Below are 144179 nucleotides of genomic sequence, written 5' to 3' on the forward strand. Positions count from 1 at the left end.
ATCTTAATGTTAAAAACATAAAGGAGGAGATGGGGTGTAGTACTTTCAAAATGATGAAATCAGATGTTTTGAGTGGCAAATAAAATGGTGCATGAAGCACTGACATAGTAAAACTATGATGACTGATCTTCTAAAATAGTGCAAAAAAAAAACAGAACTGCAAAGCACTGCTAATACTTCTTTTTTATATGAACACCCTATTTTCTTAGAAGTGCTGCATGCCAAAGCTTCAGAAAAGAAAAACACTTTTGACTATTGCTCACATTAACTCTTCAAAAAGTTCCTCTCCACATGAGCCCATTTCAGCCCATTTCTAGCTTCCATAATTCACATTTAGATTCATCTCTCCTTTTTTCAGTTTTTACTATACTGTTCAGAACAGAATTACTGTTTAATTGACAGAGATGAGGATACAGTTTGAACCTCTTAAATATTCTGTGAGTGCTCAGCATGCAAACTGAACACTAGTAACCTATGTTCTTGGTATATTTAATTTCTCCATTCATTTGTTTCTAAATTGGGTATGGGTATGAACAGTTCAGAATGTTTCTGCTTTCCCTGATCAACAATACTCCATCATGTAGAAATTCAAAAATTCTAAACTTTTAAGAAAACTACCTTTATTATTTACTTATCTTTATTTTTAATTCTTTTGAATTACATTTTTACTTTAAAATTCTCCCAGTTCTCAACTGTAACTTTTTCCTTATTCAGTTGACAAGTGAGTCCCTCCTAAAAAAGCCATTCTGACTTTCACTTTGATTTGACAAGTACTTCTTGTTGTATCACATGTAAAACAGTCTTAAAAATTCTCTCTCTTTCTCTGTTTCTCTGTCTCTTACTCCATGTTTCTCTCTGAACCTGGGCAATAATGGAAGAAATAAAAATGTTTATTTCAACACAGTCATAGAGCAATGATTCAGGGCTTTCAAAGACGTTCTAGTCCCTATAGTGGAAATAGTGTATAAAAACAGAATCACACAATCATAGAATCATTAAGGTTGGAAAAGAACACTAAGATCACGTCCAACTCCAACCCATTTCCACCACGCCCACTAACTGTGTCCCTCAGTGTCACATCTTCAAGGTTCATAAACAGTACCTGGGGGTTGGAACTTGATGATTCTTGAGGTCTCTTCCAACCCAAGCCATTCTATGATCCTATGATGGTGACTCCACCATCTCCCTGGACAGCCTTTTCCAAGGTGTTACCAGTCTTTCAGAGAAGACATTTTTCCTAACATTTAACTTGAATTTCCACTGACACAACTTAAGGCCATTACCTCTTATCCTGTCACTGCTACATGAGAGAAGTGGCCAAGCTTCACCTCACCAAAATCTCCTTTCTGGGAACTTTAGAGAGCAATACAGTCTTCTCTGAGCCTTCTCTTCTCCAGACTGAACAACCCTAGTTCCTTCAGCCAGTCCCCATAAGACCGATGCTCCAGACCCTTCATAGCTTCATTCCTGTTCTCTAAACATACTCAATTTCTTCCTTATGATGAGGGACCCAAAAGTGAACACAGTACTTGAGGTGCAGTCTCACCAGAGCTGAGTACAGAGGGACCACCAGAATACTGCTGGAAACAAAGGCTTTGCTGAAGTCTGGGTAGACTACATCAACACCTTTCCCTCATCCAGCAGGCAGGTCACTTGATCAGAGAAGTAGATCATTTTGGTTAAGAAGGACCTCTTTTCATGATCCTATGGTGGCTAGGCCTGATAGGTGACAAAGGAATTTTATTTCTCTTCAAAAATGTATTTTTTGACAACTGTTAATGGCTTAGAAAACATCTGAAGCTTGAAAGTTTAATTTAATTTGCACAACAGAAACTGTTTTGAATTTTGTTACTATTTGAAAATAATATATTAAAATAATTTACTGATAATGATGATGATAAAAAATTTAATATTTTTGGTACTCTTAATCCACATTTGTCTTACAGACATAAGCTTGAAATAATTTACCTGTATAATAGTTTATTAATTTTTTATCCAAGGCTTTTTGATGCAATAGTCCCAAATATAAACATTTAAAATATTTATACAAATTCCATCTTGAATTCACATGTTTTTCCTCCAAGAAATGAAAGGGAGGAGTTGAGAAAGGAAAAAGGAAACAATAAGAATCACAGAAAGACTGTTAATACAATTTTACAAGAGCATTAAATTCAAATAAAATATTTACAGATGATAAGCTATGCTTTTGGTACACTACGCAATTTACATTACAAGTAGGAGCAACTAATCTTCCACACATTCTGGTTTGTAATAGCAAGGCATACACACACCAATGGAAGGGAACGAAGATTTCATTATGAAACTATTTAAAAATAAATGTGTGAATATAAATGATCTATTTGTGTCCAAGCTCCAGCAGATCTAAAATGAAAGCCAAAAAGCAAGATGGTGTTGAACAGTATTGCTTTCACAAACTGATTTATGTTGGGATTTGGTACTAGAGTTTTTCCCAGCTTATGAGTCCTGCATAAAAACAACAATCTCAACCTCACAGCAGTGAAGATTTCTGCTTACTTAAATGGCTACTTACTTAATTTTGTTTTTAACAGTGTGCTGATACCAATTAAACACAAGTGCACATTAACTGCTTTAAAGAGGCTATTAGTTTTTCTTTTCCAGTTGGTAGCTCAAGACAAATAGCCAGACTGCTGTTGTAAAGACTGCTGTGTGAGTACAGGATTTTTCAGCTTACTGACAATTTGGAGCAAGTGAGAATAAAATGATTTTTGTTGACGTAAACCTATGATAAGTAAGTTGACATGCATATCAAACACCAAATTTAAATATAAATTACTGCAAAAATGCCAACATAATGTCTGTATGACCTGAAATAATGTTGATTTTAGGCAGTCCTTGATTGAAAGAAAAAAAAAGAAAGAAAACACACTCTTAAAAACAGATCTAGGCAAAAAAAGGAAAAAAAAAGCAAAAATAACAAATGAAATGTCAATTTCCTTTTTTTGTTTTATTTCCCATCTGTTTTTATCAAATAAATAAAACTGCGACAAAAAGAATTAGAAAATCAGAATTTATGAAATTAATGAAATCTAATTTTTGAATGATGTTTCATAACCTTACATTTTCATCTCTTGCTACAAGCACACAATTGCATGAATTGCACAGAACACACACACACACATATATATGTAAGCAGACATACATACTGTATAAATTCAAGTATCTCTGTGCTCTATAACAAGACTGTTTATTCATTTATTTATTGTATCTCTTCTGTGGCTTGAGCACAGAGAGTTCTCAGTCAACCAGACTTTCACTCTTTATCAAGCAATAATCCAGGACCCCCACAGTTTAATAATATTTACTTTGCCAAGTTAATTCTGTCTACTCTGTGGAACTGTCCTGCACAATATCTGTTTCAGTGTCTATATAGGAAGACAGCATAATTGCATTGTGTTGTGGATACAATATAGAGCTTTCATATTTTCTTTAGTAGACCTAGGCTCAAACTTTTGGAAGGTACCCAGATTCTCACTATGTTCAGAACTCTGCTCTTATTTAAACCTACAATTATTTTACTGAAAGTCTGCTGTTGTACAGCAGTGACCCAGCTCAAAGTTCTTCTCAATCACAAATATCTGACTCTAATATTTGAGCTAACAACCTCTTTCCAAGTATGAACAAGATTTTGAAAGCCAAAAATGGACAAGGGTGACATTTTTTGTATCTTATTCTATTACTGCCTTTGGAACCAGCCTCTAGACAAATGAAACAGTCAAAGTCTCCTAGCATTGTTTTAAAATTTACATCTTCCAAATACTTGCAGAGAATGATCAAATTCACTACATGTCTATTTCAGTCATTATTTGATTTTTTTATATGCAGTGCTTCTGGATCTTAAATACATCTGAACTCTTTACTACGACTAGTTCAGAAATTAAACTTTATAGACACTGACTCCCATTTCTTCCCATTCCAAACTGCAAAATGTAATACTTGTATGGAAAATACAACTTACATACATTTCCTGTGAATTGTCATTTGTTATAGAAACAGATATTTTTTCTTAGCCAGAACTGGTTATTCTTTGCCAAGAATTTATCATTCCAATTTTGTGGACTAAATTCTACCAAGTTCTGTGAACAAAGGAGTCCTACTGAGAAGACCTTCCTCCAGAATCACCCTGTAACCACCAAACTAACATGTATTCTGATCCATTTGTAAGCAAGGACACTTTTCCAGGCTGTGAGTTGTCCTTTGTGGAGACAGAGCTACCATAAACTTTGCACTGAAAAAGATTTTTTTCCTACTAGTGTATGCACAGTTTCCTATTGTTTGCTGCCAACTAAAATAATGAACATTCAACACAAACTGTACAGATTAGAAAAGGGTACAACTGACCTTTTTATTTGAGTAAATGAATGTTTGTCTGGCTATAAGGAAGAGAAAAAGTAGACAGAAAGAGCCAAACTAGACTGGAATTCATTTTCACCTCCCATAGAGAAATCTTTTATTGTTGTTTTTCTGTACTACAATGGCTGAATACAGTCTAAGTTGCAACAGAGCAATAGTGGTGCATTGACATGTTCCTGGAGCTGAAGCCGTAGGCAAGTAACTCTACTTACTGCCAGAACCTAGTTCAAGCCTACTACATCCCTCTGGGTATTTCCAGACAGAATAGCTTTGAAAAGGGGAACAGTACATTAGCAACCCCTCTGAGACAATCTCAGTAGAGTTACGGCATAAAAAGCTCTGTTTAAATTATGTTAATAGAGCTGCATGCTGCAAAGAAATAATTTATCAGAACTAGTGCAAGACCCTAGAGTATATGCATTTTTTTTTACATCAGACTTTCATTATCTTGCTGCAGTCCTGAGTTTCTCCAGCAAACAGTCTAGTCCACCAGTAATGGAGGATCTTTCAAGTACATCATCTGTGACTTGACCAGCTGTGGTTTTTAATGCCAGGACTTCTCCATGCCTGTTCCCTTGAACCTTCCTTTCCAACTGGAGGTATGTCAAAGCCTTCAGTGCAATCACAGCATGACCAGTTTTGTGTGAATGCTGCATGGCAAGTAGCACGTACCACAGCTCTGACAGAATGCCTCCAAGAAACTGCAGCTGTTGTCTGGGTATCATGTAAGTTGAGAGGACAGTTTTTTAATGTTGGGAAGCAAGGACTACCATTTCACTAAATATTAGTGACTAAGAGTTCAACCTCAAAACACCAACTACAGATGGAACTACTATGGAATGAACATTTACAATCACCTAGTGAGTATGTATAGATTGGTAGCTCTTACTGATCAAACAGACATTAATATAAACAAGAAGGCAGTGAGAATGCGGGAAGGATATTTATCAAACACCTAAAATGATGTCAAAATTATCATTGCTTTGATTCTGGGACAACATTGTGCTAGACTTACTGATTATGGGGATGTTCACTAGAGGATGTTTCTGCTGGCAACTAGCTGTACTGTAAGAAAAGCAAATTAGATTGTTTCCATACCCAATTTCACCCCTTCTGATTTCACAGTGCACTCAGCAGCTTGAAGGAGAAATGATCAACAAAATGCCAACTGAAATGACTGAATAGTGTTGATACAATGGAAGGAGGTTTGCATTTGAAATTTCATCATGAAATATGCCACTGCAAAGCAGGCCTTGATTCCCATCTTGCTAACACTAGCTCAAATCAGCAGGAAGCCACTGAAGTCAATAGGCTATCAAAAGCAATGGGGTTAGACCCACATTAAATGTGTGTGAAAATCAGTGGAAATAAATAATGGCTCCATGAGTCTGCATGTGAATTTAAACTCTCAGTTTATGAAAATACCAAGCATGAGAAAAATCAAAGGTAATCTCAGATTATAAATGGGTCAATTTAGTTTTGACATTAAAAGGTGGGGTGTCATCTTCCTGTTTTTTGGGTCTCTAATCCTTTCATTCTGCTTTTCCATAATTCATAGTTTTTCACATTTTACTGAATCACTCAAGACTACTCACCCTTTCTTTTTCATCTTTTTATTTTAGTTCTAAAATTTGTGTGTGCGTACATGCTTGGGAAGAAATGTAAAAGAACTACTTAGCATTTGAAGGAGTGCTGCAAACAGTCATTTCAAGGCCTTTGTTCTAAAATAAAATAAAAAGCCAAGGGAGGAGAGTTCTTGAATTTTTTTCACAAGACTTTTTATTGCTAACATTTAAGAAAAGATTTTTCCCCTGGCATAACTCATCAGCAGAATAGGATGCTGCTCTAATTTACACCACCTGAGGGCTGAAAGTGACATAGAGTAACTAAAAAGAAAGAGACCACACATGACTCACGTCTGTCACATCACTTAGTATACTGTTGCTAAGGAAATGAGGTGGCAAGCACTGGCATAGTGACAAAAAGTAGGGATGAAAAGCTTATACTTACTAATTTACTGAAAGTTCTAATTCCTCCTGCAATTGCTTTAATAATGCACCAAACAGAAATGCAGAAATACAATTTGATAATATTGATAAATAATTGATAACTGATAATAAGATAACTGATAATATGCTTGGAGTGTTTGATCATAGCTTTAAAGATTAGGTACTGCAGGAGAGTTTGCAGAGTGACTTCTGCAGTTTTGTTCAGCCAAGCGTTCCCTTGTAGGATCTTTCTTACTGATAATGTGGAATTATCCCTCTTACCTTACAGACTAAAGAGACTGCAAATTCCAGTGTTGCCTTTGAGGTGAGTTACAGGGTCAGTGCACACACGCAGTGGCATGCAGAAGAGGAGTCACACAAGCAAAACTCAAACAAGTAAGGAAATAAGTCAGACAGTAGCAGTTGAACAATTAAGAAATCTTTGATACTTGTTTTCCTGTTCAACTGGTATTTTAGATCTATGAAAATACATTTAGAGGCATGTTTCATGAGAGAAGGAAGCATCATCAAGCTTCAAAGGGTTTGCAAATCCCAACTGTACTCCAAATCAGATGAGATTTAACAAGAACACGTGTAGAGTGTTGCACTTAGGGAGGAATAACTGCATTCACCAGTGCTGGTAGGGGGTTGACCAGCTGGAGAGGAGCTCTGAGGAGAGGGACCTGGGGGTCCTGGTGGACAACAGTTTGGCCATGAGCATCAGTGTGCCCTGGTGACCAGGAAGGCCAAGGGGATTCTGGGGTGTGTTAAAAGGAGTGTGAGGCCTCACCTGGTGCACCATGTCCAGGTCTCGGCTCCCAGGACAAAAAAGACAGGGATCTCCTTGAAAGAGTCCAGTGGAGGGCCACGAAGACAAATAAAGGGCCTGGAGACCTCTTTCATGAGGAAATGCTGAGCAACCTGTGTCTGTTCAGCCTTAAGAAAAGAAGACTCAGGGGATCTGATCTACATCTATAAATACGTAAGGAGTTGGAGGCCAAGGGACAAGGCTGGATACTTCTCAGTGATACATGATGATAGGATGAGGGAAAATGGACATAAACTGAAGCATAGGAAGTTCTACACAAATGTGCATGGGAACTTCTTCACAGTAGGGGTGATGGAGCACTGGCACAGGCTGCCCAGAGAGGTGGTGGAGTCTCCTTCTCTGTTCAAGATGTTCAAGACCCACCTGGATGCTTACCTGTGCAACCTGGGCTAGGGAGCTGCTTTAGCAGGGGGTCGGACTAGATGATCTCTAGAGGTTCCTTACAACCCCTACATTTTTGTGCTTATGTCAGGTATGTCCACAATACCATTCAAAGGCACAAGGAAACTGGGTTTGAACCATCCTTGCCCCTCATCCCCTCACCCACCCCCCACCAAAAAAAAAAAAAAGAAAAAGAAAAACCCAGAAGAAAAAAATTCTGGGACATTAAAGAACTCTGAGCCTTGACACTGTGATGGATAGGATGTGAAGGAGCTTGGAAAAGTGAACACTACAGTTATAAAGTTCCCATTTCAGTGACGTCATGTGGCCAGGCAAATATGGGTTTCATCCAGCTCCAAGATATCTACAGATTTTCCATCAAGATATCAAACATTTTTGCAGCTTGTTAAGAAATGCAAAATTTTTATGGCTGAATTGACTCTATAATTAATGACAGTGTCAAGATTTATATAGCTGTGGGTACAGAAGTTTTACGTTTTTCTGCAAAATTAAATGATTTGGAAAAGATATATATTTTTGCTCTACTCAGAGCAGATCTCACAGTGAAGCTATCTAGGCTTTCTTTACATTATTTTTCATATGATGCATTAAGAAATTATTGCACAATGATGTACAAAAGGAGGATGCTTTCGATCAATCAAACAAACAGCTGTTCCCACAGGAACATTTATACACATTCTTATTTCCATTACAGTTTATTGATGGGTTGGTGTTGCTGCTATGCAGAAAGAATGCCGACTGCTTTACTAGGAATAAAGAACAACACGATTACTCATACAAATCCTTTGTTTTCTCTCTGTTGATATAGTACTGAAAATGCAGAATAACAGATATTGTCTAGGATAAAAACTTGCAAGCTTGCCTATTCTTCCCATGCTGAGTATACTCTCCTCCTCCTAGTTTCCTCTCTTGTGAAAAACAAACAAAAAACAATTAAAGAAAAAAAGAAAAAGAAAAAGAAAAAGAAAAAGAAAAAGAAAAAGAAAAAGAAAAAGAAAAAGAAAAAGAAAAAGAAAAAGAAAAAGAAAAAGAAAAAGAAAAAGAAAAAGAAAAAGAAAAAGAAAAAGAAAAAGAAAAAGAAAAAGAAAAAGAAAAAGAAAAAGAAAAAGAAAAAGAAAAAAAAGAAGAAGAAAGAAAAAGAAAGAGAAAAAGAAAAAGAAAAAGAAAAAGAAAAAGAAAAAGAAAAAGAAAAAGAAAAAAAAGAAAAAGAAGAAAAGCAACAAAAGAAACAAACAAAAAATCATTTGCAAGAAAATAATTTAATCTCATATTTTAAACACTTAGACCCTTAGATTCAAGGGGTCTTTGTTCTTTCCCATGATTTGTAGCTGTCATCAGCCTCCATAGAAGCCCTCTGTCATGGTTTCATGATATTTTGTTATGAGGGTTTCATATCATAACATCATGTCAGTCACTGGAAGTTAAATAGTTAATGCTCCAGTTCCATGGACATCTGAATTTCTGGTTTCCTCATTCTCAGAAGAGAAGAACTGTTTACCCTAGAGGACTTTGTGTTCCCATTTTCAGAGGGAAAGATAAAACTGCAGACATGTTCCTAGTCTTCCTCTTTTTTTGCTGCACCTGTGGGTGCTTCCTGCCATCTTGCCTTCAGCTTTAGAGTAAGGCCTTCAGTTTCAGACACTCTCTCCTCACTTTATTTGATTTATTAGCTTCAATTCCAATTGTATTGTATTATACTGTGTTATTTTGCATTCTGATATCTTATTTAGTAAATTAGTTTTCCTCCTCAGAACAGTGGCAGAGGAGGGCCAAGAAGATAATCACACTGCTGGAGCACATCTCCTATGAAGAAGGGCTGAGGGAGATGGATTTGTTCAGCCTGGAGAAGAGCAGACCCAGGGGTGATCTGATAGCTGCCTTCTGATACTTTAAGGGAGCTTATAACTAGGAGGGTTTTTACACACATAGATAGAACAAGGATGAATGTTTTTAAACTAAAACAAAGAAGATTTAGATTAGATGTTAGGGGAAAATTTTTCACTGAAAGCATAATGAGGCACTGGCACAGGCTCCTTGGAGAAGCTGTAGATGTTCCATTCTTGGAGGTGTTCAAGAGACAGGTTGAATAGAGCCCTGGACAACCTGATCTAGATTTGGTCAACCCTGATCATGGAAGAGGGTTAGAATTAGATGATCTTTTAGGTGTCCAACCCAAGACGTTCTATGATTCTATAATACAACATGATCCACAAGGTTAGAGTTTGGTATACAGCGTAATACAAAAATTGTCCCTAGCAAAGGACTTTTCTTGAATTGAGCTTGTGAACCCTGAAACTGCCTTCTGCCTGAAGCGTCCCCAGGGCATCTTGGCTGAGAAGCAGCTTAGTGAGCTGTATGGGTCAGAGCAGAGATTCAGTTAGGCCACTGGCTCATATGGTTGGCAGTTGGACACTTGGGAAAGAAAAGATGGTCACAGACCAAGCAATGGCCTCTCATCTTCCAGGAATTTGTAACCTTGGTATCCTAAGCTGCTGATGTTTGCAGATTTAATTATATAGAATCATTACAGTTGGAAAGACCAATGGAATCATTCAATCCAACCATCAACCCATGCTTGTGACTGCTCTAGACCATGTCATTCAGTGCAACGTCTTCCCTTCTTTTGAAAAGCTTCAGGAACTGTGACTCCACTGTCTCTTTGTGCAGCTTGTTCCAGCGCATCACCATATAATCTAAAAACAGCTCCAGTTTGTCTATAATTCCCCTGAGGATGTAGAAACACTTAAATTTCTAGAAATGCAAAATTGTTTATACATAAAGGGACTCTGGAGGTCATATGATTTAATTCCCTGCTCAAAACAGAGTAAGCTTTGAAATACTTCCAGAGAAGCTGCTGTCTGTAGCAATTTTCAATCACTAGTAAAGATAATAATAAAAAAAACTTACATAAACAAAACCCAGTAATTAGGCACCAGTGAATTTCAGCTGTAGTTTTCAAGCTGTGGTTTTCAAGCTTTTCAGAGCTTTTTTTCCCTATACATGCCTCCCCATACATATTTCAAATATACAGTATACTTTAAAGCCAAATCACAGAGCTAACACAGGGGGCAGAACTGAATGTGGATAGTGTGCTGAAAGCAAAGCTATAGAGAAAGAGAAATAAGCCAATACACAATAATCAATTATTTTAGTCCAATATGGATATCCTTGAGTAGAATTTGTCAGCTGTACAATAAGCTGCACTCTTATTACACCCCTGGTTTTATAAGGACAAAATCTTCCCAGGACATCAGGGGCATGCTGGGTCCCAAACAAAGTGCTACAAGATAGCATGCTGTGTCTTGCATCCTCTACTCACTGTCTTACATTCATGGATTCACAGATCACAGCAGAACTCAGCATAATAGAGAAATTCCCTCACCAAAATACAGGCATTCACTACACGTAGAAATTTCTCTCTAAAAACCCCCTAGTTCTGTAAAGCTATTTCGATGTGCTTCTGTGTTTCTATAGCATGGGTGTGCTTCTCCAGGCTATTCTGACCAGACTGCTCAACAGATGGCAAGAAAAAGTCATGTCTGTCCTCAGAAGCGAGTCCATATGCAATTTGAAAAGAAAATGCAGAGAGCTACAGTAACATGACAAAATCCATTACTGGATTTTAATGCTGGTAGTGATGCAGAGATGAGCCATGAGCACAGCTGTATGTGCCTTCGGGAGAACACTTTGCCCAGCTCTGGTTCAGAACCAGATCATTAGAAGTAAATCAATATAACCTGCAGTTCTTCTTCGCTCTGTCCTCTTTCAGAAAAACTAATCAGCAGCACAGCACTGGATATAGAGAACTATATTCTGAGTGAACCAATTCACATCAGTCTGAAAACCAGAGGAAATCAAGAGCCACATAAAAAAAAAAAATTAAAAGCCACATTAAAAAATAATAATAAAAATTAAAAATACCTATTATTTCTAAAGAAATGTGAAGCTAAAATGTCCTTTCCTTGCAAGGAAAATTATCATGCTGTTTTCAGGCTATAAAAAGTATAATGCTTCAACCTGTATCAATAATTTTTTATACAGAATGAACAAGCCACGGCTATATTTTTCTTTGTCCATTTGATTCATTTGTAGTGTGCATGAAATGTTGAGCATTTCCATTAATACAAGCAACATGCCAGGTCCTAATCATCATCCTGATAATTACTATATGGCACGAGCATAGTAAAATAGCCTTTTCCTACATAACTTTTTAATATTTTTTTTTTATTTTACCTGTTCTATTTCATGACTGAAATAAAAGTAAGGGTAAAAAGAAACTAGATGGTTTGTATTAGGCAGCACAAAATACCTATTTCATGGCACTGTGTTGCATTCTGGGCCTCACATGTCATTCCTTTGTTTTTGGCAGTGTTTACAGAGTGTGACACTGAAAAATTTTCTTTATTTTTCTGATCTTTCTATGTCATCTTCTTCTACACAATACTACCAGAATATTGGCCACAGCAAAAGAGTTGTGTTTTACCCCACTGCAATATTTATGTGCTTTTGTGTAAAAGGGGGATTAGAGATGATGTTTGTTTAATCCCTAATATAGCATACTCTCTCTTGGATGTAATAAAATATGGATGCATTATTTTTAAATACCAAAGCAGATTTAATTACTGCTGCTTGCAAAAATAAATGCCACTTGTTGCCACAATTATCAGGTACAATAGCAGACATCAAGCATTCTTCTGTTCACACAGTTTTAATGAGGAGCAGTCACTTCATTCACGTTCCCTTTTTCCTCCAAAATGCAATTAACAAACAGTGATTAGTTGAGCCAATTCCAAATTGTATTCAAATGAAAGCAATTTGGCTAAATTGTAGGTCCAATAGGTGATACTTTCTGAAGTCCTTAAAAGAATTAATTGCATGTTTCTCTCCAAACCTGTTGTAGGCAGAGGAGAGATAAAAGTTCTCTTTGATACAAAGGATTTGTTTTTGACAGTGCAAACCATTTTCTCTATAAAACATATCATTTGGACCAGATTACATGACTGCATGAGAGATTTGTTATCTCTATCAGAACTTTCTATTCTTTGTAGAGAATATTGTCCCTAAATGTGAGAAATGCCCTTCAGCATAACCACATATCTGAGGCCCTCCAGCTACTGACATGATAACTTCTCATAAATAAAGTTGTTTTTAATAACAATTTGTGATTTATGTCCACATCCTGAAAGGAAATGCTCAGATATATTCTAATAACTTCTAACAACTGATAAATCAATGACATATTTCTATAGGTGTGATTTTCTAATATTTACAAAGCACTTGGTCAGAGATCTCAGCTTCATGGTAAGTACAGAATACCACTGCAGTTTGATTTTCAAACAAGTTCAGACACATTAGCTTTGGCAATATAATGACAACTCTGATGGCATGATTAATGATTTCAGCTCCCTCCCAGAGCAAGCAGAAGTCTTGCTATTTATATCTTCATTTTTTCCATACAGGTTATTATTTCTCAAGTATCCTAAGAGTTAAAAATTTGAGAAAGAAACTGCAAAATATAAGAAACCAAAACATACAAGGACTTGTTAATATTAAGATTACTAACTCCTCCAAATCTCTTATGAACTATTTCCTTACACCTAATGGGATCGATAAAAACTCCATTGTTTGTATGCAAGAATAAGACTGTTTTCTTCAGAGTCCTAAGCAAATTCTAATTACCTCCAGCCTACCTAGAATTCTCCCTAAAGAATTAGTGAAATGCAATTTTCTTCTCTTTCCATACTAAATTGTTGGAAAGTGCTCTATTAAACAGCTGCCCAAACCTGACTGTGCTTTACTGGAGAGTAGAGTAATAATGGATTTATACACAGCAAACACTCATGAGCAGTAGGTATGTTACAAAAGTGTTAAGCAGAGCCATCAGAGGCTGCTATTCGCTGTGCAAACTGACCACCAGCTGCCTCAAAAGAGATGCAATCAGTGTTAATAATAAATGCAAAGTTTTATTTGTGATTAAAGATATTTTATTTGTTTGCATGGAAATTTATCCCAGGATTTTCTTGTGACTCTGCTTGCATGACAACTAAGGCATTAAGTTAAAAACGGGTCTTATACTTCATGGTTTTGCATCCATAAAGCTGCACAAGCAGCTGATTTGCATTCAGTCCCCAGTGAGGATGAAGAATACACACAGATGAAAAGTGTAACATTACTTTTTTTTTTTATGATGATACTTTTGCTCGATTGCTCATATGTTGTAATTAAAGTTCCATCTAGAATTATAATAAACAAACCAAGTTTTAGAGCACTATTTTTCCTTGATATATCCACTCAACTCTTACTGACTTGGACTCCCACTCACAGTCACGCCTCAGGTTTTGCAATTTACACAGATGTAGAGGATAAAGGCCCATCAAATTCACAGAGATTTATCTTTTGTCTTTCTATTCCTCATCACTTATTAATGACACTCTCACAGACATGGCTTTGACTGTTCTCAATTTTTTCTCCTCCACTCCCCCCCATTTCATGTTGCACAAAGAGCTGTGAAACAAAGACTTATCAAAGTCATCATTACACTACATTTATCTGCACAGAACTGCCTTTCTCATCTATTAGCCTTTTTTTAAATGTTCCAAGCTCTTCTGTGGCTGCATTCTCTCTCATTATTTCAGATTCCTTGTGAACCATTGCTGACAGTTTCCTCAACTGCCCTTCTCCGTTCTCCCTTTTTGATTTTTCTGGACCAAATACCACTATGCATAATCTTCCAATTGTTTGAATTCAAACAAAATACCACTTTTTGCTATTGTTAGAAAACTGTCGATTTTATTGTTTGCACTGCCTTTAATCTGTACTATTAATTCTTTCCTTTTTCACAGAGTGAGAAATCTTTGCTGGTCAAGTATTTTTTATATGATTTTAATAAAGTGTGTATATGAATCAACCAGGTAACCTAATTTATTTGCAGCAGATTAACTGTAGAATCCCCTTTACAGATATCTTGTCTTAAAGCTCATAATTTTTATATATGAAGAACAATAAATTACCTGTGGAAAAAAAAAGAAAAATAACACATATCTGATGATAGCATTGCCTGCAATTCTCTCTTGGACTTTTCACAGCTTGTTCAATTGCTCTGCTTGTCTGTATAGAGAATGGGAATACCAGGCCACTTCCATACCTGACGTGAGTTGCTAGGCTTCCCTCTTTGCAGCCTTGTGCCCCTTATCTTTCCCTACTCCTTCATGCTGTGTCTTGATTGGGATGTTTTTCCAGTGTCACACACATCCAAAGGATGTGGTAGGAGCAGAATTAGGCTCCTACCGCAGGAAGATGTTTTGAATGCATATCTAATTTGCTCTTCAATAATTAAACATATATTTATGAGCTAATCAATTTCATTAGCTAACTGTCAAAAAACATGACTGTTTCTAAAATGTTTGTATTTTTATCAGGCTACTCTATTTTTCCACAATGCTTAATAAAGTTTAATAGCTCTTCTTAAATTAAACTAAATTAATATGCCAGCTGTATCCTTTCCTGAGCATGAAAACCCCCCAGTGTTTTATAATAAATTAATACATATGGTTATAGCACATCTTAACATGAAATTCTCATTTGCATGTTGGATGCCAGAACCTATTAGTTTTGCTTCATAGTTCTTACATTAAGTTTATCTTGACATCACTCTCCCTGCCGATAAGTACAATTAACTACTCGTTAATTTACTCTAAGTGGATTTTTCTATCCTGGCTTATAACTGAGGGATGTGTGTTTACTGAAAAACTGTTCAAAATTTCAATATTTTCTACTGCCCCACTAAATGTCTAATCCCTCTCCTCTGTGGATTTCCAATTTACCCAGCGGCAGTTTGCACTGATTATTTTTTTCAGTTTAGGACATCTAGCAGTTGACACAGGTGTCATCACACACTGGTTTAGTTGTCACACATGCTCCATGTTCTACTGTAATTAGACACATGCATGTTTCCAGAATCAGCATCTCAATATCAACTTCCTCTTTTCATTTACATCCATTAAAAGGAACCACTGGAAATGATGAAAGGTTCTAACAGAAGAATAACAGAATGAGTCAGAACTAAAAATGTTGACATCTTCCAATGAATAGGATGGAAAAAGTTAGATCCTAAGCAGAGTATTTCAGTTCTTGGTCACAATTCGGATTCAGATGTAGCTATATTCTAAATGTATTTCTAAAGCAGTTTGAACCATATTAAACATTCCACTTGTCTTTCAGCTTCGGATCCACATGGGAGCATTCTCCTGTGGATCTGTATGAATGTCTCAGATAACTTAATGGCAATTCAGATGACATTAAGCATCTTGTATGGACAGTTGAGCAAACTGAGTGACTGAAAAGCAGATTAAGGGTAAAATCCATTCTTCAGCATGCTGGAGAACTTCTCTTATGAAGAGAGACTCAGAGTTGGTATTGTTGGTAGCTGGTCTACAGAAGTCTCCAAGGAGACCTTACAGCAGCCTTCCATTTCCTGAAAGGAGGCTACAGATAAAATGGAGAAGAGTATGATGATTAAAAATAAAGAAATAAAAAAGTTATAAATTTAAATAAAAAAAGAGTAGATTTAGATTACATTAGGAAGAAATTACTCAGGGGGTGGTAAGACACTGGAAGAGGTTGTCCAGAGAAGTTGTGGATGCCTTATCCACATGTTCAAGGTCAGGTTGCTGAGGCCTTGGCCAATCCTCTTGGGAGATGTCTCAGCCTGATATATATACATATACACACAGTTCAGAACTCCAGTAGAGTAGCACCATTCCTGAATATATGTTTTTCTAGACAGAATGTTTTAAAGGAAGAGGATTTTTGTGGGGTTTAAATCCTGTTATTTCACAGTGTTTCATTTCCTTTAATGACAGTGGTAAGAATATTCTATATTCATAAAAAATCTTACAAATTTTCATAATAGCTTTAAAGATAGGGGCTGTTAAACAAATAAAATACAAGTCTATGTTTTTGTGTCTGTGTGAATGAGAATTAGGTTTCAACGACTGTATTTCCAATGGAAATTGTCATTAGATCATTATTTGGAAATGCATCCATAATATGGTTATTATGGACAATAGTCTATTAGTTATTATTATTATATTATTATTGCAGGACTATTATTCCTTTTCATTATAACAAATGAAATCATTAATACAAAGTCAAAACTTAACCATATGGATTTGCCCAATATGTAACAGTGATTAATATTAGATACTGCACAAGAAGTAATGCCAAGTAATGTTCCCAATATTGCATCATTTCTTTAACGATTTACTAATTTACAGTACTGAGATCAGTGTCTTTCCCTTCCACAGAAAGCTCAATGAAAGTCTTCTGGAAGAATATGAATGTTCATAGGATTATCCAATTATTTAACACGTGATTCCCCATCTGAAATCTCCAATTTATTGAACAGAAACAAATGTACAAATCTGTTTGTAACAAATATTTTGCTCATTCAACATTTCTATGTGGTGGGACATACTTGGAAGAACTGGGTTCACTGCACTATTTTGTAGTGAATGGATGTCAAATTTAAGGAGTGGAAGTAATACTGAAGCTGTGCCACTGGCCCCCTGACTAACTTAGCACATTTGGTACTTCTGAGTCAAGAAGTTATGTTGCTATTCCCTGATATAGTGAATTGTCTGATAAAGTAACTTTGAAAGATATCACTGGAATCAAGGCTCTTCTTTTCCAGAGGACTGAATTCCAAGTTGGACTTCAGGGTCCCTCAGTTTTGCACTCAAAAAGTTTTCTTTCCAATCCATCTGTGACCAGATACACAAAGACTATGGAAAATGTCATCAACAGTTGTGATTTTGGGATGGGTCCTCTGCAGTCAAATAAAAATATTCTCAGACCAAAAAGGACATTAGATCTCTATCCTTTTGGTCCTCCCAGTAAGAGACAGATATCAAACTTTGCTGAGCTTTGGAATTCATGAAGAATTTTATCTTCAATTTCTATTATATTGCCTTTGGTAGTGAAATTGATCAACATAGCTCAAGATTTTAAATATAATGATAGTTATTTTGAATAATCTAGCCAAGCAACAGTTTAATTCAATTCACCTCAGCAGAACTCCTCTTACACAATAGCACTGTTGAAAAATATTGACTAAATGTTTGTCAAAAAAAGAAGTGAAGGATAATAAGATGTCATGGTGGCTTTGTTAACTTTAGTGACAAGGGTATTCAAAAACACTTTGGTCCTAGAAGTCATTGTCAGTTTAAGGAGAAGAGGTCCATATACTTTTAGCTATATTACAAAACAAACCCAACAATGAAGCCATTCAACAGAAGTGTCTCTGAGATGGCTGTTAAGATAGGATGTATATTTTGTGACAGTGAGTAGTTTTTCAGCAGGACAGAAATATTTAGTGACTCATATAGGCATCATTATGAAATCATAAAATTTAGAGGATGACAGGATATTTTAAGTGATCTCCTTTCTAAGATCTGGCAGTACATTCAGCATAGGAAGCACATGACTTCCAATTCTACAGTTCTTCCAACTCTGGAACATCTGTTCGTTCTGTGGAGTTTAAAATTTGTACAAATGATTTTTTTAAAAAACAAAATATAAAATGCATGCACATTACCTCTAAATATCATACCTCTAAGTATCATTTTGGCAGCATAAAAATAAATAAAGAACTACCTCTATGGTAAGTTTTAGTGCATATATGATACACGGAGAGAAAAAAATTGTAGAGTGGTGTTTGAAAGATATGACAACAGGGTCTAATAGCTTTTAAATCTGTATCCTTTTCCAGTAGTGTGATTCAAGAGATGCATAATACTGTATGTGAAAGTAAACTGCCATTTTCCAATAGAATAGGATAGATAAACTGAAAGGTTTCCCCAAAAAATTCTTATGGCCTACTTGTTAGGGAATCAGTATAATTGGTCTTGTTTCGGCACTTTATACAATTTCATGTTCTACTCTTAATCACTAAACTTTATCTAAATGGTCATGACTCTTTCAGCAGCAGAAATGTAATTTTTTAAGACTTCTACTAATTCACTAGAGAACAAAGACGCTTCACATGGCATCTACTTAAATTCAACAAATACAACAGTTTGAATTGTAAGCAACCAGCATTTACAAGGAAATGAAATGCAATCTAAAGACCAGGACTTTTTCTGAGTACTTATTTGGGGAATAATAAGGCTTTTTGAAAAATACAATGTGCTCTGAGAAAGCCTGCGAATTGTAGAGAAATTCACTAAATGGAATATTCATTATTTCTCAGCTCTAGTCACTATACCTTAATGTTTCTGCCACACAAGGAAGCACTATTTACTATCCAATAACATTAGAAGGAACACTATAGACCTTGTTTTAGATATGCTCCATAGGCAGGAAGAGGATTTAGGTTTCTGTTGAAGGACACATTTTGTAGTTATTTTTTCCAGTGACAAAAAATGACTGTGACAATAAGGACCATAATTAATGGTCTTCCACACTATTTCTGCTCTAAAGAGATAAAAAAACCTAAGTAGTTTTCTTGGCCCAATGGCATAGTGTCCTTCCTCTCTGTATTTTATCATCAAGATGACCATTCTTAAGTTGTTTTTCTGGACTACTGTTCTTAGAGAGTTGCTCTAGAATGCAACTCTTCTAATGAAGAGAAAGCATCTTCCAACTTACTTTTTTGTCTTCTTCCATGAGCAACTTATATCCATTTATTCTTATTTCAGTGTTGTTTTTAGTTTAGCTTGCTCTTTTCTTGCAGTCCTTTACTTCTTGATACAGTTACATTCCATTCTGCAGGGCTGAGCACAGTGAAATCTAAGGCCTCTAGTCAGCAAAACACCAAGTTAGAAATTAACTATGTATTTCTTCATACAGATAAATTAAAATCTGTGTTTTTAGGGCAAAATGTTTAACAGCTATGCCTTTTCAAGTATTTGCTTAATCTACAGCGCAAACTGCTGTCACTTACTACATATTGAGAAATAATTTCTGGATATTTTTTCTAAATTTTTGCCTTTGGTCTAAATTTTCCTGTTAAAGATTAAAGGATCACTTCCATATACACACAGAAGATAAGAGGAACAATAACAGTTACTAAGTGGTCCCCAACAGTTACTGAGTGGTCCCATCAGCTATGAACTCTCCCACCCAACTCCTCTGAAGGCAGTCCCAAGTCACTCAACATTCATGGGCTGGGAGTGAAGTTCAGCAGTGCATGTCATCTTAGAGTCTGGCAGTTACTGCCCCTAGAAGTTGTGCGATCCAGAGGAAGAAGATCTCAAGATCGTAAAAATCTAACAATGGGATGTTGATAGGAGAAAAGAGAGAGATCAAGGTAAACAACTGCAGGAAAAGAGGGATAAGGGGATAAGAAGAGCCAGTGATGTGAAAATAGTGTTTCCATTTCTAGCTATTTCCTTTATTGTAGTTGTCATAGTTTTAACAGTATTCCATGTAATGACCTCACACGGTAACACTAACTAAACTGCAGCAGCAGTGCATTCTATTCTGCATGAATGTATGTGCATGGGTCTCTGAGTTACAGCAAACAGGGGGGAACCTGGGGTCACAGAAGTTTGTGCATTCACAGTGCCAGCAATAGGAGAGATATGAGAACATGAACATCATCTAAGTGCAAACATCACTGGCTCATCAGTACTGAACATCAGGGTGGACTGGTTAGTGAGTAGCATTGGATATATTTGGGAGCCAAGTGCCAGAGTGGTTATAAGTTAGGGCTGGATACCAACTGGTTGCTGGAAGGACAAGGGTCCAGTCTAGTGACTGTGGTGACTAACTTTCAGGATACTGGTAATGTTATTGGTGTGGACCAGGTACTGGAGAAGCTCATGCACCAGTATCAGAAGTGGGAGTGCAGTTAAAGATCTCCTATGTCCAGATGTCATCAGCTGAGGATCTAAGTACAGCTACTGGCCAGATGGAGCATCTGAATTTAGATGCTGGTCATATCCAGACTCTGTCTACATAAGTGCATGCATTTCCCACAATGCTTCATCCTAATGATCTAGAGGGGAAGCAGGAGCAAGCTATTGACAGTGGTTGACTTATTTTTGTGTTTGTAAATCATGGAATCATAGAATCATAGAATCATTAAGGTTGGAGATCACAGAGATCACCAAATCCAGTCCCAACCCATCCCCACCATGACCCCTTAACCATGTGCCTCACTACCAAATCTCCATGGTTCTTGAACACTTTGAGGGATGGTAACTCCACCACCTCCCTTGGCAGCTTATTCCAATCCATTATAGGTTCATAGGTTCATAGGTTCATAAGGTTGGAAAGGACCTACAAGATCATCTAGTCCAACCATCCTCCTATCACTATCCCTACCCAACTACTAAATCAAATCTCTTAGCACCTCATCTAAACGCTTCTTGAACAGCGCTAGGGATGGTGCCTCAACCACCTCCCTAGGCAGGCCATTCCAGTGCCTGACCACTCTTTCAGAAAAAAAATGTTTCCTCAGGTCTAATCTAAATCTTCCCCGGCGCAACTTCTGGCCATTCCCTCTCGTCCTGTCGTTATTTATCAGGGAGAAGAGGCCCACCCCCTCCTCACCACAACCCCCCTTCAGGAAGTGGTAGAGTGCAATAAGGTCTCCTCTGAGCCTCCTCTTCTCCAGACTGAACAATCCCAGCTCCCTCAGCCGCTCCTCATAAGACTTGTGCTCCAGACCCCTCACCAGTTTTGTTGCCCTTCTCTGAACACGCTCCAGGGCCTCAATGTCCTTCTTGTAGTGAGGGGCCCAAAACTGAACACAGTACTCGAGGTGCGGCCGTAGCAGAGCTGAGTACAGGGGGATGATCACCTCCCTGCTCCTGCTGGCTACACTATTTCTAATACAGGCCAGGATGCTGTTGGCCTTCTTGGCCACCTGGGCACACTGCCGGCTCATGTTAAGCTGAGCATCAACCAACACCAATATTAGCAATATTTCAGAGAAGAAATTTTCCCTAATATGTGGCTCAAACCTCCCCTGGTGAAGCTTAAAGCCATTACTTCTTATACTACCTCTGTCACCTGGGAAAAAAGGCCAACACTCACCTCACTGAACTTCTCAGGGAGATATTGAGAATAAGGTCTCACTCCTTCAGACTGAACAATTCCAGTCTCCTCAGCCACTCCCCATAAGACTTGTGCTTCAGATCATTCACTTGTTGCCCTTGTCTGGACACGCTTCAGGGTCTTAATGTATTTTTTGTAAGCGTGGCCAAGCACATACATATCTGCATATGTATTGAAAAAGAATATATATGTGTGTGTGTGTGTGTATGTGTATGTGCCTAGACAGGATGTGTTCAGCTTCATTCCTGGGAAGATGGGAACAGCGATGCAGGCACTTTACCTCTACCTGGCTACTGCACTAGGAAATTTGTAATTACCTTCCATGGGTCATTTATTTACCTGATGAATATATGAAAATTGATCAAAACATAAACTTTTCCCAAATACAATTGATCCTCAATGAAGGAAATGGAGAAATGCAAACTCACTTATGTTCAGAATATTTGTTTTGTCTTTCTTTAAGTTGATAGAGTTTGTCCAATGTTCTCTGCAAAGAAAAAGAATAAATCCTTTGTCTTGATCATCAGACACTCAGTATGATACAGGTGTCTGCATGCAAGCAGAGAGGTTAAGATAAATATGCTCAAAGTTGTACTCAGACACATCTGATGGATGCCAATAAAAGCAAGACAGTTTTCTTACAGTACATGACCCTGAATATGTATGGTGCTGAACACTGAGGTAATCACATCCTCTGCAACCCCTCAAGCAAATCAGCATGAACAAGCATCAGTTCATTTCTCATCCATGTGAGGTTCGGAAGTCTTGGCTAAGCAAGAATAGCAGTGTTTGTAAAGGGTGTGTCATTTTACTAAAATGAAGATACTACAGAGGCTATTAGGCATACACCAAGTTTCTGGGCATTAAGCAGGCCTGCAGTATATGTAAGAAAGCTAGATTACTATTACAATTTAAAAGCGTTAGAAGTTGTCACTTTTAAAGTAGGAGATAAGGGAAAAGCATTAGTTATGGTGCCATCTTGTGTCTGAAATCTGAAAACGTTGCATAAATTTTGGTAATCCATTTGTAACCCACTACGTGAAGCCAGAGTATACAGGAGATTTGAGTATGAATTTTGCAGAAAGTCAGAGAAAAATTTAGTACTTGGTCTTTTATTCTGCAAGTTATTTTGTCTGTAACTGTGAGGGATTGTGTTTTAAACGAATGTTATGTATGATTCATATTAAAAGAATATAAAAACACTAGCAGGGAATTTCTCAGTCTACCAATTAAGAAGTCAAATAAATTACCATCTTTACACATTGGCTATTTTTGTATGTTTTAGACTGTGTAGTATTCTATATATAAACTCCACAGAAATTATAATGCTTCCATTTACTTATCAGGGAACTGCTTCAAAATATTCAAGAGAAAGAAAATAGATGTGACATCTTAGGAATACAAGAAAGAGCCTTCAAATAACACAAATTTATCCCACGAATTTTTTAATACCTAAGGCAAAAAAAATATACTGTTCTATAAAGAGAGATAAAGCTAACAAGCCAGCAACAGAACCTCGTGGCTGTAAATACATAAAAAGTGACAAATTGTACTTGCTTTTAGTTGATATAGGCTCATTTTGCAATAGGGATCAGTATAACAACCATCACTCTCATAAACACTTCTTGGTATTTCCTCTATAATACTCTCAGGGAATGGGGAAAAACTGTCTTAAAGAAGATAAATCTCATATTTTTCCCTTTTTTAAAATATGTTATAATATCTTAAAGATTTTATATATATATTATTTGAGGAAGTACCACCCAACATTTTTTCCAAACAAATAGTGCACAAAACTTTTGCAATAGCCACTGATTATTTCATGGTGTCAGTGGGCAGAAAACTGATGAATTTCGCCCCAGCATTTACTGCAAACTCTATTCTTCTCTTCTAAGTCCTTCCTTCCTTCCTTCCTTCCTTCCTTCCTTCCTTCCTTCCTTCCTTCCTTCCTTCCTTCCTTCCTTCCTTCCTTCCTTCCTTCCTTCCTTCCTTCCTTCCTTCCTTCCTTCCTTCCTTCCTTCCTTCCTTCCTTCCTTCCTTCCTTCCTTCCTTCCTTCCTTCCTTCCTTCCTTCCTTCCTTCCTTCCTTCCTTCCTTCCTTCCTTCCTTCCTTCCTTCCTTCCTTCCTTCCTTCCTTCCTTCCTTCCTTCCTTCCTTCCTTCCTTCCTTCCTTCCTTCCTTCCTTCCTTCCTTCCTTCCTTCCTTCCTTCCTTCCTTCCTTCCTTCCTTCCTTCCTTCCTTCCTTCCTTCCTTCCTTCCTTCCTTCCTTCCTTCCTTCCTTCCTTCCTTCCTTCCTTCCTTCCTTCCTTCCTTCCTTCCTTCCTTCCTTCCTTCCTTCCTTCCTTCCTTCCTTCCTTCCTTCCTTCCTTCCTTCCTTCCTTCCTTCCTTCCTTCCTTCCTTCCTTCCTTCCTTCCTTCCTTCCTTCCTTCCTTCCTTCCTTCCTTCCTTCCTTCCTTCCTTCCTTCCTTCCTTCCTTCCTTCCTTCCTTCCTTCCTTCCTTCCTTCCTTCCTTCCTTCCTTCCTTCCTTCCTTCCTTCCTTCCTTCCTTCCTTCCTTCCTTCCTTCCTTCCTTCCTTCCTTCCTTCCTTCCTTCCTTCCTTCCTTCCTTCCTTCCTTCCTTCCTTCCTTCCTTCCTTCCTTCCTTCCTTCCTTCCTTCCTTCCTTCCTTCCTTCCTTCCTTCCTTCCTTCCTTCCTTCCTTCCTTCCTTCCTTCCTTCCTTCCTTCCTTCCTTCCTTCCTTCCTTCCTTCCTTCCTTCCTTCCTTCCTTCCTTCCTTCCTTCCTTCCTTCCTTCCTTCCTTCTTCCCTTCTTCCCTTCTTCCCTTCTTCCCTCTCTACTGCTTAAAAATGATACTGCAAGATGTTGCTGAAATCAATCTATTCTTGAACGCTTCCTTTCTTTATGAAGCTAAATTTGCATATCCTGCAGCTGAAAAGGCATAATTAGTAATTTGTGATTAATTTAAGTGGGGCCAGCTATAAAAATCTTAGGTATTTACATAGTTCTCATAAATTAGAGTTACAAACTGTAATTTGTTAAATTGAAATTCTGCTAAAAGCTTGCATTTACATAGATGTTCAGATGTTAAAGTGTTGACATGCATTTTAAAATCAACATTGCTGGCACATTTATAATTCATGTGAGCTAGCTGGAAGGTTTATTTGTGGAGTTATTTGACAGTAAAATATGATAGCCAGTAAGAAACTGCAATTGTAAACACTTGCAACCAGTGAAAATATGGATCCTCTTTATTAGAAGTTGGATATATTTCTACAGGGGATCTGCATATACCGCAGGAAGCAGCTATATTGAATGGCATAGTGTAATATCCTGGACTAGCATCTTATTCCTGATTCACATTCATTATTTGCAAGAGAAAATCACAGGAAACTGCCTACACAAATCTATCTGGCTAAGACAGCCCTTGGTACTTGATTGAAGTCAGCAGGTGAAGACATCAAGCAAGATGTTCACATCCAGAATAAAGTATGAAAAATGTAAAATATCAAAAGTGCCTCATTTTAAGATCTGTGTCAGCACATCTGAACCAGAAATGCAAAGGTCCTATTAAAGTGCAAAATATCTTTTCCATAATGTTGCAAACATCAGTTCTACTAATGCAAACAGTGAGATGGTTAATGGACTGAAAGAGAAACATTTGTGCAAGGTCAACCATTAGCTGACGTGAGTTAGAGTAGAGCTAGGGAAGCATAGCCAGCTTTATGTTGTCTAAGAACATGGAATCTAATATACTCAAAAAACATTAAATCTTTTGGTGCTGAAGAATTAGTATTTTTAATGTATTAAAATGAATATCTGCTGTCAAATATAGGCCAGTGACTTTGTTTTACTTTCATTATCTCTGTGTGTGGCCAAATACACCTGACTTACAATTAAATGGTTATGTATAGAAACCTTAACATTTCTATAGAGAAGTCAGGTACTATTGGAAGTACTATCCTTATCAAATGTAAGCATGGCTCTGTAAGAGCAGAAATATATAAAATAATCTGGAGATGTACTTGCTATACAGATACATCATCTGTGGCAAAAGATGGAGAAGAATAATGCCTATGGGATGCTCTCCTGTTCTCTTTGGAAAAGACTTTCGTTAGTCACTATTCTTTGTACTCACAGAACTGGTGAGTCAACATCTTCTCTTGACTCAGGATTTAAACACAGATGCCAAGACTGATCTCCCTTGTCTTGAAGAACTGACATCAGGAATGGTGTCAGTGGCAATGTACTAGCAGAAGAGTAAAGACAGACCACTCCAGGCTTATGTGAGATCACTGGTAGGCTGAATGTCCTTCCAAAGGACATACCTTATTTTTCCCTCTTTCAAGCTTGCAGGGGATTAGCTGCCTCCCCATCCAGGTGTCTAAAGGTTGGTGAGATAGATCCACACCATCGTAACTCTAGTCAAATCAAGAAGTACAGACTCTTGCACCATCTTCCTAATCACCTTTCCTTTATGTTCTTCACTTTTATTTGGTATTTCTCCTTGATAGAAAACTACACATACGTATATAAATACTCTAGCTTTTTACTCACAGAGATGTCATACAAAATTATCATTAAATTACTTTTACTTGGATTTGTGCAAAGCATGTGGCATTGTCCCACACAACATCCTTATCACTAACTTGTAGATACATAGATTTGATGTACAAACCACTAAGTGGATGAGGAATTGACTGGTTGGTTGCACTCAGAGTTGTGGTCTAAGGCTTAATATCCAGGTGGAGACCCTTGTTAAGTCAAATACTTATTGACTTAGATATTTGTGCCTGCTTCTATTCTGAAAGGTAACAGAGAAATTATTTCAGCTTGTGCTAGATATTCTATCAACATTGACTTGAATATGATACATTTAACAATAGATCATATGTATGAAATCAGGCAGTGTCCTAGAAATGGGGATATGACAGTAACCACCTATTATTAACAATACAGAGAAGTATCAGCTGCCCAGTGAGAGCAATCTTGAAGGCTTGTGCTTTACTCTGTAATGCTGATAACAGGGTTAGGCTATTCATAAGATTTAACAGAAGTATGTGAGAGCAGCCAAACTGCTGACTGTAGGTGTTGAGGGTCTTTATCAATGAAAGAAAAACATTAATTGAGGGAAAAAAATTACATCAGATATAATTTTCAAAATACCAATTGTCTAATTTTATTTGATTTTATTTACAAAGTACTGTATTTCCTTTCCTACTCTGCCTCACGATTGAGCTTCACAATCTAGTCTAGAGAACAGAAAATTATGTTCTCAGTACTTAATTTTCATGCACAGCTTGCCACAGTGACTAGCTTTCCTTAGAAGAGACGTCGAGCTATTTGTTACTGCAAAGCATGCTGCTCCTAATAACATTAGAGGCATATGTAAGATATGAGATGCATGCTCATATTTTCACTGCTACCAATAAGGCCTAACCCCCATGCGTTTAACACTTCACATCTTCATAGTGATGTGCTATATAAAATTTCATGTATCTAGGAGTCTCTACAGAAGTTAGCAGAAACAGTGCTCAGCAGTTTTGAAAATAGCTTTTGAAACCAGAATAATCACATAACCCAGACATGTCCAACCAGTATCCTGTGGTCTGCAAGTGGCTGACAATTTTTTTTCTTTTTTTTTGCATATTTGTGATTCAGTTCACATAAATGAAATACCTGTAATTTTTTAAGTGTAATATAGAGAGTTACAATCAGACATTTTACTCAGAAATTTGATTGTCTCCTTACCTGACTCTATCTTACCACAGTAAAAAATCCCATGCTTCACAATCACAGCTGATTCATGTCTTTTTTTCTATTTTTTTTTTTTTTTTGCAGAGCATACATTATTGATCAATTATTTTCAATGAATAAACACAAGAATAATGAAATTTCATGAACAATCTCTGACAAACATCTTGAGATGGTTGAACTAGATGGTTGGACTAGATGATCTTGTAGGTCCTTTCCAACCTTATGAACCTATGAACCTATGAGAGCTCAATAAGAATTGAAGATACTGCCATTGAACTGGATTCATGCACTGGTTTCTCAAATAACAAGGTCGAATAACCCACAGTGTTATGTTTTTATTGCCCAATTTTTTAATAAAAGTATTCAAAATTTAAATAAATTTTATTACTTATATACGTTGACTATATTATATAATTTAGAAGATCTGCTCAGAAAGTAGCAGCCTGTGCTCAAGCCTCACCACCTCCTGAGTAAAGAATTTCCTCCTAATATCTAACCAAAATCTCCCCTCTGCAAGTTCAAAGCCTTTCTCCCTTGATGAATACTATACATTTTATAGTATATATATGCAACATAATGTGTTAAATATATATTATATTACAAATATAATACTAAATATTATCTCAATGTTTAAATTACTTATTAAAAATTCTTTTCTTTCTTCTTCTTCTTATTATTATTATTATTTTGTACAGGTGCCATTCTGAACATTTGTACTCGTGTCCATTGAGTTGTGAATTTCAGATATTTGCAACTGTATATATATGCAAACAATTTTGAGCTCTTTTATTATTACGTAAACACAGTGCACAAAACTGATTTGAAAAGAGATAAAATACTGCTTTTATAAGCTGTTAAGAGTGTTGGAAATTTTTATTGTACAGAAAAATTTGTATTGTAAAATAGGCAGTAAATACCTTGTTACTCCTCCTCAAAAGTTTACAGTAAACCCAGCAATTTGTGAAATAAACTCTGTGAATAAGAAAGTTTTTTCTCCATATATATATATACATATATATAAATTTCTTATTCATGTATTATTCCATTAGAGTGAATATTACATAATGGAAATATTATATATATTTAAATATTTGAAAATTCATGGCTGTCGGGTGAAATCTCAAGTGACTGGAAAAAAGGAAACACTACTCTCATTTTTAAGAAAGGGAGAAAGGATGACCTGAGAATCTACAGGCTGGTGAGCCTCACTTCTGTGCCTGGGAAGATCATGGAGCAGATCCTCCTGGTTGCCATATTAAGTCACATATGAAGCAAAGAACTGATCTGAGACAGCCAGCATGCCTTCACCAAGGGCAGATCTTGCCTGACCAAGCTGATGGCCTTCTGTGATGGAGTGATGGCATCAGTGGACAGAAGAACAGCAATGGATGTCATATGCCTGGACTTCTTCAAAGCCTTTAACATGGTCCCTCATCTTCTCTCATGGTCCCTTCTCTCTAAATTGGAGAGGTATGGTGTTGAATGATGGACTGTTTGATGGATTACAGACTGGCTGACTGGTCACAGCTTAAGGGTTGTGATCAATGGTTCTATGTCAGGGTGGAAGCCAGTCATGAGTGCCACCCTCCAAGAGTTGGTCTTAGGACCAGTGCCCTTCAACATCTTCATCAGCGACATAGACAATGGAATGAAGTACACTCTCTGCAAGTTTTCAGGTGACACCAAGCTGAGTGGTGTAGTCCGTACACTGGAGGGAAGAAAAGCCATCCAGAGGGACTTGGACAGGCTGGAGAAGTGGGTCTGTGTGAACCTCATGAGGTTCAAAAAGGCCAAGTGCAAGGTGTTGTACTTGGGCTGGGGCAATCCCATGTAATTATACAGACTGGGGGTAGCACTCCTGGAGAGCAGCCCTGTGGAGAAGGGCTTGGTGGACCTGGTGGCAAGATTTGATGTAGCTCTGGGCAGCCTGGTCTAGTAGTTGGTGACCCAGCCCATGGCAGGGCATTTGAAACTGAATGATCTTTGAGGTCCTTTTCAACCCAGGCCATTTTATGATTCTATAATTCTGTGATCTTATCTGGAGAGACTGTCTGTTGCCTGTGAATAATATGAGGAACAGAATAACCAAACTTCTCTCTAGCATGGCTTAGGTTGAGGCGATATTGAGGAAAACTATAGGTATAGAAAGCAATGATTGCCTGAATACGCTTCCTTCATTGTACCTTATTAATGACAATCTGGTCAACCCATGCATGTCACATTTACATATGCAGTTGTTTACATTCACAGCTCCATATATGACCTTTACTGGTCTAAACTGAATGGTAAAGGCAAGTATGTTCAGAGAAATCTTTAGATTAATGTTTTAATTCCTGGCTTGTAAAAATTCATCTGTATAATTGGAGCTAATATCATGAATTGGAATCATAGAATCATAGAACTTTAGAGACTGTTAAAGGCCACCTTGTCCAAATCCTCTTTCTTGAACAGGGAAATTCATGACATGACGGTGTCAATGATCTACAGCTGGATTAGAAGCTCATAGCACTGTCCAGCCTGACCTTGAGTGTCTCCAGGAGTGGGATATCTACCTTCTTTCTGGACAACATGTTCCACTCTTTGTTCCAGTGTCTATATTGTGGAGGATCCCACAGCTGATTACAAAAGTGTTTACAGAATGTGTTAATTGGTATTTCCACCTGCTGTCAATCCATTTCACTCCTTTGTCATCAATACCTAATTTCTTCTCTTGTCTCTGACATTGATTATATTGACAGTCTCAGTTCATATTCTTCTGTCTGATAAGTATGATGAACAAACATTGAATAAAATTCAACTGTTGAAAAGCATGGTCTTAGCAAATTGAACACCCAGATGCAGAAAAACAAACACACATTTTTAAAAATATTTTCATAGTACCACCCAGTCCAGTGGATAAATGCAAGTTAAAAATTAAGGGCCAGACCTTCATTCCTTTTTAGAGCACACCAACTAATCTGCAGATGGAGACAACACCTACCAATTTTCAAAAATAATCTAATTCATAATCTGGGATAATGTATGAAATTTTTAAGGATAGTTTAACTTTTTAGTTGCTCGAGGTTAGCAAAATATCCAGTGCAGGAAAAACTTTCTGAAAATACTTTGCCTTGAGTTATCCAGGTCTCCTGTCAATCAGAGATGTATCAGTTTTATTTCCAGTCTGGTGATGGTATTGTCCTCTCTGCCACTGATATTCCAGCCAGGATGCAACAGTTGCTGCTTAAACCAGTCACTAACTTAGAGACATTTAAAAACAATTTGCATGATGATTGAATAATCAACAAACCAGGGGCTTGGCTTGAAGCAAGGAGTTTTCCATTCCCTCCTCCTTTCTCCCCAAGCATAAGGGTATGAAGAATTCAAGTGGCCAGAAATCTAGAAGGAGAGTCTCAGCAGCTGAGCAGTTATAAAAATCTTTTGAGATCTGGTAGTTTTGAGTCTTCTTCTGTTGATTTTTTTTTCTGTTGTTGTTAAATTGAAACATTTTTGAGAGGAAGGAGGATAAGTATACATCATACACAGAGCTGGAAGACTTTCCTCTAACTTACTGATTAAAGAAGAAAACAGAGAACGGACAACTATCTGAGCTTTTGTGATGTTATATGACTCAAAAATGTATGTTGGGGATACATCTGGTGAAATACTTTGAAGTCATGATGCCAGCACCTAAGGAAGGCAATGAAAAACACATCATTTTGTGTCTAGTTCAGTAACCAGAAACAACTAGTAATAACAGTCTTTCCACTGAGGTTGTTGTATCTTGGATAGTGGCAACAATAAGTACATCACCTTTCATATACGTTATTAGTACTGATGTCATCCTCATCCCCAGCTCTGTCTCTGAATCATCATTCCTCTAAAATGGTTCAATTTCAAACAAATATTCAAATTCTTTAATATTAATCTATATTTATATTATTTTATTTTTATTTTATTTTTTTTAACTGCGGGTTTTTGCTCTCAGCATAGTTCCTCCTTCTCCTGGGAATATTGGGAAATCTCACTGTAATTGGTCATATGCTATCCTTTTAAGGTCATGCCCATGTTTCCTCCAATCCACTTAAGAGCTCTTCTTTCTGCGGGCAGGCCAGGGTGCAGATTTATAATCATGCTCCTATCTTGTTAGTAAAAATGTAAACAGTTCTATATGGAAGTCAGCTGTCATAAGAATTCCAATCCATAAGGCTCTTGTCTTCCAGTAAGCTTGTTTTAGAGTAAGGATTGAACTTGCAAATCTTTCTTGATGTTGTGAAGCTTTGTGCATTTATGTCTAGGCACATGAATTCACTATTACAAAAGTGATACACAACCCAGAACTGGCTTCCTATCTGTCACTCAAAACAGTATATCAATTTACATATGAAAATACTAAAGGACTTCTATTTCTCCTTTTAAAGAAGTAGTTTATGTCTCAGCAGGTAATTTGCATATGATACTACTTTAAATAAACAAGAATTAATAAACTGAAATATAAGGAGGGTTTTTTTATATTTATTTATTCATTCTTTATAATATATTAAAATTCTTTACTTTATATAAGTGACAGATGTGTAGTAAAGCTTTCAATACAAAGCAAACTTCAAAAATTTCTCTGAATTTGTAGGGTATTCCGTGGAAAAGTAATTATTTTATTATTTTATTTCCATGAAAAAGAGCCTATCTCTAGAGGTCTTTAGTCATAAAGATCTATCTCTAGGTCTTTAATCATAAAGAGTTATGATCAATGTAGCAGAACTAAAAAACGGTTTGTAGTGTTTGTCCAAACTGGAAGGCAATTTACTTTTCTTTTTTGTAAATTTCAACAGGACTTTGGGATCTTCCCAAGAAAAGTTGATTTTTATCAGGCTTGACATTTTGTCAAGCTGAACAACAGAAGGAATAAGATTACAGTTCTTTTAGTGGAAAACTAGTCCAGAGCAATCATGTGATATGTTCAAAGTTATGTAATGGAAACCAGGAGATGGAACTTGATATTCTGAGTCTCAGAGAAGCACATTCACTGCACTCAGTGCTTTCAAACTTGCCTTACATTGGCTTTCTCCCAGTCACTGCAACAAATTCATGTTCATTTCATATTCAAAATTATGCAAAGAGGTGATTAAGTCTATGCAACCTGAATAAGAGTGTGCAGTAGTATTAAGACGATAAAATTTATAATTTTGTATATTAAACTTATGGCATATCAAGGTAATGGAGCATCAGATAAATGTTTTTGCAAAGTTTATGTGAATTGTCTCCAGTTAGTTTCCCTTCATAGAAAATGTTTCATCTCATAAATGTATGCTTTCTATTTAATATGCTGATGTGAGGTGTTGTCAAAAAGCGTAACTGCGAGACAGCCAAAAGAAGAAGGATTCTCACTCTGTATTAATCACACAGTCTTAGTGCATTCATATATTGTGTAACAACATAATGTAGGGTACTACTGCTGAGACCTCTTGAATTTGAGGAATGAACTGCCACACGCAAGGATTTGCAGCATAACAGCATCTAACCATTAGTCAGCTGAGCCACCTGAAAATGAATTTATATAAATATATTTATATAAATAAATTTATGTGTAACCATGGTACTTAAAGCATCAAAAGTTGAATTTACAGTGAAGGGGGATTTGGAGTCCTCTTTAAGATATTCTAAAATGATTGATTATTGTTAACTGCATTGTACTTGCCCAGTACTTGCATGTCATCATTACTAGAGAAAAAGGAGGAACCACTGTTGCTCTTGCAGTCACTAAGTTGGACAGAACACATGGAAAATCAGCCCTGGGCTCATGGTCTTATCCAAAATGCACCCATAGTAAATGGAGCATGAACTGATTTTAGCAGATTTAAATTACATACTGTGATGAGAAGGACAAGCATCTACTTTACAGAAACGACAATGAGCATAAAGATTTAAGCAGAGAGAGAACAAATGAGTCATTTTCTTTCAGTATTGCTATCATCTATCCTCTTGGAGGAGATCATAGAATCAGTACAGCTGAAAAAGTCTTCTAAGTTCATCTACTCCAGCCATTCACCTACCACAAATATTGCCCAGTAATCATCTCCCTCAGAGCCACATCTCCATGGTTCTTGAACATATCCAAGGACAGTGGCTTCACCACCTCCCTGGGCAGCCTGTTCCGGAGCCCGACCACTCTTTTGGAGAAGAAATTTTCCCTAATATTTAACCTGATGTGATATCCAACATGTGATACTGGTTTAATTCAGTGACCCAAGACATCCCGAGAGCTTGCTGTCTACATAGATATGGGAAATGAAGGAAAACAGCCACAGCAACTTTATATGGTTCAAACAGTACTGAAAGTCTGACAGATTCTTAATCACTTAAAATTAAGGTTAAAAAAAAGATATGTATATATATATATTTTTTTTTGAAATGTATGATATGATTTGAATGCGAGTGAGATTTGCCAACCCAAGAAGCCACTTTTCACCATAAATGTCTATTTATAGAAAATAGAATAGCCTCACATGTTTTGGCTTAGGTGTATGGGGAGACTGGAGAAGTACTTGCAGTGTAGATAGAGGGTATAATGAAAATGCCACATATGCTGCTAGAAGTAAGATTCAGATTTATGCAGGCTAGAAACATGAGATATACCTCCTAAAATAACTGTTCATTTACTTAGGGTTCCACTGAGGCTTGAAGGATGACAGGATGCCATTATAAATAAGCTGTTGTCTGCTCAGCTTTACATGACAAATTCAGATGCTACAATGTTTTGTCTTTTTCAATACATCATTTTCTTAAATCATGTAATGGCATAGGCAAAACTATGCTCAGGTGCTAAAAATTCACAGGGGGACAATTAGCAGAAGTAAGACAATTGTATCCGATACTTGTATAATAATACAAACCCTGCTGAGTTATTCAAAGAATGAAAAAAAGGAAACTGATTGGAGAACAGGAAAAAATCTTATTTTGCTTGTTTGGTTACTTGATTTTAAAGAGCAATAGACCCATGTGTTTAGTTATTATGGACCCTTGTGTTAGAAATAATAATGTAATTTCCAGTAGATCATCAGTTATCAAGTTAGCTTTACTTTAATGAATTTTTTTTAATAAATCAACTTTTCTTCAGAATTCCTCCCATCATCAAATTTTTGAGATCATGGCCAGAATTGTGGATAAAAGCATTTATAACTAAATAATACTGTGGCTTAGAAAAATATCAGCACTCATTTAAACAGAACTGTGGGTGATTTCCTTCTGCAGGACATGAGCAATGTCCAACTTCCTATTTGAAGATAGAAGAGATATTTGAAAGAACAGGAACTATACTGTGTCAATATTCTGAAATCTATCCAGAAGAAACACAATTATTTGACTTAGAATTGTAAGGTTAAATGCAAAAGAAGGACCTTCATCCTGTGATTTTGGGTAGCAAAATGGCAAAATGCACTGCAAAGAACCTTCCCTACAATACACATGGCTTGCAGGTTTTTATCCCAAAGTGATAAACAAAAACATGATATTGCTATTTTTACAGAGTGTAGAAAAATATTAAACCATTATAAATGATGCCATAATTTTTTCTTTTAAGTTATACTGAAAGTGAGCAGTTTCGGTGTCCAGGGCCTAGAAAGGGCAGGAATGAATGATCCAGAATTTAGAGGGCATTAAGTAATACTCTAGCTTTGGTTTCTGAATAAACTAAATATGTTTTTGAGGTTAGTACACAAACATAAGAAAGTTTGTAAATGTATGAGAAATTATAAGCATTAAAATGATTATTTTGGCTGCTGTCCAAACATAGAAATAAAAAAATTCTTGTATTGCTTTTCTTCTTGGTTGCAAAGCTTTGCTTTTGTCTTTCTTTGAAACATAGAATTTTGTTTTTTTTTTTCATGGTCCAAAAGACAAGACATGAATTCCTCTCCTAAATCTGACTGCAACCTAGAAATGAAATCACTCTGTTGTATCAGGATATCCCATTACATAAAATGCAAGTGCAACAACTTCTCTCTCTTCTCCTCCCTTGTACACATTGATTTCATGTACAAGAGACAAAGATATCATATTCTCTTACTGGAATCCAAAAAAAATAAAGACCACTTAGGAGGAAAGGAATAGATGCATTGATCAGGGCTATTTGTTCTCATGGGTGAAAGTGTCTTTCTGCAACCCAAAGGGAGACAGCTGGATTCAAGATCTATGCTCTTAGTCTTTTCTTAAGAGGAGGGAGCTATAAAGCAAGTGCTTTTACTTCAAGCAAGATGTTACATAGTGCTGTTCAATGAGTCTTATCCTGAAGTACTTAATTCCCATGTAGCACAGCAGAGATTAAGCATTTTGTGTTAGGATTATTTCCCTTAGAGTTATACAGATCCTTTATTGCTTCTAAATTCACTCTTACTGAAGAAATGGCTTTGCTCCAGGGGAGGTTCAGGTTGGGTACCAGTAAAAAATTATTCTCAGAAAGAATGATTAGGCACTGACACGGGCTGCCCAGCAAGGTGAGTCACCCTGTAGAGTCCTTGAAGGTCTTCAAGGACAGTGGAGATGTGGCACTGAGGGATATGGTTAGTAGACATGGTGGAAATGGGTTGATTGTGGGACTAGATGGTCATTGTGGTCTCTTCCAATCGATTCTATATGGGAGAATGATCATTCAGCAGTTAATTTCTATCCATAGGGATACAATTTATTCTTTTTTCCACGTTTGCAGTCAAACATATGCCTTTCACAAAAAAAATTAAAAAAATAAAAATAAAAAATATATACAAAGAATCAAATACAAGAATTTCAGAGTTTTAAAATTATTTGCTTGTTTTAAAAAATAGGAAACTGAAAAATACTCGTTTAAATGAAGACATTAATAGTTAAGTCTGAAAATGGAGAAAGGAAGCTAAACAACAGGAATACTAATGCACTGGAGGGACACAGAATCTTGCACACTTTGAAGAACACAAAAATGTACAAAAAACTTTTATGCAAATTAGACATAACTGAATCAAGAGTGAATACATTAATCTTTTGGAACTGAAATCACAGGAATATATAAGAAATTTTCATTATTTGGTTGAAAATGTTACTGTTAAAATGTTATTGCTACTATGACAGACTAAGAAATATTAGACTAGTGAGGAGAAACAATAAAAATACAAGCTTTCAGTTATCCTCAGTATCTGAGTAAATGTCACATCAGAAAATGATGCTTAAACTCCACCTCTGGCATTGAAATCGCCCTTCTCGTGGGTTAGGTAGTTACAGAAATCAAAGGGCAAAAATGGCTTTTGACTTGATCCAGTACAGACGAAAAGGAGGTTAGTTAAACTTTAATTATTAAATATTCTGTATGTTACAGTGAACACAAGATATTTAAACTTAAGTAATATCTAAGTGCAAAGAACCAAACCTACCACAGGAGATTTTAATTTCAGACCTTTCATTCAGAAAGAATGAAAAGTGCACAAGCTTATTGCAAAGGATCTAAGAAGTAAAAGACTTCAACATTTGAGTTGGTATAAAGAATAGATACATCATCACAGGCACTCAAAATAAGTTAGAAAGTTGCAGAAGTTGAAATACTATAGAAAAAAAAATACAGAAAAAAAATAAAAGGAAAAGAAAGTCACTATGATGGGATAAAAGGAGGACAATAAAAGTAAGAATTAATTTAAAAGGCTACACTCATGTTAGACCAAATACAAGATAAAAAAATATCGTCAAGAAAAATAAGTAAGGGCAAGACCAAAACAAGGCTGAAGAAGAGCTTGCTATAACTGTAAAACATGTGTGGAGTTTTGATGGTTTTATTATTATTATTTTAACACAAAGCAAGCAGAGAGGTTTCCTGCTTATTGGTGAAGCCAATATACAATTAAGATATCAAGTAAACATGGATCAGTTGAGAGAATAATGCTTATCAGAGGTAGAGAACACTTGAAAATATGATCATTACTGGGAAAGAGCAAATAAAGTATGTGCCAAAAGAAGCACTTGCTAGAAGGCTTTTGTAGGGCTCCAAAAGTATAAAGAGGTATGTTGTTAAAAAAGGGCTCTGCTGTTTTTTCCTGTTTACTTGGGTGATCAAAAACTTTTGATAAATTACAGTCTAATGATTCCTGTAGAAGTTAAGTTAATGCACCATAAGCAGAAATTTGTCTTCTAAACTAATATAAATAGTTGAAAGTATGGAAAACAAAGTTTAGGAATAGATTATCACATTGAGGATGTAAGGAAAATTGCCACCAGTGTCCCTCAAGGCTCTGACATCTTCATAGATTATCCAGGAAACGAGTTAATAATGAGATGATAAAGCTTTCTGATCAAGCTAAAGCAGTTAGAGCAATAAAATAGAAAAATAAATTGAGAAAAACTGCAGGAGAATCTTATGATACTAAGAATGGCATTTATCTGACTGAATGTGTGCGGCTGTAGTGCATGGAGGTCTCTGTTCCATTTTTACAATCAGTGAAAGGAAATAAGTGCCTTTATAGAGTGACTGATCTCATCATAAAGCAGGGTGGCATAATTTATCCCCTAAAAATGTCAGTTTCTCTCCACTGATTATAAAGGAAGTTAAAGGCAAAGAGCACAGATATCACCAAATGAATCTCACCTTGAAAGACAGAGATAAAATCCCAGATGGAATTTGATGCAACTATGTTTAGGGAGAGATATGGGATAAATGATCCCAACTTTACATGCACAATTATTGATTATTAACTATAATTAAAACTCTGGAGTGAAATTTTAAAATTCCAGTCTATAATTCAATAAAATGCCAATTCAGTGCTAAGAAGTTTAAAAAATAGTAATACTTAAAGCATAACATATCAATAATCAGCAATGAATAGCAAATGAAACAGAAAACATCATCAAACCAGTTTAAACTCATAAAATTTGATGTTATGTTTGATCCATCTCTTCCAAGAAGTGTAGACAAGACATAGAAATTTATAATAAAATTTAGGGAAGGTGACACAAGATCAAAGCTGTAGAATGAGATCAGAAGCCTCCCTTCTGAAAAAAAATGTGGTGGAGGAAACACTGATAGCAGCCTATGAAACAGCAAGAGACATTAACAAAGGGAAAAGGCAGTAATCATTCACTGTTTTGTTTCTTTGTTGTATTTCTTCCTGCTGTTGCTTTGCTTTAATGTAGGATGGATGGTTAGTTACTTTATTTTGTGCATGAGCAGCGATAAAACCAGGAAAACCAAGGCACAGATAGAGCTGAACTTGGCAAGGGATGTGAAAAATAACAAGAAGGGGCTCTACAGATACATAGACAGGAAGAGATAGACCAAGGAAAGTGTCCCCCTCTGATTAATGAGGGTGGAGAACTGGCTTCCTGATATGTGGAAAAAGCTGAGGTGCTCAATAAGTGCTCTGCCTCAGTCTTCACTGGTGGTCAGGCTCCTTGTGTCTGCCACGACCCTGAGACTCTAGGTATGGGTGTGAGGTGCAGATTCCACCCACTGTAACAGTGGAACAAGACTGAGACCACCATATGAAACTGAACACCTGTAAGTTCATGGGTCTGGATGATACGTATTCAAGGGTTGTGATAGAGATGGCTGATGTCGTTGCCGAGCCTCTTTCCATCATATTTGAAAAATCATGGCTATCAGGTAAAATTCCCAGTAACTGGAAAAAGGGAAACACTACTCCCAGTTTTGAGAAAGGGAGAAAGGATGACTTGGGGATCTACAGGCTGGTGAGCCTCACTTCTGTGCCTGGGAAAATCATGGAGCAGATCCTCCTGGTTGCCATATTAAGGCACATACAAGAGAAAGAACTGATCTGAGACAGCCAGCATGCCTTCACCAAGGGCAGATCTTGCCTGACCAAGTTGATGGCCTTCTGTGATGGAGTGATGGCATAGGTGGACAGAAGAACAGCAATGGATGTCACATGCCTGGACTTCTTCAAAGCCTTTAACATGGTCCCTCACCACCTCCTTCTCTCTAAATTGGAGAGGTATGGTGTTGAATGATGGGCTGTTCGATGGATTACAGACTGGCTGACTGGTCACAGCTTAAGGGTTGTGATCAATGGTTCTATGTCAGGGTGGAAGCCAGTCATGAATGCTACCCTCCAAGAGTTGGTCTTAGGACCAGTGCCCTTCAACATCTTCATCAATGACATAGACAATGGAATGAAGTGCACTCTCTGCAAGTTTTCAGGTGACAACAAGCTGAGTGGCGCAGTCAAGTACACTGGAGGGAAGAAAAGCCATCCAGAGGGACTTGGACAGGCTGGAGAAGTGGGTCTGTGTGAACCTAATGAGGTTCAAAAAGGCCAAGTGCAAGGTGTTGTACTTGGGCTGGGGCAAGGTAATTCACACGTAATCATATAGACTGGGGGAAGCACTCCTGGAGAGCAGCCCTGCGGAGAAGGGCTTTGGAGGTCCTGGTGGATGAGAAACTGGACATGAATCAGCTGTGCGTGCTTACAGCCCAGAAGACCAACTATATCCTGGGCTGCATTAAAAAAGGTTTGGGAGGTGATTGTCCCCCTCTACTTAGCTCTTGTGAGGCCCCATCTGGAGTAGCGTGCCCAGGCCTGGGGTCCCCAGCACAAGAAAGATACAAAGCTCTTGGAACCTTGGGTCCAGAGAAGGGCCAACAAAATGATCAGAGGTCTGGAACACCTCTCCTGTTAGGAAATGCGGAGGGAACTGAACTTGTTTATGTTGGAGAAGTGAAGGCTCCAGGGAGACCTCATTGTGGCCTTCCAGTACGTAAAGGGAGTGAATCAACAGGAGGGGGAATGACTGTTTCCATGGTCTGACAGTGATAGGACAAGAGGGTATGATTTTAAACTAAGACAGGGGAGATTTAGACTAGATATTAGGAGGAAGTTTTTCAGTCAGAGGATGGTGACGCAGTGGAGCAGGTTGCCCAGAGAGATTGTGGCTGCCTCATCTCTAGATGCATTCTAGGCAAGGCTGGATGTGGCTCTGGTCACCCCAGTCCAGAGGTTGGCAATCTTGCCTGTGGCAGGGAGTTAGAAAGATATCTTTAAGGTCCTTTTGAACTCAGTCCATTCTATGATTCTATGATCTTGTTTCTTTTACTACACAGCCAGGCATGCAAAATTAAATTATTAGAATGATAAATAGAGTGAAAATGAAAGGAAGTGCTTTTTTTTGCAAAGCTGGAGTTAATCTGTAAGACCATTGCTGTAGGCATCCCTACATAAAATAAAATGCTACTACTACTTAAAAATACTTTTTGCTCTTGCATTGTAAGCCTGTAAAATGCAGAATTTTGTTTCTGGGAGAATATATCTGGTGTGCACCCATATGCTATCTCTGCTATTACAGACATCAATCTGAAAGTTATGCCTCCTATTTATTTCCATGCAAGCTTCAACAGATACAAAGAGCACAATAACACTTTCTGTCATAGCAAATTCTCAGCTACAAAGTAGTATTCTTCAGTACAGTCACCATTAGCCTATTTGCATGAATGAAATGATTGAAAATCTCCTTATTTCAGGGTATAGCAGCTGTATATGACCATCTAAATTATCCACTATCTTTCACTGTCACTGTCACCACTGCTGAAACACACCTCCCACTGCCTCACCATACTGCCATCCCCTGTTTTCTCTCCATAAACACTGAGAAAGCATTGATAAATTTTAGTGGGTGGAGTATATTCTGTGTGGGGGAATTCAATGACACATTTTTGTTCTATACTCACTTCCATGTTAAAAGGCCATTTTGCCAGACTGTCCCTTCTGCTGCCATCTGTCACATGGCAACAAAATATGATAGAAGACAGCAAAAATGTTCGTCTTCTGCCATATCACCAACAACTGCCTCTGTTGTTGTGGGCCAACATAATAAAATAGGAGGTGTTACTTTCAGAGCAGTTCTTATGTATTTTCTGATTTTTTCTCAGCCACTGACAGAGACACTGTACTAGACCTCGTGAACTATAGTCTAACTTAGCAAATCTGTTCTCATATTCCAGTATAAACCTTTTGACTTATTTCCTGACATATTTTCCAAGGAGGATGTCTAAAACAAATAGCAATTCAATCAGATTATATCCTTACATTAAAATATGAATACTAATTCAATGATATGAATTTTGTATACTTGCAGAGGTGAAAATTTTGATTACTGTAACTGTTGTCATAAACTCTAAAAGATAAAAAAGAAGAAGCAGTTCCCACTTTTTCTCAGATTCAAACTTACCATTCAAGCCTCTAAAGGTATATACTGAGAAGCCCCCAGTACTGATTGGTATATACGAATAATGGATCTCACAGTATAATAAGCTAAGCATCATTCATTCTTTCAGAAATTCAAGGCAAGTTAAGGTGGAAAGATAAGGTACCACGGATGTGGATTTATTTTTGGATTGGCTGAGAAAGATTTTAAGAGGAATTTTGCTCCAATGTGAGCACTTGATGCATTATGTAGATCCTATAAATTCTACTGGATTTTACTCACAGATATCAATATCTTTTTTTTTTTTTTTTTGCTAGAAGTGTTTCTACCTTGCACTTCAAGCCTCTAACTCTATGACCCAGCATTTCCATTTCCCAGCACACTCATTACTGGCCAGAATGAGGATCTCCTATTGAGACTCTTCCTTTACTGCTCTGATCTCTGTAGGTCGGATTAAATGCAGACAAATCTCTGTCTCTCTTGCTGTCAGAGACTGAATTACCTAAAGACTGACAGAAATATATACAGAGCCACCAGAAGTGGTGTGTGCTTACAACTAACGTCATCATGTGTAGGACAACGGCCAGGTATCATGATGTCCTTGTGATGGAAGGAATAATACTAATGGTCTGAGATATAATCTCGGCAGGCTAAATAAATAAATTAATAAATAATAATTAAAAAATATACATAAACAAGCACCAATAAATGAACAAAGATAGAATAAATAGAAGAAAAGGAATTTGTATTTAGTTTATTGAATGTTGTGCATCCGCCAGAGTAACAACAACATCTTTTTCCTTTTAATTTTTACATTTGAGTCTGATCACAACCTGTGCAGATGTTCTTTCATGCTTCTGGCATTTAAACTGGCTAATTTTAAAGATGTCCATGGGGCATGCATCTTTTAGCACCCTAAGTAGCTTTTCACACTTCTACTCCCTGCAGACTTTGGGAAATATTTTTTTACACTTGAAGACACTTATGTTAAGTGGTCTGGAAGAAGAAATTTTCTCCTGTCATTTTAGAAAATTTAGACTTCAGCTGAAAATAAGGATGTCCTGAGAAAATCAGCTTTCTGACTTTTCTATTTAAGAATCCTTTAAGCATATTTTCTCCCTGATAGTTAACATTAGTAGACTGCATATGATGAAAGTCCCATCATCAAATCACATATAGGAAACCTATTATGTTAATGAAAAATGGGAAACTAAGTATTATGAGGACAATTCTGGAAGGAACTAAGATTCCTATGGTTAAACAAAGTCAAACAGATTACATTATCTAAGTTTACAGGATAATCTAATAGAGTTCAGTGAGTATAATTAATGTATATATACCATAGCCAGAATAAACATAAATATAACTGGGTCCAGTCTTGTTCAAAATTTTCACCAATGACCTGGACGCATAGAATGTACCCTCAGTAAGTTTGATGATTATACAAAGCTGAGAGGAGTGGCTGACACACCAGAAGGCTGTGCTGCCATTCATGGAGATCTGGACAGGCTGAGAGTTGGGCAGAAAGAAACCTGATGAGGTTCAACAAGGGCACGCACAGAGTTCTACTACACATGAAGAAAAATAACAGTACGTACACATGCAGGTTAGAGACTGAGCTGCTCAAAATGAGTTCTGCAGAGAAGTACCTGGGTACTCTGGTGGACAACATGTTGGCCATGAGCCAGCAATGTGCTCTTCTGGCCAAGAGCACAATGAGTTTCAATAGGGCCAAATGCCGGGTCCTGCATTTTGGTCACAAGAACCTCAGGCAAACCTACAGACTTGGAGAGGAGTGGCTGATGGAAAGGGATCTCAGTGTGCTGATGTACAGATGGCTGAACATGAGCCAGAAGTGTGTGCAAGTGGACAAGAAGGTCAATGGTACCATGGCCTTTGTCAGGAATGGTGGGGTGATGAGGACTAGGGAAGTAATCCTCCCCCTGTAATTGGTTCTGGTGAGGCCCCACCTCGAGTTCTGTGTACAGTTTTAGGTACCTCAATACAGAAAGGTCATGAAGGTGCTAGAGGAGGTCCAAAAAAGGGCAAGGCTGATGAAGGGCTTGGAGAATATGTCCTACCAGGAGCAACTGAAGAAACTGGGGTTGTTTAGTCCGGGAAAGAGGAGGCTGAATGGAGACATTAGTACTCTCTTCAAATACCTAAAATGTAATTGCAATGAGAACAGGATTGGTGTCTTATCAATGGTGACTGGTGACAGATCAAGGGGAAATGGGCTCAAGTTACACCAGAGGAGGTTTAGGTTGGAAATCAGGAAGAAATTCTTTACAGAAAGGGTTGTTAAGAATTGAAATAGGCTCTCCATGGAGGATGTTGAGTCACTGTGCATGAACATGTTTAAAAACCATCTGGATGTGGTGCTCAGTGACATGATTTAGTAGTGGGTTGCTTGGGTAGTATGGTTAGGTTGCAGTTGGATTTGATGATCTTGAAGGTCTTTTCCAACTTGAACAATTCTATGATTCTATGATTCTGTGAATCTACAATTGCAGGAAACATGTCTTGGTGGAGACAGGCTTTCCATGTTATCTTTTTGTAAGCTTTCACAATGTTAAAACAATATTTTCTCTCAGTTTTCTTGTCTCAGAAATTTTGATGGACTTTCTGCATCTGGAGATCAAGATTCTGTAGCTATAACTGCTTAGTAAATAGAACTCTTTTCATATAAACACTGTACTTTTACTAGACCAATTTTTTTATTAGTCAAGTACCACTAGGCTACTGCAACAGAAATATGAGGTTCTGAAGTCTTCTCTAGAGACGTTCAAGTCTATCCTGGATGCCTACCTGTGCAACCTGGTCTAGGGAGCTGATTTGGCAGGGGGGTTGGACTAGGTGATCTCTAGAGGTCCCTACCATTCTGTACTTGTATAATTCTGTAATATTAGCTGGAGGTAAAAACAACAAAACAAAACAAAACAAACAAACAAACAAAAAACCCCACAACATTGTTATTTGTCAAGAAAAGTGGTATTTATTAGACCTGACCTTTCTCTAAGAGAACATAATAAAAAGGCCAGTGTCATTTCTATGCTTGAAAAGATTAGTCTTGCTAACAGTAAGCAAAAGATATGTCTCTTGGGGGGTTAAAATTATCTTTGGAAATAATAGAATTCATTAAAAAGCATGTACTGTGAAGCTCTTGTGATTTTCCCCAGTCAGCTACTAAAAGCATGTTCCTACTCAGAATCATACCTTTCCAACCTTTTTCTGTAACACAGTATAGTACTTGCAAGTTGACCTTTGATTCAGATTTAAAACACCATGTAATTAACTTTTTTTGTGTACAGAGTTAAGACTTAATGAAACTGTGTCAAATACCAGTATGTCCTTAGCAGGCAATTTTATTTTATTTTTATTATAATTCTTGGCTTTCAAATGCTAATGATATACTTTTGTACCCACTTTGTTCTTGTTTAAAAAAAGTCACAAATTTATAATGTTGTGCACAATACAGTCCAATTTCACTCTTTCAACAAGCTCAGCCAATGAAGAATAGCTCAGAAATGCAAATCAAGAATCGGTATTGAAGTTTATTTTATGAACTTGATCCAAAATCCACAGAAGTGGATGTAAATGTATCGCACTCAAAAACGTGCATGGATTCCACATATCTGGTTCAGAGTGCTTTCAGTTAGACATTCAGAGCAGCCCTGTTGAAGATCTCTAGACAGTCACTGAAATCATTCCAGCAAGCCCAGCAGTAGATATGCACTCATCTGAAGCGAAGTGACTGTTCTAGAAAGAGGCATTTAGATACTAATTTCATTGGTGATTTTAAGAATGTATTAAATGGGTGGATTATAGGTTCATAGGTTCATAATTAATATTAGGATTAATATTGTTTCCCTTGTATCCTAGTGATATATGCAACGCAGAGAAAAGAATTAGTCTCCTAGGAGAGAAACACACACATACACACACGCACACAGAATCCTCCCACAGTCTTGTTGGAGAAATAACTAGAAAACCCAAGGTTTCATCTATGCTGATGGTTTATTTATTTGTTTGTTTGTTTGTTTGCTTATTTATGTTTTATATTGGCTTCTTCTTACCATCACAGTTTCCACTTGTCAACTTAGGGGCTGGTTTGGCCTGGATCCGTGTCTAATGGGTCAGGGAAACCCATGGACCCATGCCCCATAAAAGGGTAAGGGGAAAAGGTAAAGGGTAGGGAAACAGCAACAGTGTTCTGAAGAGGAAAACTGATTTGCTAAATAAGGTATCGTAATGCAAAATAATACAATATAATAAAATATAATTGGAATCGAATAAAAAAAATGAGTGTCTAAAAACCGAAGGTCTTACTCTAATGCTGAAGATGAGGTGGCTAGGGAGCTCACACACTGCAGGGATGATCCAAAAGAGAAAGAGAACAATCTCATGAATTGCTAACAGTATTATCTTTCCCTCTGAAAGGAAAAACATAAAGTAACACAAAGTCCTCTGGGGTACATAGTTTTTCTCTTCTGAGACCGGTATACGTGCAACTATTGATGATCCACGGAACTAGAGCATTAACTCTTTAACTCACAGTGAGCTACATGATGTGGAATACCATTAACAAAAAATTGTAAAACCATGACACTAGTTCATTACCATCGGGCCAATTAATTCACGCATTTCATAAATAAATAAATAAATAAATACTCTAATGATGTTTTGCAGATCTGTGGAGCCTGTGTTACTTTCCACCCCAGGTCTCTCCTGCTGGTCACTCTCAACAGCTTGGGTATGAGTGGATGATCCTCCAGCAAAAGTGTTAGATTCCACATTGATATGGCTACTACTCAAAAATAATGCAATAATTATAAAAAGTAGTCATTTTACCTCCCTTCCTGTGTCTTATGACAAAGAAATCACATATCTAGTTAATCTTTCCTACGCCCTTCCTCCACAGCTAGGTTCTTCTTCATGTTTTCTACTGCTGTTTTTTTTTTTTTTTTTTGTTGTTGTTAATAATTTAAGACCTTTCATTGACTGGATGTTTCTTAATGCACAAATGTGTCCCCTCATACTATTCTTCTAGTATTAATCATTCTAGATTCGGCTAGGATCAAGTTGCAGTGAGTGTACCAAACATTGTAAGAGTCACCTCCTCTTGTGTACAACAGAAGCTACATGTAATTTCTGATTGAAGTAAACCCCTAAATACTAAATCTTAAATTGCAGCTACTGCTACTCTGTCTCAATGTCATGTCAAACTAATAAACTACTAGTAACCAGACTGGAACCTGACTAAGTTGACATGTACCATGCTTATTAATAGACAATTAATTATAATTAAGGCAATTAAGTAGGTTCATCTTCATAGAATAGTTTTGCATTCATTTCATAAACATCATTGACTAATACATTTAAAGTCATTTTGAAATCCATACACAGTTGAATGAGGTCTGGAATTTATGAAAGCCACACTCTTACCAGGTGATTTACCTCATGTATTTTATGATATATACCAGCAATTTTCATCCTCATCTAACTGAAAAAATAACAACAAACAACGACATAAACCAGCTATGCTGCAGAGCTGATTGGACATGAGCCAAAAAGAGTTTGTCATATGCATCAGTAGAGCAATTGAATGTATATATATCACTTGAGAGAGATGAGTTGTTACAAGTTATTTAATACCAGCTAGGAGGCAATGAGTTGTAGTCCAGAACAAGAAGAGCAGATAATAATCTTCAGTAAACTCTTTACTTCAAAGAATAAACTGACTTTAAAAGGGAAAAAAAAAAAAAAAAAAAGAAAAGTAAAGGAAAGGAAATAGATATCTGAAACAGCTAGAGAGAAAATCTTAAATTGCATGGAAATTGTGCTTCAAACATTGTCTAGCTCATGGTGCCACAAATATGAAAAGGCCAATTGCTTCAATTCTATCATTTCATGTTTTCAGAGAAAATGTCTTTTTGACTTTTTTTATAATCAGTGGTGGAGAATTGGTTTGAGGAAGCTTTACAATACCAGCAGTTGCACACCTGTCTCCAGTACATGAATTAAGTTCTGACAGACAATTACAAAGTGTTAGGGAAAGAATGTTGTAAATTAAAACTAATACATCAGCTTACAGGCTCCTGGCAGGCTGCAGCAGAGAATTTATTCCTGAGTTAGAAGACTGCAGATGTCCCACGTGATGTGTGAGGCAGAACACAACTGCATCACGTAATGATATTGATGTTGGATTAGATGATCTTGTAGGTCCTTTCCAACCTTACGAACCTATGAACCTATGAACATAATGATCCTAGAAAGGAAAGCACAACACTACGCCCTTGTTTTGTCTTGCAAAAGATGTCATTCATGCACCTTTCAACACCCTTCTGAGGATATTCTGCTATGCCTTGCCTAGTAATCTGTATATTATCTGTACACATTTCTCTATTCTATACAAATAGTCATGGCAATCAGGAGAGCTAAAGAACATCATATACAAAACAAAACAAAACAAAACAAAAAAAACAACTGTAATTCAACATTTTAAAGAAAAACCCAGAGAGATCTTTTAGTGCTACATGGAAACTTCTACTGAATTCATAGTCTAATTAATAACTGGAGAATTCCTTTCCACTCTTCCTTGACTCCATTCCCCATGACTCTGATATGGCTTTTATACTCAGTGTAATTTAATTTAGTCAGAAGTGAAATACCAGGCCCTACTGATCAAGGTGACAATAAGTGAGGTTAGACATTCTGTCCATCTTTTTTCTTTTTTCTTTTTTTTTTCCTTTAACTTGGTCAACCATGAAATAAGAGAAAAAGATTTAAGTCAATGGAAATGTAGCATTTGACACATCACAACAATCATGTCAAACATATTTGAAGTGGCCAACTTTGGTTAGATCTCTCTGTCATCCCTAGTTCTGAAGTGCCAGCTTAAAGAGAATGTAACAAGTCGTTTATGTTATTAGGTTTGTGCCAGCTTCTGATAAAACTGTGTGGGTAATATTCAGCAACAATAAAAAAAGGCAAGAAGTACAAATTTTTATGGTGTGATGAATTACTTATTTCCTCTGGATTATATGTAGCTTCTTTTTTTATTTCATTTGTAATGTAGAAAACAGTCTTGATTATGATTTTAAATCAGTTGCTGAATATTTCTAATTTCAGTGTAATTAAATAGGGCTGCATAAAATATAGAAATCTCATATAAGAATATAGAAGAAATCTTTTTTATTTTTTATTTAGTTTTTGCCAGTTCAGCAGTAATGCCTTTTACTTCTGTTTCTCTTTAGAGAAAATAATTGTCTATTCTGAGATTAATATCATCCAATCACAAAGATACATTTACAGGGGACCTTAGAAACTGCGGACTCCAAAGTTGTGCTGCTTATGTGCATTTAGCTTAATTCCTTACCTTTTTAGCTTCCTTTTGTAGACTGGGAACTGTTCATAGTCTAGTTACATAGGTAGTATCCCTTCTGCAAAGTCATGGAATACTGCATTCTGCATTCAAAATCTCACAGGAGACTTTCAGTTTGAATTGTGACAATAGATCTTTCCATGAAATTATGTTTCCAATAAGAATTTTACATAGCAGCATAGAATCTCCTCAAGTGGATGGGAACCACAGGAGTCGTTCAGTCCAACCCCTGACTCCACAAAGGACCACTGGAAATCCAAATGCTGTGAGAACAATGTCCCAGTGCTCTTAGAACTCTGACAGCTCAGGGCCATGCCCACTGTCCTTGGAAGCCTGTTCCATGCTCACCATCCTCTGGAGCATAGCCTTTTCCTGACCCTCCCCTGACACAGCTCCATATCATCCCCACAAGTTTTCATGCTCTGAGAACTACAAATTGCTTTTCAAACTCTGATTATTATGATTTGCATTCCCTGGTATTTATGCCTACTGGTACGATAAGCATTTATAAATAACACAAGATACCTTTGCAAATTCAGACCTCATTGCTATCTTGAGACCACTCTGTTTCACTGTGAACATTCCAGTTTCATGTTACCGCCACGGAGATCTGCTGGAGTTCAGATTTTCTCACTACACTCTATTATCTATGCATTTTTGGAAAAAGTAAAAAAGAAAACTATCAAAATGCTCTCATCAGCCACTGACAAGAAGCAGAAAACCTCAAGTTCATTTGCATCAACTGAACAGACAACTACTTTCGTCATCAGGCTAAAACCAAGCTTTACTTGATCCTCTGTTAACAACATTTGTAAGCTACTTAAACACTCCAAACTGTACAACAGAGCATTATTTTCTGAAAAGGACTTTACATACTGTATCCAACTCTGAATAAAACAGCTTACAAAGGATTCAGAAATTACTTCTGATTATCAGTAAGCAGCACTTCTGAACAGGGACTTCGAGTATAAATTCTTATTAGTGAGGGAAACACATACTGCTGAGAACAATCTGGATTTCAGAAGAAACACTACAAAAAGAAAATAATCTAAAGAAGATTGTTTATTCAAGAACTAACAATAGATAGCTATTTTCTTTCATTACATTTGTCTACCTTGATCGGGGAACAGACAAGTTCAGCAGTTTACTGTTTGATGGTGTCAGCAGCTGTCATCTCAAGAATATCCCATGAATTTAATGTAATCCAGCAACTTCCTACCAGCACTTCCAGGTCATCCAAAATGAGAGGAATTTGAAGCAATCTTTTTACTTCAGAATTTTTAGTTCACTTTTATTCTTGAGCTTATCCTACAAATCTTCAAAATAGTAATTAGAAAGAAAAAAGACAAAAAAAGAGGAGTGAGAAAACATATCTAGATTAAAAAATCATGTAATTTCTCCATTTAATATTGGAGAATTTTTAAGTTATATTCTTCCAGGATTTTGTTTCATTCTTATGACTCTGTTCAGTCTTTTTTGTTTGTTTCTTTTTTTTTCCCATACACTTTCTCATCACATTCATTACCACATCTGTTTTCCACCTGTGACTTTTATAGCACTAGAGTTAGGTCAGAAAGTGGAGAAAGCCACTCCATGTCCAGTAGCCATAATGGATTTCCACCATTTATCATTTAACTTCCCATCAGTGCTGGGTGTTTTTTCATTTATGCATTCCTGCAGCTCTTCCTTTATGCTGATATTCCCACCTATGTAATGCAGCAGTTTGAAGATAGGTTGTTCTCAGGAGAAATGTTAAAAACATATTCTCTATGATATTTTATTGAAAAATATCTTCACATATTATCTTCACATATTCACAGCTGTTACTGGCATTGCCATTTGATCCACTATAGCCAGCCTATATATATATATATATATATATATTAAGATTTGTGGAGTACATAGCTACCACATCTTAGGAAGTTCTGTATCAATATGGAAAGGAACTTCTTCGCAGTGAGAGTGACAGAGCACTGGCACAGGCTGCCTGGAGAGGTTGTGGAGTCTCCTTCTCTGGAGATGTTCAAGACCTGCCTGGACACCTACTTGTGCAACCTGGGCTAGGGAGCTGCTTTGGCAGGGAGGTTGGACTCGATGATCTCTAGAGGTCCCTTCCAACTCCTGCAGTTCTGTAATTCTGTAATTCTGTCATAAAGGAGGGAACAGGCAATTACAAGAGAAGAAATGTGAGATGGTGTTGAAGAATTTGGGTTTGTTTCTTTCCAAACCCATGGTGATCATTTCAAGGATATCTAAAATTAGTCAAAAGTAACATGAGGTGAAATGTTAGCCACAAGGAAAACCATATGGATAATTATAAACGAGGCCAAATACCAATTGTAGTAATAGAAGTGCACTTAAGGCTCATGATCATTTTTACTGAACTTATATGAAGATGGCACATAGGTTGCAATTTCAAAAGATGATAGTGTAAGCAGAAAACCAATTGCAGAAAGTTTGAAATCTCAGCCTTACATTCACATTTTACTGAATTAATTTGACCATTTCAGTGAGACAGTTCACCTCAAACCAATATCATTACTAGCACAAGTGATACCAACACTATCACTATCATATAGTGATAACTGAATAATAATCATCATATAGAAATAACTGAAACTGCTTTTGGATGCCAAAGTTACTTGTGACACTACATCCCAAAGCTAAAGCCTTAACTTGCCTTTACTAATTTTTGGGTGTTTGTATGCTGATGTGACTCCTATAATGTGGGGTAAGCAAACCCATTAACACCAACAAGAGAGGTGAAAAATAAACCCTTCATTTCACTGCCCCATGAGCACATCCTTGGGCTCTACCTACATGTTCTGAATCTGTCTGGGATGGAGTGAATTTTCTTCATAGCAACCTGCACAGTGCTATATTTTCATTCTGTGACCAGACTGACCAGAAAGATATCCCATTCTTTATGACATCAACCCCAGTAATGAAAGCTGGTTGAAAGGAGGAGGAATGCAAGTAGGAATGCAAGTACAGTTGGGATCATGATATTTGTTTTCTCAAGTAGTCATTAAATGTAAAGAAACTCTGCTTTACTTGAAATGATACAACACCTCCTTTCAAAGCAATATTTGGGGTAAGTTTCGAGAACCTTACTCAGAAGACAATTTAACTTTTAAAGAACAAAATGCTTTTTCCATTGTTTTTTGGACTTCAATTAACAGCATATTGTGTGGTTGCCTAAAATAGTGATGCTTTTCTGAACTTGAATCTGAAATCCATATGCAAGTTCAATAAACAGACTGGCACCTCTTGATCTCTGCTTATTTACAATAATAAAATAAAAGAGAATAAAACTAGCAGATAATTTAGCCTGTGAAGTACCTTGCAAGAATCTTAATTTGTCAAATATCCTTTTCTCTTCCCAGCAAAGCCAGTATCTCTGAAACTGTTACATTTGTGAAGCACTTTGAGTAGAGAAGCTGATTTGTGATTTAATCTCTTCCAAAAAAAATGGATAGTATTTTTTTTTCCTTTTTCCTGTAGGATCTTCTACTCTTTTCATTTCTGACTAAAACCTGTCTTTTTTGCTTTCTTGTTCCTGATGCACAGTTCCACATCTTAATTTGCTAACCATATGCTCCTATGATGAAATCAGCAGATGTTTCTTTTCTCAAGCTTAGCCTGTGCATCTTGCAGTGTAGAAAGAGCTATATACCAGAAACACTAAATAAACTAAACACGTAATAGAAATGGATAAAACCATTATCAGTCAAATTCTTATGTTATTTTATTACCATTCCGTAGCTACCATTAATCTGAACAAAAATAGATCTATGTCTTCAGACTTTGAAACTATTTCCATCATCACTGCAACAGAATTCATCTTTGGGAAATGGTCCTGTTTACTATAACAGATACTTTAAAAACATAAAGCCCAGCAGTTTTTCTTAACAGGTGACTGGCCAGAGTCAGGCTCAGCACACTCCCTGTGGGTATTCTTTTAACATCAGTAGCTTTCTGACCCTGAATACCAGACCTGTCACTTCTCACTTACCCCTATCAATATATTAAAGTGTGTATTTAACATTTCACCCCTCTTTCTCTCCACCATGTTGTATTCCCTTTGAGCTAACAATCTGTATGTAGTTCCAGTAGCTGCTGAAAGAAGTTCACAGTGTTTAGGTTTATTTGTTTTGTCTGAGTTTTGGGGAGAGTATTGATTTACGTGTCTGTCTTATTCATAATAATAACTTGTAAGTCATGTCTCTTCAAGTGCAATATTACAGTGAGTGAATCTATTCTTTTTAAAAGAATATATATATATATTCCTTAATGCTATTCATGTTTAAACAAACCACAAATAATCCAAGAAGCAATAATTAATATACTTATCTGCAAATAAATGTGTATGGTATAAGACTCTAAATGTCTTCACTTTTGTCTTGAGATACTGGCATGCAGCAAAAAGCACCCTATCCAAAGTTTATTGAGATTTCCTGTTTTAATTTCTTTGGGTTTTGGAAGCTTATGCCCCGATGAACCTATGCTACAAATTCTAGATTCAAGAATGCTGTATTTATTTTGTTTCTAAAAAATATTCTGATGTCTGAGACTGTGAGAGGTGTACAACTGATAATATGGTTAAGTATACAATTCTCTGGAAGACTGGACTGTTCAACTGCTATGGAGATGCTGTGCTCTTTCTAATACACTTAGGCTTGAATGATGTAAGTCTTTCAGGCCCATCCTTATCTCAAATTTGCATTCCAAATGACAAGGCACACCTCAAATGTGGTGTGTATAATGGTGCTTTGATTGACGACACAGTCCTAAAGTGTTTTTTCTTTTTCTTTTTTATTTTTTGCTTGGCTTAAAAAGTATTCTTTTAATACAACTAAAATCTAACCCCTGTATTGTCCAGGAAATTTTAATGAAGTGTAGAGGGAGCAAGAAAGGCAAAATGAAAGAAAACTATGTTCTGTAAGACCAGGAAGAAAGAATAGTTTCTAAAAGTGGAGACAATTTATTTACCCCATTCATCGGCAACCTTGTTTCATTCATCCCCATTTGAATGTCTTAACAGAGTACCTATAACACAATGGTGCAAGAGGGAATAATAGGATAGTTTTACTCTCTTCATTTCCTTATCATTTAGTTGCTTAGTTAGCCATATCCACACACATGTGCACAAATAATGTGAGCTCTTCAGAGAGTTTTTATCTCTCTCTTCTCTCACTCTCTACAGTTGTTGGTGTGTTTGTTTTTTTTTTAACTCCATTATTTAGACTAACACAAGTGAAACTGCCATTATTTGGTCACTGAGAAACAAACAGATGGTAGGTAAATATATTAAATCAATGACTCTAACATAAGGCATCAGCTTGTCAGCACAAATGCTGGCATGAGCTCTGTTTCAGAAACAGAACTTGTCCTTCAAATACACATGAAAAATTTTATTGTCAAGGAGCTGAAAGAGCCCAGCTCTAACTGGAATAAAAACCCAATTGAATTTACTGACAGACATATTTCTGTATCTGCTATTCTAACTTGGGAGGAAAATGAAACAAAGCAACAGCTCTTCAACTGGGTCATCATCTTGTTTAATTGGATGTTGCAATGGGAAAAAAAAACCTGAGAAATTTCAAGGAGGAGAGTGAAGTTGGGAAATCTTTATGAAAAGACACATATTTCCCTGTACCTCTAGGCACCTAGCAAAACAGGCATCTGATAATAGTTAAGGATATAGGAATAGATTTGTTAGAACAAGTAAACAGAAGTTTGATGAGAAGTACTGTGCTCTTCTTGGAATCACTGATGGGCACTTGCTTTCCTCCTCATTCATGACATGTACATCGATAATCAACGCACTCATGAAAACAGAACAACAAAACCCAATATGCAGTTAAACACACATTATTTCTTCTTTCACAAAAAAAAATTGCACTTTGCTTGCAAGAGAAACCATCAGCAAGCTTAGAAATGACAAGTGCAATTCAGTTTATTCACAGTGAGATGAGCAGTTCACTCTTGGCAGTTTCAGGTTATTGAACTGAAGAAAATGGTCACAGCTCCTTTCAAAGCTAAGAAATGTTCTGTGACAGGTGATTAATATGAAAATCAAAGTAAACACATTAAAAAATAAATAAATTAGAATTGAATGGGTCAAAAGTTCTATGCTACTTCTAACCCTGAAAGCCAAGGATCAGAGCCTGCAGTCCATGGGGATTTAGATGTGTGACAACAATCTAAATGAAAAGTAATGAGGGAAGAAAGGTTTGGTCAGCACGAGATTAATTCTTTTGACAAGTACAATGTTTCCTATAACCTCAGTTTCGTGTTCCAGCATATTTAGTGTAATTAACCTTCTATAATAAATGTTGAAGAATTCCCAGAACATGTGTGGTTGAAAGAAATTTTGATAAAAAGCATACTTCACCTCTTAATCAAATGCAATTAAGAGGGCAACTATTCTAATACACTTATATAATAGTCTAAACATAAATAAGCCCAAATAAGATATTTCAATTAATTTTTGTCTTCTTTTGGATCTCTTGAGAAACATCAGGCTGCACTTGTTCAGGAGTAGAAATTGAATCTTTTAAAATGATAATTATATATTTTATTATGACAATTTCAGCTCTTTAATAAGTTGACCATAATGTGTTATTTTACTTAATCCACCAACATCTTAATCTGATAATAAAACTGACTCTCACAGGTGGAAAACTTCTCTTCAGCAGTGGTGATTTTTACCACCTGTTGTGCACTTATCCTATCACTAACTGATAGTGAGCAAATTACTTCACAGCTTTATTATCTGTGTCTTTTTAACTGGTAACTCAGTTCACCTCTGCTGGGTCCTGAGACTGATTGGAAGAGAAATTCATTCACACATTTACATCTATACCCTAAAATGGAAGATCAAATAAGAAAGCTGAAGTCAACCACACTTAGCTATAATTACAGAATTATTGATACAACAAGAATCTTATCCAAAAGCAAAACAAAAGTCATAATATAACTACGTTCCTACAAAGAGGTTAAAAATGTTTATATATGCATTCCTTAGACCATGCTCTATGTCTGCTAGATTCTGTCATACTTTCTCAATAGTTATTTCTTTTTTCTCTGTTTCCTTGTCTGAGTTTTACTTCTGGAGGATCCATGTAAGTATACATATATTTCCCAAAACAGATCTTCATCCTATTGAGCCAGAAGGGAGAAGAGATTCATAGATGAGACTCTTACTGCTGCTTGTATTTTTGTGAGTGGTCAGTGTATTTGCTTGTGCACCTGTCCATAAATATAAGTGCATAATTTGTGCACACGTGAATTGCATGTGTATACATGTATACTTGTAGGAAATGCTCAGCATAAATCCTATCTGAAGCTGGGAAAAGACTGCAGCAGAATTACATCTTTTTCTCCCCAAGTTTCAAAACCATTAACAGAGATTCTTACTCATCCAGAGCTACAAAATGAGTATTAAATAAATAAAGAAATAGTACGTAGGACAGCATATTCCTGTATGCCTTTATATATCCACTAGGCTTTTTTTCTTCCTTATAAAACAGAATTTCATGCTCTGGATGTCATATACAGTACTTATTTATATAGGAGTGGTGATGTTTTTGTACAAACTAGCTATAGAAATCAGGTGTTGATAGATTTTGGAGCCCTGAGTCTTTTAGTACAGTATTTTCATTGCTTATATCATGCCATGAGCTTTGTTAGTGAGTTTGTATAGACTCAAGACTGAGCTTGTCATGCTTTCACTGAGTGATGTTTTTGTGACCTGTCTGAGTTTAGTTTTACTGTTTCCTGATGACAGCTATTCCATGTAGAGTGAGATATTTATGACACTAACACAATGCTGCTGTTTAGACAAATATAAAAAGAGGTGACAGAGGACGTAGTACTGAGGAGTAGAGAGAGGAGATAATAAAAGAATGAATTAAATCTGTATTGTGGTGATAGAGAGCAATAAGGTCTTTCCTGACCCTCCTCTTCTCCAGACTGAGCAATCCCAGCTTCCTTAGTCGTTCCTCATAAGGCATGTGCTCCAGACCCCTCACCAGCTTCTTTGTCCTTCCCTGGACACACTGCAGGACCTCAGTGTCTTTCTTGCAGCGAGGGCCCCAAAAGTGAATACAGTACTCGAGGTGTGGTATTTACCAATGCTAAGTACTTGAGGACAATTACTTCCCTGCTCCTCCTGGCAACACTATTTCTGATACAAGCCATGATGCAATTGGCTTTTTTGGCCACCTGGACACACTGCTCTCTCATGTTCAGCTGAGCATTGATCAACACCCCCATGTCCATTTCCTCTACACAGTCTTCTAGCAGCTCTGCCTCAAGCTTGTAGCATTGCCTGGAGATGTTGTGGCCAAAGTGCAGGACCCAGCACTTGCTCTTGTTGAACTTCATCCCATTTGTTTCAGCCCAACTGTCCAGCCTGTCCAGATCCCTTTGTAGGGCCTTGCTATCCCCAGGTAGATTGACACTTCCAGACAACTTGGTGTCATCTGTACTGAGCTCTTACGGCCCTCGTCCAGGTCATCAATAAAGATGTTGAAGAGGACAGGCTCCAGTATTGACCCCAGGCCCCCCTTAACATAGCAACTTTCACTATGTTAATTATACCAGTGTCAACAATTCATAGCTTGAATATGAGTGGTGAGGTGAACATAAATTTCTTTTTATGGTCCTCCACTGAAAGCTCAAAGGAATCACACTGATGGGTGCTTTGACAATGAAATTTCTGCCTGAGCAGAAATTTCTTTCTTTTGTGTTGAGATAGATGTTAAATGTATATGAAATGCAAATACTAAGATCACTTCGGTGTTATTATTCTCACCTTTATTACTATTATTATATGTACTGCAATGATCCATCAAAACATTATGAAAAAATCAAGAATATGCTTTATACTATTGTACATATGCAAAGTAAAATGACATAAATTTGCAAAGCTTATCCTTGAATAAGGTGTATACTATATTCTGCTGTTGGGAACTATTAATTTCCAAACTTAAAGATCATAGCTAAGGACATGTGAAAAAATATTTGCTGTTAGGAGGTACTATTCTCTCAGTAGTGAGTAGATAAAGACAAACCTCATATCCATTACAACAGCTGACACTGCACTGTTAGATTAAATTTCCCTCTCCTCTCCTCTCCTCTCCTCTCCTCTCCTCTCCTCTCCTCTCCTCTCCTCTCCTCTCCTCTCCTCTCCTCTCCTCTCCTCTCCTCTCCTCTCCTCTCCTCTCCTCTCCTCTCCTCTCCTCTCCTCTCCTCTCCTCTCCTCTCCTCTCCTCTCCTCTCCTCTCCTCTCCTCTCCTCTCCTCTCCTCTCCTCTCCTCTCCTCTCCTCTCCTCTCCTCTCCTCTCCTCTCCTCTCCTCTCCTCTCCTCTCCTCTCCTCTCCTCTCCTCTCCTCTCCTCTCCTCTCTTCTTTTCTGTTTCTTCTTATTATTTTTTCTTTTTTTCTTTTTCCTTTGACCTAATGTTCTCTCTCTGAGATTGAAACATTTAATTTTAATCTTTTTTTTTCTCCAATGTTGTCTGAGGCCATGAATTATGATAAAGAGATTTACTCTTTATTTTTCTATTAATGTAGACTATTGAAATGAACTACGTGTGCACACAAGTTTTTGTGGATGGAGGATTAATCACAGAATCACAGAACTGTAATGGCTGAAGGGATCTCTAGGGATCATTGAGTCCAACACCCTGCCAGTGAATATGTTCATATACTAATTTCATCAGCAATTTACTGGACAGCAAAAATCATAACAACTTTCAGTTCTTCAAAGTGGCTGCAAAAACTGAATGCTGGGTAAAAGTAATAGAAACAAAAAATGACTTCATGTAACAGTCAAGTAGCTTAGTCCCCACTGCAATCAGTAGCTGATCTTTTGCCATAATAAACATGGTTAGAAATTTTGCCTGGGGCTGACATATTGCTATGTAATCCTTATTTTGCCATCTCCATCTCTTTTCTTTCACAGTAGAATTACCCCTCTCTAAATCTCTCATAAAATATTTTGGAGTTGTTTATTGAGTGACAGTTTTTCAGTACTGTGAAATTGTGTTGTAACCAATTGTTACTGTCTAGAAGGGAATCTTTTTTTTTTTTTGTCTTTTTTATTTTGTGGTGATATATGTTTGTTAATATATCAAGGATTTATTGTTCAGGAAATTGTAATGTAATGTCTATTTAGTTACCAAAAAGAAAAATAGCTGTTCTTTTGCCTATCTGGCCTGGAAACTCTGGAAAGCATTTTGGCAACTCTGTCAAGACATAACAGAGCCTTGTGAGTGTTTATTTCTTTCTAAATATTATAGCACACCTGGGTGGATCAGATTCTCATCTGGCACGGGCAAACTTATTTCCTCCTAAATCAGTGAGCCTGCATCCATCTATGCCAACAAGTAATTAAAAACTCACCCCTTGTAGCAGTGTAGTTTTGAGAACAACCTCATCCACTGAATCATCTGTTGTTGTTTTTTTAATCTTAAATAAGTTATTTACATTAAAAACATGTATATCCTGCTGAAATTAAAAGCAGAAATATATTTTAGTTTTATCACACAATTCTTTGAACCAACAAAAGATAAGAGCCCATATCGAATATGAGTCTACAGCATATATTTTTGGAAGAAAAAGTGAGAAAACATAAGTGAAGCAGACTACTGTAAGCCAATATATTTCAACAGTGAATTTGTGCATGCCTTCTAAGGAAATTTCCTCATTTATGTATAATCCATAGAATGATAAAATTGTTTAAAATGGAAGGTACCAGTGAAGGTCATCTTGTCTAAGTAAACCTTGGTATGCTTTATATTTTTCAATTAATTGTAGGCAAATCATGCTTTGATAGGAAAAAATATCTTACCTAGAAAAGAAGTACACATTTCGATTAAAGGAAGAAGTTACAAATGCATTTAATAGCAGGGAAGTGGGCTTAGGGACATCTTGTCCCCTGTGCCAAGCACGTGCTAAGTGGTTTCAAATCAGTCAGTGTGATCAGGAGAGTCTGGATTCAAGGAGGATGAGAAGGAAATTATATGATGACAAAGCATACAAAAAGTGATCTGAAAATTAATGCTGAAATCTTTTGTGACAACCCAGGCTAACACGCTCTTCCACTCAAATACTCAGGAAAGCGGGGAAGTTTATACATTGTTAGGCTTTTTAAATGTCAGAATTGATTATGAAGAGGAGATGAGGGATTTAATGAAAATGCACAAATTTCGTCTCATCTATGTGGACACATCTGGGCTTGTTCTGAATGGCACGCTGCCTCTCCAGTGTAGACTGGGAAAAGGACTTTGATCATATAAAGTTTTGGGGAGATGATCTTTAAACAACCTGAATGATTCAGAAGAGACTCTGAATAGTTTTGATAGACTCTGAAGTATGTGTAAAGTGAGGAGAGAAAAAGAGGCATCTATCCCCTGCACCTGTCTACATAACACAATACAATGTCACACAGAGGTATCTGAGCTCTTCCTGAATGAGGTCAGCCTGAAGGAGAAATAGGATTGTGGTGTGATATCTTACTCAGAGAAATTAGAGCCTGTAAAGATTTTTCAGGACATAGGATTACTTAACTCAGCTAAGCTGCCTCTGGCCTTACATCTATCAAAACAGGACAATTTGTGTTAGGACTAGCAATAGTTCTCAGCACTGCATTTATTTCAGGCTGTTTAGAATTCAAAATGCAGTCACTGTAAAATTGTATATTAAGCTCTCTCTACACCTTTTCTAGTTCTAGTGTGCTGCTTGTATCTAGTACTCAGGGCAGAATAGCATCTTATCTATGGGTCAGTCCAGATTGAGATGATTCTATTTATCTATTTATTTATGTATCTATTTTTTCAAATATAAAACTAATGAAACCAAACTGGAGTAAATCTATGCATTTTAAAGAATAAAGTGTTAAGATGTTCAACAGCCCAAAATAGCTTTTGCTGGTATAGCCTCAATAAAATTCAGCAAAAGAAGGTTTTGATCTATCAGTGATTTTTATAGGCTGACGTGACATGTAGGTCAATGTGAAAGCCCATCTCTACAATCTAAAATGAAAATCTGTAATAACAAAGTTCCACCTGTTATCACTAATAAGCATAGTTCATAAGAAGTTAATGAGAATAAACACACTCTGAAATGAAAATGGGATATCATTTTTCTTTCCTTCATTCAGCTTCAGAATCCAGTATCATTAAAGCTCTTCATTTTCTTTACAAATGGAAATAGAAATGAAGTTACAGAAAATCATTTTTTTTTAATATTTATTTTACTTGCTCTCCTGGAACAACTGGAGTACAGCTTGGTCTTGGGGATCTTCACCAGCGGAGCATGGGCCAGAGCTGGAACCCAGACAGTAGCAATGATTGTTGATGATTGTCATGGGGGATCTGCTAAAACTCTGAGGGACAATGGTTATCTTTGATGGGAGAGGTCTGAAATGAAAAGCCAGTGTTGCTAGCAAAAAATCAGAAAGGGTCACGCTCCTTAAATGTTCTGCACAAGGAAGAGGGAGTAGTAGTTTATAATTGAACCAGGAGATTAAAATTCTTAAGTCAAAGTATCCTGGTATGCTACTGATTAAAATACAGTAATAGAGCCTTGCCCCATATGATAATAGTAAATAATAGGGGGAAAGATCGTTTCCTCTCTGCAGCAAGAGAGCAGAAACTGTTATGTTAAGCATCCAAATCCACACTAATAACCATTTCCAGACCGCTAGCTTCTTAATGATAAGACCAGTGCCTTAATCACTTTTCTTTCCTGATTTCCATTTCTCTGTATGCCACATTTTATGACCATAATCAAGTCCTTTGACTTATGTGTATCATCATTTAATCATCCATCATTTAAAATATTTGCCTCACAAAGGCTGCCAGAGACAAACATTCTATGAGTCATTAAATACTTTCATTGAAAATCACTCCACACATGACAATTATTATTGGCTGTATTAATAATAATTAGTAATGGCCATTAGATCAGATGTTTGTAGTGCTCATGATTCTTTTCACTGAAGAGCATTTTTCTTTTAAATAACTGTTGGAAGTTAATAATCAGGTGGTCTTAATGGCATACATTCATACTAAGGCTATAATGAGCCATAAAATGAAGTTCTCTAAGATGCTAAATCTTCAGTCTAAAATGTTACAGTTACATAAGCTTTTTATTTCAAAGACAAGTTTAAAACAGTAAAAATCAGTGCTTAATAAATGAAATGCATGTAAATGTGTTTCTCGCTTTCTGGAAATATGTGAAAATATATCACTCATTAAAACCAAATCAGTAATGTGTAATAAATGAAGTTCAGGTATTGGGTAAATGGTAGGAGACATAAAATAATTCCTCTGAGCCAAGGGCATAGAGCATTGAACAACAATATAATAAATGCATAGAGGGATTAGAATGTAATTGTCGTATGGAATGGGACTTGTTTTTTTAAACAGGCTTCCTCTGTCTGAGTAAACTCAAATTTAGCATTCTCCTTTAACTATCATCAATAAAGCTTACAGCTGACCTTTTCACGCCTTCTATAAGGAAGCTAGATGTTACTCACTTTTCACATTCAATAAAAACTATTACTGTGTTCTAGTTCAGTGCATATCTGTGTCATCATGGAGGAAAGTCACTTTGCACTATGTATTAATCTTTCTTTTAAAGTTCATTTCCAAGCTTACAGATTGCTAAATGTTTTGCTTTGGTTTATTCATGAACCCTACATTTTTTTCTTTTTTGACAACATAACTTGAAGTTCATGTGAAGATCTTCAGATCTTTGATCATTTAGCTTCAGATCTATTTGTCACTGATTCTGACTTAAAAAAAATTGACCAGCCAGATGATTTTCTAAATTTAGTTTAATGACAGTGAGAATAACACTGAGTTTTTTGAAAAATAGTTATTCTGGAGAGCCTTTCAGCTGGAGTACAGTAATGTTGTCTTCAGTAGAACTATACTCTCCATCTGATAATATACAGACAATTCTGACGCATGAATAACGATCACAATCGATATATTCTGTGACCGTAGTCAGATTACCACAACTGAATCTTCGTTGGAGAATCCCAGCATATGTATTTTCCACATCTGATCTTCTCTGGATGAGACCCTCCTAAGCTTTCTGAGGTCTTAGTAAGTTATGGTTTGTACAGAAGCATTTTTCTAAAATGAAGATTTAAGGATTAAATAACTCTTGACGAATTTATTTATTTATTTTGTCCAGACTTCAGTCACAGCAAATTATGACTGAAACTACAAATTGTTGAAAGATAAATTCACAGGGCAAACACAAAGATTTGCACTCACTGGAGCTAGGATTCCTCTCATGCAAATATAGACTGCTGTATTGTACAGATCTACTTTTCAGCCAGTTGCCCTATATTTCTTTTAAAGGCAATGAAAAGACATATCTGCCTTTAAACATACCTAGTTTTGATGTGTATTTTTGGCTAAGATGTAGTATCTATACATCTCAGTCACTACAGGAGAAATCATTACAAGAAGTTCCCCACCCTGAAAGCTCTTCCTTTTTATCCTCTAGTCCTAGCAGGTAGCCTTCAGAAAAGTTAGACACTATGAAAAAGTCCCTTTTTTACTGGAGCTGCCAAAACTCTCATCCTGCTCTAGAAGGGGAAGTATTTTACAGTTTGATCTAATTTTTTATAAGGAGGTTTTTGACAGTTTCTTTGTAATTTCAGTAAGGTGGGCATTGAAACGGTCAAATGTCTTGCATTAAAATCCCTTATGGAAGTTTAATGGCTAGAAACTTCAGAAATCAACATCATCATTAATTAGCTAAGAAAATGCTGGTTAACATCAAAAGGAATCTTTCACTTATTTCTGGGTGTTAGATTCTGATAAATGTTAATAAAACTTATCATGTAAGACCGAAGTTTATTCTGTAGTTTTGTGGTATGTCTAATATAAAAAAGAATATTCCCTCACTTCCTTTTATACAGTGATACATAAATGAATTACAACAATTTGTTCCTGTGAATTAAGTCAGCTTGTGAAGCTGAATTTGACAACTGCAATGCAAAATTTCCCCACGATGCCTTGAAAAGGATAAATTTCAGTTAAAATTGAAATGTCCAAATTTAGATGGAATTTGTAAAGAATTCGCACAGACTTAATGGTGGTGGTTTGGGATATATTTGTCTATGGAATTGCTCAGTCTGAAAAAGAGGAGGGTCAGGGGAGATCTTATAGCTCCCTACAGTTCCCTGAAAGGAGATGGTAGCTTGGTGGGTGTTGGCCTCTTCTCCCAGAAAACAGTGATAGGATGAGATGCAATGGTTAGAAGTTGCACCAGGGGAGGTTCAATTTAGATATCAGGAAAAATTTATTCTTTGAAAGGGTGATAAGTCATTGGAACAGGCTGACCAGGGAAATGGTGGAGTCTCAGAAGGTGTTCAAGAAACATGCAGATGTGTCACTTAGGGACGTGGTTAGTGGAGATGGCAGTGATGGGTTGACAGCTGCACTAAATGATCTTAGAGGAGTTTTACATTCTTTATAGTTTCACAATTCCGTGTAGGCTTTCCTATAACTCTAATTTTCATTCTTTTCTTTCTCTCTTTCTCATTTTATTTGAAAAAGGGATGATTTAAGATGCTGTCACAAGTGTCTTGCATTTTTCATTCTCTTTACCTCCCTTAGTTTTAATCAAAATAAACTTTCAGTAGTATTCTGTAAAAACTATGTCAGCCTCTGTTTTTCTATGTCTTAGTCAGAGCAGTTTTACACTGTGATGAATTTTCAGTCATCTGCTTCTTGTACCACAAGAAGACAGTCATTGAAGTGATACTATTTTTCAGCTTCTCCAGTTTTGGAGTAATTTAACTCAGTGTAATGCAAAAAAATGCTTTAACTTCTATATTATTAAGAAAAAAACCCTACATATATTTAAATTTCAGACTCACATTCCATAAGTTCTCAAAAAGTAATTATATGCAACACTTTCCAGAACAAACCACAGATAGATAAATCTTAAAGTACAGAAAAAAAGCCCACACGCTAATAGCATTAAATACACTTGAGTGTCATTAAAGCATCATTATCTCAGAATATTTTGCCTTTGGATAAATATTTCTTTTTTCTTTTTTTTTTTTTAATTGTGTAAAATGTCTCACCCAGAGAGAGATTCATCCTGCTTAGCATACCTGAAAGGTCTCTGCTTATGATTGTCACCATATACTTTTATCATTAGCATGGAGAAATCTGTTCTTCCAGGGAGCAATCTGGCCAGATTTTTCAAATGTGTTTTAGAATAATACAAAGCTTATCACAAGACTGTGGTAACTTGGAGTTGGTATGAAGACATATGGATTCAGTCAGCTGAAATCTCCAGAGCTTGGGAAGAAAAATATTTCAATTTTTCTCTAACAGCTCCAAAAAGAGATTTAGGACCTTAACATAATATTACTCTAACTTATTAATGAAAATATCTTAATTCATTAAGTCATTGAATTAATCCTCTATTTTGGGTCAAGAATGATAAATGCTGAGACACACTCTGCACATACAAGCTTGGTTTCTGTGCCAGCCACCATCTCAGTCTACATAACTGTCTTCCACACTTACAGCATTCTTCCTATAGCACTGACACTGATCAGTTTTCTATTGAGTCTCAGAAATAATAATAATAAATAAAAAGTTGTCAGGTTATGCATGCAGTGTTAGCAAGTCTATTTTTGGTCACTTATTCTGGTAGCGTGTCCAAATGCACAATTGAGTATCAACTAAAGACTCAAATATTGCTGTTTGTGTATTTCCCCATACATTTCTACCATAATAAAATGATGTGAAGATTTTCCTGATTACCAGGGAACTTTTGGGCATCATCTCAGAGCAAATACAGAAAAAAAAAAATAACCAGATGAACATCTGTTTGTTTACAGTATATCTTCACACATCTGCATTTTATTCAGTTGGGTGCAACATCTCAGTTGGGAGTGTAAAATTTTAATTTGATTTTGATTTCCTATGAATCATTAATCATATTAAAATCATTAACACTTTGCAGATTGGCATCAGTGCTATGGATGAAATATTTGTAATATGGACAGGGTTTCAGTTTGAGATCTTCTGGCTCCAATGACACGATGGTAAAAGGTGGTATAAAGAAACAGCAAAACATGTAATGCCTCCCTCTTCCTATAACTTCATTCTAAATCAGTAAGAACAGTTGAAAATATATCTACACTTCAGGAAGAGCAGATAAAAAAGCAGGCCACAGTGTTGTGTAGCTTGCTTACTTCACATTATTCAGACAGGCTGGGAGGGTAGAAGCAGTATTTTTTTTCCCAGTAGTGATTACAACCAGAGTTGCAGAATGCAATACAAACAATAATGCAACTGCTTCCACAGTGCATCTTTGAGTGGTGGCCAAAAAAACCCAAACAAGCAAACAAAGAAAAATTCCTCCACCCAGATCAAAACTGTCAATTTTGCTTTCTTTAACAAGATTCTAGTTCTTTTTAGGATATTTCACTCTGTTTATCACTTTATACATTCATGGCAGCACTCCCACTGACTTCAGCAGCAATTGTGAATGATCAGTACTCCCATAAATCACAACCATCACTTTCACTCACGCATGCATTCCAATCCTGGCTGCATCCACATCTGCGTATGTCACATGTTTGGCTTCACTTCGAGAACTTTTGCACTCATGTCACATTTGATTCTTTTCCCATGCTGCTAAAGGCAGGACATAGGATAATGAGCACAGAACTGACAGTTCCCCTGTTGTCAGCCTGAAGCAGGGCACTCCATGCATGCTGCCTAACTTTTAGAAAGAACCATACACAATGGAGTTGTTGTAATTGAAAGAAATACAGTATGAAATGCATCACAGCTCTACTAAGTGTGATAAGTGCAGATTTCTGCAGATACAAATGTGTAAAAGAGATGTTTCTCATGAAGGAATCAAGATCAAACAGCATTAGAAAAAAAATAATAACTGAAAAAAGAAACTTTAAGTGAGAAATCTTATACTGTATTCCATTCTAATCTTCTTTTCTGACTATGTTACTAGTTGCATCAATAAACAGAAAATCTCTCCATTGAGATTAAAAGTGTAACACTTCCTGGTCTGTAATTATTATGTGAAAGTCATCAGGTCCCCAAAAGATGCCCTCTGAAGTGGCAAATTTATTAATAGTAAAGACTTACAGTATAGATTTTTTTTTTCCTGCAATATTAAAAATCTTACTTCAACAGACACTTCTTAGGATCACAGATCAAGCTGTCTCTGGTGGATCTCACTGTATTACAAATAGTCTTTGTCTGCCGGAGTGAACAGATAAGATTTTAATCTCTATTTTTCCATTAGTAGAAATAAAGTATATACAAATATCTCTGAAGAGGTTTCCATTTTATTAGTATTTTGTTACTTACAGTGATAGTTTTCAAACTCTTTCTTATAAACTACTAAAGCCATACAAAAAAAAAAATACTGTGAAGCCATAAGTGTTTATTTTAGTCATATCAAGAAATTACAATAGAATTATTGGTAAATAATTTTTTAACTATAATTCATCTAATTCATTAACATTTTATCTTGATGATCATTTCCATTAAAAAACAAATAACCTTTAGAAAACTTTCAGTTTTACCAGTTGCCAAACATCTAGTGATCAGTGTCAAATTCTTAGTAACAGGAGTCCCTGTTTTATAATAGGGTCTGAGATTGTTACCCCCATTTTCACGTCAAAGTGCTGTCTCTTCTGAAAAGTACAGTTCAGAGCAGACCATGGAAATAAAGATGCGTGTCTATCAGTGAAAATTTCTGAGGTTCTAGGACAAATAACATCTATGTATTAGTTATGACTATTGTTACTTCTGTTTATTCCAAGCCAGGCGGCCAGCTCTTAAACCGTATAAGACAATTTCATAAAGAAGTGCTAATGAAGAATATTCAGCTTCATTCATTTATTTCCTTCCACTCTTACATGCTTCACTCTAAAGTTATTGCAATACTTCAAATACACAGCTCAAATAAAATCCACAAGTAAATATGGAGTGCTCAGAATATTCCACAATGATACTCATCTGATTTTTAATTCACCCTGATTATGTTTATTTCTGACCACTTATCTATAGGCAGCCATTCCAAGATACTCAGAAGGGAAAGGGATTTAATACTGCAGGACCCACAATGCACCACAGCTCCTATACTAAAATCAAATTTTTAAAAAACAGAAGGAAATTCCAAAATAATGTGACAACATCCAATATTTTCTCTTTATCCAAGTCCTTTGCCCTAAAACATTCCCTCCAAAATATGGATAATGGCAGTTCATAGCAACAATGGTGCCAGTATTTTCAGTCAGTGTCTGACTACCCACCAAGTGTACAAACCCTTCTCTAAGTCTATAATCTGCCTGGAGCATCCAAGGTCTCAGATACTTTAGCAAGTGGAAAGGGTTAAAGTGGAAAATAAGTAATGAGTGAAGCACACAGAAGGTCACCACTTGTACAGCTGTCCCTGGTAGAGGCTGCTGGAAGACAGTTCAGCTCAAACTACTTTATAGAGACATCATATATGAAGTTTCCAGGAGCAGACGAGGATAGGAAAAGCAGATGGCTTGCACCTTCTCAGGGCGGAGACCTTGTTTTGTATTATAACACATAATTGCACAACTGAAAAAATTGTTACAACAAGGAAACAACTCTCAAGTGCTCTTCCACTTCCTATTTTTATTGCCTTCCTCAGGGTGTACTGAATTTTTACTGTTAATAATTTCCATATCCTCCTTGTATGGACCAGAACCTCACTTCCATTGTGCTGTTTTTAATCTGGTATTATTTGGTGACCATACTGATGAGCATCTTGCATCTACATATTTCAATTACATTTTTTTCCAAGCTATCTCTGTGCTCAAGAGATAAATACAAATACAAATACTAATACTAATACTAATAATAAAATGGTTGCAGTATGAGTGAGATCTATTTTGATGTTTTGGTCAAAATGATCCTCCATTGCAATTTTTCCAAGGAATGAATTACCTCTTATTTTTTGTTAAATGCCACTGATAGGAGATCTTATCTGCATCTCTATATAATGGAGAAAAAATGACGTGAAGATTTAAACCGTCTGGAATTTGTACTGTGACTGACTTTCTGAAGTCAATTTTTGACAAACTCAAAGCTATCTGGTAAAACTGCATTATGCCTCTTGCTTTGAAGTTTGCATTGTTCACTGGTTCTACTGTGTGCTTGCTGACAGAAACAGTACATTGCAGTTGTCATCAGCTGTGTGTTTTTCAGGAAGATCTAAAAAAACCAAACAAACCGAAGACAAACAAGTATCAAAAGAGACAATGCTGGTGGAAGGCACTGTTTAATCTTGAATATAAAACCGGCAGCAAAGGTTTAGATGTCAGCTGGCTGTTGTCATAAAGGGTCTGGATTCATACAAGATATTTACTGGTATCCAAAATGCTGCATGAAAGGGCAGGACTGTGTTTACTTGTCCACTTGGGCAGAGCAAGAGTGAGTTTACTGAAGTTTATTAATGTTAACGTTGCTGAAATGGGAACTCAGTTCTACGTCTCAGCTACTAACAATATGTAGTTCAAATATCTTTCCTTCAGAGTTACCAGAACCCTTTTGCTTGCATCTGATTCTTGAATGCTTCTATAATTGTCTGCAAGGAGCGAATCTATGTAAAATCATTGCTACTGTTGCAAAACATTTGACCAGGCCAAGGAATGAGATTTCTGCCACACCTGAGCTTCAGCTTGTTATCATGCATTTCATCCTTTTATACAGGCTTTATATCTTGCTCGCTATTCACAGCTGTGTATTGATTGTGATGGTAAAGACTCCTGCAGACAATGAGTGAAAACTTGGACAGATTAAAGATACTGACATGGAAGGACAAATAAAGCTGCTAATTCAACAGAAGAAAACATCATCTAAACTCTACAAAAGAGATCAGGAACTAAACTTGGGAGCCCTCTCTGAGTACTTTTTCTTTCCTTTTAGTTCAGACCTGTGTTTTGTTGTTGTTACTGTTTTGTTTGTTTGTTTCTTAGGGCTTGGTTTTTGTTTTTATGTTTATTTTCATTCCTACTTGTAAATAGAGGAATATGAGAATTCAGTCTTCAAAGCAGCTCAATTTAGGGAAAAAGCAATTCAGGAAAAAATCTTCTAAACAATGAACTGCCACCACGAGGAAATATTGAATTCCTCACAATTAATAGCTACAATAAAAAAAACTATCATAGTTGACAGATATATAGTGCCTATGGTCATTTATCAAGAATAGTTTGCATCTCAAACATTTTTAACAGATCAGGCTGTAAAGAATAAAATGTTTCGTGATGACATAATAGTTTTATGACATCAAGTTTGAAATGGCTAAGTGAATTACACTGTCCAGCTCAAACTTCCTCTAATAAAAAGTTTTATAACTCCATCCTGTATTTTTTTTTAACTTACATCTTACAAGCTATTTCAGAATTCTTTTTTTTAGTGAAAAGGGCCACCTTTGTATCATGCATCTAATTATAGTGTCAATAGGAAAGAGAGAGAAAAAAAAAAGAATTGATTTTTTTTTACAAACAGAAGAAAGCATTTTAAAACCATTTAGCCCAGATTCTCTTTTAACTTGCTGGTGTAAATAGAAAAGTAATGCTTCTTTGGTCAACAGAATGATACTGCTGAAGAAAGGGAAACTGAGAGAAATCAGTCCTTTTTTTTTATATAAATCAAAATGTCACTCCTGTTTTAAGGTTCAATATTTCATGACTTGACAGGTTTCTAAATAAATGCTGCATAACACTTGATACATTTGAAAAGCTGAAATTCACAGCTATCCAATGAGATAGAAAGCCCATTTCTAGCTCTGACAATTCTCAAGAGATTGAAACTTAAAATTATCAGTAGAATAGAGCTGAATACTGTATTAATAAAAGTTCTAGCAGTTAAATTTCTGAGCTCTTCTTTTGTTTTATCTACCACCAAGGAAAATAAGGTGAGCAGGGGAAAGATATCAGTATAAAAGATGAAGAAAAAGAGGGAAGGGAAGGGAAGGGAAGGGAAGGGAAGGGAAGGGAAGGGAAGGGAAGGGAAGGGAAGGGAAGGGAAGGGAAGGAAAAAACAAGATACTGTCTCCATATTTACATAGATCAGGTAATACATTTTGAAAATCTGAATTATATCTTTTTGTATGCATATATGAGCCTTTCAAATAGATGAAGGTCATAGGCAGAAAAAAGTACTAATACTGAAGGTTCTGAATTGTAACATTATCTATAGTTTTTAAGTGCTCATGTATTAAAATACATAAAATACTACATTATAGAGAGAGGGCAGTACATTATAGCTCGAGGATGAGTTGAATAGAAAGAAGATAAGTTCAAAATAATTACAATTTATCTACTACTCTTTCCCTGGTTTTATTTTGTTTTTATTTTTTATTTTATTTTTTTTTTTTGCTAGCTAATCTTTTATATTTAATTATGAATTTCTACTCAAGCTGAGTTTTAAGGTGGATTTCCTTCCCCACACGTTACCCACAAAACTTAGTCAAGGATAGGTCCATTACATTGAGCTGTGGAACTGTGGCTTTATTTCACTATATATTGGAGTGTTTTAGAACTTTGTCCTTCAGAATATTCCATCTTATTTTTCTTTTTGCAACGGGCCCCAGAGATTTCATTACACAATACTGCTTGTTGCCTACAATTATTCCAACTGAAAGCAAAAAAAATGCTTAAAGGAATGAAACCAAGAAGACACTGCCAGCAGCCATAGTGGCCCAGGAGATTCCCAGACTGATTCCTGAAACTGAGGTCTCACCAGGTTATCCAGAGCACCGGATTCAGTGTTTCAGTTGTGTGACTCAGAATGTAGAATTGACATCAAAATACCTGGACTTCATCATGTGCTGGATTCATGATTATAGCACAATGCTATTACATAATCACAGAATAATTAATGTTGGAAATTACCTCTGAGATTATCTAATCCAACCTCACCATGCTACCCAACCTCACCATACTGACTGTGTTCCTCAGTGCCACATCTACATGGTTCTTGAACACCCCCAGGGATGGTGACTCCACACTTCCCTGGGCAGCCTGAGCCAGTGCATCACCACTTCTTCAGAGAAGAATTTTTTCTTAATAACCAATCTGAACCTCCTCTGATGCTAATTGAGGCAAATATCACTCAATCCTATCACTGTTACCTAGGAGAAAAAGCTGACCTTCACCTTACCAGCACCTTCTTTCAGGGAGCTGTAGAGGGCAATAAGGCCTCCCCTGAGCATCCTCTTCTCCAGACTGAACAATCCCAGTTCCCTCAGCCACTCCTCATAAGATTTGTGCTCTAAACTCTTCACAGTTGCCCTTCTCTGGACACATACTTTCATATAGAGAGGGGCCCAAATGTGAACACAATACTCGAAGTTTATGTTTCCCAGAGTTGAGCACTATTTCCAATACAAAGATGCCATCAGCCCCCTTGGCCACGTGGTCACACAGCTGGTTCATGTTATGTGGGCATGGTCATATGGTCCACACCTATTCTCCTCAGAAAAGAGGTTCCCTGAATTTGTGGGTTTTTTTGGGGTTGCCTCTCTTTGTGATTTATCTTCAAGTATGGATAATTTTACAAATCTGGATAATTTAAACTCCAAATTAATTTGTGATAAAGTGCATGTATCTACATAAATATAAAAAGACAGACACCAGTCAAAGACTGCAATTACTTAAATAATACATATATTTATAATTAATGAAAATAAAATATTATTGGTCCTTAACTATTTGTTCTTAGACACAATTTCTGTTTTATATATATATACATGTGTGTATGTGTGATATATTCATGTGGAAAAGATTTAAAAGAGCAGGCTTTTCCATGTCCACACTGTACAAAAAGATGACCTGCACTCACAACAGTTTTCTAGGACAAAGCCAGAAAAGAAATGATTTAGCTGAACAGTCCTGAGGATTTGGATGAGACAATAAATGTTTTTGTTTGCAGTGCAATATATGTAATTAGCAGTACCAGCAGACATTATTTGCAACTTAGCATGACTGTTGCAAAAGCTGAATTGCCAGGCATTCCAAATCCAAATCCTATTGTTTCCTTGATTACACAAGCTACTGAGCAAATTAAGAACAAAATTAAAAATAAAAATAAAAAAGAAAAGAAAAGAAAGTAGAATCACAACAGAGCAAAACCAACCTACAACTTTTAATAGCTGATCAGAAGTGCATTAATTCAAATGAAAATATATTATGCTACAGTCACTAAGCAAAGACTATAAACATACTGAAGGTTTTTCTGCATTAACTAACTAAACCACAAAAATCACATAACAATGAAGACCACATCTGGTTTGTAGGTAGCTCTTAAATTAATAAATCAACTGTCATGTAATTGTGACTTCTACCTGAATCGCAGCTTCAATTAATTTTGAATTGGTTTGCAGTGCAGAGGTGAGGTCAAGGTATCTTTTGGCAGCATTCCTAAATTTAAACAGCAGACAATCTCATCCTTCTGGTTAAAAGTAATCAATATTAGCAATTTATCATAATTTGCTCTGCAGAGCACACTTATGCTGTTTAATCAAGTGTCCTGCTGGGTTTGTTTGTTCACAGCTGCGTGAAAGACATCGACTGAGCATGCCCAATATATTTTCCTTTTCCTCTCAGCATCACTGCAGTTCCTGTTGCTCATTGATTCATACTCTGAGTTGCTGGATGACTTACACAGATTGGCAGGAACTAGAAATGAGACACTAAGCTAAAGATCTCAAGATACGCAAAATATTTTTGGAAACAGGTTCCATAATGAAAAAGTGAGACAGAGTTTAATTAGAAATCTTCTTATCTTAAATGTAGATAAATCTTTCAGTGAGATGTAACGGTAGAATACCAGAGGCTATCAAAGTTAACAGCTGTGACCTTTCACAGACCAAATACAAACACAACATCTGTGGTAAGAGACATTTGCCTCATTGTGAAAAAGTAAATATATATTTAAGATTCTGAAAGGCAAGTGGGTCAACTCTTCAATAAAATGACTGAAGGACATGATTTCCATCTCAAAAATATCATTATCTACTTCCCAGACCAGAGTGAGGGAGTTATGTGAGGCACAGCATCAATTACGTCATCTCATTTCTCTTAAAAGTAGGTTTATTTCAGGAATATCTATGAGATAAACTGAGACTTGCATTGGAATGCTCTCCAGTTTGAAGATGTGGGAAGATGCTACATCTCTTGTATGTTTTATGGATCTGGACTTCTTTGATTTGGAAAGCAAATAAAGGGAGTAAGTGTTCTGGTCTTTCCTGATACGAAACAAGAACCCTGCTGAGCATGAAGCATGTAAGCTTGGATATATAAACTGGTAAGAATAACTACGGGGTTTAGTAAAACATGTAACTGGGAAGGCTTCTTGGAGGAAGTGATTGTGTCCTAACTGAGGAGCCTTAATAATAATAATAATACTTATTATACTTATTTAAGAGTAATAATAATAATAATAATTACTCTTTTAAATGAAAGGTGGTATGCCTGACATTTATTGTCACTCAAACATAATTTGAACAAAGTACTTACTCATTAGAATGACAGTAAGCATTATTGCCTGTGGAAAGGATAGTCCTGCTTCATTCAGTAGAAATTAGAATAAATGAGATTCTATAGGGGCATAGAAGCTAGATGGTTTAGGGGATTCCCTCTCACAGACAACATAAAGAGTGTTGTCATTTCTCACAGGTTCAGCTTGCATTTAATGCAGTGCTACATGAGGCAGTGGTGAGGGATGGATATAAGTTGGATTCTCCAGCACTGGACTTCCAGTATTGGTGATATTGTGTGTATTTGACTACAAAATTCCCAGACAGATGGGATTATACCTCCATAACTGGAGATCTCCATTTGTTTTCTGTAATCCAAGTTCCTAATTTCCATATTTGATTACACTAAGAAAGTGTCTGAATCCAGCTAATCCAGCTAGTACTTTTTCTTTATCTGAATTATCATGGTTTGGGCATTTGTCTTGGCATTTCCTTATGCATATTTCACTACTTCCTTTAATTTATTAATTTATTTATTTTTAATTATCTCTTGTTTCCTTGATTATTTGTTTACTTTTCACTGTTTTCTGGGTTTCAAAAACCTCAATATGTACTTCAGTTAATGCACTCCTCTGTGTGAAAGCATTTTTCCAAGCTTCACAGTGTTCCCATGCTATACAAGAGGATGATTATTTGTGGCACCACGCCATCACTGTATTGAGTCTGAAAGCCATCCAAGGTCAATACTGTTCTATTCTGGCAAAACGTGCTATTTTTTACCCTCTAAAACTAATTTGCACAAACTATTGAACCCATAATTTAGGCCAGAGTCTGAAAAACATCTGTGAACATCTGCAGAGATCCAACTATACTACATAAAGTGTAATATAGAAGAACAGCATGGTGAAAGTTTGCTATCATTAACCTATGTGTTTGTTGCAGCATTCTTTTTTTAATATAATTTTTTGGTGCTCTAAGCACCACACTAAAAACAAAAATAAATATTCAGTTCTATTCCCAGCTAATCTGGGAACTAGAAAATATAATTACTGGTAGGATGCTGAACTTTAACCTTATCGCCATTCCTTCGTTTGCCACTCAGATCCCCACATAAGGTAAATCATTCACTTCTGTTTGGTTGAAGATGAACTTCAACAAAAAAAAATGAATGCATCATACTTAGTGAAACAGAATTTTGAAAGGCAGTCATAGAATCACAGGATCACAGTGGTTGGAAGGAACACCAAGAGATCATCGAGTCCAACCACACTGCTAAAGCATGTACCCTACAACAGGTCACACAGGTAGGAGTCCAGACAATATCTCCAGAGAAGGAGACTCCACAACCACTCTGGGCAACTTGTTCCAGTGCTCCATCACCCTTACTGTAAAGAACTTTTTCCACACATTTTGACAGAACTTTCTATGTTCAAGTTTTAGGCTGTTGCTCTTTGTCCTGTCACTATGCACTTCCAAAAAGAGCCTGGCCTTATCCATCCTCCCTTAAGATATTTATAAACTTCTCCATCTTCTTTTTCCCAAGTTAAAGAGATCAAAGTTACTCAGCTTTTCATCATACAATACATGCTCCAGGCCCTTTACCATCTTTGTGGCCTTCTGCAGAACTCCTTCTAGGAGATCCATGTCATTTTTGAACTGGGAACACCAGAAATGGACACAGTAGTCTAAATGTGGCCTCACCAGGGCAGAGTAGAAGGGGGAGATGAGCTCCCTCGACATGCTGATGATGCTCTTTTTAATGCACCCCAAGATGCCACTGTCCTTCGTGGCCCCAAGGTCACACTGCTGGCTCATGGCCGATCTGATGTCTCCCACATCCTTTCTCCATTAGTTTGGGGAGATTCATGGTTTATGCAGTAGAATAGTTCTTGTAGCAACCTCTAGATTTCATTGAGGACTGTTTCATAACTCCAGGGCCAGATATAATGTGAAGGCATGGAACTGTAATAACTGCTCAGGATTAGCATTGTATAATAAAGTGGTTGAAGTGTAAGTAAAAAATAACAAAGCTGAGTCTATCAGAAAGGACTAAAAAGCACAAAATCCCCTCACAGAAGCACAAATGAATTTGCTGTGTTTACTGGCTCTTAAAAATTCAGATTTTAGTGGTGCAAAGAAAGATCAAGATTACTCATAAATAAATAATAAAAGTACCTGGGATAGAGGAAAACAGGGATGTATTCACTACTTTCAGCTCTTGTTTCATTGTAAAAGTAACTGAGAAAAACTCAATACTAAATCTATGAGAAGGAGACAGAATTCAAGATTCAGAGGGATAGCCACAAATAAGCAAAAATTAAAGGCTGATAGGCTGTGGTTATGGCCACTGACGATTTCAGAGCAGTGAAGAATTAAGGTGAGGAATTGAATTTATGGGCTTGTGGGCTAGGGGCAACATCCAAAGTTTCTGCCCAAAAGGGGCTTCAGAACTGCGACAGATGCTATCTGGAAGCTGTTGAGATTCATAGAATATGGTGTCTACAAGCACAATGAACCAAGGACCAAATTCATCATTTTGTCCAGCCTCCATCCTGGAATACTTCATTCCTGATTGATCTTTCAGAGACAGATTCTTCATCTTTCTAGTATTTTCTTGTCTATCAAATCTGCAAAGGAAACCAACTCCAAGTGCTGTAAGTCTCGAATTACACCCAGCCATATCCTTTTTTTTTTTTTTTTTTTTTTGGTGAGTAACATTAAGTTATAGGAATTCAGTATTCAAGTATCCCCCTTGGAGATGTCCAAAAGCAACTGAATGTGATGCTGGGCACACTGCTCTGAGTGATCATGTTGGAATAGGTTTTAATCAGAGACAACTGGAGGTGCCTTCCAAACTCAACAATTATGTGTTTCTGTGAACATGAAATAGTTTATGGTAACTGATCTCACATCAATTGTCAATATCAGATCAGTGCAGGGTTTGTGAGGTGTTATTCCATTTGCTTTGAAATATCTTGGCACAGAGCAACCTAACCTGTGCTATTCCCATATTCATTTCTTCAGGATGGGTAAGTATCCCTTGCAATCTGATTTCACATACATCCACATATATCCACTGCAGTTCCTTAGGGCATAGTTTTCTCTAATCTGTGTTTTGCAAGTAGTTAGAATCTTGCACAGAACTGGAACCCTTGTAACTTTGGTCCGTAATGAGCCTGAAGCAATAAAAAACAAAAAAACTTGCTCAAAGAGAGTCCATTAGCTTTGCTCTCTGCTGCCATAACATACCTGCTTGTATTTGGGACAGCTTAAGGAAGGACAAAAAAGGAAGTTTAGATTTACCTAGAAAAGGTTTCCACATATGTAGCTCTGTATGTTACAGACCGTCTTGCAGATCAACGTGATATACAGAGAATCATAGAATCACCACAGAATCATAGAATCATCAGAGTTGGAAGGATACTTAACAGTCACCTGGTCCAGTTCCTCTGCAATGAGCAGGATCATCTACAGCTAGATCCTGTTGCTCAAAGTTTAGTTCAGAGGAGATGCTCTCTTTGGTAGTGGCTTATACAGACCCTCTAGATCTCCCTGTCCATGCAAAGTGATGCTGCCTCTCCTGGACACTACATTGCCAAGCTGAAGCATCTTCTTCCTCATATTGTAAACACTAATATAAATCTGCTCATTATTCTACCTAAATGTCTCACCTCCTTGCTTAGGGTGGAACTCCCTTGGGACACATTTGTTTTTATAAACAATCTTAGCAACAGTTAAACATTATAGGTAATGTTCTGGATGTCTTAAGGACTATCCTTTGCAAAGCAGATCAGCTCTTCTGTAAAGCAACTTATTTGCCTGTGTTCATTTAAAATAGCTTTTGCGCCTTGACACTGCTTATGTTTTCTTTCTATTGTTTTTTCCTTCACAATTCTTAATGCCACATTCTTAAATTAACTGAATTCACTATTTTTTTTTCTCTAAGACATCTCAGCACTGACTGTCAGATCCAGTTTAATATCCTCTTTCATTTTTTATCCCCTCTTTCTCACTGTCTGCATTCTAGTGTTGACCTCATGTAGTCTGGTAAGAATTTCCTTTGAGTTTTATCTAGTTTTCCCTCAGTAAAGTGCATAATTTAACTGGCACTTTCAGCTCCTCTCAACAAAATTGCTTAAATGCAAGAACCATAGATTATCTGAGCTCTGATTGTTGTCTGATTTTTCCCCTTTAGTTCCAGTTTTCCACTGCAATACATAAGAGATTTCTACATCCTGACACTGGCATAATAAAGATTCACCACCTTAAATCAATTGCTTTTCTGAATGTTCTCAGAATTCAGTTCCATGCTTGAAATCAGTTCTCAGTGACTGGCAACAGCTAAATTTGCCAAAATCTAAACTAATAAGTGAGAACTTCAGGAAGAAGTGACAGAGCCTGCAATAGGAAGTGGGGCTAGTGGAAAACAGTGGGTCTGAAGTATTACAGGGTCATCATTGGAATTTGGGATTTGCGGAAATATGGCAAAAGAAAAAAAAATGTAACATTGGAAAAAAAAATCTTCAAAACTAATATTGAATCATGTACTAGGTAGAAATGAAAATAATTACACAATTACAGTTTTCCTTCTAACTAAATAGAAAGCTGACTGGAACTGACCTGTAAAACTCAGGCAAATGTCTTCAAAATGAGCAGTAAGAAGTAAAGTCACTTTGCCTGAGTCTTAGTGTAATGTTCATAATAACCAATTGTTCGAACATGATATGAGAAAAAATAAGAAAAATAGCTACAGGGGATAGACAAACTGATCGAGGATTTTCTACCGTACAATGAATTTTATATGGAAAGGTGACTTGTGCAATTGCATTGTCTATTCACTGTCATTCTTCTCCCTAAAATTATTCAGTCTAGGAAAATGGGTAGATGAGAACAGCAAGATGCAAGTTCACTGTAATTTATCTCAGTTTTTGCACCTCCCAACATGACTGCGTAGAAGGAAAAGATGGAAAGGGAGATATTGATGCTTAGCTTTTCTCTGGCATGCTATCAAGCTAATTTCCACATTTATGTAAGCTGACCCACCAGTGTATACTTATCTCAGATCCAGTTATAGTGTTTCCCATGCTGATGCACACAGATCCTTGCAGGGAAACAGACTTATGGAGACACTTGTCCAGAGAAGTGCTGGAATTACCATCCCTGAAGGTGATCAAGAAGTGTGGAAATGTGGCACTGAGGGACATGATTTAGTGGGCAATATTGGTGGTGGGTGAAAGGTTGAACTGGACGATCTTAGAAGTCTTTTTCAACCTTGATGATTCTATGATTCTGTTTTTAAGGGAATTGCGGGCTGTGCTGACATTGTAATAGAGAAAGAAAGTGTTTGAGAAGTTTAACACCTGAAATCATTTTTTATTAATTCTACTACTCATGTATATATTCTGAAAAAAAAAATCACTAGTGTAGGAATAAGAATATCACAACAGTCATTACGTAAAGAAATTAGAGGACAAAATATCTTGTAATTAAGATGAAATAGGGGAGATTCAAAAGACAAAAATTCTTCAGAATCTGTCTCTCTGTCCTGGGAATATTACTTTTTTGTCTGTCGTGGACATTGAGACACTTCCATAAGAAACAGAACCACACTACCAACACACACAATTTTCCTCCAGAGTATTTAGGAATTGACTGGGAACACTGGGAACTGATGAAAAGTACTGGTTGCCTGTTGCTGTGGCTTCTGTAGGCTCAGAGAAAATCTGCAATTTATTTGTCTATTGATGATTTCAAGGAAGATGTTTCTCATGGAGACTACTCTGTGGGAAATATGATTTATCTTCTGACTGTATGAATTCTTCTCTGCTGGGTATGCTCTGGGGTGGGTGAGAACCTGCAGTGCTTGCTGCAGAATAGACAAATATATGCTTCATAAAGATGGTGCTGTTACTGATTTGTATACAAAACTCAAGAAGTACGCACCAGAGATTTGTAGCAAACATGAAAAAAGCCACCAGCATAAAATGCTAATTCAGATAGATTTCTGAGCTTACCCTTAGAGGAAGAGACAATATATTCAGAAATGTATGATCTTGGGTGCTTAAGGCCATTAGTACTGACTTCTGTCCAATTCAACTAATTGTTCAGGACAGTGAGGCAAATTTACCATGACAGGCTAAAAGATAATAACTTGTTTACTAAGGTCTATACGTTTACATTGAATGAATTGCCAGATGAATAAGAAACAGATCAGGCAGGAAGAGCTTATTACGGCGTGATGGATGCCTCCTGTAGGGTATAAGCAACATCATCTGGAAGAATGTTGTCTTCAGGCTTTATGAGAAATAGCAAAAAAAAAAAAAAACAACAAATAGGGATGTTTTATGCCATAGTAAGCACACCTGGCATTCAGGCATGTACAGTGCTTTATAACTGGAAGACTTTTCAGTTTTTTCTCAGACACTGAATTACTAGCAAGTCCTTTGATAAATGTATTTGCCAGTGGCAAGTTTTTATACATTTTCATAGCTCTTCCTTAAATTCTAAGTTCCTGTAACTGTTGCAGAGAACTCTGAACAGCTCTTCTGCCAATTTGTTATCCATAACATATCTAATTTCATGCAACGTGTTGTGACCAGAAATCTTGAGCTCTGATAACTGATCACAGTTCCTAATTTAAACAAAAACAAACAAACAAACAAAAAATGACAGAAAAACAGAAACAAAAACAAAAGCAAAGGAGACTGTCAGATGAACAAATATACATGACAAATTTATCATGGCCCAGTCTGTACTGTACTGTCTGGACTGTACCAAGGAATCCTTATGTATTGTTGAAATGTTTCAAAATATTTATTGATTTAATTTAAAACCAAACCTACAGATTAAAAATGAATATATATATACTTATATATATACATAAACATATATATATATATATATATATATATATATATATAAATGAAATAAAATAAAGTATTTAACAAAAAGGGATTTTTCTGTTCCTAGATATGACACAGGTGGAGTCAGACATGGGTAATATTGTTCTTCATAACTGATTTTCCTTATGTCTTTCTGATTCCCAGCCCTATGACTGTCTTATATGCAATTATCTTAGCACCTTTATAGTAGATTTCTCGTTCTTATTATATAGGAATATAACAGCAAACAGTGTTGAGTACAGGATATATATGAAGTTATCTATCCTGTGTAATAACAGGACCAGGGAAAATAGATTTAAATTGGAAGAGGGTAAATTTATTCTAGATACTAGGAAGAAATTCTTTAATGTGTAGGTGGTGAGACACTGGAAAAGGTTACCCAGAGAAGCTGTAGATACTCATTCCTTGGAGACATTAAAGGCCAGTCTGGATGTGGCTTTGAGCAACCTGGCATAGAGGGAGAGGTCACTGCCTATAGCAGGAGGGTTGGAACTAAATGATCTTAAAAGCCCCTTCCAACCCAAACCTATTCCATGGGAAATATCAACATGGAATTTGAACCATATAGTTTAGCTATATATATATATGTGTGCCCAACAGTCCTACAGTAAATAGTCAACAAAGTGTTGTAGAGCTATCAGATTCAGCACAACTTCCAACATTTACCTTAACAAATTGCCCTTGGGAAAGGCCTTTCGACTACTTCTACTTCTAAGTCTAGCTTCTTCTACTAAGGAAGGTGCACCGATTGAATTACTTGGTTAAATTAGAAGTGACTGGCAACTCCTTTAGATACTTAATCTAACATTTGCAGAAGCCAAAAAAAAACCAACAAAAAAACCACAGCCATTGAAGTGAGGGTTATATGGAGTTTCTGGATGACACCTAGCATACTTTTCCAATTAAAGCAAGACTATACAACACTAGACTAGACCAAGCTGTTGGTTAGCCAAGTCTTGAAAGCCTTCAATAGTGATTGCACTGCAAAAGTACTGCACCCTGCTGAGAAGCTATACATATTTTACATTCTTCCAAATCTGCCATTAATAATATGAAACTAACACACAGTATCCAGCATGATACAGAAACAAATCTAAGACCAAAGGAAAAAAAAAAAAAAAAGCAGTAACAGCAGTGTAGAAATGATTAAGGAGGATTTTGTGTGAAAGTTTGTAATGAAGATGAGACATTATTAAAACAAGGAACAAGTGAGTGTTTGAAGGAGGTGTTTCTAAGAGAGAGAAAAAAATACACATATTTCTCTTCAGGATGCCAACACATGAGTTTAACTTAACTTTTAAAGCTAAAGTGCTCTAATTGCCTTATATATTAAGGACAACATATTAGGCAAGTGAAGTCATAATCTTGCAAGAATTCTTAAGGTTATAATCAATTACCGCCTCTAGTTAATGTAGACACTGAAAATGTTATAGGAAAATGTGGAGATGAAAAAGTATAATAAAGGATTTTGGAGATATTACATTTCCACATACTTTAGTGAGAAGCTACTTACTTCAATATTTTTGTTATAAGAATCCCTAAAAATGCGATGAATGCCTCTAAGCAGAAATGTGGTTTTCAGAAATGCATACTATTTGCTGCTACACTTGAACAATTTCTATGTTTAATTTCAGCTTGAATGTAGTAGCTAAATAGATTTCCGCTCTATCTCTATTTCAAATGCTCTCTCCTAATTTCATAATAAGACAGTGAAAGATATTTGCTAAACTGCTTGTTGCAAAATACTTAGGGATAGTCTGAAGGAAGCTTTCAATATAATCACCCTGAAATTCAACCACCCTCTTAACAAGTTTAAAAGCAGAGGTAAAAACATATTCTGCTTTAAGCAGTAACTTCATTTAATAGTACTAATTGGTCTTGAAACATTTCACAGAATCACAGAATTGTAGGGGTTGGAAGGGACCTCTAGAGATCATCTAAGTCCTAATCCCCTGCCAAAGCAGCTCCCTAGATCAGATTGCACAGGTAGGCGTCCAGGCAGGTCTTGAACATCTCCAGAGAAGGAGACTCCACAGCCACTCTGGGCAACCTGTTCCAGTGCTCCATCATTCTCACTGTGAATAATTTCTTATGCATATGTGTTTGGAACTTATGCTTCAGTCTGTGACCATTTCCCCTCGTCCAATCACCATCCACCACTGAAAAGTCCAGTTTTGTCCCTTTGCCTCCTGAATCTTAGATATTTATAGACATTGATCACATCTCCTCTGAATCCCTTTTTCTCAAGACTGAACAGACTCAGGTCATTCAGCCTTTCCTAATAAGAGAGGTGCTTGATGCCCTTTATCCTATTTGTGACCCTCCACTGGACTCTCTTAAGGAAATTCTTGTCTTCTTTTTACCAGGGAACCCAGAACTGGACACGACACTGTACTCTAGGTGAGATCTCACTAGGGCAGAGTAGAGGTGAAGGATGACCACCTTGACCCGCTTGCCACAATCTTTTTAATGGGTCCCCAGATGCCACCAGGCATCTTGACCACCAGGGCACACTGCTGGCTCATGGCCAACATATTGTACACCAGGACCCCCCTTGTTCCTCTCTGCAGTGCTCCTCTACAGTAGGTCATCCCCCAACCTGTACCAGATCATGTGGTTATTCCTCCCTAGGTACAAGACTCTAAACTTGCTCTTGTTAAACCTCACCTGGTTCCTCTCTGCCCAACTCTCCAGCCTGTCCAGATCTCACTGGACAGCAGCACAGCCTTCTGCCATTACTCCCAGCTTCGTATCATCAGTAAACTTGATGAGAGTGGACATTCCCTTCATCAAGGTCATTGATGAAGATGTTGAGCAGGACTGGACCCAGCACCAATATCGGAGGAACGCCGCTAAATGCAGGCCTCCAACTGTACTCTGCATTGCTAATCATAACCCTCTGAACTCTGCCAGACAGCCAGTTCTGACTGTCCTCTCATCTATTCCAACCTTCCTCATCTTCGTTATAAGGATGCTATGGGAAACAGTGTCAAATGCCTTACTGAAATCAAGGCATATTACACCCACTGCTCTACCCCCATCCACCCAGCCAGTAATGACATCCTAGAAGGCTAACAGGTTGCTAGAGCACAACTCTCCCCTGATGAACCCATGCTGACTACTCCTGATAACTCTTCCAATTTCCTGGAGTCAAGTGCTCCATCACCTTTCCAGGGACAGAGGTGAGGATGACTGACCTATAGTTTCCTGGATTCTCCTTCTTGCCTTTTTCGAAGACTAGAGTAACACTGGCTATCTTCCAGTCTTCAGGCACCTCTCCCATTCTCCATGACCTCTCAAAGATGATAGAGAGCAGTTCAGCAATCACCTCTGCCAACTCGCTCAGCACACATGGATGTATCCCATCAGGGCTCATGGATTTATGTAAATTGGTGTTTCTTAGACACTCTTGGACCATCTCCTCCTTTACCAAAGGGGAATCTTCCATTCTCCAGACCATCTCATTTACCACTGGGGTCCAGGAGTCCAAAGGGGTAGTTCCCACAGTGAAGACTGAAGCAAAGAAGGTGTCCTGTATTTCTGCCTTCTCTGTATTCCCCATTACCATATAACCCTCATTTAGTAGGGAACCCACATTTTCTGCAGTCTTTCTTTTTCCATTGACATACTTAAAAAAGCCTTTCTTATTATCCTTTACCTCCTTAGCCAGATTCAATTCCAGATTAGCTTTAGCCTTCTTCATTGCATCCCTGAAGTCCCAGGCAAAATTCCTATATTCTTCCCAAATGGCAAGACCCTTTTTCCACATTTCATTGACCTTTATCTTCCCTTTGAGTTTATGCATGAGTTCCTTGATCATCCATACAGGTCTCCTGCCACCCAGGGATGCACCAATTCTGAGCTTGGAATACTAACCATATCTCACTGGCCCCCTTACCTTCTAACACTCTAGTCCATGGGATAGCTCCAAAAATGTCCTGGAAGAGATTGAAGTCACCTCTCCTGAAGTCCAGGGTAGCAATTCGCTTAATGTCTTCTGTTTCGTAATATTTAGCATTATTGACTTGACAGTTAAAGCACATAACCAAAATTAGTATGTATACAATGAGAAGAGAAAAAATGCTATTCTGATTTACTTATTTATTTACACATAGTTTGAAATTCTTATTCATTTTATACCTGGAGTCTTTAAGTAATCTATCTTAATATTCTGTCAGCACTGTTTGTATTATATTTATCTGTTGGATGCCTACAACTCATGAGGCATCTTCATACGCTTCCTATTAGTGGAAAGCTTGAAGGGCAATAAATTATAGGGTAAAAACAGGTTAATAATAATAATAATAATAATAAATTGAATAAAAATCTGACAACTGACACACAAGACTCTTGAGATACCCTTGATTTTTACTCTATGATCTTCTCACGAAAATTTTTTGAAGTGTGAAGTCTGATACAGTCCCTGAACATACATTATCTCATGGTTTTCAAGCCCATCAGCCCAGAGTGTGACAGTGAACAACATTTATTAAAGTTCACAGAGGAGTTTCACATGGAGGCATTCAGAAAGATTTATTCTGCACTCATTCAAACTTGAAGTAACCATATCAAGCACACACAAAGTAATATACTGGCTCCTCATGGCTAAAGGTCACCGGTGCACCTCCGTTAAAACATCTGAAACAGTCCTAACAAAGTTGTCATACTTTCAAGTAGTATTTACCAGACCTAATCTCCTCTGAACCATGTCACTGCTGCTGAAATAAACAGGCACATGGTTGTCAAGGACTTTTAATTTTCAGTGACAGCTGTCAAAGGGTCTTTCTTAGACACGAGTCATATCTTAGATAAGAAAATAGAGTTTCAGACTATAAGCCAGCCACCAAACATGAGCAGTTGTGATTACATACATTTTCATTTCCCTAGTTTAATTTGAAATCACAAACGATAAATTGGATTTTATGGTTCAAATAAGATAGAAACAGAGATCAATTATCTCTAGTTTATTTATTACCTTTATCAATCTATGTTTGTTTTATAAATTGACATGTCCTAGTGCAAAGAAGTGAAATTAGACTTTTGATCTTGAATTTCATATGCATTTTTAGAAAAGTACAACAGACTAAACAGAATCAAATCCAAGACTGTGGGATATCAATTGTGTTTGTAGCGTTTCTCCAAAGCAATCCTTCACTGTAGATGGAATTAAGTGACAGATGATCATTGACCTCAAAAGTGTTCTGAATAATGGTTCTAGAAATGTTTTATTACACCAGGATTTTTAGTCTTGAAAGCTGGTGCACGAAACTGGGAGAAGTATAATCCTTTCAAAAAAGATGGAGAAATGAAAATAAAAAAGGATCAAACGAGTTAATACAGATTAGATTTTTTAGATTTAGAAACTCATTTGTTTACTCTTTTTCCTTGTACTCCAAGTGTTGCAATTCATTCTTGTACTTTGTAGCCTATTGCTCATCTTAGAGATGTTTAAAAGCACTTGTCAGTTTTGAAATGATATCACAGATATATTGGATTCACCTCTATGGAAGACCTTGGCTATGGCTCCAGTAACTTTATAGTGGAGCAGAAAAATATTCATATCTGCTTTCATTCCACAGCCTAGAAATTCTCTTCATAGTTTAACATTAGTTAACTCAGATCCACAAAGGAACTGTAGAAAAACAAGTCTCAGACAGACCTCAGAGGTTACAGTGCCCTGCCTAGAACGTAGAGATAGACAGATCTCCTGTCAGACATGACTGACTCTAAGTTATACTACAGGTTGACAAAGATGAAAGAACAAAAAAATTGCAGATACTGAACTAAAAGAAAACCTATACATTAGAAATGAGTTTTATAAAATTCTTCCTAAAGGCAGAAATATTCTTTTTCAATCTCAAAATACATTAAAATAAAAGCTTTCAAGTTTAAACACAGAACATATATATTTTAATTGAGACAATAAAAATTTTGTTAAGAAAATCGAAGCTAAGATTTGACAGTTTTTTCAGAATCTCAGTCTGGAGGAGGGGCAGGGAAGATGTTATTGCTCTCTATAACTACCTGAAGGGAGGATGTAGTGAGTTGGCTGTCAGCCCCTTCTCTCTTGTAACTAGTGATAGGACAAGATGGAATGGCTTCAAGTTGTGTCAGGGGAGACTCAGACTGGATGTTAGGAAATACTACTTCTCTGGAAGAGTGATCAGGCGTCGGAATGGGCTGCCCAGGGAGGTGGTGGAATCACTGATCCTGGAAGTATTCAAGGAACATTTAGACATGTTGAGGAACATGGTTTAGTGGTGGATGGATGGACTATTGTGGTGGATGGACTATTGTGGTGGGTGGATGGTCAGATTGGATCATCTTGTAGTTCTTCCAACCTTGGTGATTCTATGATTCTATGATCTCTAACAAAAAATCAGAAGGAGGTTTCAATCCTACAGGAGTCGAAGCACATCTTGACACTTGCCAAAATAAGACAAAAAAGTAAAAAGCAAAAAAAAAACCCAACAAACACACACACACACACACACACACACACACACACAAAATAAACAAAAACAAACAAAAAATACACCAAAAACAAAACAAACAAACAAAAACAAAGAATACCCACCCTCCCCCCAGAAAAGGAATAGTATCTATTAGGGTGGTGAGGCCCTGGCACAGGCTGACCAGAGAAGCTGTAGGTGCCCCATCCCAGGAGGTGTTCAGTGCCAGGTTGGATGGACCCCAGTGCAGCCTGAGCTGGTGGGCAGCAACATGCCCATGGCAGGAGGGTTTGGAACTAGATGATCTCTAAAGTGTCTTTCAACAAATTCTGGAAAAATGGAGTGTTCCAAAAGCCACTACAATGCTGAAACCAAGGAGAGAAATGGTTTAACATTATTAATGATAATATTTTATGTTTATTTTTCTATTTATTTTAAATAAAAAATACAATAAGATGAAGATTTCTAGAACCATGTTAGACAGCTCATCCATCCTTCCGGTATTTAAACACAAGAGCAGCTACTGTTTTCCCTATCCATTAGGTAAAAAGGCCACCAAACCAGGTGGAGAGCAGATCCATTCCCATATCCATTTTTTTTAGCCAAACACAAATACAGTCCATGCACAATACTTAGGACCTCTTTTGCTAGACAATGGTTAATATTGACATTTAATAACAAACTCTATGTTATGCAGTCTAGTCATCTAAATGCATGTCAACGTTCAATTCACAAAAGTCTACAGACTGGATACATGAAATACAACTGAATAAATATTAGTATTATAAGCACAAGATCAGAACAAAAGGTGATTTTGACTTACGATGGTCTTAATAAACAGGGATCATTTTAGTGAAAAAGTTTACAGGATGTGTGAGCAGTGATTCAGAGAGAATATTCCAAGAAGAACTATACACTGTTATTGCCTACTTTTATTACGTGTCTGCTTCTAGGGGAAAAATGTTTTGTTTTGGAATTTGTAGAAAACAGTCAACTATTTAATTTGTTTAGGTAACTTTGTTAATGTAACGGTACAAAACTATAAAATAAGGAGATCTAGGAAAGTCAATTTTTGTAAAAGAGAATGACACTTACTAGGCATGAAAATGAACTGTATTATTTACTAAGTGTTACTGGCCTGGTTGTTAAGTTTCCAAGTTGATATGCACTACAAATAATAACAAATCAAACAACTTATTTTTTCATAATTTGTGCTCTGAATTCCCAGAAGTTAAATATAAAGTGGAAGAAATTAAAAATGAGTCTTTTTTTTTCTATGAGAATTTTTTATTGTTTCTCATAGAGAATATTTAGCAATGTATCTCAAATTAGCTTGTTTTAAGATCATATCCATGAATAACAAAAATGTAAGTGCCAGCAACAATCTTGGGAAAATAGGACAGCTCTTAACTTCGGTACAGCAAGAACAGATTTAGTAATAAATGCAGAGTAGGAATCATAGAATCATAGAATCATAGGGGTTGGAAGGGACCTCAAGAGATCATCGAGTCCAACCCCCCTGCCAAAGCAGGTTCCCCACACCAGGTCGCACAGGTAGGCATCCAGGTGGGTCTTGAATATCTCCAGAGAAGGAGACTCCACAACCCCCCTGGGCAGCCTGTGCCAGTGCTCCGTCACCCTCACCGTAAAGAAGTTCTTGCTCACAATTGTGCGGAACCTCCTGAGCTGCAGTTTCTGTCTGTTCCCCCTTGTCCTGTCTCCACACACTGCTGAAAAGAGTCTGGCCTCGCTACTTTGTCCCCCACACCTCAGATATTTATAAACCTGGATCAGGTCCCCTCTCAGTCTTCTTTTCTCAAGGCTAAACAGACCCAGTTCACTTAGCCTTTCTTCATAGGGGAGATCCTCCAGGCCCTTCACCATCTTTGTGACCCTGAGCTGGACTCTTTCCAGGAGATCCCTGTCTTTTTTATACTGGGGAGCTCAGAACTGGACACAGTACTCCAGGTGGGGCCTCACCAGGGCAGAGTAGAGGGGAGGATCACCTCCCTTGACCTGCTGGCCACACTCTTTTTAGTGCATCCCAGAATGCCATTGGCCTTCTTGGCCACAAGAGCACACTGCTGGCTCATGGTCAACCTGTCGTCCACCAGGACACCCAGGTCCCTCTCTACAGAGCTCCTCTCCAGCAGGTCATGCCCAGCCTGTACTGGTGCATGCAATTATTCCTCCCTAGGTGCAAGACTCTACACTTGCTTTTGTTAAATTTCATCCGGTTTCTGACTGCCCAGCTCTCCAGTCTGTCCAGGTCTTGCTGAATGGCAGCACAGCCTTCAGGCGTGTCAGACAATACTCCCAACTTCATATCATCAGCAAACTTGCTGAGGATGGCCACTATCCCCTCATCAAGGTAATTGATGAAGATGTTGAACAAGACTGGACCCAGCACGGACCCCTGGGGGCACTGATGGTCACAGGCCTCCAATTGGACTCTGCACCACCAACAACAACCCTCTGTGCTCTGCCAGTCAGCCAGTTCTCAACCCACTTCACTGTCCACTCGTCTATCCCACACAACCTTAGCTTTGTGATAAGGATGTCATGGGAGACAATATCAAATGCCTTGCTGAAATCAAGGTAGACTACATCCACCGCCCTTCCCCCCAATCCACCCAGCCAGTGACAACATCATAGAAGGCTACCCGTTTGGTCAAGCATGACCTCCCCTTGGGGAGCCCATGCTGGCTACTCCTGTTAAACTCTTTTTCTTCCAATTGCCTGGAAATGGCATCCAGCACAAGCTCCAGTCATCAGGCACATCCCCCATTCTCCAAGGCCTCTCAAAGATGATAGAGAGCTGTTCAGCAATCACCTCCTCTAGCTCCCACAGTACCTGTGGATGCACCCCATCGGATCCCATGGATTTATGAACATTAGCATTGCCTTCCCTGACTAAAGGAAAGTCTTCCATTCCCCAGACTCTCTCACTAACCTCTAGGGTCTGGGATTCTTGAAGTAGAGATTTTTCACTGAAGACAGAAGCAAAGGCAGGCTAACTATGACCTTGTGGCTATTACAGAAACATGGTGGGACCTCTCCCATGACTGGAATACTGGGATTGATGGCTACAAGCTCTTCAGAAGGGATAGACAGGGAAGAAGGGGTGGTGGCATAGCTCTCTATATCAAAGAGTGTTTTGATGCTGAAGAGCTTGAGGTTGGAAATGACAAAGTAGAGTGTCTATGGATAAGGATCAGGGGGATAGTCTTTAGGAGTGACATCGTGGTGGGGGTCCGTTATAGACCACCTAGTCAGGATGAAGAAATAGACGAGGTATTCTATAAACAACTCGTAGATGTTGCACGATGGCCAGCACTCGTTCTCGTGGGGGACTTCAACTTCCCTGATATATGCTGGAAATATAATACTGCGCAGAGGAAGCAGTCCTCAAGATTTCTAGAATGTGTGGATGATTGCTTTCTGACACAGCTGGTGCAAGAGCCTACCAGGGGAGATGCCTTGCTAGACCTACTTTTCACTAACAGGGAAGGACTAGTAGGAGATGTGAAGGTTGGAGATTGTCTTGGCCAGAGTGACCATGAAATGAGTCCAGGGTAGCAATCGTACTTTTTGCTTTGCTCCTTCCATTCAAGATCTTGAACTCCACCATCTAGTGATTACTACAACCCAAGCTGCCCCCAACCTTTACTTCCTTAATAAGTCCTTCCTTGTTAGTGAGAATAAGGTCCAGTAACACCCCTCCCTGTGTCGGTTCCTCCACCACCTGCATCAGAAAGTTGTCTTCAACACATTGCAAGAACCACCTGGACCATGCATGCTTGTCCAAGTTGCTCATCCAGCAAATATCTGGATAATTGAAGTCTCCCATAAGCACCAGTGCCTGGAAACGTGACACTACTTCTAATTGCTTATGGAAGGCCTCATCAACCTCCTCTTCCTGATCAGGGGGCCTGTAGTACACACCCACAACAGTGTCACCCTTACCAGCCTGCCCCTTGATTCCCATCCACAAGTTCTCCACTGCTACATCACTCTCCCCTAAGTGGAGTTCAATACATTCCAACTGCTCTCTCACATGAAGAACAACTCCACCACCTCGCCTTGCCGGCCGTTCTTTCCTTTATAAAGCACATAGCCCCCCATAGCAACATTCCAGTCATGAGAGCTGTCCCACCACATCTCTGTGATCACAATAAGATCATGGCCTTGCAACAGCACGCAGATCTCCAACTCTTTCTGTTTATTGCCCATGCTGAGCGCATTAGTGTACAGACAAGGGAAGCAGCATCCCCCCACCTCTCACCATGCCTACGAATTCACAGGATGGATAAAAGTTGCTAAGGAGAAAAGTGCTTTATGATATCAGATTTATCACTAATAATTGAAGAAAATATGTTTATTTTTAATATGAAAATTAAATATTTTCTAGAGCTGAAAGTATTGAGTGGATGGTTACTTAATCTTTCAATTGATAGTCTCTAAAAATCAACTGAAGACGGTTCTCAGTAAATAAAATAAAATACATTTTTTGAAAGAGATAATACATTAAAAAACAAGCAAACAAATAAACAGACCAGCAAACTGTAAAGAGAGCCAAATCCTCTGGATATTAATACTGATATCCTGCAGTGATATTACCTTGTGTTACGATTTTAGAATCTCATAGGACAAACAAGGTCAGACTTGGTCAATACTCAAATAGAACACCTACAAAGTAAATCCAGGTGTTGTAAGTCATAGTGTTGGCAATTTAGTAACAAGAACTCTTCTTCTGTCTTGAGCATTTAATCACTGCCTCAGGCATGGTCATAAACGTCCTTCTAGTCTCAGAAATGCTGCCTCTGGAATTGTTGCAAATTGCAGCCCCGACCACATGAAGTCCTTAAGAAAGCCATATCATTTCCTAAAGAGCAGGAGTATTAACCTTACTAGGTCCTCCTGATATCAGCCAGGTAGTGATTTTTGGCAGCATGAAATAATTTTGGTTGTTCTGACTAAGTTCTCTTTTCACATCTTTTATAATCAGAGCAGTAATTGTTGTTCCATTCTTTTACATTTATGCACATACACTTTGTAACAAATGCACTTTGAGCACTGTGTGGTTAAAAGGTTCTTTGTATGTAAAAAACAGCATATATTCATCAGTGGATGAAAAAAATATCTTTGAAAATATTCCAAATTTACCCCACTATCCATAACATAATTCTATTATTTTTTCTGTTAATATAACATTTCAGCAGTGATCTGAAAAGGCAGATGACTAGTATAGTGCTCAGAATCTTTTCTGACTCATTTATTAATCTTCTTCCTACAGTATTTAGAATCATAGAATCACAGTATTGCTAAGGTTGGAAAAGAACTTCAAGATCAAGTCCTTCTTTTCTAAAACAATGGGGACTATTTTCAGATCTGCCTTCAGAAATCAAATATTTTCTAACAGACAGTAACAACAATATTTTGGTTAGCTGTATTTATCTATTCTGTTCATATAGGACTGGCTCCCAAAAACCTAAAAAATGACTTTATTCCATTTGATTGTGATAAGATTCCCAAGTGCTAGGCAGCCTGAATTCAGCTCACTGATAACAGTGCCTAATTTAGACAGCAGAACTGCTCAAGTTTCTAAGCAGAATGTAAGAATGAGTAATTTATACAGCTCCAGAAACAGGAAAAATAGCCTGGCCTGTGCTCAAGGGTCATGTTTAGTTATAGAAATACAGTGACAAAGTCAGGAAAACTGCATAGGCAGTCCCCATTGATAGAATTATTATACAGGCATTAAGACTGCCTGTTACAGAGCTCATTCTTTTTTCTGAATTAGCATTACTTAATTACACACTATTACTCTGCATGGTTTCTTCATAGTTCCTAACTTAATATTGACTATAGCCAATGTGGAGGAGGAAATCATGCTTGCTTCCTGGCTATTTTGTGCAGAGGAAGAAGTCCTTTCCTCTTACAGTTCTCTTTTATTGTATCAAAGTCCTTTCTATAAATAACGGCCATTCTCCCACTGTAGTTTTTTTCCAAAGAGGTCTAATTTTCCAGATCTGTAAAAGGTTTTTTGTCTGTTTGCTTGTCCATATTATCCTCAGCTAAAGCATATTATTATAGAAAGTACACTGAACTAGCTCCAGTAAACTAAATGAACATAATTTGAGATGCCCATTCTCTACTTGTACAATTAATTATGTGTGGGTGCAGAGCTTTAGATTGCTTTTTACAAAATTACAACTTTTTTTAAAATTTATTTAAAATTACAACAATATATCAAGGCTTCTTGATCTCAGTCCTCTCGTACAGAGGATCTCCTATACTTCTTTGATGTTATCTTTATTTTTAACATTTAGGCAAGGGCAGACAATATTAACAAAAATATTGACTACTACTGAACCCCATTTTGGATAACTATTCCCTATGTCCCCCCAGTTTGACAGAGAATCATTTGTAATTATGGCAAATTTTCTACATTTTTCATGTTAAAGGTTTTTTTTTTTAATTTTTCTACAATAGTGCTTTGTGAGAAAATTGTGTGAAACAATGTATGTAATTCAGAGACAAAACAGCTACTGTTTTTGCCCTGTATATAAGACCTTATGCTCTATCCCAGAAATGAATCTGCTTTCACAGTGTTCTTGACAAATCCATACTGACTGCTTGTCATTCCCTTGTTTCTTTACATTGTTGATGGGTTTTTTTTGGTTTTTTTTTTTTATTATTTTTTTCCTAGGTTTACTTCTTCAATATAATTTGTTTTGTTATAAGTCTCTGTTATTTTCTGGGAATCAACTGAGCAGCCGTGAATTCTAAACCTGAGCATGGTCCCTTCCTATTGAAGTTAGCTGAACTGAAACTAGTGTATAAGTGTTTTTTTGTTGTTGTTTTTTGTTTTGTTTTTTTTTTTCTTTTTAAGTAGAAACAGACAATGACAATGGTATAACTGTTTATACCAAGTACCAGTAGGAAATGTCAGTATGTTGGTTTTGCTCATATGGCACCCTGCCTATTATCCAATACAAAATCATTTCCTGTATTTACCATCAACTAAGAAAAAAAATTGTCTTCATTGACAAGTTTTTAAATATTACTGTAGTTGAAAACAGTAAGTGTGATTTGTAGTACAACAAAATATTTTTCAAATCACATAAACATATCTGGAAAACACAAACACTGTCTATATATAATCTGCCCTCAAAAGCAATGACTCTGAGAGTTATTTAAGTTCATTATGCTTCACCAGGAAGACTAACAAATATTATCATCCTTGGATAAATAAAAGAAGCAGAAACTTAGTTCTAATTTCCTGTCTATATTTATTCATAGCCATGGCATGTGATATTAAAATCTTCATCTCAGTGTCGGAGTTTCATTGATATTGTTGTTTTGATCATATTGTCTCTTTCTAAATTAGACATGCAAAATATTACACCATACTAAACTGTGATGACAAGCACCAGAAAAATTTACTGGAAAAATAGCAGACTCTTCTGTAACTGCTTAGCATTTTAAAGATAGAATTATAGTATCTGCCTTAAAACTACATATTAATCTAGTGTCTATGTCTAGGAAAACAAAGTCATCTGCACTGTTTTTATCAAACAAGTAAGACTTGAAGATCTGCACTATTTGTTCTACAGAGGTTTTCTACCAGTTATTTGCTCCTTTATCCCAACATACAATCTTAAAAATAATATATTTGAAAGTTGATCTCTTCACTAACTTAATTTTGGCTTGTATCAGAGGCAGCATACCAAGAATGAAAGCACATACTTTAGGGGCACTGAAAAACCACATTTTTGATACTGCCTTTCTGTCTTATCTAAGCTAATGTATTAGAGCCACAAAATATCTACTGTTGATTCCAGGGATGTTTCCTGGCAGAATAGGGAAGGAAGAATGTCTTTCTTTGGAATTTGGAGAAAACAAGAGCTGTTATGGCTAGACCATGCGTGATACATTTGATTCTATTTTTACGTTTTATTTATTTAACACCCATCTAACATGCTATATACCTGCAACATAGATTTTTTATTGCCTGGGGACTCAAATTATTAAGTTTAAATGAAATATATTTCTCACTGTATAATATTTTGATGAAAATATAAAGCATGAGAAGGAAACCTTCTACTCTCAACTCAACAAAACCAAGTTGAAGATGTTTTGCATGACCACACAGCTGATTTTTATTCTTGGTCTTGATGAGCAATCTGATCAAATTCACCTTTTACTTAAAATACTGGGAAACACCATACCATCTGATTTATAGATATTTTGCAGAATAGTCCAACTAGTAGAGGAAATTTGTCCATGCTTCTTTTAGGTATTATACTCCATTTGTGTCCCAAACTGAATGTGATAGACTGGAAGCATGACTGCCAGTGAAGACTGCAGCAAAGAACTTGGTGAGTACCTCAGTTTCTCCACAATTTTTGATGTCATTTCTCACTTCTAATTCATAAGAGAGGAAAATATATTCTGTATCAGATCAAAAGGGTGTGTGAAAGCTATAGTACAATCAATATATAATTTTAGTTTATAAAGCTACATTTTTTTTTCCATTTCCTATTCTCTGCTTGATTTTTTCTTATCTATCTTTTCAAGCACCATGCATTTTTTATCTAAAAACAGATCCTTTTAATTAGGACATAAATAAAATAAATCACAAATAAATCAATACTCTGAATCACGTAGACAAAATCAGAAAGCAGCCAGGAAGTTTAGATTAGTTTTTGCAACTGATGATTTTTCATCCAATATTTCACCTGAGAATGATGCTATGATTTTAACAGTTGGATTACCAGGTTACAATGTAGAAAATGAGGAAATTGTAATATTCATTTACTGTATCTCACATGGTAAAGAGCAAGATAAGCATGGCAAGTTTGAGTTATGTCTTTTAGGATGACTGTCTAAGGCATCAAATACAAACTTCCTGTGGAATAGTCTTAGTCCTTTAGCTCTGACTGGCAACCTACATTTCAGGTGGTTAAAGTTGACTGAGATAAACCTCACTCTCAATATTTATCTTCTTTAAATGAAATCTGCATGTATGTGCTCAACTAATATAGCACCACTGAACTTAGCTTCGTCAAAAGCATTTGAGAATCTTTCCAGGTTTTATCAGAAAATATTAAGTCTTCAACAGACCCCTGCCCTAAATATTTGATGGTATCTCAGAATTATTGACAAACTGAGAGAAGAAAATTCCCAGTTGAGGATGGATACACGAACCCAAACTCCATCCTGATCTCTGTAAAGAATAAAAGTCAGAACCTGACGATCCTAATCATCTTGACAAATGTTTAACAAGAGTTGAAGAAGTCAGAAGAAAGCTTTACAGCTTAAAATAGAGCTAAATGGCAGAATAGGAAATCAGAATCTAGATATTTGGATTTAAAAAGGGAAAAACCAAACGTGAGAGTCCTGCTATTTAAGCGATGAAGAGTTCACAGCAAATCATAGGGTAGCCAGAGTCATTGCCTCCCAGTAGGAAAGCTCCAGTGCAAAATCAATTTGTCCTATTTACAAGAGTTCCACTACCTAATGGTGCTTAGGAGCATGCTGCTTTTTTCTTCATCTGCCAAGAGCATACAAAGAGTTTCAGGTAAACTGCCTTGGGTCACATCTTTTGAAGTGCCAAGTACCCTCTGTGCTGTTTTGTAATGAGCAGAACCTGACTAGAGTACAAACATGGTAGTTTTAATGCTCTCTGTGCAGTCTGGAAAACAGCAACATGGTCCCCAAACAGATTGGCAGATAAATGGCACCAGAGCACTCTCTTGGCAGCGTGTGTCTGTGTTAAGGTCTGGAACTCCTTGAGCCATTTCAGCTGTCAGACTGAAGCAGATGAGCCAATCATTATCCTGCCCAAACACACAGTCCTTATTAGTACCTGTACTGTCACTCCTATTTCTTCAGAAATGTAACAAACCTGCTCAATAGCTGTGCAGGTACAAGTGCACACCCTGTGTCATAGCTCAGCATCCTGTTATTATAGAAATCAATACTCAGCAAGCAAAGCACAAATCTAATGAACCACTTAATGTTTATGTCTTTGGAGATGACATTCTGAGGTCTACAAGAACTTTATTTGTTTTCTATGTGATGCAGTGATGTAGGACTAGTCCTTCAGTGTGCTCTGAATAGGTTTGAACCAGATCCACAGTAGATAATTGCTTCAAGTTTAACTACACAGGACTAACTGACACACATGCAGTGTTGTGGTGATGAGACATATTTCACTTTATCCCTTCACATGGAAATACAATGATGGAGCAACCCATCTTAACACATCTTAACCCTGTTCTTAAGGCAGAACATTGGCAATGACGGATTTTAATGGCTACGACTACAAAGAGCAATTTGATGGAGCACTGGAACAGGCTGCCCAGAAAGGTAGTGGAGACTCCTTCTCTGGTAAGATACAAGACCTGCCTGGATGCCTACCTGTGCAACCTGGTCTAGGGACACTACTTTGGCAGGGGGGTTGGACTAGATGATCTCTGGAGGTCCCTTCCAACCCCTACAATTCTGTGATTTTGTGAAAATAAGAAATCTTGTTGGAGATCCTCTGGTGTAGCATCGTCTTTGAGTAATGTACACTTCACTCACTGAGGACAAAGTGTAGAGTACACACCTTCCTGTAAATTAGCTGCTTAATGTTTAAGTTTAGATAAAAGAGTATCCATGCATAGATTTTAATATAGTCCAAATAATACTTGCATTCTTCAACCATTACAATTAACTACACTGTAGCATTTGTTTACATTGCACAGGTAGACTGCTTGGTGACCCATATTTTTAACAAAAACGTTATAATTCATCTGTTATTTGTAAAATCTACTCGGATAATGACAATGACATAGTGCTATGCAAACAACATTTATCAACTGTTTTTCTTTTTATAAAAAATTATCTACACAAACATGAGGTAATAGTTTGGTTGCTTTCATATGGAAAAGAAAAAAAATCCTGAACAATAAAGTGAAAAAATATCACATACAAAGTAGACTGCTCATTCAAAGTATTCACCTTTGATTTTCTCTAAATTTCTCTGCAGCAAAAGTCATACAATGCCATGGAAATGCCATTTTTATTAGATTTGAAGGAAAGGCTCAGATTAAACTCCTATAGTGAAAATAGAAAATTATTGAACAGTGCCTTTTTTTTTGAGCACCAAGTTCCTAACAGTGACCCTTCTTTCTTTTTCTTTTAATTTTCAATTAGTTTTAACACTTTTATTATACTCATTTCTTTATATCATTATACAGAAATATTCTTTTATTTCATTATACAGTTCCTGTATACCAGAGAATATTGTTCTTTTTTTTTCTCTGGAAAATAGAAACAAGTTAAGAACTTAAACTGTTTTTTGTTTTGTTTTGTTTTGTTTTGCTTATGAGATGTAATCTTTGTAATTCAGAAAGGGATTTACCATCTTTGGCCATGCCTACAGAATACACAACTACATGCTGAGGAATTTTGGATCCTAGAAAAGGTAAATATAGGAAGCAATATTTATACAACTTTTGGAAGGATGAGAGTGTTTTCACAAAGACTTATCCTTCCACAGTGGAAACTTTTCAAGAGAAGCCAAGAAATTTTACACTCCTCTTCTATAAAATGCAAGGCCCTGTGCAATTTTGTGTTAAATGCAACAAGAAATTCATTATTTTACTGCAATGAAATAATTCTGAAGATCCAGAACAAGTGAGCCTTCACAACAAAGCCTATCAACACTAACTGATTTCAACAAAAGTTAGTCAGAAATTAACAACTGAAAGAACAGCAAGAATCAGAAAGAAAAAAAAATATTCCAAAACTTTCCAAAAGACAAGAGGAACATGAATACATGACATGGCCCTGACAAAAATAGAATAGTGTTTAGGCCTGAAAAATAGATCAAAACCCAGCAACTACTACCAAAGAAATGAATGGCAATGAAACACATCTGAAAAAAGTATTTAATTTAAAAAGCCCTTTTCTTACGTATTATATAAGAGAAGATTTGGAGAAGGTAGACAGAAGGCAAAAGCTAAAATAAAAAAAAAATAAATATGTCAATGAGGCTATTTTCAGGCTTCAAAGTGATCAGTGAAGTAGATTCTTCTCTGAAGTTCTGTAGATTTACCTTAACATTTCTGAGACAGTTGACTTCTACTGAACAAGAACTGAGATGTGGAAATAAGAAAGAGATTTTTCTTTGTTCTTGAGTAAAGTTCAACTTCAGAGTTTGTAAGCAAAGAGAGCAGGTGGCCCAGGACAATTTTCAGATGTTTTTCAAAACTAAATTCAGAAAATATTAAGACTGAGATCGACAAAGACCTTATGAAGAGGAACAGAAATGATTAAGAATTCCATTAATATCTCCACATATTTGTTTGTCAGCTTTTAGAAATCAAGCAGCTTTACAGTATCAGATAAACAGGGTGTTGAAGAAGACACCAGGTTAGTATCACAGTGAGTTGAGAATGAACGGCTGCTGTAAGGAAGCCTTTATGGCAGATTTAGCTTTAACAGGTTGCTAGCACTCCTTATCTATGTTTAACTTATGTACAGCCATTCCCTGTGACTAAATTCTCGCCATGTCTGGAATTAAAACTCAAAGAAATTCCTTTCCAACAAGGAGGAATTACTGGTTTTCCACAATTACTGCTATCAATCAACCATACTAGTATTTCAAGTTGTTCAGTATTTAGTGAATATGTAATTGACTTATTATTATTTAAAGAACTGAGTTTACAGCACTGAAAACTAACCATGACAATAAAAATGGCTTCTGAGTTTGATTAAAATCCCCAACAGAATTGACGTTCATTCTCTTGAGAACTTGTATAAAGAGATAAAGACCAGACGAAAAGAAAGCAAAAATATTATCAACATTATGTCAGGTTGGGAACTAGTTTCCTACAGGTACTATTCTCTTTTCATATTACAAGCACATTACTTTTGTAAAAAAAAATCATAACTTTCACATAATAGTTTACATCTACAAAATTTCACTGCCAGAAAAAAAAAAAGACCCAAACAGAAATATTGTTCTTCTTTTTTTTTTCTGTTGTTTTTTTAACTTATTTCTTGACAACCTGCTTTTGACTTCAGCAGTTATGAAGAAATTCAAGAAAATCCTTTTTTTTTTTTTGAGAAAGAGAGGGAAGGAGAAAAGATTGCCAATGACTTTTAAACTCTTAGCCTCTCATCTTTTAAAATGGTTGGAAGTGAACAGAGAAATGGAATTGAAAAGCACTTGTTTTATTTGCCTACCCTTAATGCTGACATTTCTCCAAGACAGTTGTTTTGAGTAGACAAGGAATAAAATTGAACAGGCAAGCCATTAAATTGTTCATTCAAAGAATTGTAGAATTTGGGAACTAAACCTTTCTAAAATCTTATGGACTTCTTATGATCCCATTTGGAAACAAATGATGTTGTCTCCCAATTGGAGTTTTACAGTTTTCTAGAAAACGATAAAAATTTCCTCCCCCCAAAAAAAATAGGCAGTAAGTATTGTTCTCTGCCTATTTTTAACAAAATTCCAGGTTTTAAATCTGAGCTTCTGTACTGTATGTTGACTTTGGACATTGCATAGAGTACTTCAGGGTGCGCAGCAAGAAACACAGAAGTAAAATATGAAGTATTTCACATATACTTCAATGGTTCTACATTAAAAAAATTCAAACCCAGTTCAGCATGCCTGTACCAAGAATTTACACCTTTTGTAAGCCATCTAAATGGATGGAATTAGAAATGGTTTAGTGAAAGTATACAGAGAATGTAGCTCCTTATCACGAGAAAACAGTCAGCCTCAATCTTGTAATCCTTGTAGCAGAATATTACTTCTCTCCTCAAACAAATTAATGCCACAATGACAGCAAGCTGAAAGTGCATAATGGTGATGGAGAGGAGAACCAACAGAATAAGAATGACTGAATAAATTAGAAGAACAATATGGTTCCCTTATGGTGCATTCTGTGCAGTTATTAATTTTAGCTTGTGATATTTTTAGTAATGTGGTGATGTAAGTGGGCTTGAAGAAACTAGATCATATATACACAGGTTACCTGAACACTATCATTATTCTTATCTGTGAATAGAAACACTGTCAGAGCAAATGATCAATGTCCATTCCTTCCTACTCTACAAAGGTAAAAGACCTGCATGCTAGATCACTAACTCTGAGGATTACAAGATCACACATTTCAGTTATCACTTAAATGAGAAAGGATCTTCCTTCAGTTTAAATATCAAATCACATATATTGGGATTCTACTACCTACTTGATTCACAAAGAGTTGTAGTTCACTCAAGAAAAATATGCATTCCTCCAAGTAAATAAATGAAAATATCTTGCTCTGACTTTTAAGATAGCCAAAATAACAAAGAGCAGTAATGTATCAAACATAATTATACGTTTAAATTATATGTTGAATTATTGATGGAATATTGACGCATATAATGTATCTCTAAGAACCAATTCCTAGCATCTAAATTTATAAGTTAATACATCCTAAAAAATATAATAACAGAAGAGAAGATGAAACTATAAATTCCATATTTTTATCACCCTATATTTTATTAAAAATACTTAGATTGTTCTGACATGCAAGGTCAAACACGAAAGTTATTCAACAGCAGTTAAAATAAGTTACAGCACATGGAAGATTTTAGCATACCTTCTACAACTTTAAAAAATTTAGTCATTATTTCTCAGAATTAAGAAACAGTATTCTTGACTCCACATTACTTGCATATGTTAATGTATTAAGAGCATTTGGTACCCTGTTCTCTAATTGTGGCTCAACTTTTCAAGCACAGTAACAATGTATAGTGCCAAATCATTTATACTCCAGAGAATTTACAACTCTAAGAAAAGAAAGACACACCTTTAAGAAGGTGAAAATAACACAAAAAGAGATATCTTACACTGCCAGTGAATGTGATGAAGGTAGGTGATATTGGTAAGCAAGTTCCCAAACCTTTAGCCCTTTTCTTTCTCTTTTTCTTTCTCTTTTTCTTTCTCTTTTTCTTTCTCTTTTTCTTTCTCTTTTTCTTTCTCTTTTTCTTTCTCTTTTTCTTTCTCTTTTTCTTTCTTTCTTTCTTTCTTTCTTTCTTTCTTTCTTTCTTTCTTTCTTTCTTTCTTTCTTTCTTTCTTTCTTTCTTTCTTTCTTTCTTTCTTTCTTTCTTTCTTTCTTTCTTTCTTTCTTTCTTTCTTTCTTTCTTTCTTTTCTTTCTTTCTTTCTTTCTTTCTTTCTTTCTTTCTTTCTTTCTTCTCAACTTGCCAACACTGGAATATTTAACACACCTTGTTCTGTGTTGATGGGTGTGCAATAGGCTTTACATAAGTGTTTATTTGCAATTCAGATCTTGTAATCAATTATTTTAAGTCCTTTCCAGCCACCAAGGCTTTCCCTGTTTTCGTACTGAAAGACCAAAGTCAATTTTGCAATAGGACTGACAAAGTCCTGGGAGTCATAGACAGAAATAACCATATTTCTCCCCAGCAATATAATTTTCCTTCATGGATTAGTAATTGTGGAACTTTTCTAGTAGTTTTTTACCCATTCTGCAATAGTTTGATACTTTTATTTCTGATATTTGCTGGTGGGCTGAAGTGAAAAGGTTGAGATGCAATTCATTTATATTGAAATGAAGTTCTATGATGATTTTCCACATTTTGATGAAAAATACTTGATGAAAACAATGATAAAAGGTATTTCCAAAAACAAAATGGCTTAGAGAAAAAAATTAGTCTTCCTCTCCCAGGCACTAAAATATACTCTACACTAAATTTTGTGTTCATGGGTCCAGAACTTATCATCCTTACTCAGAAATTATCTGAACAATTCAGCTTTTTCTATGTATATGCCAAACATTAAAAATTAGAAAACATGATGCATAACTATGTTTTATGTTACAGTCAAACTAGTCATGAATAATTGTACATTTCCTATTCAAGAACATTCTAGCACTAAATTATTTTTGTTAGGTGAAAAATAATTCTCATTCATACTAGATTGTTGTGGAAAATGATGTTAGGCTTATATCATTCCCGATTAAATAAAACAAATAAGACAGAATTAAGGTTCATGGGAGTTAAAAACAAAAGTAAAGCAGAGCAAACCAAAACAAAACAAATCAAAACAGAGAAATAAACAAAAAGGTATTTAAATCCAAGGAACTCTTGATTTGTGTTATTTATGCATTCTACAGAATAAATTGTGAAAGACTTGGAGCATGCTGGATCTTCACTGTCTGAATGACTACAAACCTGTATTTTAAATTTATCAGGATTTATCAGAAGCTTAATGCTAATTGCATACTGAAATACTTTTCTAGACTAGAGCAAAAAGTATACATGGTTTTTAAGAGTCATTCATGAGATTTGAAAAATAAATGTGAAAGGCAGGGGAAGTAATTAAAACTTCAAATGAAAATGGCATTTTTCAATTTCAAACTTATAATGAATTCATTTTACCCTAGGCTTAGGTCCCGTAGGAAAGGTTGGGAGAGGATCTTATTTACCTTTATGACACTCTTCACAGAAGCAATCATATAACGAAGTCTCAACTTTATGTTTTTGGTGTTTGTTCAGTATAGATTGAACTTTACAGAGTCACCAGGCTTTTGCTGTGGTGTTTTCTCAGCATTTAGTAGAGCATTATCTATTTTTATGACTCAGATAAAATATGTCATTTGTCATGAAAGCTTGCTAGTATTCACTGAGAGAGGCAGAGAAAGTACGCATAAAAATAACAAAAGTCACCATCATTTCAGTGCTCTCCTTATGTATATACTCCAATATTTTATCAGAATATACACAGAATTTTATCAGAATTTCAGACAGAAACCTAAATGAATGTTTCTCCTCTGGTTGTAGATTCTCTCCTTGGAACTCATATCCATCATTTCAGAAAAAAAATAAAACAAAAATCTGTAATCTCATAAAATTTAAGATAAAAAGTAGCCCAATGTAACAGATGCTGCTGCATTATGCTTCACTCATACAGGCACACACATAAACATTCATGGAGGGTTTAGCCATGTTTTTGTGTAGCACATGGCTAGAGGATCAAACAGATGTCTGTGTAATAATTCTGCACTTTTCTGATCCTTGGGGCTCTTTAAGCACTGTATCACTCCTACTGAAGTTAAAGTAATTTCTGACACTTGGCATCACAGTAGTTGTGCTAATTTATTAGAAAGATGCATATAAGCAGACAGAGATTGCAATGGTAATGTAGGTAAAATACTTATTTGGCTTCTTTTATCATCTTCAAGAGTCCTCTGAGATGAGATGCCATTTAATCTGGTATTATTTAAAGATCTGATGTAACCTGGGTCAAAAACTGTCTTACTGAGTAGCATGAAAATAGGAAGTAATTGTTCTTAAACTGCTATGACTGTCAGTTCCCAAAAGCTAGCATTTCTCTCCATCTCTCCTTCAGATAACTGTAAAATGTTGCTATTTTTTATTTTGAGAGCGATATAAATAATTTTTAGTAATGTGTGTAATTGATAAATAGCATTTGGTTTATAGAAAATAAACACTCAAACCAATGAAGCACTGAGAGCTACCTGAGGGGTTTCCAAACAAGGGTATCTTTCAGTTAAATTTCTCTAGTGACCTTCCACTGCAAAGCTCCATGCTACATAAATCAGAAAAAATCACTTGGATATAAAGAAGAATGGTCTGATGTATTGTAACTAGAAAATTTATTTGTAAAAAGAACCATCTGGAAAAAGAATGTCTTTTGTATGTTTTCCTATAAATAATGCAGAAATCTTTCCTCAGAAAGACAAATGAAGACTTATACTCACAGTCAGAGTTCTCAGTTCCAGGAAGTCTGACAGACTCTTGATTCTATAGTAATGAATTGATTTTCAATTGGAAATGAAGCACATTCTTTCACCATGATTTAAGGAATGCGACAAAATCAGAAAACTCAGAAGTCTCTCCTGAGTGTTAAAGTAAATACTCCAAATTTTGGCTTTTAAACTACACACAGAAATTCCCATACTCATCAAAAATTGTTTATATAATGCTGGAATGGAGGAGTCTACTGATTTGTCTGTCACCACATTAAACTTATAAATTAAAATATATATATATTGATGATACAATTAAGCCAAACGGTAGGGCTTCAGATAGTCCATACTGTAAAAGAAAAATTCCAACAACTTAAAATTTATTGCTGAATGGTGAAATCAAGAAAATTTAAACTAAATATCTAAAAGATAAACAAACTGGTTCCTTCCTAATCTATTTCTCTGATAGGGAATACCTGTGTGGAAATAATTGTATAAATGCTTTTATTTCTTGGCTACTCTACTAAAAAGAGAGTGATTTTATTTTTGGATTATTGTTATCATGGCATAGGCCTCCAAATTAGGTCCAGTCCTATGAATTTGAGTACAATTCATTACTGCTTCAGGCTTACAAAAATGAATGCTCCAAATTACTTTATGTGATTACAAATCTGAAAGAAGTGTTTAATCCTGTTACTTGAATAAATAACAGGATTCGTTAGTGTTAGGACTTAAGAGAGATGTTCAACAAAACGGTATACAATATTTTATTTCTATCAAACTAGTTAACTAGATATCTCCACCTATCTTAGTTTCAAATTTGGGAAGTACAGAGATAAGGCATCTTCTGCCTTGATGTTATTAGTCCAATCAATTCTTTGCATTCCATAAAGATTTAATTGTAATGAGTTTCACTGAAACAAAAATTACCTGTTGAAAGCCAAAAATAACCTTCACAAAAACACACCCACCTATCTGCAAAATGGAGAAAGGCATAGGTTACAACACAAGGCATTATTGCTGAGGCTGTAGCCATTTCTCAACATGTTAAAATATGAACCTATGAAGATAACTGAAGGATGCCCAGCTTTCAAGCAAATGTCCCCAGAAATAATCAATTGTTCAGGAGATCCTTGGATGAGGCTCAAAGATGTGCCACAAATCTCTCCCTCTTCTATCATGCTGACATTCAAAGCACCCAGAAGAGAAAAAAGGAAAGTGGCTTGTAAACAAATTACTTCTTCATTTATTACCCAGGAAAAGAAAATAAAGAGGAATGTAGTAGAAGAGAAAAAGGAAAGTAATATGTGATGGTATTCTGGGATCAGCTGTCACTGTTTCGTAAGGCTTTGTTGATGATGAATGAGATATTAAGCAACAAGCAGCTCAGTTCTTCTGAGTTTATCCTGCAGTTACTTTCCTCGTGTTATTTTTAGTTAAAAATAAAATAAACAGTGCTAAGAGGAAAAAAAGAAGTTATTATGTACAACCTGAGCCTTGTCTTTCCTCAGGGATGGTGAGATGATTTGGAAGGGTGGATAGCAGAGAATGGCTTGGAGGCTAGTTGGGGCATTCAGCCCTCAGCAATCAAGGCGTAGCTGCCTGAACACACAAAAATATCCTTTATAAACCCAACCAGATTGTCTTCATAGTAACAGACAACAGGAAGTCAGAAAACTCATTTAACTTCCAACCCCATTATTCAAATGCTGTTACTTCACAGGCGTTATCTCTACTCTTAAATTGCTGATTCTTTCAGGCAGACATTTGCATTCATATTTCAGAGTTGTGCCATGCAGTGTGTGCTGCCCATAAGGTGGCTTTGAAACTCACAGATGTGTTTTCCACCTGAATAAGGAAAACATCTACCTGCAAAGTTCAGCAAATTTCTAAAAGAGGTACAACCATAAATGCATTTCAAGCACTACTGAAACTCAAATGATCATGGGCATAAGCCATGTTAATCAGGGCGTTGCTTTGTATACTATATGAAGAGATTCACTTTACTTCAGCAAAATACGAAGACTAAACTGGGCAAATTCCTTCTGAGGTAAAAGATTTCTCCTTCCTCAACTTTGTGATGTGTTTGTTGCAAAAACACACTGTATTCCAAAGTGTATACATGATATACAAACACCCTATATGTGATATTTGTTGACATGCAGGAATAACTACTGTCCTGATAAGCAAGGAAGCTTACTAAGTTCAAATACCCATTTATCTTTCCATTAATTTTGTTCCTAATTTCATAAACAGGAAAGCAGCATTATGAGGGAAATCAGTACAGAATTAAAGCTCTAACTGTTGTCCATTGTTCATTTGCTACAGTACATAGGTTCTTGCTGACATTCAACTAATGAATTTTCTTGATGATTAACTACCCATTATACGTAACCATTGTAATAGAAACTTATTAGCTCAAGATACAAGTGAGGTGATTGTGTCATTACTACAAGTGAGTTGGTTTTTCCTTTTTCCCTTCTCCTTTTTCTTTCATGAATTCAAAGCAAAGAAAGCTTGGGAAAATATCATTAAAATTCAACAGACTGCTGAAAAGAAAACACTGTTCTGCAGAGCAATTAAATATATAAAGTTTTTCTCTTGCTGATGAATAACTAGAAAAGTGGAACACAGGCGTGGATATAAGATAAATTCTACTGCAGAATATTTACTGAAGGTGACTTACTGAAATGTCCGCCTCTTCAGAGAAGGTGAAACCTTCAAGGTGGAATGTGCTAAATAATTCATTCTATGGTTGTTCCCAAAGCAGTGTGACCTGTAACCTTAGATGTTAACAAACACCAGGGGAGCCTGGCATGCTGCCTCGAAGGAAAAAATAACATGGAGCGTGAAGTGGGGTGGAGGTTCCATGGCCAAATTCAGTGGTCACTCTGCAGGGACGGGGACTTGATGATGCTATAGGAACTGTTGAACTAACTTATTTTCCTGGACCAGTCCTAAGTCAGCAGTTTTCCATATTTCTGTCGAAAATGTGTTTTCAACAACTTTGAAAGACCAAGGTACATATGACTGGAGTCACTTACACTTCACCTGAAAGTAAGAAAAAAGTATAAAACATTTTAAGAGAGAGAAAACTTTGGGGACAGAATAGTGGGGAAGATACTGTCATAAACAATTCAGTATCAGTCGATGAACTAACACTCTACTCCCAAAAAGCGGACACCTGATGGGTAAGATCCTGACACTAGGTTATTCTGAGTTCCTCCCAGAGAACTTAGAAATCTCTATAGAGATACTCCATGATTTAATGCTATTTTACTTGGCCATAATATTCATTCTTTGGTTAGCCTCACATTCTTTGTGACACAGTGAATTTGTCACCAGCAATCCCAAACAATCTGTAGTGTGTTGCTTTAATAAACTGTAATATTCAGTAATCTAGCTGTGAGCATCCTCATTGGGTACAGAAAAAATCCTTAAAATTGGTTGTGAGAGTCCATTCAAACAAACTATATGAACTGGGTGTTGTGTTAAGAGGTCTGCCTAATACAACATTGGGGAGTGCATTTTTTGTGAATCTGTAATCATGATATTTTATACATTTAATGCAACTGGATTTACAGTGCTTAATTAAGTGTCACTCAGAATCTCAGATCAGCTATCCCCAGCACCTCAGATATTTGAAGGCAAGGTAGAATGTAATGGTCCTATTTTCTGTCAGACTTCTCTGCCTGTTTTATGTGACATCTACTTTTTTTTTTTACATTTATTTTCTTTATAATTTTAATTATACAGAGCACAACCCAGAAATAAGACAAAACAGAAAGATAAAGGACCATGTATACTTTGTAGTCATGTTTCTCAGAGAACCCATCTTAGAATTAACTGTAGATGTTTTCTATTTTCACTTTTACCCCTTTGCAATGCATTTCACATTCCGAGTGTGCTCTGCCATTGCTTAAACTGTGCTGACATCTTGTGGCACTGAATTTGTAGGATCCTGAAACTAAACCTTCTTAAAACAAAAAATTTCTTTTTTGCCCTTATGCAAATATTTCCTTCTTTATCTGCTACCTTTGGAGTTGTTTATTGTTCACTTGCTTGCTTGCAATGAAAGGTGGTATGATTGATGTGTGTAGAGCACTCTAGTGCATAAACACAGTGGAATATGTATAAAAAAATGTATTTTCCATTGTTAATGCAGGCATAAATGTCAGAAGTTCTTTTCAGCACTCAGGATCATCTGCCAGTACGGTGAAACTACATTAAGGATGAGGTGAACATGAAAAATATCTATTTAAAGTGTTTGAGTTGTCATGACAAATTAAGATTTTTCTCTATGAAAGCAGATGTGAAGCCTGTTGATTAAAAAGCCTGTGTGGGTGAGCCTGTGTCACATGCTCTAGCACACATGTACCAAAAGAGAATGCCATTAATTTCCTAGCTGCTGTTTTATCACCTTGGAAACAACAAAGCATTTAGAAAAACTTCAGGTCCTTTCATCACTGAAAATGAAGATGATGCTGGCAGTAATCATCAGCTGAATAAAGATCTCTTAGTGGAAGTTCATATGCAGAACAGATTATACAGGAGCAAATAAGAATCCTGAATATAGCAAATTCCAAAGAAAAATTTTATCTTTTCAAAAGAAGAGGAAATAGTTTGGGATGGTCCAGAGAGACCAGACAGGCTCAAGCAGTGGGTCTATCATGAGGATCAACGAAGTCAAAAGCAGTGTCCTGACGGAATTAGAGTTCTGATTGAACTGTCTGATGTATTCACCAAACAACTCTTAAAGACAACTGAAAAGTCATGGCACTCAGGAGAAGTTCCTGGAGTCTGGAAAAAAGACTTAGTTGCTCTCATTTTTAAGAAGGGTAGGAAGGATGATCCAGGCCAGTACCAAACTGTCAGCCTCACCTCTGTGCTGAGGAAAATCACGGAGCAGATCCTCTTGGAAGCTATGCTTAGGCACATCAAAGATACAAAGTAGATACAAGACAACAGGCATGGCTTCACCATATTTTCATCAATTACGTTGACACCAAGATGTGGGGTGCAGTTGACATGCCTGAGGGATGGGATGTCATCCAGAGAGATCTAGACAGGCTGAGCAGTGGGTCCAGAGGAACCTCACAAGATTCAATAAATCCAAGTGCAAGGTCTTGCATCTGGGTCACAGCAACTCCCACTCTTAATACAAGCTCAGGGAAGAAAGGACAGAGCACAGCCCTCCCAAAAATTGTCTTAGGTGTAGTGGTGAATGGCAATTTGTACATGAGCCAGTAATGTGCCCTCACAGCCCACACTGACAATTGTATCCTGGACTGCATGAAAGGAAGCATAGACATGAGGGGGAGGGAGGTGATCTTGTTCCTCCACACTGTGTATCCTGTATTGGGTCACAAAAATGATCCAAAGGATTGAATGCCTCCTCTTGGAGAACTAGCTGAGAGAGGCGGGGCTGTTAAGCTTGGAGAAGGATGTTGATAGACCTGAGAGTGGCCTTTCAGTATTTAAAGGGGGGCTGTAAGAAAACAAACTCTTTAGTGAAGTCCTGTTGTGACAGGACAAAGGGAAGAGGTTTAAACTAAAAGAGGGAAGATTTAGGCTATATACAAGGAAAAAGTGTGCATGATAAAGGTAGTGAAGCACTGTCACAGGTTGCCCAGAAATGTCTTGAATCCTGGAGACATTCAAGGTCAGGCTGGATGGAGTTCTGAGCACCCAGTGGAACTATAGGTGTCCCCGTTTGTTGTAGAGGAGTTGGACTAGAAGCTGATGTTCCCATCCCTCTAATGTTTGTGTTATCTGTTGCCATAGTACCAGAAAATCTCTTGTTTTCTCTCTACATACATATTAGATTAATTAAGTATCTATATATTTGTATATTTATCTGCACAGGACCCTTTTGAGAGATAAAATCATTACTATTTTTCTTTTATAGATGGAGAACTGGTGCAGAAGAAAACTAAGTTAATTGTCTAAGTGGGATGGAAAAGGATGAAGAGAAGTAAGGAATTTGTACGATGGTATCTATGTCCCAGTCTGACCTAGGTAAAATAAACAGTTACTGAATTAACCTACGTATTGCTCTCTATCCCAGCATTTTCCTCCATTAATTCTTCACACAAGCTGTTTAATTTATCTGATTATGTGGTATGTTCTTTGGTGTTATCACAGATGTAAAAAAAAAATGGAATCAAAAGGAACACCCACTGGGTGATTGAAAAAACGATGCAAGGATGCAGAGTGACTAAAGTAAAACATAATCGCTTGATTTCTGAAAAGGCTTTTTTTTTTGGAAAAAACAAACATTTTTAAAGCATGTTATCTGAATTTCCTTAAGGTTCTGTTTACATCAACTATATTGGAACTTTTCTGTGACATTTCTGTGAGTTAGCCAGTAATGATGACTAATAGTGTTCATAGAATCATAGAATAATAGAATAAACAAGGTTGGAAAAGATCACCAAGATCATCCAGTCCAATCATTCATCTATCATCAGTGTTTCACACTAAACCATGTCCCTCAGTACTACCTCTAAATGTTTCTTGAAGAGCTCCAGACCCAGTGACTCCACCACCTCCCTGAGCAGCCTGTTTCTGTACCTGACCACTTTTTCAGAGAAGTATTTTCTAACATCCAACCTAGACCTCCCCTGGCACAACTTGAGGCCTTTCCCTCTTGTCCTATCACTAGTTACATGGGAGAAGAGGCCAACCCCCAGCTCACTACAGCCTCCCTTCAGGTAGTTACAGAGAGTGATAAGATCTCTGCTGAGCCTTCTCTTCTCCAGACTAAATTCCAGTTGCCTCAGCCACTCCTCATAAATCCTGTGCTCAAGAACACTCACCAGCTTCATTGCCCTTCTCTGGACATGCTCCAGGGCCTCGATGTCTTTCTTTCAGTGAGGAGCCCAAAACTGAACACAGTCTACAAGGTGCAACCTCACCAGTGTTGAGTAGAGAAGGACAATCATTTCCCAGCTCCTTCTGGGTCCACTATTTACGAGACAGTATGTCATTGGCCTTCTTGGCCACCTGGGCACGTTGCCATCTGGATATAACTCCATTCACCACCACTCTCTGGGCCTGGCCATCCTGTCTGTCCCAGCAAAAGTACAAGCCCTGGGCTGCCAGCTTCTGCAGGAGAATACTGTAGAAGACAGCATTGGAGGCTCTGTTGAAGTCTAGGCAGACTACATCAACACTTTTCCTCATCCATAAGGTTGTTCACTTGATCTTAGAAGGAGATTGGGTTGGTCAGACAAGACCTGCCCATGCTGGCTATACCTGATCCCCGAGTTGTCCTGCACATTCTGTAAGATCTCTCTCAAGAAGAACTTTGACTACTCACTTATATTTAACAGTTTGTACTGACAAATGCTATGTACTGCATATGAGAGAAATCACCCCTGTACACCATAACAGATGAGGATTTGATGGTATAGCAGCTCAGCAGAAAAGTCTTGAGGTACATAGCAACCTAGACATGAACCAGCAGTGTCTTCTGTCAGCCAAGAGAAGCAGCAGCTTCTCAGGCTTCATAAGAAGGAACAGAGACAAGAGTTTCAGGGAAGGGATTATATCTCTATAATCAGCTCTTGCTACACCACATGCTTATACTGCATCTATTTTGGGCACCCTGGTGTAGGAAAGGCACTGACATATTGAAGTGAGTTCATCCGAGACCACTAAAATGGGTGCAATTGGAGCACTCATCCTTGTATGAAGATGCCATCAGAAATGGGCTTGATCTTCCAACAGAAGGAATAGCTTTGGGGGCAACTAACAGCAGCATTTCAGTGCCTACTGGGATATCATTAAGAAGATGAGCCAAGTTTCATCAGTGCAGCATGCACATTTGCATTTCAGATGTCATTTGTCAGACTGGTCCTCTGCTGCCATCTGTCATACAGTAACAAAATGTAACAGAATATTGGTGGGAAGGTTCATCCTCTGCTGCTGTCCTACCAAAATCCACAAGTCTATCTCTCTCCAAAATAGAATAATATCTTCCTACTGTGTTTAAATTAAATTTAGAAATTATAAGGAGCGAGAGATGACTGTCCACTTTGATTTTATTTTAATTAATAACGTGAAAACGTTCTAATAACTGCCTTAAAGAATCATAAAAACCAGATAAAACTGATTCTGAATCTTCCCTATTTGACCTTACAGAAATACAGAAATATCCAAGCTATGTAAAAAGAACTGGTAAACTACCTATGTAAAAAGAAATGGTAAACTACCTGCTAAGTGACTAATGCAGAAAATATTAAAGGGGATGTGATATATTTCTAGTTGTAAGTTTCTGAGTGAAGAGATCCCCTTTGCGAGAAATAAGATGCCAAAAGCCCAGATAGTAGGTTGATTTGGCACCGCAAAGTAATCGTAGCTGAAATACTTAAACTCATCTTGGGCTTTGGAAGCATGCATCTTTCAATGTGTTTGAAGTAGACTCTTGGGAGAAAACTAAAACCTGTATTGAGGGGAACACATTTATTTTAGACTTCTATGGAGGTCTGAAATTAGTGGAATAGTTTTTTTAATCCTTCTTAATATTGAGCACAGTTTTTACATATTTCTGACTTTCACTACAAATCCTTTACAATTATGTGTACTTTATATACATATTTCTTGTTATAGTTTTAATTCTTAGAGGTACTGCTGACCTGAAGAGAATAATTTGACCTTTGTAATAACTTAGCTTAATGTTGCATTTACATCACTGCTACTCACAAGAACATATCCCTTATGCACTATTTACAGCATCTTTAATTTAGTGTTCCTCCAAGCCCATCATAACATGTAAAATATTTTCAATTTAGTGAATGGAGTTAGGTTATAAAATGTATAGTATGAGTATTAAATTTCTGGTATGATAAGATACAAGCCATGCACACAATTTTAATAACATTAATGACATGAATATTCATGTTTTCTACTACTAAAGAATTTTAAGTGCTATTCTGATTGCTGAACAATTCTCTTTAATGTTTTAAAGGTCATGGAGAACAGGAGAGGTGCCTGAAAACTGAAGGAAAACTAATATCACACCAGTCTTCAAAAAGGGTAAGAAGGAGTTGAGAAACTATAAACCAGCCAACTTCGCCTCAATTCCTGGGATGGAGATGTCATCATCTCAATGTCATCTCCAAGCAAGCAGAAGAAAAGGTTATCATGAACAGCCAACATGGATATAATTTGTATCTCAGTCCACCACTTCTGTTTCGTTCCAATTCTCATCCTTGATTCCACTTGGAGAGGAATAAACAAAGGATTGTGTGGTGCTCAACTACCTGCCAGGTTAAACCACAGAATACAATGAAAGAGCCCCAGAACAGGCTGCCCAGTGAGGTCACAAAGTCTCCTTCTCTGGAGATATTCAAAACCCACCTGGATGCTTTTCTAGGCAACCTACTGCAGGGGATCTGCTTTAGCAGGGGACTGGGTTTGATGATTCCCAGAGGCCCATTCCAGTTCTTACAATTCTGTGCTTCTACGTTTCTCGTAAAGGTAAATAAAATCAGACTAAGATCATAAAAAAAAAAGAAGACACATTAATTGTGTTCTTATATTACTCCAATTAATATAATATTTGAGAGTTACAGTTGAAGTACAAGAAGGATCTAATTTGTTTGGGGAAAATTTTGTGTTGGGATTACAGACAGTAGTGGTCTTCAGAAATGTATTTTCTTTCACTTTTCTCAAGCCTTGATTTTGTTCTTATTTCACTCAGTGTAAAACTAATTCGCTTTGGAATGAAGGTCACAGGTATTGGTAGTTGTGTTGTATCTATATGTATATACAGGAAAATATAGATGCTTACTTCACTGATTCTAAATATTTGCCTTCTCAGAGTGAACACATCACTACCATCAAAATCAAAAAACAGTTTCTTAAAAGCTGAGAAGATGTTGATGAACAGACTGCTTCTTTATACATTTCTATTGTGAGGTGTTAATGACAAAACAATATTTGCATCTGCATTTTTTTTCCCAATACAGGATACACCCCATTGACAGTCATGTTTCACACATAAATGTTCTGTGATAAAAATCATTTTTAAGCAGCACTTCAATCACTACTACAGTGATTAAATTACATCAGGCATTTACTTTTTAGCTCCATCCATATCTATTCTGTCATTATAAAACTCAGTGGATAAGGAGGCCGTTTACTAACAGAGAAATTTTTGGTTTTCATGTTTGTTTGTTTTTTTCTGTTTAGAATTATTACAACTGTGTTTCAAAGTATTACAGCATACAAGAGTCAGCCATGCAATTTCACATAGGTAATGGCAGTAGGCGCCAACCAAGCAAGAATCCAATTTGTAAAAACCTTCTCTTTATCACATCACCTTTGAGAGATGTTCTATGCAGTAACTATGTGAGCTATCCATAATAAGTGATCCAGAGGGAAAAGTGATTAATCATATTTGCAGTTGTTAGTTTAGCAAGGTAAAACACATACCAGTGCCTTACTGATACATATTTAGAGGCACAAATTCAGTGACCAAAGTAGATGGGTAAAAACCCTAAAGTTATGTAATTTATTTTAAGAAAGTTCTCTGTTAAAGGAAGGCCATGAAGAAAACTTCCTATAGCACAATCAAATGAGCATTGGTAAAGAGTGATCTCTTCTGGCACATACATGGTCTGGTCAGATGGCTGATATATTCAACAAGTGTAGGATCACACTAAACAGATGGAACAAAAGATACTTCTTTTTTTGCTCTATTTCCCAAAAAAGAAAACAATTGACACACGATATGCCATGACATATTGTCCCAGTCTGCTTTGCTTCTAGCTGTAACATTTCATAATATTTTTTCTTGAAATTAGATGTTACAAAGCAGTCTTGATCTCTAATGTCCTTCCTTCTACCACTCAAGTTTCTTAGGTTTTTGTTTCCTTTCTTCTTAAAGCAATTTAGTAATTTTATCCAACTTTTCTGCTGCTGTTATATCAGGTATCAGCAGATAATATGTAGGCAGGAGCATCTCGATATTTTTCCCCAGTAAACTTTTGCTAACTCATCACAATTCATTTCATGTAAAGGAAGTATAACATGAAATCTAGGCATCAATTTACATCTAAGTAATTAATGAAACATATAATCTGTCTGCCACTAAATTTTCTTCCTCATACAATAACAAATTCGTCATCACCCAAGCACCATCACAGTCAAAGCAACCTTTGCTGTTATCTTCTGAATTTCCTTTCCCAAGGTTATGGAGTATGAATTTAGATTCTGGATCATAGTAGATATTATTCTGAATATCAATCAGCCAACATACATGTTCTTAAAAGTATCCCACCATCACTGTTCAAAATACATTGGGTCCTCTAGCCTCTTTGACAGCTGCAAAGACTTTACAAAAAGTAATGTAAAAGTGCTAGTCTCTTCCTTCCTGACAATACAGCATTTCTGTACTACGGGACACTGCATTTCACAACAACCTATTGAATGCTCCAGTCTGCATGCACCCCTCATTAGAATTTATTGTGTTTATCATTTACAGCTTATACTTGTCTTACTGCATTGTGATATTATTAATCCTTTCATCATGTAACATCAATATGAATACTTCAAAGTCCTATGTTAGTGAACAGTCTGCAGTTCTCTTTCCCATAAGCGTTACTATTTTTCCTCTTATAAAAGCCATGCATAACATTTTTCTTCCAATAAGACCCTTTGAGACATCAGTTTGACTGTAGATCACTACAAATGACCAGTGAGAACTTTTTTCTGTTTTAATCCCACTTATCAATCTCTTATCTGAAAGTAAGCAGCTTTTCTGTTTTCATTATAACTCTATTATAATGTGTTTTAAAGTGCATATGATGAGAACTGAGTGAAGGAGTTTCTTTTTTTTTTTTGTCAATAAGATTATTTGTTATATTTCTAGCTTTGTCATTTCTATGAAAGGAACGGTTTCAGACTAAAACACTAGTTAGATAATTTCAAGACAATACCTACATAATCTTATCTGTGCCATTTAATATTCTCTTTCTGAAGTGCTTTGCTTTGTTTTTTATTTTGAATTATGTTTTCCCAGTGAAGAATGGAGATAAAAACTTTATTTTTTTTCCCAGTTTGATTGATTTTTGAATTTAGACTTTTTGAATAGAAGCTCATTATTGCATCTAGATATTTTAGGCACTTTATGTACTTTGCAGTCCTTACAGATTGTCTTGTTATAAGTACACCAATAATACAAAAGGAGAGAAAACTTGTCATCACTTATAATGCATCATACAGCAGTGAAACTGATGCAGTTTTATTATTCAGTAACAAGTATATGCAGAAATTCTTGATGAAAACCAATTAATATAAACTACAATCTTGAATCTCTTTCATGATATTAAAGCAAAGTTAGGATAATAAAATAAATAGTAATAATTATTCATATTGAAAGTCATTAAAATAAAATGAAGATGTGGCCGACTAACATAAAAACAGTATAAACATCAAATTCAAACTTACTTTTGTTTTCAATTTGCCTTATTAAAGGAAAGTTTGAAAGACAAAATCTCTTTATTGAAGTACCTACACATAAATAATAATACCTGTTTTTGTCATATACTTCTGTTTGACAAATGCCTAATAAAACATTTCTAGAAACTGTGGTTTGAGTAATTCAGTTTTGAGCTAAAATGGTAACACTTCTGGATATAGAAAAGATAAAATACCTAATATTTAATCAAGATACCTTGAGACAGAAATTTAGCCATATATTTCTTTTCTGCAACCAAAAGCGAGTAGCACATCCATCCTCAGAAAAGATTGATAAGTTGATGCAGGGGACCTCAATCTGATTACTTTACCTTTGTCTCAAGGAGAGTCATGGAGTGAATCCTCTTAAAAGATATTTCATTATATTTTATTGTATATATTATCTGCTTAGATTTCAAAAGAATAAATCATATCTGATCCATTTGGTTGCCTTTTATTGTAAATATGCCTGGATCTCTAGATGAGGAGAGATCAATAGGTATAATTTAATTTGGCTTCAGAAAGGCTTTTGATCCTGCCTCTCTCCTTGGAGGACTTCTATTCTCTTTCTGAGCAACCTCATTTGAATTCAGGGTTGACCCTGTTTTGAACAGGAGATTAGTTTAGAGACGTTCTGTGCTCCCTTCAAAACTGAGCTATCCTGTGATTTTAGACAGTCTTTATAAGAGTGATGAGACATAACTTTGTTGAATCACCATTCTCTAATGCCTGTAGAGGATCACAGTCTTAATCTAAGGGAGTACAATAAAGCGTCTAAAATTAGTTGGAGTGTACCCAGGCAAATTGAGGTAGTACAGTTATCATTATCTGGATCCCTTAATAATGGATTAGAGTACATTATTGTTTTCTCTAGCTACTAGTGCTATTTCTATAGTTCATGACAGATGAGAGTTGATCTAGAACGTGATGAGTGTTTATTCTGGTCTTTGCAATTATAACACCTTTTGAAGACGGCTACATATGGACTGGGAAATCCAATTCTACTTTCAAAACACTAATGTTACTTGCAGATCTGCTCTCATTCAAATCTCAAAGATGGAGAGTGATCACAAGGGAATACTTAAATTTTGTGGAAATTTTTTTCCACTGACATTTTTATTTCAGTGTTAGAAGTATAACATGATAAACAACTTTAAATGTAGATAAATAAAATATAACTGATTTTTACTGAGATAATTTCCAATACTATATCACTCCATTAAACAATGGAAAGAAGATTTTTAAACAAATATCTTATAATCCAAATGTTTATCTTTTTCAATTTAAATTTGTTCTTTTGTAACCAGGGATAATCATATCAGATTAGGATTTGTCATCATAAACACTGTATGAATGCACTATAATTATCTCATTACATGCACACTACAAAGCTTGTTGGGGCCTCAAGCAGGAATCTTAGTGCTGTGTCATTGTGTCTCATCATAAATAATTCTCATTAAAAGTATATGAATAATACTGCCTTGCACTGATGACAAAAGACCTGGATGATTTTATATTCTATTTAAGATCTCACTGCCTACAAAAGTGCCTACAACTGGATGCTCAACATCTTAATGAATCATATTAAATGTTTGTTTTTTTTTTTTGGTCTTTTTATTTTGCAGTGGTTCCTAACTCTGATAACTGCATTCAAATTATTCCTCGCAATATTAAATTTGAAAGTCATGAAAACTCTTGGTCATTTAACTGCATGAAAAGCAACAGTGTCTGAGGAATAGGACTTAGGCTCGGGAGTTTTGAACTCTATTAATTTCAGACAAGTAATTTCATTTTTGTTTCCCCACTGGTCCTCTTTCTCTCTCTCATTACTTAATTAGATATTGGGACCTCAAACTCAGATAGGACCTCTTTAACACATAATAAAATACTCCTAACTTATAACTTAATAGAGAAAATTCTGAGTGGGGAAATAATGGAGGAAAAGAGAACAAACTAGATCAACTATTAAATCTTACAAAGGTTTTTGTCCTACCTTGGAGTTTGAGATGCAATGACTAATTGTAGAACACATTAGATACAGACAGTACAGTTCTTCTGAATCTCAGCACAATATATGTTCTGAATACGGAACCACAGCTTGATTTTAAATGTTCCTTGTATTTTCTTCTTAAAATAATGTTAATTTGCTATCTCAATTTAAATATTTACACAGAGTTTAACTAGCTTTTCATGTAATTTTATTGAACTAGGTTCTTGTTTATGAGTTACAGAATTATAAGGGTTGGAAGGAACCTCTAGAGATTGAGTCCAATCCCCCTGCCAAAGCAGCTCCCTAGCCCAGGTTGCACAGGTAGGCATCCAGGCAGGTCCTGAACGTCTCCAGAGAAGGAGACTCCACCACATCTCTGGGCAGCCTGTGCCAGTGTTCTGCCACCTGCACTGTGAAGAAGTTCCCATGCACATTTGTGTGGAACTTCCTATGCTTCAGTTTGCGGCCATTTCCCCTGGTCCTACTGCCACACACTGCTGAGAAGGGTCCAGCCTCATCCCTTTGCCTCCCTCTCTTTAGATTTTTATAGATGCAGATCAGTCTTCTTTTTTCAAGGCTGAAGAGACCCAAGTCTCTCAGCCTTTCCTCATCAGGGTGGTGTTCCATGCCCTTTATCATCTTTGTGGCCCTCTGCTGGACACTTTCGAGAAGATCCCTGTCTTTTTTTGTAACAGTGAGCCCAGAACCGGAAACAATACTCCAGATGAGGCCTGACCAAGTCAGAGCAGAGGGGGAATATCACCTCCCTTGACCTGATGGCTGCACTCTTCTTAATGCACTCCAGGATCCCACTGATCTTCCATAAAGATCATTTACATTTGCATTTTACATTACTTACAAAATATAAATAAGCCATTTATAAAACACTCTGGACACGACATTTGTTTCAGACTGGAATGGATTCTTGAGAAGATATTAGTTATCCAGACTGGCATTAAGCCAGATACATTTTCTGATTTAAAAGTACACAGAGATACAAGACTCGTCTCTAAAAATCCTGTCAAACGGGATCTTACACATTACCTTGAAAAGCAAAAAGTGATGATTATTTGATATCATCTCCAAGGCAGAGAAAGTTGGATTCAGGAAGATTTAACTCAAATGACAAACTAGCAATATTCGTCTTGAGTTCTTCATAATAATTCTAGTCAATCAAGCCAAGAATGAAACATGTCACTGTCATAAAAGCAGCAGCAGTAGATCATCATAGTATCCAGATTATGTTTACACCTACACATTGACTATCATTGCTTCTTTACAGAAACATAAATAATCTCACTGGACAACCTTGGTATCGGCTCCAAAATGTATTGTTCCAGTTTGCACAGTAAATATATTGCTTTCATTCTCTTCTGTTTTCACTAGTAAGGATCAGAATTCACCTTGCAATTTTTGGTCAGAAATCACTAATTCATTTTTACTAATATTTGTGGATGTGATTAAAAATCAGAAGGGTATACATTCAGTTTCTAATTCCACTGATTTACAAATGCATACACAGCACTAAACATGATTTTTTTGAGTTGCTATGGATTTACAACATCATTTTCTTTCTTGAATGTACATTGTAGAATAAGTAATTATTTTGTAAAGCCAATTCATTTACAGAGAGAAATTTTGCAGATCTATCTCATTATTAGAAACAGTAGATCTTAAAGGCAAAAATAGTTCAGTTTGTTCTAATAGTCATAGATTTTTATAATTTATTATTATTTTTATGACCCCCTATCTTATTTGAAGAGCTAGTACAGATTATGGGGAATTCTAGGAAATTTCACTGCATTTATAACTAATATGGAGGCAGATTCAGTGTAGAGATGTGCAGTGAAGGGACAAGAGAAAAAGTTAATGTGCTGAAGCTAAAAAGAAAAAAAAATCACAATGTGATTTAACAGGTGGGATGTAAAACTCACCTAGATAGGATAAACTGAGCAACCTTATCTACCTTTGAAGTCAGGCCTCAGCTGAATACAGCTTTGAAACAGCTGGTCTCCTGAAGTTTGTACCCATTTACATTTTTTGTAATCTGGTGTCTAAGTTTCACTTCACTCATTCAGGATTTACTTACTCCAAAATTTTCAAAAAAAAATTCCTTTTCAGAATTGTCTATACAAACACTATTTGACAGAGCAAATTCTCAGCTATAAAACACAATTTTTCAACATAGTCACCATTGTTAACTATGCTTTCTTAATGATCAACATATGCCTAAATGCCTCCCTTGTAAAAATCTGCATCAATAAAGGTGACCCACTATTTCTGTCACCACTGCTGAAATGCACCACCCACTGCCTCACTGTGCTCACATCCACAGTTAAGGCTCCATAAATGTTCAGTAATCATCAGTGAGAGTCTGTTTGGTCTCCATAAATGTTCAGTAGTCATCAATGAATGTCAGTGAGTGCACTTTTTATTTTTTACATGAAAGAATTCAGTGACAAACTTTTACTTCATCTACATGTCCAAGTCAGACCACATTTTGTCAGACTGCACCTCTGCTGTCATCTGTTTCATGGCAACAAAATATAACAAAATATATATATAATAGCCTCTGCTGCCATACCACCAGCATTCACCTCTGATGTAATGGGCCAAAATAATAATATAGGAGGCATTACTTTTGTAGCGGCCCTCATACTTCAGAGGACAAAAACAAGTTAAAAAAATCCAGAAACTGAACTTGAAAAGCCCATAAGTTATATAGCAAAACTAAAACTGATCATGACTAAATTTCTGAAAAATATAATGGAATACTATAGAAGCCCTAAGTCTCCCAACGGAAATACATTCCAATCTCTATTTTCATCTTACAAATGATAAATTGCTATGGTATCACAGTCATAGATTGATTGAGGTGGGAAGGGACTTCTGGAGGATTTCTGGCCCAGCATCCACAATCAGGCAGAGCACCTAGAGCAGGCTGCACAGGACCATGCCTAGGTGGCCTTTGAATATCTCCAAGGATGGAGATTCCACCACCTCCTGGTAAGCCTGTTCTGGTATTCTGTCAGTCATACAATACAAATGTGCTTCTTCATGCCTAGAAGGAACCTCTCTTGTTCCAGTTAGTACCCACTGCATTCTGCCTTATCACAGGGCAACACTCAAAAGATTCAAAATGACTTACAAATGCCTTAAAGAAGACGTGTAAAGCTGATGATGTCGAGATAGGAACTAAAGGAAAATTAAATAGTTACAATTATACTGACATGATTAAAACCAGAAAGTCACTGTTTTTCATTTATGAGCAGCTCCAACTGAATAAAATGCTCAGTATCATTCTATTTTTCTGAGGTGTTAGTCATTAAGGAGAGACAACTCCTGAGAATAATTTTCATCAGAAGTAGAATGAATTGCCCTCTGGAGATGCTTCTTTAATCTAACTAGCTAAGGGAAGAGCTTATTCCTCACTTTAGATTTCCATGTTATCCAGGAAGAATGTAGGGTTGTTGCATTAAACAGACTTATCTTTATAGATCAAGAACTGCAATGAATAGAACAAGTATAAGGCAGAGCTACGAATATTAATGAAATAAAAGATGAAATGGTTAGAGAAAAAAAAATATTTGCAAAAGATTTACAGTATTACTGAAACACAAATATTCAATTAAAACTATTAGAATACAGCTATAATAAATTTGTGACAGTGAGATGAGAGACTGGATCTGGCCCTTTATCTAATGCACTATGTGTACATCAACATCAAAAAATATAATGGGTCAATGGACTTTCTGCAGCATGGAGGGCAAGATCCACCACACACTTCCTTCCCATGTAAGTGAAGTCTTTTCCCCAACGTAATGGAGTGATTTCCACCATTCCGCCGACTGAGTGTAGCCTTTGTTTTGAGATCTCAGACCATGATGGACGTTGCATGGGAGTACACAATGCATGTCATTTTTTGCTTAGTACAGTCAAATACAAAATCCAGTTTGTAGAGGTTGTAGAATTGATACGATATACTGCCATAGACTTCTTTAAATTCAGCTGGATTATATTCAGGTTGAGAGAGAAGATCTCTGACATATACACTTGGACACTTCTCAGATCCTAGGCATTGTTCAACTAGATAGCAAAATGTTGTATATACTTAAGAACACTCCACTTAATATTTTCAAGTGATTTTTCTTATTTTGGTTCTGTCAATGTTTTCTGTTCCTTCTTGAAAACTTTCACAGGCTCTTTTCCAGGGGAATAAGCTCCCAGCATAAAAGCACCGCAGCTGCACTGAGACCCAAAATCAGCCTGAATCACAGAATCTTTGAAGTGAGAGGCAAGAGAGAGGCCAAACCCCCAAAACCCAAACAATAATACTACATTATTCACTTCTTGATTTGATTTCTGGACAGCAGTGCAATTTCCCAAAAACAAACTATGACATTTCCTACAGCTGCTTCCTCAGCATATTAAAAAGGAATCAGGTAGCTTGGGACTCCCATAAGGGAAAATGTTTGCATGCTCTAGGTCTGTACACAATGCAAGAAAAAAAACGAAAGCAATTCAGCTATGTGATGAAGTTCAATTATATTGATTCTCTTTCAGGAAAACAGAAAGAACAGCATGTTTAAAAATGCACGGCAAGCAGCCATTCTTGTTATCATTTGATAATTTGAAATAAACATTATCCATTCTCAATATGAGTTTAAGATTTCAATATTGTGTTGAACAGATGTTGAATTTAATAGAAAAATAGGTTAAAAATTGCATCTTTCTGATGACATTCCACAGTCATGCTTTAATAGAGCCACCTGTGTTACCTTCCTTTAAAATACAGTTTATTTTTTAACATGTATACAATTTTATTCCTTTGATTTGGTTGACTAGCTTATTCAATCTTTTCACTAGAAAAAGAGCTCTAAACACACCAATGAAACAATAGAAGACTAATCACAATGCTCCTCAGCTGAGGCAATTTCATAGAAGTGAATCTGTGTTTTTTACAGCACATTACATATATTTTGTTTGTTTTACACTTGAAGTAAATTTTTGACAGCAAAGTCTCATAATGTTTTATGCAAATATTCTGCCAAAGATCAAAAAGCATGCTGATTTGATGGCTTCTCTTTATACAACACAGTCAGCTTCTTTGAATCTACATTTTGTGATGACAGTGATAGAGTATATGTCTCATGCTTCAAGTGCAAGAGAAGCTTAAAACAATTATATTTGTACTGTATGGCAAGATATTGTACTGTATATTAAATTGGAGAAACACCTGTTTAATGTCTCATTTACATGGATAATTATTTTAGTAGGGTTTTTTTTTAATTGTTTCATCAAAATATTAAGAGAACTGCTTGATGGCCTATATTTTAATTATATTAAAAGTTAACACATTAAAACAATATATATATATATAACTATAATCATAGTTATCACACATAATAGGAACATCTTCAGTATAATAAATATGTTTCAATTAATCAAACTCTTAATTTTAAAACAGAATTATCATGCCAGCTGTCTCTGAAGCTGATGGAAGGCTTTCCTTTGAACTGGATGGAAGACAACCTGGTCCTGACAGGTTGAAGATCTCAACACAACAATAACATCTGTAAACCCATCAGATTTTAAATACTGCATATGCATCATAACACTGACACTGCATACACTTCTGCCAAGGCAGTTTATGAGTTTTAGAAATGACAGATGAACTGCACCACTGAGTATTCTGCAGCAGCATTTCCAACATGTTCAGAGATGTGTACAATTTACCTCAATCTAAATGTGTTGCAAAGTAAGAAGGCGAAGACAAACCATTTTTCTCAAGTGAGGATGGCAATTCACAAAGGCAAACATTTGCTTCTGAGTCCATGATTACACGTTATGCGGGTATTAAATTGGATTTATGTTAGAATTAAATTGGATGTTAAGGTAGCATCAAAGAAACAATTTAATAAAAACACTCAAAACAAGTTGAAAGTGTTGAATTAAAATGATTTAAACAAGATGACTTACCAATCCATCAGTAATATTTTAATGCCAGTTTTCGTAACAGCAGCAGGAGCCTGAGGAAAGAAGAAATGAAATTTGTCTCAGTTCCTCTTACAGGAAAATAGTTGTCAGAAGAGGATTCTTGTGAATCAGACGCCTCAGGTCAGTGGAGTCACCTCAAGCACATCAGTGCATATTCCCTTTCACTCTGAGATGGTACAGATTTACACCAGAAAGGCATACAATCACAGGCATTAATGTGGATAATCAGTTTATCCCGTCCCTTCAATAATTATACTTAAATTAACTATTTCATAAACCACTATGAAGACATCAAAGTACACAGAATTAGCTTTCTTCAATTTCTCAGGCAAATTATAGTAGTTGGGCAGTTTCCTATGATCATAGGATACATGGGTAAGTCAGGCATTCAAAATTAATTTCTGCTCTTTGGCAAGTTTTTACTTGTAAATAACTTCTGTATTTATCAGAAAATTTCAATAAAATGTATTAAATACATAATCTTGTAGTGTCAAAGAGGGCTACCAGAAAGTCTACTTGAATATGTCCCTTAATGCTATACACTGAAACACAATTTCATGTACAGAGAGAAATGCATATACATATAACCATAGAATGGCTTGGGATGGGAGGCACCTCAAAGGTAATCTAGTTCTTATCCCAGTGCTGTGTGCAGGGAATGCATACACACAATTATGTTGATTTACATGCACACTCATTTATATATAGATAGATATTTGTTTATGCTCTATATACATTAGTCAAAATAAAATGTTACCCTGAAAAAAAGAATAAAAAATATAATTTCTGACAGAGTTTAATTTAATGATTTGAAAGTTTATTGAATGCAGAAGAAATATTTCAGCACATTTTTGAAGTTTCAACTCAGAATTCAACTACAAAATGTAAATCAACTCAGGCATTAAAGAATGAAATTAAATAGATTATCAGAAGATTTCACATTAAAATTGCAACTGGTTTAAACAAATTAAAGACTCAAGTTCTCATTTTAGAAAGAAAAAATATCTATTCAAAATTGTCAGGGAAAAGGTACCTGTTTAAGATTGTCAGGGAAAAAAAAAACCAACACAAATAATTGCTCTGGGTAAAATTTTATCAAAATCAAGTGATCACAAAATAGAAAACATACATATTTAGCACTCCTCTGAAATATGACATTTTTGGTCATAACTTACAGTAGCAGAGTAAAACATTCCTGTCTCATAGGATATATGCATAATTACTGAGACTAATCTCAGTCCCATCTCCTTACTCATCAGCTAGCTTTACACAAAGCTGTTGCAATTCTAGTAATTCTCTTTATTAGAAAATAGATTATAATAACAAAAAATAAAATTCCAAGCAGTTGGTGGGAATAAGTACATTAGACTACGTTAGATGTTGTGCTCAAAAGAGATGTCTCTGTTTTCTCAGATGATCTTGTATTCAAAAACTGATCAACCTAACAAAAGCTGATATGTCACATAAGAAATCACAGGTAGTCAACATGTCAGTGCTGAAGTCAATGCTAGAATGGTTAACTGAAACAAAATTGATGATGCCAGCGAAGATTCTAAATATTATCCAACTAAAAACATGGTTGTTTGTAAATGCAATGTTAAATAAGCTTCTTTAAGCCCATTTATTCAGAACGTAAAGATTGCTAAATAAGATGAAAAGTTCTGTTGTGGAGGGAAGGCAGCAGTCACTAAAAGCAATATAGAAATTTAAATGGTCTCATCAGTAAACTGTGGCACTCCATAAAAAATAATCTGTGCCCTCGTTTCCTTTAATATCACTCACTGCATCAATCTTGTAGTCTGTGTAGAGAGGCATAATACTTTATACAAAGAAATCCCATTCGATCTCCTCCGCAAGCAGATAATGACAGAAAACTTCCCTAACAACATTAGTCATTCACAAACACTTGTATGCATTATGAGATTCTATTCCAGCATCATTTTATGCTTTTCTGGTTCAGAACTTTAATGAATTAGATTGCATTTCTAGTAGGAGACTCTATGGTGTAAGAACAACAAATAAATATCTACCTCTATGGCATGGCTTCAATATTTTTATAAATTCTTTAAGGGATCTGATCCATGTCTATAGATATTTAAGGTGCGTGATGCAAAGTAATGCAGCCAGACTCTTCTCAGTGGTACATGGTGATAGGAGAAGGAGAAATTGTCTCAAATTGAAACATAGGAAGTTCCACACAAATGTAACAGTTTCTTCACAGTAAGGGTGATGGAGCACTGGCACAGGCTGTGCAGAGAGGTTGTGGAGTCTCCTTCTCTGGAGATGTTTATGACCTACCTGGATGCCTACCTGTGCAACTTGGGCTAGGGAGATGCTTTGGCAGGGGGGTTGGACTCAGTGATCTCTAGAGTTCCCTTCCAATCGCTACAATTCTGCAATTATGTGATTCTTACCTTCAAAGCAGATGAAAACATAATAAAAAAGATATATTCAAGTAAAACCTTTTTTTCCCCAGTTATTAACTGTTGAATTTTGATTAATTGATGCTAGTAACAGTTAACTCTAGTGAAGATCAGAAATGCTAAATTTGAGGACATCGGTCTTGAAGTCTTTCGTGGTCCTACTTGTTTTATTCCTAACAATGTATTATATTATGTTGTCAAAGCCTACCCTAAGGCTGTATTAGATGGTAGCAGATATCTGTCACTATTTATCTGAATTATCCTACAACTCACACTGAAAAATTATCTCTATTTATCTCTTGACAAATACTTAATTACCAAAAACAAACAAACAACAAAAAAAACCCAACCCAGCAACAATGAAAACCAACAAGAATAAAAACTAAATCAATAAAACCTACTATTTATATTTAGTGTGGTAAACCACGCACTGAAACTATTGGAGTAAGAGCAACATCAAACAGAAGAATGAACCTTCTAATATCATAATGGAGCTGAAATGGAGGCATGAAAGACTGAATGAAAGAACTTACACAAAGATCGAGAAAAATAAATACTACTGAAGAACGGTCGGTAAATGCTGCGGAAATTTTCCAGAAGACAGTTGACCTTGTCCATGGAATTTAAGAAAGTAGGGCAGGAAATAGTAATACAAGGTTTTATGGAGTCTTGATCCCCATGAAGTGTTCTAACTTTCTAAACAATGCTTGCTCTCTCCAAATTATTGATGTCTTATCAATGAAATTAAGGCTAAGATATAAAAATTCCTTTGACTGGAATAATTGACTCTGCTGTCAGGTCATGAGGAGTCAGTTTTCAGTTAAGCAGCTGATAAGTTTATGGAAATAGCTGTATATGAAGTACCTCTTGATTATTATTATGACTGAATTTTACGCTTAGAAAACAAGATTCAAATTGCTACAATTTTAGCCTCTCCTTTCAGCCTCTATGTTGTCTAAATTATTATTTGTGTGAGTGATTAAATTTTATTTGTTGTTCTTAACTGTTATCTTGACTATTAGCTTGTTTTCTCAATATACTGTGAAAACTGCCAAATATCCAAGTAAAACATCTCTTTCCATAATCTGCGAGAAGAGCAAATACTGGGGTTTCTCAAAGAGACATTCTCCTTAAAAAATAACAATTGCTTATATAATCTCTTTTAAAGTCAAATAATATTTAGGACTGTGTTATATATTGATGATACACAAGTGAAATAAATAAAATGTTAGCCTTATCAAAACGTTAAACTAACGTTTATAAACTATGTAATCCAAAGATAAATGACTTACACTTCTGGAAGACAGTAAGTCTAGGATTAATTTAACCAACATTAAGGCATATGAAAACTGGGCTCTGGACAACCTGATCTACTGCCTGATCTGGTGTTTGACAACTCATGGTATGGGATTTGGAACAAGATATCTTTGAGGTCCCTTGAAACACAAACCATTCCATGTTTCTATATACGAGTCTTCTAATTTGTCTCCGTCAACAATGAAGAGATACAGTCTTCTTCAGTGAACACATCCTCCAATCTTATAAATTAAACGACTAAGATAAATTTGGCACTATCAGAACATTCCTGTCCTAATCCTGATGACAAGTTGGAGCAAGATATCTAACATTTATATTGTTAGTAAAACACTTTCCCTGCATTTGCAGCGTGTTCAGAAGGGAACGTTAAGAGGCCATATGAAAATTACCAGCATTTTCATAAGGATGATGCAATTGATATGCTCATAAAAGCATTCAGGGAAAGTGAGAACGTCCTGGTCCATTTGTCAGCAAAGAACATCGCTTTTCCACTATAATAGCTATTTGCTGTTACAATTAAAACTGAATAATCATTTCCACTGAACAGAATATCTAATTATTACTAATCAGACAGTCAGCGATCCTGATATAAGCCTATTGTCAGCTTTGCATGCTAGAGAAGCATACATATGTAAAATTAAAATGCAAATGATTCAATCCATAATAAACAAAAGGAGGATTTCTGAATATTACTCCAAATATACATAAGTAATTGGTAGCTTGTTACTAGGTAATTAGGAATTAATGACAAATTCTTAAATGAGCATGGTGCTTAGGTTTCAGAGGCGAAAAAAATAAAGACAAAAATTTTACTGAAACTTCAATCAGTATCCAGAAATACAAGTCAAAAAGAGCAAATGGATTTTATCAGGCTGCTCTCACATAACTGCAGCTCTATGGTTCTTCATGGGGCTGGATCTGGTGGACATGTCCATGCCACCACAAAGTAGCCATTAGGACAGACCAGTTATGCAGTAGCATGAAGCTTCCAGCATTTTGCCAGACTCAAATAGATAATGCTTCTCTAGCTTCAAAGTGACTGTTTCTTTGATATAATTACACATAAGAAAAGCAAATGTTTGAGATCCATATACTGACAGCAACTAATATGGCATTAACATGGGACCTTCACATTAAGCCAACACTTAAAAGTGAAGTTATGCAGTTGTGCCTAAAGCCAGGTGCTGCTCTGACTGTACAGTGTGGCAGAGAACTGTGTTTTTTCAAAGCTTTTTGTAGCACATAAAAAGTTTTGATATGGTTCATATAATCAGAAGCACACGTTGTTTTTCAAATTAAAACATTGACCTTGAAACTTCACAGCTCAAAAAGCATTAAAAAAAAAAGAAAAAAAAATAGAAACTGAGCTAGAGGAAAGAATGGAACAGAATCTTTAGCAAAGTCTGTGGTGATAGAATGAAGGGAAATGACTTCAAGCTCAGGGAGGTTAGATTTAGGTTAGATATAAGGAAAAAATCTTTTATAGTGAGGATGGTGAGGCATTGGAACAGGTAACCTAGCACTGCAGTTGATGCCCCGTCCTTGAAGATTTTCAATGCAAGATTGGATATGACCCTGGGCAACCTGATCTTTTAAACAAATAAGTTTGCTACTCTTCTTTGACTTGGTTTTTATTTTTGATGCTGCTAGATGTGTGTCTAATTTATCTTTCTTTGCTTCTTGAACAGATTTGTGTGGGATTTGCTATGTCCTTGTTTTCCACAGTAGGGCAATTCACCACGGGGATGCAAAGAATAGAATTTTGCCTCACCCTGAAAGTCCTCCTGCACTCTCTGGTGACCTCTTGGATCATGGATATTGTAAGAAGTAGAAAATAATGTGTCCCTTCTGATCTTTTCTTCATACCATAAAATATACATGTCTATCTTCTTCCTTCTGTAAGAGGATTATTTATAGTTATTGGCCTAATCCTCCTCCTCTTCATTATCATTATGGTAGCTGGAGGTTTTTGCTGAAATGTCCATGCATAACCAGTTTACAGCCAGAAGACAAGAAAAACAATTCTTACTCTAAATCTTTTAGGATCTTCTGAAAAACAGAAGAATTGGGAGTGATGAGTAGGGCAGAGACATGTTTTGAAGGCAGATATACTGCAGCATATGAAGACATGAGTTGTTTTAAATACACTTTGTCAGGTACCAGAGCATTCTGGCCACAGGCACCTACGGAGTTCATGGGCTAATTTTCTTTATTGAGAAGCAAAGTAAATTAGCCTATATATAGCTTGCTTCTTCCTTGGTTAAACTTTTTTCAGTGAGCTGGGGACTGTTATCAATGCGCAGCACTGCAGTGCTGACAAAGTTTGCTGCTAACAAACTTGGTATAAATCACATTTGCACTCACACAGCTGAAGGTAAAACCTAATGGAACAATGTGCAAGAAATCCTGGATTCCATCAAACTGCAGGGATCTGAAGAATGAATTCATCCTTTAGGATGAAGGGATTTTGTTAAAGGACTGAGTATACAGCAAATTCTGTGCAGTTTTCTCTACTACAGCATCCAAGCCAAGATGGTGAGTGCTTTCAGGAGGAAAAGCACAGGTGTATTGTGAATTTGTATCAAAGGTTCCCATCTGCCAAACAGACATTCCAAGCTGTAAAAGCTATGAGAAATGGCAAGTAGTTTTTACTGGTCTTTAGTGTTGCAGTATCAAGAGCTAATTGAAGGAATGTTTGGACAGTTCTAGGACCACTCTTTGAATGAGTCTTTGGGCAGCTATAGGATGACTCTGAACTCTTGCCTTCTCTTTGGCTGTAATTGGTAAGCCTTTACAATGCCTTTGGTTCTTCAGTTCTAAATTTTTTATTTAAAAAAATCACGTATTTTCTATTTCAAGTTTAAAGGCAGTTATAAATGCTTAACAAGAAAACTATGAGATTAGTTCAACACCATAGATTAGCAGTCCCCTTTCAGAAAAGGACTTCTACTTTGTCAGTATAAAGGCATTGTAATTTATCTTTTTCACATCCTGTTTAAACAATTAGTGATTGTAATGCAAAAATCACAAATTTTAAGCCTTAAAGAAACCACTGCCATCAAAATATGATAGTTTCATTCAGTGGCACTGTATGGAGCTCCATAGCTTGTGTTTGTCTGAATTTTATAACAGAAATGCTCCCCTTCTTGATTTAAAGACATTGATGCTGAGAAAAAATTATCATCTGTCTTGACGTTTTTTATTCTAGTGCCCTCTGGCAAACCCTTCTAAATGTGTACATCTTGTTTCTAGTTCTGCTTTAGCAGCTTCTTCTATTCATCATTTTCTTTTGTATTTCTTTACTACATTACATTGTCATGAGACCACAAGTTTGGTAAGAGTAGTGTAAGAAATGTTACTGTCTCCAGTTTCACAGACATAACAAAAGATGAAATGACAGAAAAATTGATGATTTTCCTATCTAATGCTTTTTTTTTCATAGCTATGCAGAATTCATCCCTTATTATTTTACACTTGAGAATATGAAAGCTGCCAATAGCAGTGGTTCCTATAGAAATGCAGTGCAAAGGAGAATTCTTCTGAGATTCCTGAAGCATGACAAGCAGAAAGAGTGGGAAAGCTCTCTTATCTCCTTGTATTTGCTATTATAATCTTCCATTCATATTTAGGGAAAAACAAGCAAATAAACAAAACCTTTAAAAATAATCTTCCTTTCTTTAAAGCTTATATTCTGGCACTATTATTCACAGTATTTGTGCTTAGAGACAAACAGCATACACTGTATTTCATTCTCTGTCACAGATGCTACAAAGCTTCTCTTACCAAAGAGCCTTTATTTAGATATACAGGAAGAAGTCAGAGAAGGTACATTATTTATACTTAGCAAAAATGGACAATGAGGGAATTAAGACTCACTCATCTTCACTCTGAATAAATCGGTATACTGCCCCATGGCTGTACTGTTTGAACACATCTCATACTCCAGGTAAGTTTATTTTCTGAATCCTTGTGCTCAGTAAGGATTTCCACAACGTAATGGAGAGCACAATAATGAGAGAGGGAAGAAGTAAGGATATTTGTTCAAATAAGCAGCTGCTTTTTAAGACATGAGTTTTGGGATAGTTTTTATGGTAACTTTAAAAAGAATATTTTGCAGAGCAGTTCCAGAGTATTATCCATTACTGCATGCATTGCATCTCACAGGATGAAAAAATATCTTTTTCATTTGCTTCTCATTATACTCCGTGTTAAATATTGGCAGCAGTATTACTCAGAGATATTTTTAAGTTTCTTTTTTTGTAGTTAAATTCATAAATTGCTGTAACTATAGATGTATCTCAAGGTCAGAGTTACTACAATAACATATTCATTATGTTTTCCTTTCACTAAATCCATTATGTGAACAAATCATTAGGTGACCTTTTTAGTTACAGCAATTCAATGAAACTTACATTTGATGAAGTTTCAGGAACATTAGCCTAATGTGCTTTAAAAGATCACCTTCTCTGAGCAATATAATAAGTTTGTGTAAAAAGCATAAAGCATGTAATATGTAATAAAATCTGGCCTTCAATGAACCATCTAGGAAAAAAAAAAAGAAAAAAAAGATTTGTGTTATGATTCAACAGAAATCCTCCCTTAATTAATGGATAAAGAAGCCAACAGTAGATTCTGAATGTTACTTTTGATTATAGATTCAGCTTGTTTTTCTTTTTTAATGGTATGCTCCTGATTTATGCTGCTCGAGAAATTACAGTCTCAATGACCTTGGGAACAGGAGTAATATGCTATGAAAAGCAATACTTACAGCTAATTAAAAGGGCTCTCTGATTATCAGTCAGCATCAACCACATTGGTGCATAATTTTCCAAAGTGGCAATCATGATTCTACATTTAATAAATTTACTTAGACATTTAATAGATGCTAATTTTCTCCAACAGATACAAGACTATGAAGTACCTTGTGGTCAAGCAGGTAAATAATTAGTAAAATTCAGTTCCAAAAATCAGTTAGGAAATTTGTATCAAGGAATTTCACCCAGACTCACTAAAACTATGATATCCTTTAAGAAAACAAAACATTGTATCTGATTTTCCTTGCAACTAACCCAGGAAAAATCACCTGAAAATGATCTAGAAATATCTACATCCAATATTCTTAGAAGGAGAAAGCCAGTTTAACTTTCTTTTCTATGTCTAAATGTAGAAAAAGAAGCAGTAGTGGCTTTCCACCAGTTCAACATCAGTCATTCCTCCTGTATATATATTCATAAAAGAACATGAACACCACTGAGTAGAAGTCAGGACAGAAAAGACCTGACCTAGGTTCCCATTGCTAAAGAAATGAAGTAAGATTTATTAAGTGGATTGTATCCATTCAGTCTGTAGGCATTTCGTTCAGTTCACTCCCTATTTTTTTTATGTAGTTGATGCATGTAAAAATTTCAGATCATTTCTTGGTTCTCCTTCCACAGAAGGAAGATAGTAATATTTTTTTCTTCCCATTCACTGTGTCTACAACACATCTGAGATAGAAACATGAAAATATGTAACAAAAAAAAAAAAAGAAAAAGTGCTAAGGGATTGTTTCATAGTTTGCAAAGAATTAACAATTACTAAATGTAATAAAAGTAGTCCAAAACCAGAGAGATGATGTGCAATGAAATAGACCAAATATGACAACTACTCAAGAACAACCAAAATTGTTCCAGCACACTAAGAATTTAAGTATACCATAAGGCCATATATCTTTCAAGAATAGCCAGACTTTTGTCTTTGATTGATATGCCTGTAATGAAGTCAATTTCATCGTTTTCTCCATCTGACCTAACACATGCACCAATCCCAAAATGTCCATCAGTGTATTAAAAGGATAGTATTATAGTCCTCTAAATAACCTGCCAACAAACTTCAACAAGTTCCTTGCAAAAATCTGAAGAATTAGAAAAATAAGGGCTTTTGTTATGCATAATCCTGATGGAGCACATTAAAAAAACCTCTCCAGATAGTTTTCCAACATCTTACACTAGCCATTAATCATTACTTTGAACAATTTATGAAAGGAGAACTCTGTTTTTAGTAATGGATTTTGTTCATGATCTTTTTTTTTCCCTGAGAAACCTTTGATGTATTTTTTTTTGAGATGTTATTCCGTGGCTTTTTCTTTTCCCTTCTAGAAGCAGCATTTTCTCTTGAAGTTTTATTAATTATTATCAAGGAAATTATTGAAATATGTTTAATGACCTGTTAATTTTACCATGCTGTTCTGTGTAGTTTAACAGAGTCATATAATTGACTATTAAATAAGTATTTAAAATATGCTACACTACATGCTGATAGAGATAAGCCTCTTATGTATGGATATTTTCCTTGAGTGAAGAATTAGAAATCCACCTATGCAGCCAAAAAACAAAACAAAACAAAAAAGTATTCCTGAGATTAGTTTCCAGAATCTTATTCTCTATCTCTGTTTTTCATTAATACCTAAATTATCCGTATAATTTTATATGCATCCCTTTTTACTCATTAGAAAATTAAATACCTCATCATCAAAAGTTGTTTTCTTTCCTCTTCTTGTTCCAAATAGTAGCATTTTAAATTAGAAAAATAATGGCCTCATTTTACTAATTTCTAAGTCAACCACTTTTCCCTTGTTAAACAAATTCCTTAAAATTATTAATTTGTGCAGACAACAATAATGAAAAGCTGCACCATTTTAATTATATTTATTTTCCCTAGGCAACTAGGCAGCTAATTGTTTGAATTACTAAGTTAAAGAGAAATGTTAAATAACAGGAATGACAGCATTGCCAATGACTTTAATGGGAGCAGCACTGAGTTCATAATCAGCTCTTTAATTGCAAAATTCACTCACAAGGCCTATGAGATTTTTAGATTCCACTTGTCTTTTCGAGTGCTTAATGAGACTCAGGCATTGTGTAGTCTTTGAGGTGGACTTCTGAATTTCCCATAAAAAAAGTGTGTTTGATTTGAATTTCTTTTTTCAAAAGTTTTTATGCTGCTCTTGGTGGAATAGATATATTCTACCACATTTCTGAATGATGCACTTCACAAGTACTGCAACATGTTGCAGGTTGGTGGTGGCAGGTTTTGATCTGTGAAAAAAGCTTTACAAATTATATGGAAATCTCCACTGTCTATATAAGCAATGAGTTGAGCACAGCCCTACCAGAAAGGACCTGGGGTACAAAAGGATGGGAAGCTGGACACGAACCAGCACTGTGCTCTCGCAGCCCAGAAACCCAACTGTATCCTGGGCTGCATCAAAAGAAGCATGATCATCAGTGTGAGGGAGGTGATCCTGCTCCTCTGCTCTGCACTGGTGATGCCTCATCTGATGTACTGCATCCAGTCGTCAGTACAGGAGAGACAGATCTGTTGGAGCATATAAAGAGGAGGGCCACAGAAATGATAAGTGAATAGAACATCTCTGCTATGAGGACAGGCTGAGAGAGCTGGGACCATTCAACCTGGATAAAAGAGGGCTCTGGAGAGACCTGAAAGTGGCCTTTCACTGTCTAAAATTGAGCTATAAGAAGGAAGGGGACAAACTGTTTAGCAGGATCTGTTACGAGAGGGCATGGGTAAATGGTTTCAAGCTAAAAGAGCTTTAGTTACTAAACAAACTTAAAGAGATTTAGATTGGATATAAGGAAGAAGCTTTTTACAAGAAGAGTGGTGAGGCACTGGCACAGCTTGCCCAGAGAGGTGGTGGTTACCTCATCACAGGAGACATTAAGTGTAAAATTGCACAGGGCTCTCACCAATCTGACCAATTAGACCATTCATTGCAGGGGTGATGGACTAGATGACCTTTAAATGTGCTTTTCAATTCAAATGATTCTACGATGCTAAGTGGACTGATGTATTTTTATTATATATTTATACATTTATGTATATATGTATAAATACATATTTATATCAGTCTGCCTTTAAATTATGACACTTCACTTTTTTTGAGTGATTACTACACTGGAATAACTCAGTGTTAGGTTTGAAATTCTTTACTTAGGACACAGCTGCCACTTCGACTTAACTTCAGGTGTTAGAAAACTGGTCAAGCTTGTAGAATTTCTTAGTTGAGTTCCTTGTAGAAGATGGAATTCTTTAGTAAACTCTGATCAGCAAAAAGTAGCAATTTTAGCTTTTTGGATACATATTTTTATCGAAGATCTTTTCTGACTATGGTGAAATTTCTATTAAAAAGGGAGGCCAGAGAATAGCATCTCAGTTTCCCAATAATTCAGTAGTTTTGCAGCAATAAGTGCAAAATTGATTCAGCAGGCATGGTGGTGATGGGTTGATGGTTGGACTACCGTGTTTTCAAACCTGAACATTTTCTTGATTCTATGACTCACAAAGATCTCAGTTATATTTCCTGATATAAACTTGACAAGCTGGATTTCTTATGCCAAAGGAAAGCATTGCAAGCAAGATATTACTAGGAGGCTTTTCATCATTATAGTTTTTTTTCAGGGAAAGAAATGTTGCAAAGTTTTAAAGACAAATTGGGACAAAACCTCATATACCCATAGTTTCACTGTTATAAAATTATAGCTTGATTTAAATAAATCAGGATTCATACAGTATGAATAATAAATGATGGCCTTCAGTTTAACAACTATTTTTAAAGGTTGTATCTTTTCACAAAAAAAAAAAAAAAAAAAAAAGGAAAATGTCAGATATTATCATTCAACAGCAATGGAACTCCACAGGAAGATTATAATCTATGTCTAAGACTAGCACAACTTGCAAAAAAACTATGTTTTTTTCCCCTCAAACCTTAATTTTGTCACTGGAATAAATCAGACACGTACCATTTTCAGAATGCACTGATGATTTAAGTGCTACAAATAGTTACATACGTAACAGAGATGGCAAAGAAACAAATATTACATTTCTCAAAGACTTTACAACTGTTGATCTGAAATGCAAAGTGCTTGGCAACTTGAAGGATGAAGCTGTGTTTACTAATTTTCTAGCTGGGAGGTTAAATAGGAAGGAATAAACTCTGAAACATATGTGAGCAGTCTGGCTTACCCACTACTGCAAGTCCCCAAACAGCTGGTGTGGAGAAAACCTACTGCTGTGTATTGCTGAGCTACTGATGGGGATGAAGAGAGGCAAAGTCAGTAATAGTTTTCAAAGATGTCTCTTGTAAACTCATGGAATAGAGCTCTTCAAGAACAATCTCCATGTGGTCTGGCCTTTTACTGGAAACAAGAACAATTAGGGTTTTTTAACAGATGCTATGTTGACTTGCATATTCATACAGGGTGATAAAAATTAATTTCTGAATTCCAAGTTAGTAAATCAGTGAAGTTTAGAAGGACTAAAAACATTCACTTTATGAACATCAAAGTGAGATAGAAACCCACTGTTGCTTGCAGTGAAACAAACTAGAAAGCATGAAGAGATGGTTGTGATGAATGTGTAGGGAGAATATACATGATTTTGAAAGCTAGGAAATGGTGCTGCATATATATCAATTGTATATTTAGAGATAAGAGCAAGGAAGAAATAGGAGGCACCACAGTACAGTGACAGTCATTTGAATGAACTATATGATCAAGGTAAAGGATGGAGACATTGGCACAGATGAGGCAGGACTATATAGTAGAGAACCAGTCCTTCCCTGTCTAACAGCATGTGAGACTGCTCTAGAAAAGAGAGTTTTTACACATGCCTGAAAAGGCCTTCACCATCACTGCAGGGAAAGCCAGACCCAGAATATTTTGAGCCATCTGTGGTTTGCTGCAATCCTAATGAAGACAAATTCAAAAACAGAGACCAATCAAACATCTGAATCAAAGGAAAAAAACCATTAACAGTCAACAACAGCACCGAAACAGCTAATAGTAGCTTCATTTCTTTACATCTGTAGCCTTCTGGCTAGAGTTATGCCACCTAAATCACAAGTCCACCTCCACCAATTTACTCACTACATAGACATTCAGTATATTCTGTAGCACAAAATCTACTGTTTCTTTTTAGTATAAAAATTCCTTATATTCAGTATTCTCCTTTTCATTCTGGTCAAATAGTATTTTTTCCTTCTTGCTTCCCTTCTCTCTTTTATCTCCATCTGCTCCTCTCTACCTGTGTAGTCTCACTGTCAGTTACCTGTACATGCATGAGACATATCACATCTCTTACATGACTCTGTGAATTCTTTTTCCTTTTCTGGACTCTTCTACCTTTTTGCTATATACTGACATGTGTTTCTTACTTTAAGAGAAGACTGAATCGTCTAAAAAATGCACAGACCAGGTCTGGAGATTAGCAGATGCTTAGATAAAATAAAAGAAATATCCCTTGAATAGACCTATTATCAAGATTTTTCTCTAATTTTTTTTGAACCTGTTATATTCTTGAGTTCCTGAAACAATCTGGATATGAATGGCCTTTAAATTTTTATTATAAGAAGTAATTTATTGTTATATATTTTTTTATTCCATTCTTTAGATTTTCATGTTGAATAATCAGCATTTATTTACTTATTCTCATATAAAAATGTTTTTCTCATAATTATCTGATTCTTCTGTAGTTCTTTTTATTTTATTTTTATTTTTTTAAGTGGAGGCCTATAATTTAGGAATCCAAACAAAATACAAGGTTCAAGATATTGTTATTCTGTTTCTTTCTTTTATTTTTTAATACAATGCATATTGTTATTCTATGGTTTATTTCTTTAATTTTTATTATGATAATTGCTATAATTCTGTTCATCTTTGAACAGACTAAAACTTTAACTACTGAGAATTAGTATGGGATGACTGCCATTACTCCACAGTAGGTTTCTATACCCCAAGTCTGCTAATTTAAATCTCCCGTATTTCTTGAGGTATTCAAGAAAGAGAATAAACAAATTCAACAACAAGAAGTTTACAGCATCTTGCTCAAAATGTTTTTCGTACCTTTATTCACAGGTACCACACTCATAACATCCCAAATTCACTTGCTCAAATGCAAATATCAACGTTTCTATTATATCAGGATGGAAATAGCAGTATTTACATATCCAATTTTAATTGTGATAATAACAGTGGCAACATAGCTTTTATTTCATAATTTTGGGAATAGCGTTTGAACTAGATGCATTTGGATTGACTAAAATATAAAAATAATTAAGATTGGTAGGAAACTTTGATGCCAATTAGTCTGATCCTTGCTCAAAGCATACAGATATAGTTGCTCTGGATCCTTTTTTTTTTTTTTTTCAGTTCTAAACAGATTCCACAGCCTCTGTGGACAATACTTCTTTCTTTATTCTCAGACTTTCTCTTGCTGCAATTTATGCCTATTGCTTCTTACCCATTCACTGCACCTCTCTCAGAGTCTGGCTCAATTTTCTCTCTGATATTGCTTTTAGGTATTGGAAGATAAAACTCTCCCTTCACCATCTGTTTTTCAGATTGAACAAAGCCATCTCCCTTAGCCACTCCTTGTACATCATGTACTCCACCCTTCTAGCCAACTGGACTTGCACCAGTTTGTCAGTCTCTCTCTTTTTCTGGGAAGACCCAAGCTTGACAGTTATCTGGATGCAGTCTCACGAATATAAAAAAGACAAAAGTAATAATTTCCTGCAACCATCTATTCATACTTTTGTTAATACAGAGAATTATGGAGTTTGCCTTCATCACGACAATGGCCCAGATTGACTTGCATTCAATATCTTGCCCACCAGAATCCATGGATCCTTTTAGCTGAACTTTCTAGTCAGTTGTCCCCTAGCCTGTATTGTCGCACGGAGTTAACTACATCTCAGGAACAGTACAGTTCCCTCAGCCACTCCTCGTAAGACTTGTGCTCCAGACCTCTCAGACCTCTCACCAGTTCTATTGCCCTTCTCAGGACATGCTCCAGGACTTCAATACCTTGTAGTGAGAGGCCCAAAACTGAACACAGTACTCGAGGTGTGGCCTCACCAGTGCTGCATATGGGGGGACAATTACTTCCCTATTCCTGCTGGCCACACTATTTCTGTTACGAGCCAGTATACCATTGGCCTTCCTGGCCACCTGAGCACACTACTAGCTCATGTTCAGCTGAGCAGTGACCAGGACCTCTAGGTCCATTTCTTCCACACTGTCTTCAAGACATTCTGCCCAAGCCTGTAGCGTTGCCTGGGATTGTTGTGGTCAAAGAGCAGGACCCAGAACTCAGTCTTGTAGAACTTCATCCCAATGGCCCCAGCCCAGTGATCCAGCCTGTCCAGATCCCTCTGCATGACCCTTCTACCCTCAGGCAGGCTGATACTTCCTGCCATCTTGGTGTCAACTGCCAGTTTACTGAGGGTACATTCAATCCCCTTGTCAAGGTCATCAATAAAAATATTAAACAGGGCCATCCCCAATTCCAGTTCCTGGGGTACACCACTCATTCATATGTTCACCACTATCCTCTGAGCCTGCCCCTCCAATCAGTTCTTCACCCAGCAAGATTCCTCCAAAGAAAAACCTTGCTCACCAACACATTAGTTTTATATCTCCCACGAGCTTGTTTTCTGTCCTATGGCCTAGATCACCACAAATAGAGACCAGTATCCTCCTCTGAGGAACACCATTTCTATCAGCAGGATTTTGAGACCTTGATATCCCTTTGAGACCTGGTTATATCACCTTTGATATAACCATCTTTCTCCTCTTGCTTGACAGGTAATATGAAAAGTCTCTGAACAGTAGCAGTAGTTATTTTATTTTATTTTGTCTAGGCTGGTCTAACTTACTTTATGTTTGGATTACTATGCATATTTCAATCACAATTCTGACTTATAGTTCCAGAGTTTTAAGTTCCTGATACACACGTAGTTTGCTCTGAAAGTAATGCCTCCTATTTCTTTCCATGAAAATTAAATCAGATACAAAGAACACAATAACACTATTTGATAGAGCAAGTTTTCAGCTAATATATATATATATATATATATATATATATATATATATATATATATATATATTATTCATAGATTTATAGAAACACTAGGTTGGAAAGGACCTACAAGATCATCTAGCCCAGCCATCCTCCTTTCACCATCTCTGCCCACTGAGCTACTAGCAACTCATCCAGATGTTTCTTGAACTGCTCTAGGGACGGTGACTCTACAAAAGTATTAGCTATGCATTTTCACCAGTGACAAACAAGAGCCTGTATGCCACATTCATAAAAATCTCTATGGAATCATAGAATAATAGGATCTTTAGGGTTGGAAGGGGCCTTGAAGATCATCTTGTTCTAATCCCCTTGCTATAGTCTGGGACACCTCCTTCTACACCAGGTTGCTCACAGCCCCATCCAGCTTGACCTTAAATGTTTCCAGGGAGGGGGCAATCACAACCTCACTGGGCAAAGTAAATAACGTCTTCCTAATATCTAGTCTAAACCTACCCTCTTCCACTTTAAAACCATTTTCCCTTATCTTGTCACTACTTGTACTTATAAAAAAATTTCTTCCCAGCTTTCCTGTAGGCCTCCCGCACCGTCGTCCAGAACATGGCTTGCTTTCCAAGTCACTGTCACCACTGCTGAAGTGCCCCACTCAGTGCCACACTGTGCCAACACCCACTGTTTCATCCCCACAAACATTCAACAAGTGTCGAAAATGTCAATCTGTGAAAACTTTTCTGCATGGAGGACTTAAATGACACGCCTTTGTTTCATCCACTTTTCCATGTCAGACACCATTCTGCCAGACTGTCTCTCTGCTGTCATCAGTCACATGGCAAAAAAATGTAATGCAAGCCTGTCAGGAAGGTTTCATCTTTAATACCACACTACAGACATCCACTTCTGATGTTAGCCAACAAAATAAAATATGAGGACTTACTTTAGGAACAGCCCTCATATTTATACAGTTTAGTCTATATGAAAAGTATAAAGAAATAAAGAAAAAATAAAGGAAAAAGAAAAGTCTTACTAATTACCTCCTGCAGAGCGATTAGATAATGAGCAGCACTTTGCATTTTCCTCTTCCCCAGTCCCTAATGTATCATCGCTAGGAGTTTCTGCTATTTCCTTTGCAGCTCCAGCAATGCCTTGTTTACCTGCTTTATAATGAATCCCGCTGTTCTTTTCATCAGGTTAACTCATCTTGAACAGAGCACACATACTGCTTATTTTAATTAAGAGTAACTGAAGTACTATGCATTCTATTTCCTAAAATCTGGTAATAATCAGCGCAGTTTACCCCACAGCTGTGTACCTAAGGTGATACTGCTTCAGGGCAGCTCCTCTACCTCCAAGGGTATGAAGAAAGAGAGCTCTGAAACAGAAGGAGGGATTATAAGCATGGAAGGTATAATTATGGGTCTGGAAAACCAAGGTCATACTAGATCATCACAAATTTTTAGAATGCGTTATGTGG

The sequence above is a fragment of the Cyrtonyx montezumae genome, unplaced genomic scaffold, assembly GCF_038088225.1.
Source record: "Cyrtonyx montezumae isolate F1298 unplaced genomic scaffold, pur_monq_1.0 scaffold_12, whole genome shotgun sequence".
NCBI classification, from domain to species: Eukaryota; Metazoa; Chordata; class Aves; order Galliformes; family Odontophoridae; genus Cyrtonyx; species Cyrtonyx montezumae.